The 144,179-nt window shown below is 42.2% G+C and overlaps 2 non-coding genes across 2 annotated transcripts; both read left to right on the top strand.

Moving 5' to 3' along the window:
* The first annotated feature begins 86,695 nt into the window (after nucleotides 1–86,695).
* Nucleotides 86,696–86,770, top strand: Trnai-uau (transfer RNA isoleucine (anticodon UAU)). Its single transcript has one exon. It is a non-coding gene; the product is annotated as a tRNA-Ile (tRNA).
* Nucleotides 86,771–87,140: 370 nt separating this feature from the next.
* Nucleotides 87,141–87,215, top strand: Trnat-ugu (transfer RNA threonine (anticodon UGU)). The gene has a single exon. It is a non-coding gene; the product is annotated as a tRNA-Thr (tRNA).
* Nucleotides 87,216–144,179: the final 56,964 nt, after the last annotated feature.

The following is a 144,179-nucleotide window of genomic DNA, read 5'->3' as shown; positions in this document are numbered from 1 at the left end:
GTTCCACATTCTCTCTATCCACCTCTTCCTCCCTCATCTCTCTGTGCCTATCTTCCTTCTTTTCTTCTGTTCCATTTCCCGCCTCTTTTTCTCTGTTTATCTCCTCCTCCCCCCTGCCCCTGACCTTATTTAGCGTTACTGCAAACGGAACCTTGATTGGGAATAAAAGTAAAAATGAGCAGGTAAATCTGTTACAGTCATTAGTACACGGCGTATGAGAGAGACTTTTCCAGATACTGGACTTGTCTGGATCGTGGCTTTAATGACAGTTTTTCGCGCAATTTTAATCTGCGAACAAGTAGGATTATTAAGTTAGCAACAAACATGAGGTTTTCTGTTAAAAATGTTGAGGCGTAGGACCGTATAACGATCCTGCCTTGGAGGCGGTTTAAGTGGGAGATGTGTCTCAGAGCTGGATAGTGACAGATGGTGGCGCGAGACTGGACGCGCACGTAGTTTATGTATCAGCCGATAGAGGACAGTATTGGATAGGGGGCTGATTTAGTTTCGGCTGTGCCCAACAGAGTGCACGAAATTAATAGAATTTTTTTCATAAACTGTTATAGTATTTGCATAAAGTGTTATTATGTCTTTTTGTGTAGGTAAAATGTTATAAATGTGTTTCAGCAGTATGAATGATGCGTGAGTGTGGCTTAAGGTTAATATGAAGATAATTGTTTAACGAGTTACATAGTGGGATTTAGTGGGGGGTACATTTCGAAGAAGTATAGATATGGATAAAGGAGATTTTTGTAGAATAGATTTGTAAAGTAAGTTTATTGTAAATGGAAAGTTAATTCAGGTATAAATAACAATAGTAAATAACTTTATGCATAAGCAAAACTTCGGCGTGTTAGATAATTAGGCCGGTGAAAAGTGCAGTCGTTAGGTTTACTATTTTGCGATTGGTTATTGATGAAAGGCGCGGATTGACGCGGGAGGATGTTGTTTTGCCATTGGCTGTTGACTAAACTGACCAATGGTAAAGCAATATTCTTCGCGCGCCTTTCTCTGCTGGTAGAGAAGACTTAGAGTATTCTAGAGAAGAGTCGGAGGTTAGCCATGAAACAGTTCGGACGAATGTAGTTGTAGTTCAGATAGAAATGAGAAGTTGGCGGATCCAGCAGTGTTTCGTACATCAAAAGTGTTGTAAAGTGACGGCATGATTATTCCGATGTGTGTGTAGAAATTTCGGAATTCTTAAGTGAATTTTGTGACGAGAAAAGACATATATTCCGCGTTGCGTATTGAGCAGGTCGGTTGCTAAAAGCTGTGACTGCATTTGGTACCGACAGACTTAATATTTGGCGAGCATTCTCAATGAAAAAAATCCGTATTTTTGTAGCTATTACGTTTTCTGGAAATGCAACACCATAAACTTGCTAACGTGAGTGAAAGGGATTGTGAGTGACTGTGTTAAGACTAGCAAGGGCTTGGCAGTGATACTTGTTCACCTAAGTTTCAGAATATATTAATTGAGCACAAAATTTCAAATCTTCCATTTCTTGTGAAAATTTTCTCCCGAAACGTAGATTAGTGACTTAAATTGCAGCCTGGTTCACTTCGAAGTACAGTAGGTTTCATTCGGCTTTCCTACTGATGATCTGCGGAGACAATGTTCACAGGTAGGTGCAGGTCCGTCGTAAAGGGACGGAAAGAAAAGCGCCCCCGAAATGTCTGCAAAGAGGAGAACAAAACCGCACATTTTCACAGCTCAGCATAGCATGTTCTTCCTCACGATCGTTTTAACAGGAAGTGTTTATTATATAACGTGTCTACATCTCCAGTGGATTAGCTTGTGCCCTGTAAGTCAGTGAGTCAGTTGGTAGAGAAGGGATGCATCCTCGAATCTTTCCTTGAATTTGTGTGAACTGAAGCAAAACATTTTCACTAACATCATGACTTTATTGAAATGAAATAAATCGGAATTTATTATTCTGGAGTCATAATGGATCGCGCCTGAGAAATTCTTAGCCGATTTGCCTCTAAACACTGTCTACACTCTACGTCAGTCTCATTGACTCGACGATGCATCCCTTCTCTACCAACTGACTCACAGCGCACAGCCTAATCCACTGGAGATGTAGACATGTTATACAATAAACACTTCCTGTTAAAACGATCGTGAGGAAGAACATGCTATGCTGAGCTGTGAAATTGTGCGGTTTTGTTCTCCTCTTTGCAGACATTGCGGCGGAGTATAACGCCCTATTAGCTTTAATAGATTAAAAACGGATCATGCCACAACAATGTTGTGACATAATATTGGGAGAAAACCTAAACCTTAACTGTTCATTCAAATTACTAAAATGTTTCAGTCTATTATAACACGGTCGACGGAATTTCACTTTAAAATTTCGCTGTTGTCAGTAGCGAGCCAGGGTGTGAATCGGACATTCAACAAAGCTACCGTCATGGACTGTGCGGCTGGTCCTGGCGGAGGTTCGAGTCCTCATTCGGGCACGGGTGTGTGTGTGTTTGTCCTTAGGATAATTTAGGTTAAGTAGTGTGTAAGCTTAGGGACTGATGACCTTAGCAGTTAAGTCCCATAAGATTTCACACACATTTGAAAATTTTGAACAAAGCTACCATCCCCTTGAAAATATCTTCCTCACATGGGAACGAAACGTCGGGTTTTAAAGTGAAAGCACTTAGAGCACAGCATAATAGACCGAAATATTTTATTAATTTTGACAATTCCATCGGTGAAAGTTTACATTTTACGATTAAGTTCATTCGTAGATACAATAAAAGTAGAAAGCAGTTAATCTGACGCCTGTGTCTACATAACCTGCCTTAATGTGCTTGTAGCTCTTGAGGACAAATTAATACGAAAAACTGTTCTTCAACCTCAACTTTTACCCTTCAGCACGGACTACTTATAATATTCAAATAGTGGTATGATCCCCTATTACAACATGATTTTTGAGCAGAGTTTAAAAACATTAGAATCTATAGGAGAATACTCGATATTTTTTTGTATTAGTCAACCACTTACCACAGTCTGAGAAAAGCAGCGAACGGCGGACGGGCTATGTTTTCTTTCTCTGAGGAAGTCAAAATTTTCAATTTTTGTTCCGTTTCTACGTTTATTACAGGAAATAATATGAATAAAAAATTGGAAAATGGTTATTTCACAAACCGGTAATTTCGAGCGGGTTTTAACAGTCTGATTAAACTAGCACAAAAAGAAAAAAAACGATGTAATCGAAAACCGGCTGTTTCAGCGATAACTGCCGTCTCTACCACGCGCATGTGACTCGGTAAGAGAGGTATATAAGCGGAGCTAAAGACGAATGGGGCGTCGTTATAACCATGATATGGGTTGCAAATGGAGAATCCGTCAACATACGTGCCTCTGACAGTGATCAGATTGTTACGGCCCGACCACCTGTGATCGAGGTCGCCTGTTCGCGAGCTACTTTCGTGAGCATCTGTGGAAAGTGGTTGAAAGAGGGTAAAACCACAAGTAGGAGACAAGGTCTCGTCACGGAACGTAGAATTCGGAGGCTTGTTCGCTCTGTGCAACAATATAGGCGGCGCTCTGTCGCACATCTGACGATGGAGTTTGAACATTTGTCGTAAGGTCTTGTGGGACCAAACTGCTGAGGTCATCGGTCCCTAAGGCTACACACTACTTAATCTAATTTAACCTAACTTACACTAAGGACAAGACACACACACATGCCCGAAGGAGGACTCGCACTTCCGACGGGGGGAGCCGTGCGGACCGTGACAAGGTGGCTCAGACCACGCGGCTGACGAAGGAATAAAATGCAGGTGCAGACACAAGTGTTTCTATGCACACCATTGAGCCCACATTTTTGAAAATGGGGCTCCGCTGGAGACGATCCCTACGGGTTCCCGTATTGCCACAACAATATCGTCGATTACGATTGCAGTGGACACGGGACCATCGATATTGGACTGTGGATTCTCCAATTATTGTTACACAAGGTGCTCGGAATATGCACAGCACCACGAACGTTTGCGCTGGGGGCAGTATCATGATCTGAGGCACATTCACCTAGACTTCCATGGGACGTGTGTTCGCAATCTAAGATACCATGACAGCTGTTTACTACGTGAACATTACTGCGGACCTCCTGCGTCCCTTCGAGCCTGCTGTCTTCTCCGAGGACGATGACATCTTCCAGAGAGTAACTCTCCATGTCACAAGACCAGAGTGGTGCTACAGTGATTTGAGGAGCATGATAGTGAACTAACGTTGATGACTTGGCCTGTAATCCGCACGATCTGATTGCTATTGAAAGCATATGTGATCCTGTAGGTCGGCAACCACACGCCCACAACCAGCCGGCCCGCAGTGTACAGGAATATGTGAGTTGTTCGTAATAGTCTGGTGCCACATAGCTGCAGAAAGCTGACAAAGGGTTGCTGAGTCCATGCCACGCAGAATAGCTACTGTACTGGTTTCTAAATGTAGACCAACAGCCGGCCGCTGTGGCCGAACGGTTCTAGGCGCTTCAGTCCGGAACCGCGCTGCTGCTACGGTCGCAGGCTCGAATCCTGCCTCGGGCATGGATGTGTGTGATGGCCTTAGGTTAGTTAGGTTTAAGTAGTTCTAAGTCTAGGGGACTGATGACCTCATATGTTACGTCCCATAGTGCTTAGAGCCATTTGAACCATTTCGTAGACCAACATGTTATAAGGGATTGCCACAATGTTTTCACTCATCACTGGAGGCTCTTCTACGATGCCGTTGGAGAAACATATTCAACGATTGGAATCAATGCGTAGCCTGGTTTAACCATTGCCACTAGTCAGAAAGCACTTATACAGTTTTACTATAGGCACAGCATAAGGGGCCTCGGTCATTTGTTGCAAGGCTTTGGTCAAACAGAACTCTAGCTTGCACCACAGCTATGCTGATATGACTGTGCCTGCAAGTTCCTGCCTGGTTTGTTTTGCAGTCTTTCTCTATATGAGGTAGTGCCTCGCTTCTATTTATTCATTTGGTTATCTAGGAGAGATACGGGCCTTTGGTCGCTTACGTAAAATTATAAGCCTGTTATTTTCCAAAAAAAGTATAGAAGTCTTTACGTAACAACTAATGGTAATCTGGTAATCTATGGAAAAACTTTTCAGATTTACCAGTGCCGCACCCTCCCCGCCCCCCCCCCCCCCCTCCACTCCGCCCTCAAACACCAAAAATGGAAAAAAGAACATTTTCGCCGCCTACGTTTCTGAGAAAATGTGTGGACTTAGATTCAATGGGAATAGGAATTTAACTAATAGGCCTTATGAAATGAAATATCCTAATAACTTCACTGTGAAACAAGAAACAAAATACCAACCAAGCACCAACTAAACACAGTCTGTTCGAAAGTGCTCATCTTTGGACATTTGTGAAATCAAAATATTTGGGTGGACAAAGCCAATGCTCTGTTGTCCCAAACCGCGCATTGCTTGCATACTCCCTGGAATGTTGCCCACAACGTGATCCAGCTTGTCCCACTCCAGATCAACCGGCGTATGAGTGGCGCCTGCGGTGCCGCACTGCAAATTTCAGCTGGTCCGATCATCACCAGTCGTGTCTTGGCGGAAAGTGTCAACGCCTTGGGTGCGATGTGCTCTTTCATTAACGTCCTGAAACACGCACCCATCTTCTAAATATTGACAATGGACCATATGGATGGTTCAGATGGCTCTGAGCACTATGGGACTTAACATCAGAGGTCATCAGTCCCCTAGAACTTAGATCTACTTAAATCTAACTAACCTAACGACATCACTCACATCCATGCCCGAGGCAGGATTCGAACCTGCGACCGCAGCAGTCGCGCGGTTCGAGACTGAAGTGCCTAGAACCGCTCGGCCACACCGGCCGGCGACCATAAGAAGGATATTGTCCGACACTGCGCAGCCCTCAGATTACCCTTTGTGGTGGTAGGGGGCACTCGACAGGCGTACATGAAATCGTCTCAAGACATGGCAGACCCGCCTCTTTGTTGACACCACAGGACCGTATAAATGTAACGTGAATTGGCACCGTGCCGCCACTACATATTTCTATGATGATCGTAAGGCGTCGTTCTAACCCTGAAGACGTCGGTAAACAGAACATCTATTCCACTAGTCCACATGCCATTCCACATCTTTCCTTTATCATCTTCTTCGCGTACTAAGATGACGGCGGACTTGTTCGTAATTGACACCTAGGGACAACCCTTATCATGCAGAGAAGCTTACTTGCTGTGTGACTCCACACTGTCCTCCTAGGTGTCTCCAAAACTGTACTTCACGGTTATATTCTGTTCTCCTAGGAATACCTGGGAACCATAATTTCTAGGTAGCGGTCAGCAGCTCGTTACTGGCCATGAATGGCATGTCTCCAGTCTGATAGATTCTACACGTCAATTCGAATAGTCTTTTGGTTGCCTCTCCCGAAATAATGTTATATCATTATGCGGTTTATTTAGTGACGATAAGGTTTTAGTCCTGTCACAACGGATCCAAATATAACATTTACTGCCCAACAGATAGTACGAGGTGCATTCAAGTTCTAAGGACTCCGATTTTTTTTCTCCGGACTGGAAAGAGATAGAAACATGCACATTGTTTTAAAATGAGGTCACGTTCATTGTCAATACGTCCCAGAGATGGCAGCACTGTACGGCAGATGGAATTTTACCGCCAGCGGCGAGGATGAGAACTGTTTTAAACACTTAAAATGGCGACGTTTTCCTTACTTGAACAGCGTGCAATCATTCGTTTTCTGAATTTGCGTGGTGTGAAACCAATTGAAATTCATCGACAGTTGAAGGAGACATGTGGTGATGGATTATGGATGTGTCGAAAGTGCGTTCGTGGGTGCGACAGTTTAATGAATGCAGAACATCGTGTGACAACAAACCGAAACAACATCGGGCTCACACAAGCTGGTCTGACGACATGATCGAGAAAGTGGAGAGAATTGTTTTGGGGGATCGCCGAATGACTGTTGAACATACCGCCTCCAGAGTTAGCATTTCTGTGGGTTCTGTGCACACAATCCTGCATGACGACCTGAAAATGTGAAAAGTGTCATCCAGGTGGGTGCCATGAATGCTGACGGACGACCACATGGCTGCCCGTGTGGCATGTTGCCAAGCAATGTTGACGTGCAACAACAGCATGAATGGGACATTCTTTTCATCGGTTGTGACAATGGATGAGACGTGGATGCCATTTTTCAATCCAGAAACAAAGTGCCAGTCAGCTCAATGGAAGCACACAGATTCACCGCCACCATAAAAATTTTGGGTAACCGCCAGTGCTGAAAAAATTATGGTGTCCATGTTCTGTGACAGCGAGGGCGTAATCCTTACCCATTGCGTTCCAAAGGGCACTACGGTAACAGGTGCATCCTACGAAAATGTTTTGAAGAACAAATTCCTTCCTGCACTCCAACAAAAACGTTCGGGAAGGGCTGTGCGTGTGCTGTTTCACCAAGACAACGCACCCGCACATCGAGCTAACATTACGCAACAGCTTCTTCGTGATAACAACTTTGAAGTGATTCCTCATGCTCCCTACTCACCTGACCTGGCTCCTAGTGACTTTTGGCTTTTTCCAACAATGAAAGACACTAATCATAGCGTGTAGGCTTTCACGGCCGGCGTCTTCAGTAATTAAAACTTCCGGGCTAAGAGGCTGTGGTCCAATAGTAGAAATACTTCTCCCTGACGTTTCGTTGCCAGCTGCGGGCAACATCATCTGAGGTGAGTCGTAGAAGTATTTCTACTATTGGACCACGGCCTCTTAGCCCGGAAGTTTTAATTACTGAATGAAAGACACTATCTGTGCCCGCACATTCACCAGCCGTGCTGCTGTTGCCTCAGCGATTTTCCAGTGGTCAAAACAGACACCTAAAGAAGCCTTCGCCGCTGCCATGGAATCATTGTGTCAGCGTTGTGAAAAATGTGTACGTCTGCAGGGCGATTACGTCGAGAAGTAACGCCAGTTTCATCGATTTCGGGTGAGTAGTTCATTAGAAAAAAAGTCGGAGGCCTTAGAATTTGAATGCACCTCGTACTATAGCGGGAAAAGCCAAATACAACACTATACTGCGCCGTTTGTTATACTGGCACAACGTGTATTACCAAATATGGTATTACGTTGCAGGAAATGTTAGCCTCTGGAAGGATTTAAGTAAATTGACCTCAACGGCAATTAATGTATTCATTATTCAAACAGGTTTATTCATTTTAAGCAACCCAAAATTGGGGACCCTTAAACTATCCAGTACCTCAGAGCAAACTATGACAATTTGTAAGATGCTAATTTTGGTATTATTCTTTCACTAATTTCACTCACTTTGCAAGACTTTTAAAACAGTTAATGCCAGTGATTTTTCATACAGGTTCTCAAGTATTACTTTAAATGCATTTTACTCTAACTTCAAAATAACGTACTTCCTTTTGTCAATAGCACAACCAATAATTTTCACTGACAGAATTAAATGCAGTTTATCTTTATAGCGCAAATACTTTGAATCAAAACAAATCAAACATTATGGAGGTTTACATAATTGCAATACTAACTACCTCCCTTGATTTCAATGAAACACAGTATTTCTATATATATTATTGCATTCAGAATTAAGCAACACCAACAATCACTTATTTTCAATCGTTTTTCACATGTAGGATACTCGGGTGTTAGTAATTATGTGGACTGGATCCTAAGAGGTATGATGAGAGGAACCAATTCAGGGGTCAGACACAAGGTTTAACATAATTTGCCTTATTATTGCAAATTAAACAACACTTAAATGTACTGGTTCATACTTTGACATAAATATGACCTCTTAGATTTTACTGGAGTGATGGCGCAATATTGGTGGCGAGTACCTGGTGGCTACCTGATCTTTCCTCTGGATGTAATTTGCTCTATTATCTTCTTCTTGGCGACGATACTTCCAACATTGGAGCCTTTTTCATTAATAGAGCAACATTTTATAGCCGTACACGCAACCGAGGTACTGGATGCCACCCTCGGCACTTGCGCTGTTCACTCATTTGGTGCTCAGACCAGACGTGTCCAGTAGCCAGCTGCCAACTGTCACACTTTGGCACGCGCCAACTCACTTCCATTACAAATGGGAAGTACTGTTGCTTTTCATTTTATACAGTGCAAGTCCCTAGGCATGAACCAGCTTGTACATAGTTGTAAACAAACATCTTTTAAAAAATCTTAATACTTAAATAAATTAACATGTCAACACAAAAACCACATCATTATATAACATTTTCATCCAATTAATACAAAGAATATAATAGTAAAGAGAAAATATTTTACACAAGTTTCCTTTTCATTACAGTAGGTCAAAGACATTACATAGTAAAATTACATACTTGACATTAAACAGAATTAATCATTACAAAATATTTACAGTATTAATTATGGTGTTACAACTCCTATTAATGCATATCAACTCTCATTTCTTCCATCAAGTCATCAGACAAGTCTCCCACTCGTGAAGGCCTTCGATGTACTCTTTCCACCTATCCGCTCTCTCCTCCACATTTAACAGTGGTATTCCCACTGCACGGTTAACGTTGACGTTCTTACATTTAATTTTACTGAAGGTTGCTTTGACTTTTCTATGTGCTGAATTAATCTTTCTTATGATCATTTCTCTTTCGATTTCGTTGCATTTATGCTCATCCTGTTCACCATGGCCTCCCTGTACTTGGCATCTACAAGGTCTTTTCGGAAAGTAAGTTCAGATCGGTCGCAAAATGGAAACCACTTTGAAAATCTGATGAAGCTATGCACAGATGTGTTGGGCAGTGTCTCTAGTACGCTGTCGATCGCGTCATGTCACTCTTCTCAGTTATGAGTGCATAGTGGGCACTTAAAGATGCCTAGGATATAGGTTCTCCTGCCAAGTCTGAGGTGAGAGATTTCGCCTGATGTCGTGCAGCCCACATAACACAACTGTCATGCGGTTCCGTCTTCATGACAATTTCGCGCCGCACTGTTCTAATGGATACGTTCATGATACGTCCCACATCGATTTCTGCGGTTATTTCACGCAGTTTTGCTTCTCTGCTTCCACTGACAACTGTACGCAAACGCCGCTGCTCTCAGTCGTTAGGTGAAGGCGGTCGGCCACTGCGTTGTCAGTGGTGAGAAGTAACACCTGAAATTCATATTCTCGGCACACTCTCGACACTATGGATCTCGGAAAAATTTGATTCCCTAACGATTTACGAAATAGGATACCTGGTGCGTCTAACTCCAACGACCACTCCGCTATCGAAGTCTGTTAATTCTCGCCTTGCGGCCACAATCACGTCGGAAGATTTTTCACATGAATCACCTGAGTAGAAATGACAGCTCCGGCAATGCACTGCTGTTTTACACCTTCTGTGCGCGATACTGCTGCCATCTGTATGTGTCCATATCGCTGTCCCAAGCGTTTTGTCACCTCAGCGTATTACGTCTCTATGTCACGTCTCTACAGTATAGCAGTATGCATAGCAGAATTTGTAGACGATTTGGGTGTATAATAGATATGAAGTTTAATACACAGAGCTGCCCCCTTAGCAAAAACTATGGCCTTAACATGGCTATGCTTCCAGCTTGGATGTCAGATATGGGTACATCATTCAATGTTGTTTCCGGCTTATGTCAAGTGTTAGTCAACTGCAGTGGCTGGTAAGCTAGTGAAACGGCAACTCATGACCAGATGTTTTCAGCGGATGAGTGATGTAGAGAAAGTGCTGGCCAGGACAACAACCAAAAACCCACTTTATCGAGGCAGGTAAAAAGGCGTGGACAACATGTAGGTTTGCATTATTTTGTTGAAAGTTAGTGGCACGGGGATCTTGATGATAGTGCACAACCAGCGGTCTTAATACGTCAGAAATGCAGTATTTCCGTACAGACTACCGGCTGTACAAACAAGAAGTGGTAGTGTTGTATACCCATCGGGACTCCATACCATCACATAAGGTGCTGGTCGCACATGACAATGAGGACTGCATTCTGGGAATTGTGCTCCTCCTTGGAGCCCCCAATACACTGATAAATTCAACGTGATGCAGAAGTGCAGAATCAGGACTCATCTGTAAAGACATGTGTTACCAATTTTGGGTCCTCTGCTGTTCCTTATTCATGTGAATGAATAAGCGGAACTAGTACTTTTTGCAGATGACACGAGTGTTATAATAAATCCCATTCCAGAAAAAGCAGCTGAAGATATTGTTACAGATGTCTTTCAAATAATTATTATGTGCTTCTCAGGAAATGGACTCTCCCTTAATGTTGAGAAAAAAAACCTCACTATATCCAGTTCTGCACACTGAATAGAGTCATACGGACAATTGATGTAGCATATGAACAGGACTCAGTTAACCAGGTAGATTTCTCCAAATTTTTGGGTGTTCCCATTGATAACAACTTGAACTGGAAGAAGCACATTAACGAGCTTCTCAGACAACTAAGTTCAGCTTCTTTCGCTCTTCGTATAATCGCTAGTCTTGGTAAGAAACAGATCAGCCTCCTAACGTACTTTGCATGTTTCCACTCAATAATGTCTTATGGAATAGTTTTCTGTGGTAACTCACCACTTAGACACAAAGTATTGATTGCACAAAAGAGAGCAGTGAGAATAATTAGTGGAGTTGACCCAAGGACATCATGTTGGCACCTTTCCAATGAGTTAGGTATTTTAACTGCACTATCAGAGTACATATATTCGCTAATGAAATTCGTTACAAATAATCCACCTCAATTCGCGAAGAACGGTGATGTTCATACGTGCAACACTACAGGGAAAAATGACTTTTCCTATCTGTTATTGCAGCTGTCAGTTGCTGAGAAAGGAGTACGTTATTCAGCAACAAAAATCTTTGATCATTTGCCCAACAACTTAAAGTGTCTGGCAGGTAGCAGATCAAGTTTAAATTTTGCGTAAAATAATTTCTTTTGGACAACTCCTTCTACTTCATGGACGAGTTTCTGTTTCAGAAATGGAAAAAAAATTGTACCTCTTAATGTAGTTGCATGTGTAGAACTAAAAATTTCAGTAATATTAATATTAGCACTATTCATGTGCGTGTATATGCATATCTAGTAATCTGACTTGTTCCACATCATATCAATAAAATAATCGGGAAAATGATCTACGGAACATCACATAACTGAAACTGAAACTCTTAACTTCACTGCCAGCGCACCTCTCTCTGCTATCGCGTCAAGAGAAGCCACGACAACGTGCTGATAATCCATATGCTCCAGACGTGGACGTCCTGTCCTGGCAGATACCGCTGGTGGACAAACCGACTGCTTTCAGCAACGCGTTGCCAGCCCTGTACAAGGCAGCAAACTGTTAAAACTTCAACTTCATAGAGCGAAGCCACCTCTCTTAATATTACGGCGGTGTCGACACGAGGCGGGCGTGAAGAATAACGTTTCACTACTGACAGCGGGTCAGACAGCGGAAATCAGTAGGTAGAGTAGCTAAACATCATCAGGTCACCTTCGTTATTGATGAAAGAAACGTGACTGCTAATGCAACTATGCGTGCCAAGAGCTTTTACGAACCAGTCCTATGCTAAAATAAACTCGTTAGGCAACAACGACACAATGAAAACCGTTGCCGAATTCGTAAGAGCGAGATCTATGCGATCATGACAGGTGACATAGGATAAACATTAGCCACTACTTCGCTCCATAAATACCATGGCATTGAAGCTCGTAAGATAGTCGGTCAGACTCCCCCTCCCTCTCTTGTGCTCCCCTTCAGTGTCTCTGCGCTTCCTCCTGCCTTGTCTTCCCTCTTTATCTCCTGCCCACCTGTCTCCTGCCTCTTGGTGCACCTACTGATGCCCCTACTCTTTCCATCCCGCCCCCTCCTCTGCTGCACCTTGCTCTCCCCTCCTTTTCCATCCTCTCTGGCCTCTCCCTCGGCAGGTCCCACCTGGCAGTTTTATTCTTCATCATGTGTGCTCCAAGTGGGTTTAAGTTGTCTTTGGTCTGGAGTGTTTTTAATACTGTGACCAACTTTTAACCTGTATGTGTGACATCAGTGTCTTTTTTGTGTTCTACGAATCGCCAACTTTGTTTTTTAACTGTATGTCGACTTTTTTAATTGTCCCCCGCCCCATGAACGTCTCAATGTCGGTGTATTTTTACCTCCATTACCTCCCATTACTTTGTTTTATGTCCCCCTTTTTTATCGCCTTATCCTGGGTGATCAAAAAGTCAGTATAAATTTGAAAACTGAATAAATCACGGAATAATGTAGATAGAGAGGTACAAATTGACACACATCCTTGGAATGACATGGGGTTTTATTAGAACCAAAAAAATACAAAAGTTCAAAAAATGTCCGACAAACAGCGCTTCATCTGATCAGAATAGCAATAATTAGCATAACAAAGTAAGACAAAGCAAAGATGATGTTCTTCACAGGAAATGCTCAATACGTCCACCATCATTACTCGACAAAGCTGTAGTCGAGGAATAATGTTGTGAACAGCACTGTCAAGCATGCCTTGAGTTATTTATGGTGAGGCATTGGTGTCGGATGTTGTCTTTCAGCATCCCTAGAGATGTCAATCGATCACAATACACTTGCGACTTCAGGTAACCCCAAAGCCAATAATCGCACGGACTGAGATCTGGGGACCTGGGAGGCAAAGTATGACGAAAGTGGCGGCTGAGCACACGATCATCACCAAACGACGCGCGCAAGAGATCTTTCACGCAGACATTTTGTGAACTTTTTTTTTCTGTTCTAATAAAATCCTATGTCATTCCAAGCATGTTGGCAGTTTTTACCTGTCTATCTACATTATTCAGTGGTCTATTAGGTTTTCAAATTTATACTGACTTTTTGATCACCCAGTATGTAAAATTTTATTCTTGTATTAGTTGTCATGTGACTCGGCTGAAGAGCGGCGGATTGTGCCACTGACAGCCCTCCCCTGCGCATATGGGGCAGGGGAATGAAATCGCAATAAAGAAAAAAAAATTAGTCAGACGGATCGATAGCGTACACAACGTTGGCACTCGATCCCCTGATTACAGTAAAGGGATGCCTGGCACAAGTCTGTTGTAGATTTCCCGCATGCTACTGAGCAACGACAGCCGCTTCTGAGAATGATAGCTACCTCACCTTAATCACCAGTCGCAGAGTTCAACACCTGCCGCCGTAATAGGTGGGTGGTCCTGGGCAGGGGGGGGGAGGGGGGTTCTCCCCCTGTCATGGCAGTTTAGGAAACGAGCGTTTCTGACACTTCGACAAACAGGCCAGGGCAATCCTGTACAACAGGCCAGGTTCGTCGTACTACACGGTTACACGATTACTGCTCGCTTTGGAGGAGATGAAGAAGACCGGCGGTGAGCTGGGGGGGACGGGGGGGGACAGAGCACGTCGCAAATCGGCGTGTGTTAAGTCCAACCCACGCGCCGCCTTCACTCACCGCCACGGCACCGTGCAACGGGCAACGCCGAAGCCACCGCGGGCGGCAACCACCGTAGGAGCAGCCGGTGAGGAGCCAGCATGCGGATACATGTCCGCGTGGAGGGGTTTGAAATACCGTGTGCTGTGCAAGCTGCAAATTAGAAATTCACCTACCTCAGGACGGCGTCTGCTCGATGCGCCTTCACTCGGCAACGTAGATACTTACACTACTGGCCATCAAAATTGCTACACCACGAAGATGACGTACTACAGACGCGAAATTTAACCGACAGGAAGAAGATGCTGTGTTCTGCAAATGATTAGCTTTTCAGAGCATTCACACAAGATTGGCGCCGGTGGCGACACCTACAACGTGCTGACAAGAGGAAAGTTTCCAACCGATTTCTCATACACAAACAGCAGTTGACCGGCGTTGCCTGGTGAAACGTTGTTGTGATGCCTCGTCTGAAGAGGAGAAATGCGTACGATCACGTTTCCGACTTTGATAAAGGTCGGATTGTAGCCTATTGCTGCTCGCGTTGGTCGAGACCCAATGATTGTTAACAGAATATGGGATCGGTGGGTTCAGGAGGGTAATACGGAACGCCGTGCTGGATCGCAACGGCCTCGTATAACTAACAATCGAGATAACAGGCATCTTATCCGCATGCCTGTAGCGGATCGTGCAGCCACCTCTCGAACCCTGAGTCAACAGATGCGGATGTTTGCAAGACAACAGTTATCTGCACGAACAGTTCGACGATGTTTGCAGCAGCATGGACCATCAGCTCGGAGACCATGGCTGCGGTTACCCTTGACGCTGCATCACAGATAGGAGCGCCTGCGATGGTGTACTCAACGACGAACCTGGGTGCACGAATGGCAAACCGTCATTTTTTCGGATGAATCCAGGTTATGTTTACAGCATCGTAATGGTCGCATCCGTGTTTGGCAGCATCGCCGTGAACGCACATTGGAAGCGTGTATTCGTCATCGCCATACTGGCGTATCAACCGGCGTGATGGTAAGGGGTGCCATTGGTTACACGTCTCGGTCACCTCTTGTTCGCATTGACGGCACTTTGAACAGTGGACGTTACAGTTCAGATGTTTTACGACCAGTGGCTCTACGCTTCATTCGATCCCTGCGAAACCCTATATTTGAGTAGGATAATGCCCGACCGCATGTTGCAGGTCTTTCTGGATACAGAAAATGTTCGACTGCTGCCCTGGCCAGCACATTCTACAGATCTCTCACCAACTGAAAACGTCTGGTCAATGGTAGCCGAGCCACTGGCTCTTAACAATACGCCAGTTGCTACTCTTGATGAACTGTGGTATCCTGTTGAAGCTGTACGGGCAGCTGTACATGTACACGCCATCCTAGTCTGTTTGACTCAATGCCCAGGCGTATCAAGGCCGTTATTACGGACAGAGGTGGTTGTTCTGGGTACTTATTTCTCAGGATCTATGCACCCAAATTGCGTGAAAATGTAATCACATGTCAGTTCTAGTATAATATATTTGTCGAATGAATACCCGTTTATCATCTGCATTTCTTCTTGGTGTAGCAATTTTAATGGTTAGTCGTTTACAAGATGATGTAAAAGCAGCGTTGATGAAAAACGCCATTTAATATCTAGAATTTCTGAGGCCGTGCAACTCTAGTAATGAAATAAATTTCTGTAGAAAAACCTTCAATAAAAAATTTATCCGGCGGTGAGATAATGGATTGGCTTCTAGAAAATAATGTCCGAAATGTCCACACAAAAATGTTTATTTGTTCTTATAATCAAGTAAACGGCACTATTCACACCACTTTTAAACTATTGGTTATTTTCATTAAGTTCACAATTCATACACTCATTTCGCGCGCACAGCAGCCAGAAATCTGTCCAAATCCGAGCCGAGTCTAACAGCGTTACCACAGTCATTAATTCCACCACTAACATGAGTTATTGCATTCGGCCCTTCTGGTGGATTTCAAAAAAGAAATTGCTCGCCAAAAATGCTCAGTTGTTGAATACTGAAACATGCCACGCAGTTACTACGAAGGCCAAATTTTCACACGCCAATATCATTCCAACAATACAGTTCTAAAACTTCAAAACTTCACAAAACTGTCCGTAACTACATCAGCGTTAGTCACGACACGTATCAAACGCGAGGAACTCAATATTCCTTCATTTTACACATTATTTTGACTGGCACTTGTAAGACGACCGTCCGCGTTCAAAGCTAGGGAGAGACTCCCTTCTTTCGGCCTCACTCCCAGTATAACTATCCGGTAACGAGCGGCAACCGTCTCTGTTCTGCCTGGATAACCATACTCGCTGCCAACCAGAATGCTCGCGCATGCTCATACTTGCGCCAAAACTCACCTGCACCAATCCTTACATAGAAACGCATCTACGTCATTTTGATATACAAATAGTAAAGTAATGTTTAATAAACGAAAACTAAAAGGCAATAAATCTGGAAATATCCTTTAGATACAGATAATACTCCAGCTGACTTTCTGGCTGCTCTGTTAAAAAATGGCTCAAAGAACTATTGGGCTTAACATCTGAGGTTATTAGTCCCCTAGACGTAGAACTACTTAAACCTAACTACCCTAAGGACAGAACACACATCTATGCCCGAGGCAGGATTCGAACCTGCGACCGTAGCAGCAGCGCGGTTCCGGACTGAAGCGCCTAGAACCGCTCGGCCACAGCGGCCGGCACTGCTCTGTTACAATAGCAATCACACCTAGACATACAGCAAAGTGGGTAAATTCCCCACGAACATTTTCCCACGACAGGCTTGCGTAACTCTTGCAGATTACTTAAGACAGTATATAATGCAACATTAAAATTTGACGAATGTCCCAAGTACACACTCTCATTCACTCACATATACTCCCACAGCAATCTTAGACACCAATAATAATTTTGTCTGCTTTTCATATTACGATAACGAAAAATAATGTTTTAATATGAAAATCTCAATTAATTAATTCTGCACCCACCGAGTTTTTTTTCTTTTCAGTAGATAATACCAAAAGATAAACTGTTATATTTCCTAACTAAATTTAGTTTCCTAAGTGTCGATTTTTTACTTTTTTAGCAGATTTTTCCTATCTCTGAAACTGTTATAGTTATAACACTAACATTTGGATACAATCTTCGCCTGAAGGTCAAAAGGTAGTGTACCGATTTTGAAAATGATTGAATAGTATTTAATATCATTTATTTAGGATCTTATAGGTGGTGAAAGTACGAACGCTAAGAAGTGACACAGGAACCGTTCTCACGCTGCGATAGTAGCAGGTGTACATGAATCATTGGCTACGACACAAGTGGCGATTTCTTTCACAGCCTCCGGCTCCAATACTGCGGGCTGCATAGCAACCAATGTTATCGCGCATTATCTCGCGACGTTGCAGACAACTACCTTGAACGGGCTGAAAGCCGCTTACGACGCGATTCTCCAACGGGCATCGGCAGCCGATGTCAACAACAAATCAGTACACTGCTTGTAGCTTATGGAAATAAATAAGTGATTCTGAATCTTCTTCCACTGCGCCTACTGCCGGCAACAGGTCATCATTATCCTTCCAGCGAAAATTGGCAAGGACCGAACTGAGAGAGTGCCTCCAGACAGGGAATCATCTCTACTGCAGCCCTCTCAACAGTCGTCTCTCGCGACTTGAATGAAACAACCGAATCAAATTAGTCTTTGTGCCCCTATCAGTTATACTCACGCTCTCCAGGATTGAGCCGTTTCACATAATGTGAGACGACAGACTGACACAAGTCTCTGACAATTACATCAGTTACATGAACTTTCTGCTCAGTCTCCGGGTTTCAGTCATTTGTTTTGTCTCCAATCCAGCACATAATTGACATCATCGGAAGACAACTCCGGTGTCATCCACAACCGTCCCTGTATTGAAGGACGAAGTGCAACAAGAATGAAACCCCGTACCAAATACTGACGTTCTTGAGTTGTACGACACAATGCATCCACGTTTTCATGTTTTCATTCAACGATGCACCGACATTTCACATTTGCAATGGCGTATTTTTCGATACATAAACATGTGATCTTCCAACGTAATCATCTATTACGTTACCTAGACGATTGTATTCCCGAAATTTAATTACTCTACATTAATTACTTTTTGACGTTGCAGTTTTTTCCCTCTAAGTGTATTTACTTGCTTACGAATTTTTTTCTTATTTGTGGCTTTCAATCTACAAGTTTGATTGGCATTAAAAGGTTTATAAGTGATGCTGCATTATAAATTAATGTTTGAAGAAACGAACAGTTACACTTTTACGATTCAAATTTATTGAAGCTCTGTCTCTATCATCCCGCTGGTTTGCGCCCATCACCAATAGTGGCTCAGTGACTGGCTAAGTTTCACGGAAGCCCGAAATTTGTGCGGACGTCAATAAGAGATGCTTTTAATAGGTTCCACTATGAAACATTGTCTCAAAATATGGTAGAAAACCCAAAGAGATTCTGGTCGTATGTAAAGTACACCAGTGGCAAAAAAAAGTCATTACCGCCACTGTGCGATAGCGATGGAAATGTTCCGGATGATGGTGTCACTAAAGCGGAGGTACTAAATAAATCTTTCCGTAATTCCTTCATGAAACAAGACGAAGTAAATATTCTAGAATTCGAAACCAGAACAGGTTTTAGCATGAGTGACATAAAAGTAGATATCTTAGGTCTTGCGAAACAACTCAAATCACTTGAGAATGACAAGTTTTCCGGTCCAGATGGTATAACAATCAGGTTCCTTTCACAGTATGCAGACGCAATAGCGCCTTTCTTAGCGATCATATACAACCTCTCACTTGACGAAAGGTTTGTTCCTACAGACTGGAAAGTAGCACAGGTAACACCAATATTCAAGAAAGGAAATAGGAGTGATCCATTGAATTACAGACGCATAGCACTAACTTCAATTTTCAGTAGGATTTTGGAGCATATACTGTACTCGAACATTTCGAATCACCTTGAAGAAAATGGCTTATTGATACAGAACCAACACGGATCCAGAAAATATCGTTCTTGTGCAACACGGCTAGCTCTTTATTCCCATGAAGTAATGAGTGCTGTAGACAAGGGGCCATAGATCGATTCCATATTTCTAGATCTCCAGAGGGCTTTTGATACTGTTCATCACAAGCGACTGTTAATCAAATTCCGTACATATAGAGTATCGTCTCAGTTGTGTGACTGGTTTCGTGATTTCCTCTCAGAGGAGTCACAGTTCGTAGTTATAGGCGGTAGTAAATCATCGAGTAGAACAGAAGTGATATCTGGCGTTCCGCAAGGTAGTGCCATAGGCCCGCTGCTGTTCCTGATTTACATAACTGATCTAGCTGATAATCAGAGCAGCCCCCTTAGATTGTTTGCAGATGACCCTGTAATTTACTCTCCAGTAAAATCATCAGATGATCAATTCCAATTACAAAATGATGTAGAGAGAATTTCTGTATGGTGCGAAAAGTGGCAATTGGCACAAAACAAAGAAAAGTGCGAGGTCATCCACATGCGACTAAAAGAAATCCGATGAATTTTGGGCATGCGATAAATCGCACAACTCTAAGGGCTGTCAATTCGACTACATACCTAGGAATTACAATTACGAGCAACTTAAATTGGAAAGACCACATAGATAATATTGTGGAAAGGCGAAACAAAGACTGCGCTTTGTTGGCAGAACACTTAGAAGATGCGACAAACCCATTAAAGCCTACAGTCCGTCCTGTGCTGGGATATTGCTGCGCGGGGTGGGATCCTTACCAAATAGGATTGACGGCTGACATCGAAAAAGTGCAAAGAAGGGCAGCTCGTTTCGTGTTATCGTGCAATAGGGGTGAGAGTGTCACTGATATGATACTCGTGTTGGGGTGGCATTCATTGGCACAAGGGCGGTTTTCTTTGCGGTGAGATCTATTTATGAAACTTCAATCACCAAATTTCTCTTCCGAATGGGAATATACTTAGTTGACACCCGCCTACGCAGGGAAAAATGATCGCTATAATAAAATAATAGAAATCAGAGCTCGAGCGAAAAGATTTAGGTGTTCTTTTTCCCACGCGCCATTAGAGAGTGGAATGGTAGAGAAGTAGTATGAAAATGGTTCGATGAACCCTCTGCCAGGCACTTAAGTGTGAATTGCAGAGTAACCATGTAGATGCAGATGTAGTTCTATTTCGGTAAACGCTGAGGAGACGTGAACGGCAAGCATATAAGACACATTTTTAAATTTGTTTGGTAGCTTCTTTTTTAGGCATGAACTGTTACTTATTGGAAGATTTTTGGAGAAATATTTGTCATCATCCGTTTGTATTCTTTGTGTTTCTTAAATTAACATAGTATCGTGATATGAATCATTCTTGCAGATACTGTACATGGCTCTGAACTTATCTCGAGGATAACTTTTTATCCATACTCTCGCCGCTGAGAGTTTCGGTTTTTTGATCCAGACAGAAAGTTTACTATTAAGAAAATGCCTATACATAAACATGGAGTGGTAACACAGTACAGTCAGCCCTAACGATTTAGCAGTGACAAAACCATGAAATAAAAAAATAACTCAATACGTAAAATTTCAACCGAATGATTCAATCTGTTTCCAACAATCGATTGTTTTCATTCGGTTGTCAACATAACCAGTGGATACCTGTCTTGCTCCAAACAAGTCATTTCCTGATTAAAGATATGTGACGTGGTTGTACGATACTCCACAGCGTAGTGAACATACGTCTTTGTGCTTTGGGGGTGGATTCGTGGGACCACTGAAATTCTGTATGGTGTTGACTATTGGTGTCTTGGGCCCATGGAGTCCATATTCTCGTGACAGTCACGGGATCCTGACAAATGTGAGCTGCAGTATCGCGGAATATGGAACTGTAGTTTATTGTAAAGGCCCGTCTTGGTCACATAAGTTGTAAAATTCACAATTGCCAGTTTCGGCTGTTGCCATCTTCAGATCTGTTACAGACAGAAAAACAGTGGTGCGTTAAACCAAATTTATTTAGCTGAACCTAATTCTACAACACGCCTAGGAAAGCATTAGAAATAAGAAATAAAATATAATCACATGACTAACAGCCATGCATACCATCCACACGTACCATAAAAACAACATAAGTATCAATGTCAATATATACACTACTAGGTATATAATAAGTGATGGTGGTGGCTTAGGCGCATGCTGTATTTATGCAAGTAATTGAGGCAGTAGAAGACATTAATGCTAGGGTACATGAGTAATAAGTACCGGAAATTCGATAATTAAAATGCAGTACGCATAGGCATAAATTGAAATTATTTCCTACGACAAAATGTGCGTCTAACAATAAACATAAACTAATATACAATAAATCTCCGTATGTCTATCTTATCAGAGATGGTTGCGACTGTTCAGTAGAGAATACCAAATCAAACACCTTTCAGGCCCTCTAAATTTCCAAACTGTTATTTTATGGGACTACCAGTTTCGGCGATATATTAAACCATCTTCAGGTCCACTGACTCAGTCGGCAGGTGATGTTTGAAGTAATCGCCGTCTCAAAAATCTACAGATGCCAGTATTTGAATGCTGGCTCCTATTTTCACTGGAGTCGAGGCTGGAATCTTCCTTCACGTCGGTCAGAAGACCTGAAGATGGTGTAATAATTCGCCGAGACCGCCAGCAGCATAAAATAATAATTTGGAAATATAGAAGGCTGGATGGTGTTTTATTTGACATTCTGTAACATACAATATGTGGAAACAAAATCCTTAGTTAAAATTCACGTAAAACGTGTGTAGGATAATAAAAAGGTACTAGCCTGGCAAAGTAAGTCAGAATAAGAAGTGTAAAAGTAACATCAAATTTACTAATCAAAACTTTCTAGGATGACGAGCAACCGTAAGTGGAAGAAATTTTACAGGACAATGACTTACTTAGAGTCTGGATAGTCGATGATACATTCAGAGTGGAATCTAACAAGGGAATTCTCCAGCCTGAGATGTGTTTTTGTGATATCTGCGTGTGTGTGTGTGTGTGTGTGTGTGTGTGTGTGAATGCGGAGGGGGGGGGGCCGAGAGATAGAGAGAGAGAGAGAGAGAGAAAATGTTTCTGCTTTAATATGGTTGCATGTACAGGTGGAATGATTTTTATCTTATCATTTTTTATTAAGTTCAGTAGAGAGTCTTTTTAGACGTGTGTCTGCTCGTTTATAAGACATGTGATAAACCAGCAAACGCACATCAATACAAACTCTCTGCTAAAGTTACTAAAAGAAATGATAATATAAAAATCATTCTACTTCTACATGCAGCCGTCTTAAATCAAATACATATTCTCTCCCCCTCCCCCACATTTCTCTCTCTCTCTCACTCTCTCTCTCTCTCTCTCTCTCTCTCTCTCTCACACACACACACACACACACTCACAAACAAACATGGATATAGAAACAGGTCTCAGATATCACAAAAACACATTCCATAACTGCCAATAGCATTCAACAGTTGGCAACAACAACGAAATCGAAACATTAAAACGATTTTTCAGTTCTTAGCGCTGTGAAACCACAAAAGAATTTCGAATGGCAGTTATGAGAAGAAGAATAGCGATAAATGCACAAAACGATTAAAATTTAAGCAGTGTGCAAAGCCGTCTTCATTTCGTAAAATCTGAACATGACGTGTGTAAATGGAAGATATATTTACACGAACTACGAAATATGTGGCAACATTAAAGTTCGAAAGGTGTGAAAGAAAAGTTATTCTAAAGAATTAAAACTTCTCTTGAGAGTCAATGCACTAATACCGTGGTAGATCTGCAAGAGTGGATCTTCTCAGTCACAAGTGAAATGAGCATTACCGATCTCCAGGTTTCATAAGCCTAGTTGCACAGTCAGGAAATACTATGGCAAAGTTAGTTTACTTTTAGTAAACGTATAAAGAAGATGTCATTAACAGATAATACTATAGAGAAAATCGTTGCTGACATGGAGCCGAAACTTCTTGTTATCGCCTAAAATCCTGTGCATAAGGCTAGTCAGGTTTCGAGCAAGAATTACGTGCAAAACGCACTTTATCATATCGACTGAAGAAAGACAGAGTCGTTTTGCGGTCGATGAATGCTACGGCACTTGTTACACGACAATGCCATTGATAAGTATCGGTGGGTTACTGTTTCTATAGTTTTGCATCTGTCGTCAGGGACTTCAAGGCAAATTGCTATCTAAAATTTAAAAAGCAACTCTTTAGTTGCAAAATTTCGTGTCTGACGAGGCAAAATCTGGAAAAATGGGAGAACCTAATTTTCGAGATTACATCTTAAACATTTACAGAAAATAATTCATTGCTTTTGTTGGACTTTACGCTTGGACGTAACAACACCTGTGTTTTACGAGGACGACGAAAAAATATTTCGGATTCCATCCGGAACCAGTAGTGCGATGTAGCCTTGCGATAAAAAAATTTTTCGTCACCGTAAAGCATTTTTCAATAAACCGTCAGAAAATAAAATTTCCGATAGCTCTTTTTCATTTCATCTATATCAGCGGAACAGTACTGTTAAACCGCAGCCATTTGCGCGTTGTCAGCATTGTCAGTTTTCATTACCATGTTTAATGAATTTGATCAAGTATGCCTGGTACGCAGCACAATACGCAGAACAATGGCCATCACCATTTCTTATTACATCGCAATTTGTCTAAATAAAACTGGTAATAATTGTGAAATGCTTGCATGCACTAATTTTTCTTTTATCAGGTGCGCCTGGTATAAGGAAAATGTTTATTTTCGTTATCCAAGCGGCACTTCACATTTTCGTGACAACTGCAGGGGATAAACAAGGAACTTTCATTGGCAGTAAAATATATATTATTGAAAAATTATCATAATAATTGTGTTTCAGGAATTATTTTGTATATTTTGTGTGAATAAATTAAAATCGGTACTGATGGAAGTACTCTGCAATGTTACATCTTACAGTGCCGTGATTTGCTGTCTTCTATTAGTCACTTATCCGCAGCTCGTGGTTTTGCGGTAGCGTTCTCGCTTCCCGCGCACGGGGTCTCGGGTTCGATTCCCGGCGGGGTCAGGGGTTTTTCCACCCTTCAGATGATTGTGTGTTGTTGTATTGTCTTCATCATCATCATTCATCCCCATTACGGTCGGAGGAAGGCAATGGCAAACCACCTCCACTAGGACCTTGCCTAGTACAGCGGTGCGGATTTCCCGCATCGTCCCCTACGCTCCTCGGAGTATGGGACCTCATCATCATCATTAGTCACTTGCGCGAGCAGCTACATCTGGAAAAAGTTTAACTGGCAATATGAACAGGAAGGTTTCCAAAAAAAAAAAATAATAATAATAATGATTTGAAGCATTTTTGGCACGGTTTAAGTGCTTAAGACTAGAGTGTGTGCACTATGCGTCGCTATGTTTTCTTGTCACGGCTGCGTGTGCTTACTCGGCGCGCTAGGCAGGAAAAGCTCTACAAACCGATGTCACAAGCGGCGGTCTGTGCAACAAAATTGAGTGAGTTTAACACTTTTTTAAGTACTTGCAGTGCGCCTTAGCAGCTTAATTTTCGACAGTGCATTTTTTTCGGTGTATTTCCCCTCTGTGAAAATTTCAGTATAGGTTTCGACATGTCGGACTGGACCATTCCCTTGCACGTGGCGTCGCCTTGTGGCCTCTCCGTAGAAAGCTTTTGTTTTTCAGTGGAGGAGCTTAAGAGGGAAGGCCCAGTCTACTCTCCACTGGTGTTCGGCGTACACGGTCGCCTCTAAGTTCTGCGGCGCGCGATACTGCTCAAATTTGTGGGTTTCCGAATACATCAAAATAAGCATCAAAACTAAACTCACTCTCTTCGTTCAGCAGTCACCCGGTTGCCGTTTTCTATGTGCGTTAAGTAAGTGTCCTTTTGGTGCCTTCTGCAACACTTAGATATCCTGTACAGAGAGGTGAAAAAAATCACGCTTTCATCTACATATACATGGTTACTCACACTTAAGTGCCTGGCAGAGGGTTCATCGAACCAATTTTATACTAGTTCTCCACCATTCCACTCTCGAATGGCGCGTGGGAAAAAGAAACACCTAAATCTTTCAGTTCGAGCTCTGAGTTCTCTTATTTTATTACGATGATCATTTCTTCCTACGTAGATTGGTGTCAACAGAACATTTTCGCATTCGGAAGAGAAAGTTGGTGGTTGAAATTTCGTAAACAGATCTCGCCGCTAAGAAAACCGCCATTGTTTCAGTGTCTGCCACCCCAACTCGCGTATCATATCAGTGACACTCTCACCCCTATTGCGCGATACCACGAAACGAGCTGCCCTTCTTTGCACTTTCTCGATGTCAGCAGTCAATCCTACCTCGCAAGGATCCCATACAGCGCAGCAATATTCCAGCAGAGGAGGACAAGTGTAATGTAGGCTGTCTCTTTAGTGGGGTTGTCGCATCTTCTAAGTGTTCTGCCAACAAAGCGCAGTCTTTGTTTCACCTTCCCCATAATGTTGTCTATGTGCTCTTTCCAATTTAAGTTGCTCGAAATTGTAATTCCTAGGCATTTAGTCGAATTGACAGCCCTTAGATTTGTACGATTTATCGTATACCCAAAATTTATCGGATTCCTTGTAGTACAAATGTGGATGATCTAGCACTTTCCTTTGTTTAGTGCCAATTGCCACTTTTCGCACCATACAGAAATTCTCTCTAGATCATTTTGTAATTGGAATTGATCGTCTAATGATTTTACTAGATGGTAAATTACAGCTTGATCTGCAAACAGTCGAAGGGAGCTGCCCAGATTATCACCTAGATCATTTATATAAATCAGGAACAGCAGAGGGCCTATGACACTACCTTGCGGAACGCCAGATCTCACTTCTGTTCTACTCGATGATTTACCGTCTACCACTACGAACTGTGACCCCTCTGAGAGGAAATCACGAATCCAGTCACACAACTGAGACGATACTCCATATGCACACAATATCATTAATAGTCGCTTGTGAGGAACGGTATCAAAAGCCTTCTGGAAATCTAGGAATATGGATTCGATCTGAGGTCCCCTGTTGGCAACTCTCATTACTTCATGGGAATAAAGAGCTAGCTGCGTTGCACAGGAACGATATTTTCTGAATCCGTGTTAGTTATGTATCAATAAGTCATTTTCTTGAAGGTGATTCGTTCTGTTCGAGTACAGTATATGCTCCAAATCCTACTGCAAATTGAACTCAGTGATACGGGTCTGTAATTCAATGGGTTACTCCTAATTCCTTTCTTGAATATTGGTGTGACGTGTGCTACTTCCCAGTCTTTAGGAACAAACCTTTCGTCAAGTGAGCGGTTGTATATGATTGCTAAGAAAGGCGCTGTTATGTCTGCATTTTCTTAGAGGAACCTTATTGGTATACCATCTGGACCGGAAGACATGCCTTTCTTAAGTGATGTGAGTATGTCACTCATGCTAACAGCTGCTCTGGTTTCAAATTCTGGAACATTTACTTCGTCTTCTTTCGTGAAGGAATCACGGAAAACTTTATTTAGTAACTCCGTTTTAGTGACACCGTCATCGGTAACATTTCCATCGATATCGCGCAGTGACGGCATTGACCGTTTTTTGCCACTGGTGTACTTTACATACGACCAGAACCTCTTTGGGTTTTATACCATATTTTGAGACAATGTTTTATTGTGGAAACTATTAAAAGCCTCTTGCATTGACGTCCGCACTAAATTTCGAGCTTACGTGAAAGTAAGCAAGTCTTGGGGATTTTGAGTTCTTCTGAATGTGGCATGCTATTTTCGTCGCTTCTGCAACAGTGTTCTGACGTGTTTTGTGTACCATGGTGGATCAATACCGTGTCTTATTAACTTATGCGGTATGAATCTATCTGTTATTGTCGATATTGTATCTTTAAATTTCAGCCATTCCTGGTCTACACTTACGCAATTATCTTGGAAGAATGGAGACTCTCTCTTAGGAAGGCATCAAGCGGATTATTATCTGCAGTTTTAAACAGATATATTTTGCGTTTATTTTTAGTGGTTTTGGTTGTTATGGTTTTAATCCTCGCTACAATGACCTTGTGTTCACTAATCCCTGTATCCGTCATGACACTCTCTATTAGATCAGGATTATTTGTGGCTAAGAGGTCAAGAGTGTTTTCGCAACCATTTACAATTCTTGTGGACTCATGAACTAATTGTTCAAAGTAATTCTCAGAGAAAGCATTTAGTTACCTCGCAACATCATGGTGGGCCTCCTTTTGCCCGGCGTATTGCAGCTGTTCAGTGTGGCGTGGACTCAACAGGTCTTTAGAGATCTCCTGCAGAAATATTGAGCCATACTGCCTCTATAGCCGTCCATAATTGAGAAATTGTTGCTGGTGCAGGATTTTGTGCACGAACTGACCTCTCGTTTACGTCGCACAAATGTTCCGTGGCATTCATGTTCACACTGTGGTTCTCGGAATACAGCATTCCGTACGATTTCCAGAATGGAATGTCCCATGCGTCTATCTCCAAAGAACAGTCCGCATTCAACGTCTGTTAATTCCGGTCGAGTGGCCATAATCAAGTAGGAAACCATTTTACTTGAATCACCTAAGTAGAAATGACAGTTCCACCAATTGCACTGCCATATTATAACCTCGTGTATGCGAGGCTACCGCCATTTTTATATGTACATATCTACATCTACATCTACGTGATTACTCTGCTATTCACAATAAAGTGCCTGGCAGAGGGTTGAATGAACCACCTTAATGCTGTCTCTCCACCGTTCCACCCTCGAATGGCACCCGGGAAAAACGAGAACTTAAATTTTTCTGTGCGAGCCCTGATTTCTCTTAGTTTATCGTGATGATAATTTCTCCCTAGGTAGGTAGGTGCCAACAGAATGTTTTCGCAATCGGAGGAGAAAACTGATGACTGAAATTTCATGAGAAGATCCCGTCGCAACGAGAAACGCCTATGTTTTAATGGTTGTCACTCCAATGCACGTATCATGTCTGTGACACTATCTCCCCTATTTCGCGATAATAAAAAACGAGCTGCCCTTCGTACTTTTTCGATGTCATCCGTCAGTCCTACCTCATGCGGATCCCACACCGCACAGCAGTACTCCAGAATAGGGTGGACAAGCGTAGTGTAAGCAGTCTCTTTAGTAGACCTGTTGCACCTTCTAAGTGTTCTACCAATGAATCGCAGTCTTTGGTTTGCTCTACCCACAATATTATCTATGTGATCGTTCCAATTTAGGTTATTTGTAATTGTAATCCCGAAGTATTTTGTTTAATTTACGGCCCTCAGATTTGTGTGACTTATCGTGTAATCGAAGTTTAGCTGATTTCTTTTAGTACTCATGTGAATAACTTCGCACTTTTCTTTATTCAGGGTCAATTGCCACTTTTCACACCATACAGATATATTATATAAATCATTTTGCAAGTCGTTTTGATCATCTGATGACTTTACAAGACGGTAAATGATATCATCATCTGCAAACAATCTAAGACGGCTACTCAGATTGTCTCCTATGTCGTTAATATAGATCAGGATCAATAGAGGGCCTATAACACTTTCTTGGGGAACGCCGGATATTACTTCTGTTTTACTTGATGACTTTCCTTTCTGACAGGAAGTCAAGAATCCAGTCGCACAACTGAGGCGATACTCCGCAGGCACGCAGTTTGGTTAGAAGACGCTTGTGAGGAACGGTGTCGAAAGCCTTATGGAAATCTAAAAATATGGAATCAATTTGACATCCCCTGTCGATAGCACTCATTACTTCATGAGTATAAAGAGCTAGATGTGTTTCACAAGAACGATATTTTCTGAATCTGTGCTGACTGTATCAATAAATCGTTTTCTTCGAGGTACTTCATAATATTCGAATACAGTATATGTTCTAAAACCCTACTGCAAATTCTGTAATTCTTCGAGGTACTTCATAATATTCGAATACAGTATATGTTCTAAAACCCTACTCAAATCCTGTAATTCAGCGTATTACTACTACTTCCCTTTTTGGGTATCTCTATCGCATGACGATTGTCGCCTCAGAGTGTAGGCCTTGCTATATGTTTCCTAGGTTCTAGACCACGACACAAATTTGCCAACAACGGCAACAAATATTAGGAATCCGGTGTCTACGAGAGTAACAGCCAAGTCTGAGAGAGTTTTATACTGGTCAGACGGGAAGGCATTCAAGACTTGTTTTAAGGGATGTAAATATACAGCCAACATAAGAGCGTATTGGGTGCACATTTAGATAACGGAAAACGTGTAGAAGGGAATATACAGGATATAGAAGGCCCAAGACCATCACCAGTAGTTGCTACAGAGATATTGACATTGATTCTTACATCAGAAAATTTTTATGGTATGTATGGCTGAATTGAATGACTGTTAGTCACATGATTATGTTTCATTTCTTATGTCTTATGCATTCCTGCGTCTTTTGTAGATTTTGCTTCGGTTCACAACACCGTTGCTTTCCTATTTATAACATTACTGCCGAAATCAGTAATTGTGAATTTTACAACTTACGCGACCAAGGTACATCTTTAAAAATAAAGTGCCCAGGCTGAATTGAATGACTGTTAGTCACGTGATTATGTTTCATTTCTTATGTCTTATGCATTCCTGCGTCTTTTGTAGATTTTGCTTCGGTTCACAACACCGTTGCTTTCCTATTTATAACATTACTGCCGAAATCAGTAATTGTGAATTTTAAAACTTACGCGACCAAGGTACATCTTTACAAATAAAGTGCCCAACATGACCACTGGTTCATTTACAGACTTTATGTGTTCAAGTGATACACCGTAGTCCCCGATATGCCACTATCCCGAAACCACTGATATTCAACACTATATGGGAGGCGTTTGTTCTTCTCAGCCACACATACAGCGATCTTCTCAGAAACAAACAACATTCACACGCGACTTTTGCACTATTCCTTATGTACACAATGTAGATAGCCTTACGACTACCTTTTGTGGTTTTGCTCGCTTACATAACCACGTGTGTAGTGCTTTACAATCCAATTTGACATTTGTGACACACCACTTTCACGGCGTTGGTGAGCAGGTGAGTACAATTAGGACAGGATTTTAATATTACGATCTTAACGTCTGGCGCAATATCGGGAGTATCTCCAAACCTGCCAGACCTGTGGATGATCCGCGAGCGCAGGCTAATAGCGAACTGAACGGCGTAATCGGCTTACTGCTGTAGGCTCTCTGTTAAATTGGTGGGCCCGTACCGCATTGAGGGAGTCCGCCTAATATCGACAATGGATCCTTTGAAATATACGTAACCATTCAAAACTGGAAACTGTTTTGTTCTCAAACCCCGATCGAGGCCAGGCATTAGCTCGCAGCTTCCATTACGCGAATGCCACACGTCCCGACGTCACGCTCGCCTACGCTTTCCCTTTCTGCGTCGAGTTCAACGAGTAATCGATTTCGTTTCGTCACAGATTGCTTTGAAATTGATTCATTGTCCGAGCCAACGAAAGCCACTATGCGTTCCAAGTACGCGTTCCTGTTCGTCAAACATTTTATAGCAAACGGCTTTGGTACTGTGATGCAGTGGGTTATTGGCGTCCGGTGCAACTTTTTTATTTTGTGTTTTGTTACATATGTTGTAGGGTGTGTCCAGGAAGTAGGGACGAATACTGAACTGCTACATACAAGGGTCAAAGAAATGCACACTATTTTATTTTAAATCCATCTTTTTTTCTACATGTTTGAAAGTTTTACAGTGTGTAGATACATCCTTTAGGAACAATATTTTCATTTCTCCACATAATTTCCATCCCTCTCAACTGCCTTACGCCATCTTGGAACCAGCGCCTGTATACCCGCACGGTAAAATTCTGGACCAACATGTTGGAGTCACTGTTTGGCAGCGTCCACAAGGTAGTCATCATCTTCAAACCTTGTTCCACGAAGAGAGTCTTTCAGTTTCCCAGAGAAATGGTAGTCACATGGAGCCAGGTCAGGACTGTAAGGCGGGTGTTTCAGTGTTGTCCATCAGAGTTTTGTGATCGCTTCCATGGTTTTTCCACTGACATGTGGCCGTGCATTGTCGTGCAACAGCAAAACATCCTGCTTTTGCCGATGTGGTCGAACACGACTCAATCGAGCTTGAAGTTTCTTCAGTGTCGTCACATATGCATCAGAATTTATGGTGGTTCCACTTGGCATGATGTCCACAAGAAAGAGTCCTTCGGAATCGAAAAACACCGTAGCCATAACTTTTCCAGCTGAAGGTGTGGTTTTGAATTTTTTTTCTTGGGTGAATCTGCATGATGCCACTCCATTGATTGCCTCTTCGTCTCTGGTTCAAAAATGATGGAGCCATGTTTCATCACCTGTCACAATTCTTCCAAGAAATTACTCTCCACCATTCTCGTACTGATCCAAAAGTTCGCTGCATACCGTTTTTCTTGTTTGTTTGTGAGCCACTGTCAACATCGTGGGAACCCACCTGGCACAAACCTTTTTAACGCCAACACTATTCTGCAATCACTTCCTTCCCCTATACCAAAGTAGCGTGACAATTCGTTCACTGTGATGCGTCTGTCAGCAGTCACCAATTCGTTAACTCTCTGCACAATTTCTGGAGTGTGTGCAGTACGAGACCAGCCGCTGCGAGGACAATCCTCAATATTGACGTGCCCGCTTTCATCACGTAACCTGCTTGCCCACCGACTAACTATACTGCGATCGACAGTAGCATCTCCATACACCTTTTTCAACCTCTTGTGGATGTTTCCCACTGTCTCGTTTTCACAGCATAGGAATTCTATGACAGCACGTTGCTTCTGACGAACGTCAAGTGTAGCAGCCATCTTGATGACATGCTGTGACGGCGCCACTCACGGGAACAGGTTGAACTAAGTTTGAAAACTAGCGGGAAGGATGTATCTACACACAGTAAAACTTTCACACATGCAGAATGAAAACTGCATTTTTACAAAAATAGTGTGCATTTCTTTTGGAGTGACCCTCGTAACATTCCTAATTTATTGAGAATGTAATTTTCTTTATAAGTACATTGAGTAACTTCTCCCACTTTTGTATGAAAAGTTACATACTCCATATGACCACTTAAGACCGCGCGGCAACGAGAAATGCGCCCATTGAAGTTCTCGATGACACGTTCACAAACATATTGTGGAATGCCATTAATAACCTTTCTAATTTCATCCTTCAGTTGGTGTATTGTTTTTTGTCTGTTCATATACACTTTTGAGTTCACAAATCCCCACAGAAAGACACAAGGCGTTAGATCGCATGATTTGGCAGGCCTTTCCTGGTTGCCACGCAAAGAGAGAATTTTTTTTCGGGAACTTTTCATTCAGCAGACCAATCGCTTCATGGCATGTGTGACATGTCACACCATCTTGCTGAAACCAAAATTCTTAATTTTCATCAGTAAGAGGGAAAAACCAATCAAAGAGAACGTTTCAGAAACGGTCCCCGCTCACAGTGACCGTAGCTGCCTCATCATTTTCAAAAAAGGGCGGGGCGATTACTCCTCCTGCCCAGAATCCACACCACACAGTCATCCACTGTGGATGCATCTCATCTTTCACAGTCACCCTCGGATTTTCGGTACCCCAAATTCTGCGGTTCTGCTTATTGACGTACCCACTGAGATGGAAGTGGGCCTCATCTGAGAAAATTATTATTTTTGTGAAGTTCTCGTTCTCCGTCTGTCAAGCCAAGACCCATTGAGGAAATCGATGTCTCTTTTCCGTGCTCTGCAGGCTTCAACTCTTGTGTAAAAAAAATGACTCTGAGCACTATGGGACGTAACATCTGAGGTCATCAGTCCCCCAGAACTTAGAACGACTTAAACCTAACTAACCTAAGAACATCACACACATCCATGCCCGAGGCAGGATTCGAACCTGCGACCGTAGCGGTCGCGCGGTTCCAGACTGAAGCGCCTTGAACCGTTCGGCCACCAACTCTTGTCTAAGTAGAATCTTGTACGCATGCATTTTCAGGTCGTTTGGAAGGAACTTGGCGATAAATTCAATTGTTGATGTCATCGGCGAACCGATTTTCTGGGGCTTCTGATCACATTCTCACGCACGATAGCAACGTTTTCTAGTGTTAGAACAGAACGCGATCGTTCTGTTTTCTTAACGTTTAGAACAGAACCCGTGGTCTCAAACTTCCTGATCAACTTCCGAACCGATGATTCGGTTGGAGCAGCATTACGTCTGAGTGTCACACGCAATTCACGAACAGTTGCCGTGGGACTTTCACTGTTTTTGTAATAACTTTTTATCACATGCATACGTTTCTCAGTTGTCATCTGCTCAATGGGGAAAATAAGCATCAGACAACAAAGCTCACCACTCACCGCACAAAAGCTATTAGGCTAGTAATGGGAAGGATCGCAGATAACAAACATGAAAAAATACGCCTGCCAAACGTCATATGACAAAATGGTGCAACTTTCAAATTCGTCTTTACTTCCCGGATACCAGTTACAAACGTAATTATATGGACAAGTATAGCACTGTCCTCCGGAATACGAATAAAATGAAGAAATATTACAGTTTAACTTCTCGTCGACTATGTGGTCATTATGAACGGGGCACAAGCACGAACTGAACAACGGCGAAGAAGGAATTCGGCCGAGCTTTTTTCCGGGGAACAATACCGCATGGAATACTTCACCATTAGCTCATAACCTGGCGATTTTCCATTTAGGATACTCTACCGTACATACAAGGTAACACAGATATCGCGCAAGGGTTGCAATATTTCATTTTTAATTTTTTTGTACTTTGCTAATTTACTTTTTTCGTTTACGGGACTGTGAAGTACATTTGGGAGGTACTTCACGGTGAGACTGAGCCCTAAATAGCGCACGAAACGCATAGAACTTTGCAAGATCGCATTACTGCCAATGATTATGAGATCATTTTTAGCTGATCAGGTCCATCCCATGGTACAATGTTCGTTCCCCGATGGTGACGTCAAATACCAATTTTCACAGATGTAGCTCTAAAAATGCTGTAGTAGTTCTTTAACAATTATTTATTCTAAAAAAATCTTTATATAACAACAAAAACCCCTCCTTAAAGTGTGCGTAGAGTATAAGATCAGCACCCAGCTTCCTGTTCTTATCCTTAGCGGTTTTGGCTGATTGGTGATGAGTCAGTCAGAATATTTCCTTTTATGTGTACTCGTTCGTAGACATGAGAGGGTGGAAGCGAGTTTAGGAGCAGATCTACCTTCCGTTTTAGATAGCGACTAGTGTAGTTCGGTTTTTAAATTTTTGGGCAGTGTCTTTTGCTGTTTGACACTTTCACCCATGCCAGCCACATACAAGAATTTGGCGTGGAATCTAGCTCTCATGTGCTCATAGAAGTCATTACAAATTGATTCAAATAGCTCTAAACACTATGGGACTTCACATCTGAGGTTATCAGTCCCCTAGAACTTAGAACTACTTAAACCTAACTAACCTAAGGACATCACACACATAGCAGCCGCGTGATTCCGGACTGAAGCGCCTAGAGCCGATCGGTCACCGCGGGCGGCGCTCTCGTTGTGATCAGAACTTAATGACTCCACGTTTGTGTGTGCAAACAATTCCTTGTTACTCAATCGCTCCAGCAAAGCATTGCAGTACCTCAGAGTGCAGTTACCGGAGTCAGACGACCATACGAGACCTTGTGAGGAATGCAGGTATGTCAATAGAGGCACAACGCACGGAAACTGTGGAATGTGCCCAGCAGTGCCATACATTCTTATACAGCAAAAATACCATAATTTCCATAACCGGTGACATCATATTTACAAACCCACGCTAAAAATTTGGTTTATGAGGAAAAAATACGCTGAACCGTTAAAGAAACTGGTATAGGTATGTGTATTCAAATGCAGAGATATATAAACAGGCAGAATAGGGCGCTGTGGTCGGCAACGCTTATATAAGACAACAAGTGTCTGAGATTGGTTACTGCTGCTACAATGGCAGGTTATCAATATTTAAGTAAGTTTGTATCTGGCGTTAAGGTCAGCCCACGAGCGATGGGACACAGCATCTCCGAGATAGCGATGAAATGAGGATTTTCCCGTACGACCATTTCACGACTGTACCGTGAATATCAGGAATCCGGTAAAACATCAAATTTCAGACATCGCTGCGGACACAAAGAGATCTTGCAAGAACGAGACCAACGACGATTGAAGAGAATCGTTAAATGTCACAGAAGGGCAACCCTTCCACAAATTGCTGCAGATTTCAATGCTGTACCGTCAACAAGTGTCAGCGTGCAAACCATTCAACGAAACATCATCGATAGGCGTTTTCGGAGCCGAAGGCCCACTCTTGTAGCTTTGCTGACACTACGACTTAAAGCTCTACGCCTCGCCTGAGCCCATCAACACCGACATTGGACTGTTGATGACTGGAAAGATGTAACCTTGTTGGATGAGTCTCGTTTCAAATGGGTGCGTGTACAGGTATGTAGACAACCTCATGAGTCCATGGACTCTGCATTTCAAGTGGGGTTTGTTCAAGGTGGTGTAGGCTCTGTAATGATGTGAGGGTGTGTGACTCTCATCACCTTCATGTCCATTGTGCATTCCTACGGACATGGGCAATTCCAGCAGGACAATACGACAACCCACACGTCCACAGTTCCTACAGAGTGGCTTCACGAACACTATTCTGAGGTGAAACACTTCCGCTGGCCACAAGCTCCCCAGACATGAACGTTATTGAGCATAACTGGGATGTTGTTGAGAAGAGATCTGCACCTCGTACTCTTACAGATTTGTGGACAGCCCTGCAGGATTCATGGTGTCAGTTCCCTCCAGCACCACTTCAGGCATTAGTCGAGTCGGCGCCACGTCCTGTTGCGGCACGTTTCATGCTCGCGGGGCCCTACTCGATATTAGGCAGGTGTACCAGTTTCTTTGGCTCTTCAGTGTACATATGAGCGTCTGTAAGCGTTTTCCTCACCGATGTAACCCCTACACATTTCACTGCTAGCAGCCTTGTAATGCTATAAAACTCTAAACAGAACGTTCCAAAACTTTGTGGTTGAGTTTATTTGGACTATGCAGGATCCTAGACTATAGAGGATCGTGAAATGGGTATTCTTTGGTAAGTGTTGGAAACAGATGCTTCAGCCAGAACAAGCTGAGCACTGTGTGTGTGTGTGCGTGTGTGTGTGTGTGTGTGTGTGTGTGTGTTTGTGTGTGTGTGGCCGGCCGGTGTGGCCGAGCGGCTCTAGGCGCTACAGTCTGGAACCGCGCGACCGCTACGGTCGCAAGTTCGAATGCTGCCTCGGGCATGGATGTGTGTGATGTCCTTAGGTTAGTTAGGTTTAAGTAGCTCTAAGTTCTAGGGGACTGATGACCTCCGATGGTGTTAAGTCCCATAGTGCTCAGAGCCATTTTGTGTGTGTGTGCGTCTGTGTGTGTGTGTGTGTGTGTGTGTGTGTGTGTGTGTGTGTGTGTGTGCGTGTGTGTGTTTCTAAATACTGAATTTTCTAACAAGAAATTTCTAGCCACAGAGGTGTTGGTGGCCCTACATTAATTTGCGGAAAAAAAAACCTGAAGAGGGATTTCACGCTAGTTTCTAAATAAGAGGGCTATCGACATTCAGGAACATAGTGATTATTGTCACCTTGTAACAATATGAGAGCACTTATATATAATTATGTATATATCCTGGAATAGGGTTAGAGCTCGTCCTGTCTATCTCTGCTGTAACAATCACACTTTTATTTTATATTTGTTTGGCAACAGAACACGGAAAGCGTCGGGACCGTTTGAGACATTTTTTTTTTTTACACTTCATATGTTACGCGCTTCCTCCGACACGCATCTCGTCTTCACCGTCACCGAAATGGAACTGGATGCTGTGCCGATACTGGGCTGATATGGCACTGCGGTTTCTGTCTCGAGTCGCGCTGTGGTCCTGGTTAGATACACATTCTGTAACGCAACATTCGCATTCGTATCTTCCACAACACTAGACGCTCTCGCTAGCATTGGTTCTACATCTACATCTACATGGATACTGTGCAAATCACATTCAAGTGCCTGGCAGAGGGTTCATCGAACCACCTTCACAATTATCTATTATTCCAATCTCGCATAGCGCGCGGAAAGAACGAACACCTCTATCTTTCCGTACGAGCTTTGATTTCCCTTATTTTATCGTGGTGATCGTTCCTCCCTATGTACGTCGGGGTGTCAACAAAATGTTTTCGCATTCGGAGGAGAAAGTTGGTGAATGGAATTTCGTGAGAAGATTCCGTCGCAACGAGAAACGCCATTGTTTTAATGATGTCCAGCAAAAATCCTGTATCAATTCGCTGACACTCTCTCCCATATTTCGGGATAATACAAGCCTTTCTTTGAACTTTTTCGATGTACTCCGTCAGTCCTACCTGGTAAGTATCCCACACCGCGCAGCAGTATTCTAAAAGAGGACGGACAAGCGTAGTGTAGGCAGTCTCCTTAGTAGGTCTGTTACATTTTCTAAGTGTCCTGCCAATAAAACGCAGTCTTTGGTTAGCCTTCCCCACAACATATTCTGTGTGTTCCTTCCGATTTAAATTGTCCGTAATTGTAATACCTAGGTATTTAGATGAATTTACGGACTCATTCACGCTTCCATGATGATGCTGCACAGGATGAGAGGGATTTTGTAATCGCCATATCCTGGCAAATTCGTCTTTTTCATGCCAGGAAGTGCTTTTAGGAATATTGACTATTATTTTCCACCATTCGTAGATTCTTAATGGTTTGTATAATGGGGGATTACTCCTTATTAGTTCCCTTATTCTTTTATAACGGTTTGCGTGGATCTTTAGTAGAGTGCTTACTTGCCACGTGAGAGACCTGGGTTCGACTTCCAGCCAATACAAATTTAGTCCGCCTCCGCTGTCAGCGTTGATGGCTGGCATGCGGAGGATTTCAGTTCGGTGTCCCGTACTACCAAGGATTTTTCCTTTGTGGAAGGACTGGTACGGCGTGCACTCAGCCTCGTGATTCTCTCTCCTGTTTAACCTGTACAGTTAAACTGGATATGCGGCGTGTACAATTAGTACCATGCCCTGATTGTGGTTTACACTGTCAAGGGCTAGCGTTGCGAATGTTTGGATGATTTGGTGGACACTTCTTCCCCTTTCATTCCTGTCTCAGTCGTTCTGCCATGTAGCGGCTTTCCAACTCAGGAGCTGGTCCTTAGTTGTTACCTTTAGACCTAAGATTTGTTTCAGTTTTATCAGATCCTCTTTGCGCAACCAGTAGAAGGCTGCACGACATTTTGCCGCATTGTCTACTGGCTATATTCGGGGGATCACCAGTAAAGCATCGGTTTATGTGGTGTCAAGGCCTCTGTGTGTCTGAGCAGCACATCCCTGGGTGCGTGTCACAGGATTTTCCTGTTCCATACGCACTGAAACGTCCGTGCGCCCTGACATTAGGTACTAAACCAATGATAGACGTGAAAATAACTTCGTGATAGGTCTCACCCACATGCAGTGGTAACTTCTAGTTACCTGTCGAAGCGTGGGCAGTTTGGTGCATAATGTTGCTTGCTTTGTGTGCGATTGTCTAAATGTGTTGTGTGAAGTTATGGTTTTCGTCCAGTTGGACTCCAAGTAGAATTGTAAAGCCACTGCAGACTACCGTAGATTACTGTAACTTTCTTAGTAGGATTAGTCAGTGAAGATCGTAACCGCATTACCTGTACTTGTGTTACATATATGTCGCGCGCTACATCATTTCGATCTGTTTGTTTGCGTATGCGATCAGTGTCTTACTAGATTCCTAGAGAAATAGGAAGCGGTAAACCGTCTAGAAACTGAGTGAGGACATATGAATGGACATATAATTTACGGAACATTTTTGTTCTACATAGTTATCACCTGTCTGTAACATAAAAATAGACAGTATTTATAGCAAACTTGAAACTGTCAATGTATAATTCATGTTTATTCGATAACTGTTGATTTCTAACGTGAGGGATGCCATTGTAAAAATAAAAACAATTCAGATTAATCATATAGCGCTAGAAAACGCAAATTAAAAATATACTAAACATCACTTCAGTACTTCATCGAGCTTAATAAAACATGTTTCTGTTATTCATAAACAACTTCACAATGTCGATAATAACAGGAAAGTGTTGCCTTTCATCTTGATGAAGAACGTTCTATTGAGTACAAAATAACAACAATAATTATATAGGTTTTTTCTGTTTGTGCGTGTAAACTATTCTGGCATCAAAAGTAAGTGCTTCGGTTGTATTAAAATGCAAAAGCTACAATATCAACTAATATTTACCACTTACAAAATGCAGTTTATATTTTGTAAGGATATACGCTGAAGAGCCAAAAAAACGGGTACACCTGCCTAATATCATGTAGGGCCCCCACTTAAAAGTGCCGCAACATGAAGTTGCACCGACTCGACTAATGTCTGAAGTAGTGCTGGAGGGAATTGACACCATGAATCCTGCTGAGCTGTCCATAAATCCGTAAGAGTACGAGGGGGTGGAGATCTCTTCTGAATAGCACGTTGCAAGGCATCTCAGAAATGCTCATATTTTTTGTGTCTGTGGGGTTTTGTGGCCAGAGGAAGTGTTTAAACTCAGAAGTGTGTTCCTGGAGACACTCTATACCGATTCTGGACGTGTGGGGTGGAGATTTCTTCTCAACGGCATCCCAGTTATGCTCATATTTTTCATGTCTGGGGAGTTTGTGGCTAGTGGAAGTGCTTAAACTCAGAACAGTGTTTCTGGAGCCACTCTGTAACAATTCTGGACGCGTGGGTTGTCGCATTATCCTGCTGGAATTGCCCAAGCCTGTCGGAATGCACAATGGACATGAATAGATGCAGGTGATCAGACCGGATGCTTACGTCAGTGTCACCTGTCAGACACGTGTCTAGACATATCATGGACCCCATATCACTCCAGCTGCACACACCTCACACTATTACAGAGCCTCAACTAGCTTGAACAGTCCCCTGCTGACATGCACGGTCCATGGATTCGTGATGTTGTCTCCATAGCCGTAGACGTCCATCCAGTCGATACAATTTGAAACGAGACTCGTCCGACAAGGCAACATGTTTCTAGCCATCAATGACGATGTTGATGGGCCCAGGCGAGGCGTAAAGCTTTGTGTCGTGTAGTTATCAAGGGTACACGAGCGATCCTTCGTTCGCACGCTGACACTTGTAGATGGTACAGCATTCAAATCTGCAGCAATTTGTGGAAGGGTTGCCCTTCTGTGACGCCGAACGATTCTCTTCAGTCGCCGTTGGTCCCGTTCTTGCATTATCGTTTTTCGTCCGCAGCGATTTCCGAGATTTGATGTTTTAACGGATTCCTAATATTCACGGTACACTCATGAATTGGTCGTACGGGAAAATCCCCACTTCATCGCTACCTCGGACATGCTGTGTCCCATCACTCGTGCCCCGACTAAACACCACGTTCAAACTCACTTAAATCTTGACAACTTGCAATTGTAACAGCAGTAACCGATCCAACAAGTGCGCCAGACACTTGTTGTCTTACAGAGGCGTTGCCGACCGCAGCGCCGTATTCTGCCTGTTTACATATCTCTGTATTTGAATACACATGCCTGTAACAATATCTTTGGCGCTGGTGTTTCAGATGTTTTCTACTTTGACTGTAGGATTTCTACGTAATGAAAGTTGACCTTTAAGGAGTATGTATGCGCCCTCCTGTGAAGATATAGTTGATATATTGTCTTTGCACCATCGCTGTATCCGAGTGAGTACCCCATGCGCCACTTCCTCCAGCTCAGTTAATTACTTGCCCGACACCACAGCCAAATAAAATAATGTAGAATATTATAAAGGATGCCGCCTATGCACAATTTTGCAGATATAGTCTCTAATCAGTACACTCCATACTGTGCAAAATGTTCCGAACTGTGTTAGGTTTCTAGAGCGTAACAAATTCCTTTTTACACATTTCTAGAATGTTCACAGTTAAGGCCGTGGACCAGGTGATAATTATGAATCTACGGCAATCCGAAAATCGTTTAACAAAAGCGCACAGCTTTAAAGCTGTGATGTCGGATTTCATTTCGTTGCGAGTTCCTCACGTCAAAGCCGTATGTTGGTAATGCGCTTACAGCGAAATACATTCGTCGACGCTGTTAGCTTTAATCTCCGCATAAAGCTCTGACGTCGCCAGTTAAAAGCATAGCCATCACATATGATTCGTTTATCAGCCGTCTCACTGACTGACACAGGTTTCATGTGTCAAACAGCGCCGATGATGTAAAACTTGACTTTAAAAATATACCGAGAGAAACATAAGAAAAGGAACCAACAAGGCAAAAAGATGGCACTGATATCAATGAATTATGGTTTTGTGAAGTTGGTACACATTGCATAATAATGTCAAATGGCAGCTAGAGTTTCAGAACAAATATTTGTATACGGCTTTTTAAAACAGTCGTGTTATGTGCGTTACATTCATATACTGGATTGACCTGTAGTCATTAAATTACTACTATTTTGTTATTTCATTTTTGGTGCCTTGTAGGTAACAAAAATTTCTGTAGAGTAGATGATTTGTAGAGCCTCTATTCCTTTATTTTCAAAAGTTTAGAAATGCACGGCTGAAATAACTAACGAAAGTATGGAGCTTTTAAAGTACTGGGAAATGAAGTGATATTTCTATAAATCTAAATACATTCTAAGATTTGCATAACTGTTTTGTGAGTGTTCCTGTATACCGGTATAAAGAGACAGAAATGCGTAACACTATTAAACATTCTTTTATTGTACTTTTCCAGATATGAGTCACAAATGCTTATTAATGAGAAATGTGTGCTCAGATAGCGCGTTAGTACACAAACTCTACAAATATCTTGCTGTTGTTGTAGTCTGTTAAAGTTACTATTTTCTTCGTACACTTTATAATGAGGTATTACTTACTTCCTTGTTTGCATAGCACACATTTACACTCTTCAACTGGCTTGTGGAATTCGTTCTTGATACATATTTTATGATGAAACTAGTGTCTTTTTTCGTGTCTCTGGTCCCCACATTCTCTGACCCAGCCACCATCCACCGTGGCTGGTGTGTTCTGGATCTATCTCCTATTTCTCCTAGTTCACGATGTTAATCTGTTCACGATATGGTACTATGGGAGGTAGCCAGTGTTGTAATCTGACGTTCTCTGCGAAAGAAGCTAGTCTCTTTCATGAGTTCGTCTGTAATTTAGCATGACACTGTTCCTCCCACCCCCAGAATCTAATTTACTGAACATCATCTTGGCTTCTTCTATGGTTTTAATATCGCTGATCTTAAAGTTTTTCCATACGACCTCCACCTCATACGTTACGACTGACGCCACTGCCGCTTTGACCAGCGTCATCGCTGTTCCTATCGATAGATTAGAAATATATGAAGATTTGGTGACTACTGCTGTCCTTTCCTGAATATTGTAACGTTCTAAACAATGTGCCCGCTGTACAAGATACTAAAAGAAAAAGACAAGTTAAGTTGAGCGTCCTGTAGCTGGCCAGTTTGCGAGAGATCAGGTAGATGAGTGAGCGCAGGGAAGTGCTCGTATTACGAAATTCACTGTTCAACAGAAGTTTGGAATGCTATCGTAAAATGTAGTCTATGATACTAGAGGTCTCACTGACCTAGAAGTCCGCAGCTCGTGGTCGTGCGGTAGCGTTCTCGCTTCCCGCGCCCGGGTTCCTGGGTTCGATTCCCGGCGAGGTCAGGGATTTTCTCTGCCTCGTGATGACTGGGTGTTGTGTGATGTCCTTAGGTTAGTTAGGTTTCAGTAGTTCTAAGTTCTAGGGGACTGATGACCATAGATGTTAAGTCCCATAGTGCTCGGAGCCATTTGAGCCATTTGAACCATTTGAACTGACCTAGACACTTAACGCATTATCCAGTTATAGCCCATATAGTGGACGGCGTTTCCAACTGGGATGCGTTGTGGCCGTTTCGTGGTCACGTATGAGGAGTGTGTCTGAACTGTCCACTACAATGATTAAATATTACACTGAGTATCGAAAACAATATAGCCAACTTAACGCTATTCATTGCATTGTGTAGGATTCTGCGATTCTCTATGGTAATAAATAAGCACTCAGATATCGATTGCAACAATCTGAGGGCGAAACTTGTGAGCGCGACTCTAAGAATTATTGTGAGACGAGGTCTGTCTGCGAGAGTAAAATTTCAGTAGCGTTGGTCGAGAGTTCGGAGACAGAAGACGTGTCACGCTGCCCTCACGTCGGTGATGGCAGATCTTACCACACCCAAGGCCCTGTTTTCATTTATATGACCAGTAGAAATTTAGATGGCTTAACTACGCTTGAAGATGGAATTCAAGATAAAATTCGCAAGCATAGCGTAAAGCGCAATTACAGGGTTAGGCTCGTGATTGTTAGTCCGAGTAGTTTGCTATAATCCCATGTTTTGCTTGTCAGTTAAAGAAACCTCCTTATCCTCCAAGCAATAACAATTATTCTCTGTATCTAATTCATAAATATGCTGTGGTTATTAAATATTAATGTAACTCCGAAACTGAAATAATTTGTTAATCTGGCACTCAGCCATTATTGATACTTATAAGGTCACTGCCAGGCATTTCGCCATTGTTAATTCTTGTCAAACTATTATTGGTCATGATGATTTCTCAAGTTTTTAAATAGACTTAATTTATGAAATCCCTTCTTACAAGTTATTTAGTAGTTTAACAGGACCCTAGCAAACTACTTTTTATTAAATTCATTCGTAGTAACAATAAGCTTTAGCAGCTGATGCTGCATGCTGCTGCGAATTGCTGTAAACCACATGGAAAAAGGCAGTCATCTAAAGAGGTCAGTGCAAAAACTTAGCGCCAAAACAGAGACACTGACGCACCACAACATGTCATGTACTCCAACCCAGTAAATTCCGTGGCACAAGCCAGATTATGTATGACTTGTAAATTCGTATTCAAATAAACAGTCAGATAGCTTAGGTATTGATTGTTACAGGTTCATTTGGATATGTTTTGTGTTTATTTTTGGCGGGCTTTGATGTTAAGATATTCATTCTCGCTACAACTACCTCGTGTTATCTAATGCCTGTATCCGTCATAATGTTCGGTATTTGCTCAGGATTATTTGTTACTAAGAGGTCGAGTATGTTTACGCAACCATTTACACTAGTATTGGGCTCCTAAAGAACTGTTGAAAATAATTTTCGGAGAAAGCATTTAGTACGGTTTCGGGCGATGTTTTGTGCCTACTTCCGACTTTTTGCGCCAACACATCGAGCGTACATTGAAGTCATCGCCAAGTTTAATTGTATGAGTGGGGTACCTATTTGAATGAAACTCTAGCGTTCTTTGAATTGTTCAACAACTGTATCGTCTGAGTCGGGATGTCGATAAAAGGAACCAGCTATCGACTTTTCTGGTTGTTAAGTATAACGTCTATCCACTCTCTTACTTACCTCAATTTCGCTACAAGGTAGATAATTAACAGCAACAAAGACACCCCCACCAACTGTATTTAGTCTATCCCTTTCGAACACCGTTATGTCCTTTATAAATACTTCGTTTGAACTTATTTCGACATTCTCTAGCTCGCTGTTGAACTCGATGATACTCATACGGTCAGCTGTATTTGAGGCAATTCTTCGGTTCATAATGAACCAGCTAAATCAAGAGGGCAAGGATACCGGAGAAGTAAGCGGCGCTCTGCTCCTGGTAAGGGCCTGAAGTAATTTAGTGAAAAATATGAAAATCTGTCGCAATCGCTGAAAGTAATAAGACACAAATAGGAAGCTTTTGCTAACATAATATTTTTCTTTCTGTAAGGAAAACGTGCTGTACAAACAGTCTTTGTTTACCGAACACCCATTTCATAACATAAATAGTACGATAAAGAATTCCACTGCTACAATTTCATACTTGCAAACTGTTCGATTCTAATTACTCGTAGTTTCGCTGGAGGAATAGATAATGACTGCTTATTTTTGTAGCACTCGCATTTTAGGCAGTGTGTTTTAAAAGTCTGATGAATGGACCTTACGTAAATGTGAAAATCTGATAGAATGATTAGTCTGCTGCGATCAGTCCTCTGTGGTGTGTGAGAAGACTTGTATTATAGATTAATGGAATAACGCGTAAACCTCAATATTCCTTAAGAATTTCGAACAAACCTCTATGGAGACGAAATCTGTGTTGTGAAGAACAGAAGAAATAAATTAAATTCACCGATGTGTAATAGAGTGAATGGGTATGAAATCAACGAAAAATAGTGACATGGAATGATGTGAGTGGTGTTCCCATTTAGCCGTTGTTTCAGAAGTACGTTTTTCTGCAATTGTCTATAAATATTTCTCAGAATACAACACAGCGTTCTTAACACAGTTTAGCGTCATAATGGCAGTTAACTCGCTTCCCGCCACCCCGCAGCCCCATCATGTAAAAAGTTTTATTGCTTTTCGATAAGAAATCTATTATTTTATTTCCAAGATGAGATTTATTATAATTTATGAAGAAGAATTTTGGTTTTCTGCAGGAAGATTTTTTATTTTTATTTCATGAAATTTTGCATTTTTTTTCCCTTTTCCAGCAAGACTATGTATTATTTTGTCAAGAACAACAGTTCATCGCCTCGATTTCCTGATGGTTTATGAGTTGGGTTCTTCAATTCCAGAAGCGCGAATTCGCCGAAATTCTTCGCACTGTCGTCAAGTTTGTGGCCAGAATTCTGCTAAGGTACCGCCGACGTGCGTGAGATCACGGAAAAGCCAAATCCGCCGCCGATCTGCAGATCTCTCGCACACAATGGCTTCCCAGCTGCCTGGATTACAGAAGCGCGCCACAACTCTCACCCTCCGCCGAGTCTTTGACCTAAACTTGAAGGCAGTGCAGAGAACTTCGGCGACTTTGTGCTTCCGGAACTATAGAAGCCATACTTACAAAAGAATATTTCCAAGAAGAATACAGATTTTTTCTGCTTCTGTTTATTCTTTTTTTGTTAATAAGAGGTCATTCAAGATGAGTTTTTATTGATTTTTGAAAAATATTTTCATTTACTGTTGCCAAGAAGAGGTTCATTGATTATTCAAGATGAGTTTTTCATTGATTTTCAAGAAATCATTCATTTATTTTAGTTTCCAAGAAGGGTTTATTTCAGTCATGGCCAGGAAGATTTTTTTTTCCATGGAGAGGCTTCAGTTTTCAGTAGACTTAAGCCTCAGGACAAGTTACGTGACAAAATTTTTGTACAAGTTAAACACTTATTCTGATTACAGTGTTGTTATTTTTATTTTATTTTACTTGTTTATTTACTTTTGTCATGGCGAGCATAAGGAGCGGCTAATATATCGGTAAAAACACACACACACACACACACACATTCCCATAAAAAAATATACTTAGTGTTATTGCTGCGAGAACCGTTAAGATGGACGTCCAAGATCAAGTCATCACAAATTGAAAACATCGCAGATAAAATAATTGTAAGGGTTTTCAACCAGTGCAACTCCATTTCTTTCATCCCTTTGACACCTTTCTTTCCACTTCAATGAGTTTAATTCTTCAATGAGTTTAATTCTCTTGTGACAGGGTAGGCCAAGGTCCGATGCAAAATCCGCTTACCCATCTGCATCCTCATGACTACTCTGCAATTCTCACTTAAGCGCGTGGCAGAGGGTTCATTGAACCACCTGCAGATTATTTCTGTACCGTGCCACTCTCGAAAAGCGCGTGAGAAAAGTGAACAGTTACATCTTTCCGTGCGAGCTATGGCTTGCCTTATTTTATTACGATGATAATATATATATATATATATATATATATATATATATATATATATATATGAAGATGGTATCTGTTCTTTCGGATATGTCCAAAGGAACAGATACAATATTCATATATATATAGTTAAGGCTCACCGGCCATTTGACCATCTTCTTCTGTGCGGATGCACAAACAATGCCCGAACTCTTATGGGAATCGGTAAAAAGCCGCGAGTAATGAGTATAATGGGCAGGGGCACTGTAAATATAGTGCGGGACCATATGTTGGGAATGTGGGTCTCACGGGAGGCGTGCCGGAGGTAAGTCCTTGCAGTCGCACTATCCTCTGTGTTCTTGGTGGCTCAGATGGATAGAGCGTCTGCCTTGTAAGCAGGAGATCCCGGGTCCGAGTCCCAGTCAGGGAAGACCTTTTCGAGTGTCCCCGTTGATGTATACCAACGCCTGTATGCAGCTAAGCGTAGTGATTTCATTGTAGTAATCATTTCTTCCTACGTAGGTTGGCGTCAATGAAATATTTCGTACTCAGAGGGGAAATTTGGAGTTTGTTTTAATATCCACCCCAACTCGCATATTAGATAAAAAAAAAAGTTGCCCTTCTTCGAACTTATCTGATGTGTTCCAATAATTCTTTATGATAAAACCCCACACCGTGCGGCAAAATTCTAGCAGACAACAGACAAGCGCAGCATAGGCAGTCTCTTTAGTACAGGGGCGGCAAAAATTTCGACTCGCTAGCCGTGGACCGACCCAAGAGCCAAAGCGCTCAATTTCGCCGCACATTTCTCCCACCGGCACGCCTCACTGTCTCAGCGCGAGGAGGGGCAAGTGGGGAAAACTGGGAACGCGTAGCATTTAAATGGCATTGCAGACGGTGCGTACGACTTGGTTTCATATTTCACATTTCTGACACCACAGTTCTGCCGGTCTGAAGAGAGTTCTGACGAGCCAAAATTGCCACACCGCAATAATGAATGAAATGTCGTGGTGTGCCGAGTTCTTCCAGGAAGCGAAGGCGGGGCAGATCGAGCCGTGGCCCTCACGCGGCCTGCACATCCTTCCCACGTAAAGTCTGGCAAGCCGTGGCCGGCCTTGCTTTAGTAGACATCATGCATCTTAGAAATGTTCTGCAAATAAAACACACACTCTGATTTGTCCTTTACACCACATTATTTACACTACTGGCCATTAAAATTGCTACACCAAGAAGAGATGCAGATGACAAACGGGTATTCATTGGTCAAATACAGGGTGTCCCAGCTATCTTGTCCACCCAAAATATCTCTGTAACAATAACAGCTATTGGAAAACGACTTTCACCGGTATCAATGTAGGGCTGGGGCCCATGAATGTACATATTTGGAAACATTCTAAAACGAAAACATATGTGTTTTTTAACACAAACTTACGTTTTTTTAAATGGACCTCCTATATTTTTTCTTCAGCAATCCATATCATGACAAAGCACATACACAATGGCGTTGATTGCATCGCAATATTCCCATTACATCCTGAGATATTAAGACGCGAAGTTGACGCTTGAAACACCCGACATGCGCTGCTAGCACACGTCCTGAGACTCAGGCGTGAACCCCATGCTGCCCGTAATCGCGATGTGATTGACATGCGTAATCACACTTCCATACTTATCAAGAGGTCCGAAACGAATAATACGGTCTACTGCCATCCTGCATTAACGTCGTACATTCCAGCAGGTATTTATCCCATAGGCTAGGGGTGATGCGGTTCTGTAACATATCTGTGTACCGCAACGTTAGTCACAAAGTTAACTTCGCTTATCGTTAATCCGTTACTAAAAAGGTAATGCCGTTCAACGTTAAAACTTTACTTTACTGTAGATCTAGCGCAAGTGACAGTTAATCATTCACTCGTAATAGTAAAATTCATGTTGATGGTTTTAGTGAAACGAGCTAGTGGACTAAAAGTTTTACCGTTGTTTAGGTAAAAATGGTTTGATTTGGGAAGTTCAGGTAGGACATAGAAGATGAATGTAAACATGCTTAGCCAGTTAGTTTTATTATCACATAATTATCAATGTTGTGTTTATCTAATGCGTTAAATGACAAATTGTTGCAAACAAATGTTTCTTAACATCACTGGGTAAAATGGCCCTTTGTAGAAACTTCCACTGTGATACCAGCACTACATACTAAACATAGCCTTCACATATCATGCTCAAAGTGATGCCCACTGGCTTGCATACATAGGGTCACTCTGCGGATGAAGGATGCCCTACTTCGTGCTACTGTTTCCTCTTCGATGGCTGTACAAGCATCAATAACGCGTTGCTTCATGTCCTCTGGTGTTGTTGGTTCATGTTGATAAACAGCATCCTTGACTGCTCCCCAAAGAAAATAATCCAGCGGTGTAAGGTCTGGAGATCGAGCAGGCCACCTAACTGGGCCACCTCGTCCAATCCACCTACCAGGGAACTTACAGTTCAGAAGTCGTCGTGCTCGTAAGGCGTTATGTGCAGGGCATCCGTCATGCTGATACCACATGACCATTCTCCGGTTCAGAGGTACGGTGTCCAAGAGAACAGGAAGATTGTGTCGTGTAAATCTGGATTATTGTCTGCCATTTTGGATGCCATTTATAAAGAAAGGTCCGATAATGGTATCTCCAATAATCCCACACCAAACATTAACTTTCCACGGACGTTGATGCTCTACCTGACGGAGCCATTTTGGATTGTCTGCGGACCAATAATGCGTATTCCTCATATTGACAATTCCTTTGTTGGAGAATGATGCCTCGTCGGAAAAGAGAACGTCTGCAAAATAATTTCGATTAGTCAGAAGTTTTTGCTGAGCCCACCGACAAAATGTTACCCTATTGCGGAAGTCATTTCCATGAAGATCCTGGTGTAAATGAACATGGTAAGGATGAAATTTATGACGTTTAAGAATACGCTGTGCACTTGATTTCGACACACCAACTTCACGTTCAATTTGACGTGTGCTTATTTGAGGATTCACAGCTATGGTAGCGAGCACAGCAACTTCAGCACGCTCATCTGTGCGTGTTCTAGGACGATGTCGAGGTCTTGGATTTAAGCTTCCCGTTTCACGTAGACGAGATGTGAGCCGACCAAACATCCGGCGCGAAGGCCATGGCTTGAAGGGAATCGTCTTCTGTACAGTCGTTCTGCATGAACAGCATTTCGTCCACCTACAACAGGGTACAGTACAGGTATGTAGAGTAGGGTAGAAAACAGACATATTAACTTAATAATCATAATGTTCGCTAACAGTACTATCAACAAACAAGCAATCTCACAACGTATTTCCCGTCAACGCACATTCTCCATAGATCAGCAGCATTTCTACCATATCTTCATGTGTGTACATTATACTGTACAGTATAAGTTCCACAACACAACGTTTATTCACAATGTGTACTACCTCCGTGCCGTCACTAGATTACTCTGATGCACGACTACACTGGCAAGCGGTGTACTGCACGCCAAAGCAACAACAAATGGGATGTGCGGAGGGTAACGGAGTACAGGAGTTTGCATGTGTCGCAAATCATAAAAAAGGCGAAGTGGTAACTGTGGCAGTAGTGGGAACTACGTTGGACACTTGACTAGGTAGAGCCAGGCCCCGCGGGACAGGCACAATGGGTCATATAACGCATTAGATAAACCTTATCTTGGGTGTGCAGGATAAATAAGACAACCTGACGGGTGTACACCGATCGGTACTGGTTCATATTGTGTACGTAGATACGTAAAACGTGCAAGAGGGAAACCAGTATGTGCTTATGAGAGTTGATGGCAGAAGACCGTATTATTCGTATCGGACCTCTTGATAAGTATGGAGGTGTGATTACACATGTCAATCACATCGCGATTACGGGCAGCATGCGGTTCACGCCTGAGCCTCAGGACGTGCGCTAGCAGCGCTTGTCGGGTGTTTCAAGCGTCAACTTCGCGTCTCAATATCTCGGGATGTAATGGGAATATTGCGATGCAATCAACGCCATCGTGTATGTGCTTTGTCATGCTATGGATTGCTGAAGAAAAAATATAGGAGGTCCATTTAAAAAAACATACGTTTGTGTTAAAAAACACATATACTTTCGTTTAGAATGTTTCCAAATATATACATTCATGGGTCCCAGCCCTACATTGATACCGGTGAAAGCCGTTTTCCAATATTTATTGTTCCAGAGATATTTTGGGTGGACAAGATAGCTGGGACGCCCTGTATATTATATTAGAACTGACTTGTGATTACACTTTCACGCAATTTGGGTGCATAGGTCCTGAGAAATCAGTACCAAGAACAACCGCCTCCGGCCTTAATAATGGCCTTGATACGCCTGGAAATTTTGTCAATAAGATACCACAATTCATCAAGAGTAGTGACTGGCGTATTGTGACGAGCCAGTTGCTCGGCCACCAATTACCAGACTTTTCAATTGGTGAGAGATCTGGAGAATGTGCCGGCCAGGGCAGCATTCGAACATTTTCTGTATCCAGAAAGGCCCGTCCAGGACCTGCAACATGCGGTCGTGCATTACCCTGCTGAAATGTACGGTTTCGCAGGAATCGAATGAAAGGTAGAGCCACGTGTCGTGACACATCTGAAATGTAACGTCCAGTGTTCAAAGTGCCATCAGTTCGAACAAGAGGTAACCGAGACGTGTAACCAATGGCACCCCATACCATCAAACCGGGTGATACGCCTGTATGGCGATGGCGAATACACGCTGCCAATGTGCGTTCACCGCGATGTCGCCAAACACGGATGCGATCATGATACTATAAACAGAAACTGGATTCATCCGAAAAAATGACGTTTTGCCATTCGTGCACCCAGGTTCGTCGTTGAGTACACCATCGCAGGCGCTTCTGTCTGTGATGCAGCGTCAAGGGTAACCGCAACCATGGTCTAGATGGATGTTGTCTTGCAAACGTCCCCATATGCTGACTCAGGGACCGAGACGTGGCTGCACGATCCGTTACAGCCATGCGGATAAGATGCCTGTCTTCTCGACTGCTAGTGATACGAGGCTGTTGGGAACCAGCACGGCGTTCCGTATTACCGTATTACTCTCCTGAACCCACCGATTCCATATTCTGTTAACAGTCATTGGATCTCGACCAACGCGAGCAGCAATGTCGCCATACGATAAGCCGCAATCGCGGTAGGCTACAATCCGACCTTTATCAAAGTCGGAAACGTGATGGTACGCATTTCTGCACCTTACACGATGCATCGCAAGAACGTTTCACCAGGCATCGCCGGTCAATTGCTGTTTGTGTATGAGAAATAGGTTGGAAACTTTCCTCATTTCAGTTCGTTGTAGGTGTCGCCACCGGCGCCAACCTTGTATGAATGCTCTGAAAAGCTAATCATTCGCATATCACAGCATCTTCTTCCTGTCGGTTAACTTTCGCGTCTGTAGCACGTCGTCTTCGTGGTGTAGCAATTTTAATGGCCAGAAGTGTCTAAGATCATTCCAATTTAAATAGTTCGTGATTGTATTTCATACATATTTAGTCGAATTGACAGCTTTTAGATTTGTGTCACTTATCGTGTAACAGAAATTTAATCAATTGCTTAAAATGTTCAAATGTATATGAATTCCTAAGGGACCAAACTGCTGAGGTCATCGGTCCTTAGTCATCGGTCCTTAGACCTACACACTACTTAAACTAATTTACACTAAGGACAACACACACACCCATGCCCGAGGGAGGACACGAACCTCCGGAGGGAGGGGCCACGCCGGTCGTGACATCGCGCCTCTAACCACGCAACCACTCCGCACGGCAATGAATTGCTTTTAGTTCTCATGCGCATCCCATAATTATTCTACCACGCAAACATAGGGGTTACACTCGTCTGGAGTGAAACTTTCCCGGATGGTCCACTGGTGGTAGAACCGCGCAATAACCCTGGGTTCGGTGTGGGGCGGCGGAGGGGTGAGTGGAATGCTGTAGCCTGTTGTGGGGTTGTGTGCCACTGAGGCTGCAGCGGGGACGAAGTCTCTCCGTCGTTTCTAGGTGCGCCGTTCAATACACAATACACATACTCATGTGGATGACCTCACACTTCTCCTTATTTAGAATCAATTCTCACTTTTCGCACCATACAGATATCATGTCTCAGTCATTCTGCAATTGCTTTTGATCTTCTAAAGAGTTTACTAGATGGTAAAACACAGCACCATCTGCAAAAAAAATCAAAGAGGGCTGCTCAGATTATCTCCTGACTCATTTATATAGATTAGGAACAGCATAGGGCTCATAACATTTGCTCGGGTAGTGGTCTAGATATCACTTCTGTAAATTCACATCCTTTACGACTACATCTCGCATATGGTGTATAGTAACTGTCCTATTACCCTCCTTGAGGCACCAACTGAGTTTCTTTTATATCTGAACAGTTTGCCCCGATATGAACAATGCGTTAAGCTCCATCGGCTAGGAAGTCCGGAATCGAGTCACAAATCTGGTCCAGTATTTGATTATCTTGTATTTTGTTCGCTGGGTCACAGTGTGGACTTACACTTAAATTTTTCAAGAAGACAAAGAGCGCGACATCAATCTGGAAACTGTTGCCTACTTCCCTCTGTATTGCACAAACGAAGAGAATATGACGATTTTCCCAACGACCTCTTAGCGCGGATGCAGCCTGACTCCTAATAGAGGAGATTTTCCTGTCTCTGAAAATATCGTAATACGCGAGCGTAAAATGTGTTCCCTAGTTTTGCGACAACCAGTCTCAGGACTGAAGACCACAACAGTTTTGCGACAGACTGTTGTCAGCGATATAGGTTCATAGCTATGTACAGCTGTAAGACTATCCTTTCCGAAAACATAATAGACCTTTTTCTAATCACTTGGAAATCTTTGCTGCTCCGGTGACCTATGACAACCTACTGGTAGAAGAGGACGCTCTTCCCAATTTCTCGTTGACGAGACTTTAAACCAGAGGCTTTCTTCTTTCTTTCTTTCTGTGAGAGAATCATAGAGAGCTATCACGGTTGCAATATACAGCTTTCTGCATTAGTTTTGAATTGATGCCCATCAAAGAGCGTGTTCATTGATTCAATAGTTAAGAAATTGTAATACCCGCCATCAGCTTAGAACAATATCTTATTACCAACTCAGATTATTTTACAAGAAAATAAAGATTTTTCTTATGTATTTTCGATTTTCTTTGTTTTAGCATGCTTGCTAGACAAAACTTGTGCGTTCATTCTTTGTGTAGATTGAGACTCAGTCCGTTAACGACGAAAGGTTTTTTCTCATAAACTTGTGGTGTCATTAATATGGTAAAAAAAGAATGCTGGCTGTTAAAAATTCTGGTCTTTAGACGCTCGTCAACAATCCGCCGTGGCGGTCTGATATCATTAATTACCTCTGGGGCTCACGGTTGGGCTTGGCGAGCCTTTGGACACAATGGCTGCGCAAACAATAGAGCATCTGATCCTCTGAGTGACGTCAGCGCCCTGTTTGAGTGGAGTGGGAACCTGCCCTCTGGCGGTCTTCTGGGGAAATTGTCCCCTGGCGGTTTTCTGCAGCCTTTCACTAAGGGAGCCACACCCGATACAGAGCTCGTAGAAGTTTGCTGTTTTGTGTACTGGACGAACTTCCCCGATACAGTCCTTACGTAGTCTGTTACAAGTTTGGCTTGTATTCTTACTCTATTGTGAGCCATACTGGGTATACTTATTTTTAAGTTATCAAGTTACCGTACAACCACGTTTTTCAGCCTTCTGGGAACTTTGCAGTTAACGTTGAACAGACGAAAATTTCTTTCAAATTTATGACAGCATTTTTGTTTATTGCTATTTGTGTACTCTGCAGATGTACCGCTTATTATAAATTTTCTTGAATTATGCTAATTTTTGCGTGGTATGCAATATAATACGGAATCATAAAGATTGTTACGAAAATATTTTCAGATTTGATTAATATTCTTTTATCTGTACGTTGCTTATTGCTGATGTTCCTAAGACAGAACATCAGAAGTTAATTTTGATCTTCATTATTATATCCTGTGTGAAATAACTATCATAAAATAAATTGTCACTACCAATTATTTCTATGTTAAGAGAAATGTAGGTAGACATCCCTATGAACCTTTCACTAAGAATAAAGAAAGAATAGTACTTTATTCCTCACCTACCGATCATATATTGTACTATTAGCTGAATGTTTCGTCGGTGCTTGGAGTAAATTATAATATTACATAGGAAATACCTCCTGATGTTCTGCAGAATAGTATTTATTTGGTAGCTAACCGGTTTTCGGCTTCTTAGGCTGTTTTCAGACGACAACTGAATGTCGCAAACACAAAAAGAATATCCGACTTAGAGAGATAATAGAAAACTTAATTAATCCAATTAAGATTTAGTTACGAATACTAGGTACAAATTGTAGCTTGAACTTTTTCTCACCTGATGTTAAATGTATCCCCACTTACTTTTTACTTCCCATTTTTAGTTAACTTAGTTATTTATGTGAGACAAGAAATGTAGTGTTTTCCCACATCAAAGTTTTAAGTAATTTTTTGTATCTTCTATACAAATAACGTCTGTGTAAGTCGCACATCATTTTATCTGTACTTGCGATATTAAATTGTCACCTGAAGATGGGCCAAGAAGTCGAAAGCTGGTTCATAACCAAGTAAATATAATTTTGCGGAATATTACGAAGCGTTCCGTATTTAATAATATTCTACTACGCCATTTCCGTAGTCACAAAATGTCACATATAGAGGACATCCTTACACTTAGATTTATCTTCAGTTAACTACGAGAATTCGGTGCCGTGGTTCAACAACCACTTGCTTTTGTGAATACGCTGTGCAGCTAAAGGCATTGGCCTTGCCGCAGTGGTAAAGCTGGTTCCCGCCAGAGCACCGAAATATGCACTGTCGGGCGTGGCTACTACTTGGATGGGTCACCGTCCGGTCTGCCGATGACTGTTGACAAACAGGGTGCACTCAGCCCTTGTGAGGCCTGATTGAGAAGTAGCGTCTCTGGTCACAATAGCTGACAAAGGCCGGGGCATCTCCAGATGTGCCTTAGTTGTTCATCGGGATCTGGAATATCACTGAATGGGGCAGAATTGTCTTCAGTGATAATCCCCACTTCGAACTGAGGCCCGATGACCAGTGAAGCTGTCTATGGAGACGCCCTGGATAGCAGTGGGGTACTCAGCCATTTTGGGGCCTGATTGAGAAGTAGCGTCTCCGGTCACAATAGCTGACAAAGGCCGGGGCATCTCCAGACGTGCCTTAGTTGTTCATCGGGATCTGGAATATCACTGAATGGGGCAGAATTGTCTTCAGTGATAAGCCCCACTTCGAACTGAGGCCCGATGACCAGCAAAGCTGTGTATGCAGACGCCCTGGACAGCAGTGGAATACCAGCCAGGCTCTCCCTCGCCGAACGTCCCAAGCAGGAGTGATGGTCTAGTGTGCCATTTCATTTCATAGCTGGACCCTTTTGGTTGTTATCTGCGGCACCATTACAGCTCAGCGGTACGTCGACGATATTCTACGTCACGTTTGTTGCCCTTCATGGCAAACCAACTGGGCTTTCATTTCAGCAACGTAGTTCTCTTCGTGCTATCCAAATCCTACCTCGGCCTGCAAGGTTGCCCCATCTCTCTGAGACCGTTTTAAGCATTATGAGCATCTCGGGAGTTTGAATACCTATGCATCAATTGGCCAGGAAGACGTCCAACGACTCCAAACCGAATAACTGATTGAACAAGAGCCAGAGGAGGACCAACGCGTTACTTGCTTACTCAGTTTTCGAAGCCTATTTCCCTTGAATAAATTATCCAATTTTTCTGAAATTGTAATCATTTGTTTGTCTGTACGTGTATGCTACATCTTCCGATTTCTCTCGCGTTCTGATAATTTCTTCGTGGTGCGTCGTTTTCTTTCTTTTCTTTTTCTTAGAGAGTATTTTCCTCGGGCACATGACGAGCGTATAAATCATTCCCTTTTTCCGGCTCGGGTAATTTGAGAGAATGTGCAGGTATCAGTCTGTGTGTATCGATTTTAGATATATTGTGTGGCCGACGTCCTCACCATTCCTCATAACCAGCACACCTATAAAGGGTAGCTGTTGTCTATTTCAACCTCCAGAGCAAATGTGATGTTCACTGTACAGCTTTTCCGCCAGTTATGGTGCTTGTAACAACTGGTTGAGAAATAAAGTTGCACATGTGGAGCTGAAGGCTCAAGAGGCTTTACTTCAAACATTTATCATGGCTGTGCACCCCATTGCTGCTAAAACTTTGTAGCGGGTTGAAAGGATAGATAATTACAGAGGTCTAGGTCTGTAGTGCGAAGGAGCGAATTATATCGTTGATTCATCTCTTCTGTAACGAGATTAATTAACTAAAACTGTGGGGCACAATTGATCGAAAATGTACTTGCAGCTCGGTTACTCCTTCTTGTGATCTTACACATAAATTAGGGCTTACCTAGGAAACTGTCTGCACCTTGACCGTCAGCATCGGACCTCCATAACTAAAACGGGTGTTTCAACTATTGCGTGGATTAAATTATTTAGGGACAGGGGGTAGGTCTGCAGCAGTAACTGATATGCTACAATTGAATTAAAATCTGTGCATTGCTCTTAAGAACAAGCGAAAAAGCGAGACAGTTTTCACAGTGTCGGAATAGACACGAGCCCACAATTCTGGAATAAAAGTGGCATAAACAGCCATCCACTGAAAGAGAATACATGAATTTCATAAGGAAATAATGTGAGAGTTTGTACACCCTGTTGGGGAAAATACTTGTGGTGTTAGAAAGAGCTAACCAAGGGAGGGTTGGGTTGTTTTGGGGGAAGAGACCAAACAGCGAGGTCATCGGTCTCATCGGGTTAGGGAAGGACGGGGAAGGAAGTCGGCCGTGCCCTTTCAAAGGAACCATCCCGGCATTTGCCTGGAGCGATTTAGGGAAATCACGGAAAACCTAAATCACGATGGCCGGACGCGGGGTTGAGCCGTCGTCCTCCCGAATGCGAGTCCAGTGTGCTAACCACTGCGCCACCTCGCTCGTTTAGCTAACCAAGGGAAACACACCCACAATTCATGAGCTATGATAGAGACTAAGGACAGAAAACAAGGGCGCGAGAGCGTCAGCGCGTTGCATATTACAAATGCATTTAAGGCCAACCGGTGCACTGCCTGCAGATCCGGAAGCGAGCATGTGTCGTCACTGCGATCATCTCCCTAACATACATCTTCTTAAATGCAAACGGACTCTTATAACATGTTTACTAATCACGTCTGGCTTCAAAGTAATGAAGTCCACAGCGTGCTACGACTAAGGCCGCAGATGACTTGCACGACAGTCTTCTGAAGTACTGCGTCCACAAGCTCCTTCATAGTGGGGCTCCGGATAGTTAGTCTCCACTAGCGTTGCTACTCCAGTAACAAGTATATGTGTACTCCCAATGTGACTACAGATGTAGTGCTGTCCCTCCTACAGCAGGTCAGGCAGAGAGGCGGGTATAATCCCTAAGTGGAACGTAACGGTCTTCTCAGCAGACCCGCCATCTTGGGGTATTTTACTAATTTGGCTTCTAGAACGTTGAAAATTTGGCGGACCTTCTCATTTGGTAAGCTGTCCTGGAAACACATTGACTATTGAGAATTGCCGGGAAAATTACTCTTAAGAGTAAAAATTACCTATCAAACTTATCAGCTCATTAACTGTGCATGCCATCCACCTGTTCTCACAGTCACTTAAGTCATCACATCTCTTACAATTCGGTTCTTACTCGTATTTTAATTTTTTTAAATATTTCATATTCCTTTCTTTGTAAAGCTGAACACGATGACCATCGGCACCTCTCAGCATGTTTGCATGTGGGTGCTGGAAAACACTTCCATTTAGTAATTTTTATTACAAGACACAAAGGAATTAAAGTTATTACTTGCCAGTGGGCATTGACTTATGTCAATGGAGCAAGTTCAAAAATTCGTGCCAGGACCAGATGGCTTGCTTATTAGGCAGATGTACTGACCATTATGCCATCCAGACACTGTGGTCACCACAGCCACATGGACTATTCTAGCATGCCTCTTGTCAGACACAAATTGTCAGCTGATACCACACACTATTGATGTATTGCCACTGCTTATTAGCCTTATTACTTGCGGCATCTGACGATTCCCGTAAGAGTTTGAGCTTGGTGTGCATCTGCACTGAAGGGATAAAGTCCAAAAAGGAATGCTTCATTTCCAGACTGGTCACTGACCATATCCAGCACACCTACAGCTAGTCTCATTTCCAGTGGAGCAATTTCGAATGTGGTGAACATAGATCCCCCAAAAACACTGTGCTGTACCCATGGGAAAGCATAACAGGAAACACAACAGAAACACTGCAACGCACACCCGTGGACTCATATAAATGGTGACAGCTAAATGGCTAACAGACGACGCCTGCCGGCCGGAGTGGCCGTGCGGTTCTAGGCGCTACAGTCTGGAGCCGAGCGACCGCTACGGTCGCAGGTTTGAATCCTGCCTCGGGCATGGATGTGTGTGATGTCCTTAGGTTAGTTAGGTTTAATTAGTTCTAAGTTCTAGGCGACTGATGACCTCAGAAGTTAAGTCGCATAGTGCTCAGAGCCGTTTGAACAGACGACGCCTCCAAGACAGAACATACTATCTCTAAACAAATGATAACTTGCAGGTATTGTAGCAGACGTCAAAAAGGCGACTATGCTAGTCCAGATGAGGACATCAGTACAATGACCTGCTGCAACACCGACCCAGCTGATACGACACGCGAGGAAGGGCATGTAGACAGCCAAATATAGGAACATTAAATATAGATGAAACCAGAGAGATATATGTTATCATATAATCGTTCAAGGAACCATGTTAAACATGTTACTAATATGATGTAGATTTTTAGCACATAGCGTAAGTTAGAATAAGAGTATACATACTGGGTGTTCAAAACAAAATGGTTCAAATGGCTCTGAGCACTATGGGACTCAACTGCTGCGGTCATAAGTCCCCTAGAACTTAGAACTACTTAAAGCTAACTAACCTAAGGACAACACACACATCCATGCCCGAGGCAGGATTCGAACCTGCGACCGTAGCGGTAGCGCGGTTCCAGACTGTAGCGCCAGAACCGCTCGGCCACCAGCGGCCGGCAGTGTTCAAAAAGTCAGTATACATTTGAAGACTTAATAAACCACGGAATAATGTAGATAGAGAAGTAAAAATTGACACACATGCTTGGAATGATATGGGGTTTTATTAGAACCCCCTCCCCCCCAAAAAAGTATTGCTAGAAGCGTGAAAGATCTCTTGCGCGCGTCGTTTGGTGATGATCGTGTGCTCAGCCGCCACTTTCGTCATGCTTGGCCTCCCAGGTCTCCAGACCTCAGCCCGTGCGATTATTGGCTTTGGGGTTACCTGAAGTCGCAAGTGTATCGTGATCGACCGACATCTCTAGGGATGCTGAAAGACAACATCCGACGCCAATGCCTCACCAGAACTCCGGACATGCTTTATAGTGCTGTTCACAACATTATTCCTCGACTACAGCTATTGTTGAGGAATGATAGTGGACATATTGAGCATTTCCATAAGAACATCATCTTTGCTTTGTCTTACTTTGTTATGCTAATTATTGCTATTATGATCAGATGAAGCGCCATCTGTTGGACATTTTTTGCAGGTTTGTATTTTTTTGTTCTAATAAAACCCTATGTCATTCCAAGCATGTGTGTCAATTTGTACCTCTCTATCTACATTATTCCGTGATTCATTCAGTTTTCAAATTTATACTGACTTTTTGATCATCCGGTATATCAAAACACACCAAGAGTCTCAGTACACAGGATACACAACACACATTAGTAGTAATCTTTTATCACGTAGTTTAGAAAGATCATGTAGACTATAGAATTAAGTAGACTAGCATACTACCATACTTTAATGGGTAGCCTTGGAAAACACTGCACAGAGATGTCGGGCTCATGGTGACATTCCGTGACCTCCTTCTTGGACTGTCCAGGAGAAAGGACACATAGTACTTAACCTATCCTATCTACTTTTGTCATTCTTAAATCATTTTTTTTCTTTCATAATTTCGTATTTCCAGTTTCACGTATAATAGTTTTATAGGTATAGTACAACCGTCAGATACCCAAAGAAAGAGGACAAAAGATCTCCACGGAGCCAAGAGTCCGTGTTTTGCTGTACAGGGAACGGAGCCTTCTGCTTCAGCTGCAAAGCATTAGGGCTGCGTGGTGGGAATCGTTGGTTCCCGGTAAAAAGGATGTCACATGGCAATCGGATCTGTGAAATTTTGTACATTTATTGTACGTGAAGTTCAGAACTGAAATATCAGTTTTTCGATACAACTCTCAAAATTTCTCTAGTAATTGACTTTGAAGTTTTCCGCGCGCCTGTAGTACTCTAACGTAAGGCTGGTATTTCAACAGGCAACGTGTCTCTATGATACAGTGCTCCTCTACTATGTGGGGAGGGTTGTTCGGTTCCCTGCTGATACAAAGTTTCAATTACAGGTCCTTGTTCAATGAGGATTTCAGCAAAGCATAAAATACCCAAAGACGAAAGAAAACGATAGTGCTCGAGACTGACATTCGGTGGTTGGCTGGTGCGAGTCTTGTTTCTGTTATTATATTTTACATTCTTTTCCTCTCAGTCAGTTAGACATAATAATGGTCAAAATATGCTAATTAACCGCACATATAGCTTTTAAATTTATGAAAAATGCATGTGAAAGAAACTAACAGCTTCGATTGCGGTAATGAAACCAACCTTTACCCATGTTTCAGCCCAAATAATTGAGCCTTCTTCAGAAGATATACCTGAATCTATAATTTGTCTAAGAGTGCATGGTCTAGAAATAAAACTAAAACAGACTAAATGTGCGTAGTCACATTTTACAAATTAGTTACATAAGTGCCCGCATCTCGTGGTCGTGCGGTAGCGTTCTCGCTTCCCACGCCCGGGTTCCCGGGTTCGATTCCCGGCGGGGTCAGGGATTTTCTCTGCCTCGTGATGGCTGGGTGTTGTGTGATGTCCTTAGGTTAGTTAGGTTTAAGTAGTTCTAAGTTCTAGGGGACTGATGACCTAAGATGTTAAGTCCCATAGTGCTCAGAGCCATTAGTTACATAAGTACTAAGTCAACGCCAAGACTTGACTTAAGCTCTGGCTTGCGCCTCGTCTCCATGGACGCCGTGCGGTGGGCCTCGGGAGGACTAGATAACGCGCTGCAAATCAACATGGCAGGGAACACTGAGCATGTCTAACTGAGACCATCACTGTCAAAGATAAAAGACCAACGCAGTTATATCTTAAAACAAATAACTTATAGAAAGGTTTAAAATCTTAAACATAAAGTCTCTGCACCAGGTTATGAGTAAAAAGTAACAAACTATGCATGGATTTATTTAAGTTCGAACACACTACCCCGACTTACACTATTAGAATATATCGGCCCTCTCACAAAGAATGCTGCATAACGCACCCATCGTTATTAATGGAAGATGACATAGGACATAAGTCCTCGTTCAAGTTTAATCACGTATTCTTCCCACTATGCAGCAGATGCACAAAAAGTAAAATATCGTAATTTTCTTAATGACGTTGCAGTTTTAGTATCTAACAGAGTAATTTAGCATCGTGAACGTTACCTTGATACACATCTGTTATCAGTGAAATAGGTAACTCGAAAATGGGAAGAGTTTCACGCTGCTAGCCAGCATGAAGATCCTGGCTCGATCATATCTAACAAGGGAACCTCCCCATCGCACCCCCCTCAGATTTAGTTATAAGTTGGCACAGTGGTTAGGCCTTGAAAAACTGAACACAGATCATTCGAGAAAACAAGAAGAAGTTGTGTGAAACTATGAAAAAAATAAGCAAAATATACAAACTGAGTAGTCCATGCGGAAGATAGGCAACATCAAGGTTGATGCCAGCTCAGGGGTGCCGTGGTCTCGTGGCTAGCGTGAGCAACTGCCGAACGAGAGGTGCTTCGTTTAAGTCTTCCCTCGAGTGAAATGTTTAATTTTTTATTTTCAGACAATTATTTTGCGAAGCTGCACAGGTACACAGAGCAGTATTGTTTACGTGATCAGATGTCATTTATCAAAGTTCAGGCACTCACACATAATCAACTTCGCTCTCCAAAATTCCAGGACATGTTCAGATTTGCTTGGACATATACAGGATTTGACGGTCTACACATGGAAAAATTTGAAAATGTTAAAAACATATGTTTTGACAGAGCACAGGGAAAACTGCGCGACTGTGAAACTGTTGCATTTATTTGTTGCAGTTTGTATGACAAACTCTTACGTTTTCATCACTTTTTAGGGAGTGATTATCACATCCACAAGAAAATCTAAATCGGGCAAGGTAGAAGAATCTTTTTACCCAATCGTCAAGTGTACAAGTTAGGTGGGTCGACAACATATTTCTGTCATGTGACGCATATGCCGTCACCTGTGTCGTATAGAATATATCAGACGTGTTTTCCTGTCTAGGAATCGCACGTTTTTGCGGTGCGGTCGCAAAACACAGACACTAATCTTATTACAGTGAACAGAGACGTCAATGAACGAACGGACAGGTCATAACTTTGCGAAAATAAAGAAAGTAAACTTTTCACTCGAGGGAAGACTTGAACCAAGGACCCCTCGTTCCACAGGGGCTCACGCTAACCACGGGACCACGGCGCTCCTGTCCTCACACTGTCCTTGATGTTGCCTATCCTGCGCATGGACTACTCAGTTTGTATATTTTGCTTATTTTTTCATAGTTCCACACAACTTCTTCCTGTTTTCTCAGTTGATCTGTGTTCAGTTTTTCAAGGCCTATCCACTGTGGCAACTTATAACTAAATCTGAGGGGGATGCGATGGGGAGGTTCCCTTGTAAGTGGCGACTGACTCACTTGGTGCACTAAAAAAAAAAAAAAAAATCTGCATTGTGACTTCATATAAGTTTGTATCTCCTTATATAGTCTCAGGAGACCCGTTCCTCATCATTCGTTGGGCAAAACTTCAAGTTCACTGCATTGTGTAATGGTCAATGACTGAGAGGCTTCAATAACACTTTCTACATAAAAATGACTCACTGTTATTAGTACTTATAAATAAAGTTATAACTGTTTGGGGCCCATTCCCCGGTCATTCTCAGTCTATCTTCTTGCGTGCGATATATCTTCTCACATACGAGCCGCTCCTCATATCACCCACCCGCTAGACGCACCATACGGCGCGGCATTCACGTTACTCGATCTCTTTTCAGCCATGTGAACAGCCTCGCTCTACAGTTGTCAGCTCTACACGCCACTGCTCGACACAATATTGGAATTCTGAATCTTATTAATTCTTACAAAAGCTAACTAAACAAAATACATAAATGGCATGGCGATGACAATTTATCCCTAAACCCTTCTATGAATTTCGCAATTAATGGTGAGCTCAGCTTATGTTAGTTTCTTTAAAATTTGTGTTTGCATTCCTTCATTTTGGCTATGTATGCACTACGCAGTCACTCTGATCATTTTTAAGTTCTTGTGTAGTGTGACTTTAGATTTCTCCAGACTTCGCAATTAAACGATGAAGCGAGTATAGGACACTTTCCCTGGCATCCCTAACTGTATCTCTGAAGAACTCCCGCACCACAGCGTATGCCTTATTTTCTTAACCATCTAAGAGCACTTACGTCACCATATGTGGGCGAGTGTTAAATACAGCTTCGTGTTGCATGTATAATGTTAACAGCTAATTTTTTCCTTCACCTATTTAACTTTTGAGATGAAACACTCAGCGTAACTGAAAACGTATTATATTGTGTACTGTAAAAGTCTACAAAATTAATTTTCTTCTATATGTCTTTTAGAATGAATCTGAGATCAATTTTTAAAAATCAAACTTTTTTTAAATTATATTTTTAATTAACTTAGTCTATCACATCTACTGCCTCGAAATACTCCCGTCCATTATCCTCATACTTGTGGCAATGAAACAAGAGAAACAGCGAATAACGTCTGTTATTTGCACGGTATCCCTAAATTAACAGATCATCACGAAACAGAAAAAAACCTCATTCCATGTAAAGCAAGAAAGTTTGAATTCCTTCTCTGTATGGCTATATGGTGCAACTATCCTCATAATAAATGCAGGTTCCCCAAAACAAGATACTGCGAATGATATCAAGCACTCAGTAACTCGTAATGACCTAAAATATTTTTCTTTTAATTTCCAGAAGAGTCTCGTTCCACATCTGCTAGCTTTGACAGCAAACGAACCTACCTGATCAACATAGAAATTTATCTACAGTCGTCACAGGACATCCGTGTCTCACATAAGCAAAAAGTCCAAATTTGTTACTTTCACCACATCGGTGACATAAAAAAGTGACATTGAAGAACAGTACTATAAGTTTCTTTAACCGTTTATTTACCAAGTCCTGTACAGGCGTAAATAAAACAATTTTTCGTAATAATGTAGGATGATGTACAATAAAGTGAGTCGTACTCCTCGTAAAATTGTGATAGTTTAAAAAAAATAGCAACTGATGAAAATGTAACCTAATAATGGACCCTTTGTGATTTTTGTGGTGTCCTGTTATCTACATGGTAAGTGCTGGTCCTCATATTTATTTTAAATTTGTCACAGGAAATGTTTCAAGTAGTTTTTGTACCTGCTTAAGAGCCAGAGCCCTAAAAAAGGAAATAAATGAAACAATGAATCAGAAATATAGCACTAATATTGGATGATTATCACAATTTTGCAGGCCATAAATAAAGCAACGGTTGAAGCAGAAAATACATTTTTTTATTATCTAGTGAACTACAGCCTTCGAAAAACAGTGAGTGATGTTCGAAGTATTTCATATTGCAGTCTTACATTTGGGGAGTAGTGTGTAAATACGAAATCCTTCATACCGAAGAGACGGGATTTCCTGTGCAGGAAAATAAGACAATTAGCCGTGCAGAACGTAACCGCCACGACTTACAGCCGCTCTGACTATAATTACTTGGTCCCCAGGCTGAGTTCCGTCGTGCGCCGCACGCTTCATTTCACGCTTTTGAGTGCGGGAGGTTATGTGGCGGGTAAACTGCTGTGAGGCTCTGCAAATACAGTCTCTTGTCACGAGAGGCGAACTGTGTGCAGTCTGTTGTAAAGGACCATTTCTAACGCTGTGTCCACGAATGACAAACGTACTTCTTATTACGGTAATCAAATTGTACCATCCGTTCTGCAAGGTGTACTCAAATGAAAGTGGTTCGCGTGTAATAAACAAACGGAAAATGGAGACAGCGGACTGGAAATTGGGAAGCACGTAGTAAAAAATGCTCTATTTGTCCCCTAGGTGGCAGCATTGTGCAGATTTACTAATGCTGCTACACTAACAGTGTTATGGCAAGCCCCTCCATCAACTTGCATCGTGAGCTAACAGCAATCTGGTGTGCGGTTTCTCAGTAGTGAATGTGTAAAACCTAGTGATACGTATCGCAGAATGATGGTCCAGTACGATGGTGTACGTTTTTCACGGTAGCAAGTCAGAGAATAAAGAGTAAAATCCATAAATATTGCGACGTTTTTGGTCGAACCTTATTATCTCTGGTCAGAAATGCGACATTGTGGTTTAAAGAAACACTGCAGCTATTGAAGTCATGATGGTAGAAAACTACCAGGTCACAAGGGATGATATTGTAAGAAATGTTATCAAAAGTCATGGTTCTTATCTACGGTTTGCCCATCAATTGAAACAGCGGCACAGTGATTCATTTCCCCAACTTATGTAGCACACTGAACAAAAAAGTGAAAGATCTTGGTTGTATGTACCATTGTAGTTTAAAAAAAAACAGCAAGCAGTCAGAACATAGTATGTCAAAGACAGTTTTACTTGCACAGTATTATTTATTAAAATTAATATTTCTTGAGAACCAGAAGACTGAAAACATTAGCAAGCGATATCCTGGGTGTGATAAGATGCTAGGCCACCAAAAACGTGTTACATCATCCAGAAATAATGAATTGTTTTTTTTGACAAGTGTGCAAACTTTTATCATGTCGTTTTTAACACATGAAATTTGATAAACTCAGATGTAAACAATTATTTATAACATTCCAAGAAAATCGGTAATAAACATTTAGTATCTCAAATTTGATCAATATTATTCCTAATTTGAGATTTATTATCTTTACAGCAAGAAGTTGCCTGTATCTTTACCGCACTCAGGTAGGGCTACATCAAAGTAAATTCAATAAAGCACTGTATGAATAGGGAACTACTAGAGCAGGCAGTAGAATTGAATATACATCAATCCTGAGTACAATATAAGATACGCGCAACCAGTACATACAAGTCATAAATTACCAATACAAACCCGATAGACAGCAACTAGACAACCCGCTCTAAATATCTGTAGCATAAACAATTTTAACAGTGTAAGTTAGCCAAGTTGCAACTTCTTAAGTGGTAGTTAACTCAAACCTAAAAAACACATAATTTCAAGACTTACAGCACGGCAAACAGATCTGAATAACTGTTCGTACAGTCGACACATTAATTTTCTCAATCAATAATGCGGTAGATCTTTGGTTTAAACATTATCCCCATGTTCATTAACTGACGACTAGTTGTTGTCGACGAAACAGGGGATAGTGTCGACTAAGGTCACCGGTTATTCAATACTGCTCCTATTACGACTGCACACAAGTTTGAATTCCTCCCAGTTTACGTTAGTCTAGTAGCCTGAAGATGATTTAATGGAATACAGAAACTGGTTGCGTAAATAAATTAAATGCAAAAGTGACGGCCGCAAGTTTCAATTTTCATTGAACAGCCGAAGTCCTTGTAACCATTTATTACAAGGATGGACATATAAAGATCCAGATAAACACAAACTAGCGTGAGACTTGTCCCAAATAACAAGTATGCATATAAAATGACGGAACTGGAAAGAGTTAAAATATGTACACTTCGCCGAACGCTAGTTAACCGATATTCCAGTAGTTACATTCCTGCGGTGTTTGACAGTTCGAGCGGCGCGGTCTATTGCCCGACGAATTTGTAGCAGTTCTGAAGCGAAAGCCGTGAAGCGTTTCCTTCAGTTTAGAAATCGAGTTGAATATACGAGGGCCGGCAGGAGTGGCCGGGGGGTTCTAGGCGCTACAGTCTGGAACCGCTCGACCGCTACGGTCGCAGGTTCGAATCCTGCCGCGGGCATGGATGTGTGTGATGTCTTAGGTTAGTTAGGTTTAAGTAGTTTTAAGTTCTAGGCGACTGATGACCTCAGAAGTTAACTCCCATAGTACTCAGAGCCATTTGAACCATTTTTTGAACTTACGAGGGCTGAAGTCAGGGGAATGCAGTAGGTGGTATAGCATTTAGCAGCCCCATCATTCAAACAAATCAGTAACAACTTCCACTGTACGTGCTTCAGGATTGTCCTGCAAAATGATGGTCAGGTCCTGCAGAAAGTATAATCACTTCTGTCTCTATGCTGTTTATTTTTGGAACACAACTTACGACCAGCTTAGAGACAGAAGTGATGATACTTACTGCAAGACCTGACCGTCAGGACAATGCTCAAGCACGTATAGTGCTAGCTGTTACTGATTTGTTTGACTGATGGGACTACTAACTGCTATACCACATACTGTACTCCCCTGACTTAAGCCATCGTGAGTTCAACTCGATTTCTAAACTGAAGGAAACACTTCACGGCATTCGTTTCGGAACTGCTGCAAATTCGTCGGGCAATAGACCGCGCTGCTCGAACTGTCAACACAACTGGCACTGCTAAGAGTATCCTACGACTTCCACATCGCTGACAACGGGTTAGACACAATGCTGGTGACTACTTTGAAGGTCAGTAAAACTTCGAAACACGTATCTATTTTGTACGAGCTGTAAATAAATAGTTCCAACTATTAAAGTTCAAATCCTCGTATAAATGTGAAGGCGGCGAAAGCAACCAAGAAAGATAAAAGTGACAGTATATGAAGAGGTTACTAAGTAAAGTCGTTTAGCATGAATGGCTGTTCGAGCTACATAATTGGAAAGGTTTTTCCTATCCTTTACGTCCGCAGGCACCTTTCCCTCACGAAGTATGAGAGCTGTGTGAATAAAAGTATCTGTTAAGAGTAAGTGATTGTGATATGTGAATCTGTAGTGTAGTGTTTGTGTCGGAGATGATGAGAGAGGGGAGAGAGTGAAACCCGGTGCCACTACATACCCCACTCTTCTCGAAGAGATGCAAGGGGGACGCCGAACTTAACGTCACCATCCAACGGACGGTTCGCCATTAACAGTGTTGCTTGTCATCACTTTATGCGACACTGCGGATAGGTCTGAAACTGAACCTAGGACATCGGTGCCAAGACTGTCAATCAGGGACTTGATGCCAACACCCCTCGTGTCCTCCCTGCCGTATAGGCAAAGGGAAAATTGTCAATAGCATGCAACGTACCCGGCCTGTCACCTATCTGAGTGGGTCTATTGAGATGTGAATGTGGATGGAAGGCCTGAAACGGGCAGATTCAATAAGAAGAGAGGATGTGCTACAAAGGGTGAATGAGGAAAGACAAATACTGGAAACATTTCAGAGGAGCAAAAGAAATTGACTAGGACACTGAATAAGAAGGGACTGCATGTTAAAGGATGCTCTAGAATGGTGAGTAGGAAAAGGAGCAGAGAATATATCAGTTAATTGAGGACATCGAGATAAATGCATCATATACAACTATAAAAACCGAGGGGACTGTGGAATTTTGAACTCGTAGTGATGGACGTGCTTAATGGACAGACATAACTCATAATTGGCCAAAACTGTGGTTTATACCAGACGAAGTATTCAATGCTATGACAGCCCCTCTCACGATCTATATGCTGTTTGGATTACATTGCCATGAAATGCTGAAAACACTTTTGCGAGGCAGTTTTGATGTTGCCACTCTGTGTCACATAGATTCTCCGATGCTGATGCCTTCGCACTCGAGTCTGGAAGTATCTTCTGCGGAATAAACTCGCTCGTACTTCATCGCGCGTTTTTACGCCGTCGTACTTGACAACAATGCGCCGTATAGGCCATTTCAGACTCAATAAGGTGAGACGCGGGTTAAGTCTTTATTTTGCAGCGGCGCGACGGGTTCGCGTTCGATCTGGAGATGCGATACGCCGTTTACGAGGTGCTAAACCTCCCGGAGAAAGCGTTCCGGCAATATATCAGCCGCTGGAGAGGGCGGCGGGCGGAGTTCACGACCGTGGCAGGTGGGACACGTGCGGGAAGCTTTCTGTAGTAAGGCGCGTAACAGCCTCACTCCGCTTTTATAATGAACTAAAAAGGACACTCGCTCCGCCAACGTTCTACAGAAATCTTCACTCTTTTGCTATTATCTTCTAAAATAGGCAATTGGTGTTATGTCCAACCGTGTGAGTACCGTCCAGGAGACAATTCTGCGATAAAGTAGTAAGAATAACGGATGAAAAACTGTGTTCCTTCCGCTATTGTGAAATAATGTCACAGCGTGTCATTGTTCGCTCTCTTCTTACAGAAATTGTTTCGAGGTGAAATGGATTCTTATCGGGGAAACTGAAACATGTACGAAGTCACATTCTCCTCCGGAACTAATATTACATACATACATACATTAATCCTTGTTCCATAGATCATGAATACGACATTTCGTAATGATGTGGAACGTGTCACTTTAGCTTAAGTTTTCTTTACACAAAATAATCAATTAAGCATTTACTTTTTTTACAGTTACTACTTCATATCTAAGAATTCATCTACTGAGCAGAAGGAGTTGTCATTCAGAAATTCTTTTAGTTTGCTTTTAAATGTTGGTTGGCTATCTGTCAGACTTTAAATACTATTTTGCAAATGACCAAAGATTTTTGTGGCAGCATAATTCACCCCTTTCTGTGCCAAAGTGAGATTTAATCCAGAATAGTGAATATCATCTTTTTTTCTAGTGTTGTAGCCATCCAATTCGCTGTTATTTTTGAATTGGTATGGGTTATTAATGACAAATTTCGTAAGTGAATATATGTATTGCGAAGGTGTTGTGAATATCCCGAGTTCCTTAAATAAATGTCTGCAAGGTGATCTTGGGTGGGCTCCAGCTGTTATTCTGATTACACGCTTTTGTGCAATGAATACTTTCTCTCTTAATGACGATTTGCCCCAAAATATGATGCCATATGAAAGCAGTGAATGAAAATAGTGATAGTAGGCTAATTTACTGATATGTTTATCACCATAATTTGCAATAACCCTAATATCATAAGTAGCTGAACCTAACCGTTTCTGGAGATCATCGATGTGTTTCTTCCAATTCAATTTCTCATCAATACACACACCCAGAAATTTTGAGTATTCTACCTTAACAACAGATTTCCGTTCATAGTCTATATTTATCAATGTTGTCATGCCATTTACTATACAGAATTGTATAAAGTGTGTTTTCTCAAAATTTAGTGACAGTCCATTTGCAGAGAACCACTTAATAATTTTCTGAAAGACATTATTTGCAGTTTCCTCAGCTGATTCTTGCTTCTGGGTGTGATTATTATACTTGTGTCATCAGCAAAAAGAACTAACTTTGCATCTTCATGAATATAGAGTGGCAAGTCGTTAGTATATATTCAGAACAATAAGGACCCAAGGGATTAAATGTAAACTATCCGATCAAAAGTATCCGGACAGCTATTAGTGGATATTAACGTGAGGTGTGTCCACCCTTCACATTTATGACGGCTTGAGCACTGATGGGAATACTTTCAGTGAGGTGTCTGAATGTTTGTGGACTTTGCGGTCATAAAGAAGTGACGTTTTAGATCAGAACGTAGTGGCGTTCTGTCTCACCAGAAGGTATTTAAACCGAGTTCAGATCGGGACTCAGGGCAGTCAATCCATTTCAGAAATATTATTGTCCACAAGACTACGACCTTGTCGCAATGGTAACACCGGTTCCCGTCAGATCGCGAAGTGAAGCGCTGTTGGGCTTAGCTAGAGCTTGGATGGGTGACTGACCGGTTCTGCCGGGTGCTGTTGGCGAGTGGGGTGCCCTCGGCCCTTGCGAGGCCACCTGAAGAGACGCTTGACTGATAATTAGCGGTTCCGGTCACGAAAACTGTCAACTGCTGGGAAATAAATGTGCTGACCACATGTCCCCCTCCATATCCACATCGAAGGACGCCTATGGCCCGAGGATGTCGGTACCACTGAGTCTTCAAGGCCTGTTTGGACGGAGTTATGTTTATCTAGATGTACATCTACTTGATTACTCTGCTATTCACAATAAAGTGCCTGGCAGATGGTTCAATGAACCACCTTCAAGCTGTCTCTCTACCATTCCACTCACGAACGGCACGCGGGAAAAATGAGCACTTACATTTTTCTGTGCGAGCCCTGATTTCCCTTATTTTATCGTGATGATCACTTCTCCCTATGCAGGTGGGTGCCAACAGATATTTCCGCAATCAGAGGAGAAAACTGATGATTGAAATTTCATGAGAAGATCCCGTCGCAACGAAAAATGTCTTTGTTTTAATGATTGCCACTCCAATTCGCGTATCGTGTTTGTGACATTATCTCCCCTATTTCGCGATAATACAAAACTAGCTGCCCTTCTTTGTACTTTTTTGATGTCATCCGGCAGTTCCACCTGATGCGGATCCCACACCGCACAGCAATACTCCAGAATAGGGCGGACAAGCGAGGTGTAAGGAATCTCTTTAGTAGAACTGGTGCACCTTCTAAGTGTTCTGCCAATGAATCACAGTCCTTGGTTTGCTCTATCCACAATATTACCTCTGGGATCGTCCCAATTTAGGTTATTTGTAATTCTAATCACTAAGTATCTAGTTGAGCTTACAGCCTTCAGATTTGTGTGACTTACCGCGTAATCGAAATTTAGCTGATTTATTTTAGTACTCATCTGAATAACTTCACGCTTTTCTTTATTCAGGGTCAATTGCCACTTTTCGCACAACACAGATATCTTATCTAAATCATTTTGCAAGTCGTGTTGATCATCTGATGGCTTTACAGGACGGTAAATGGCAGCAGCATTGCAAACAATCTAAGACAGCTACTCAGATTGTCTCCTATGTCGTTAATATAGATCAGGAACAATAGAGGGCCTATAACACTTCGTTGGGGAACGCCGGATATTGCTTCTGTTTTACTCGATGACTTTCCGTCTATAACTACGAGCTGTGACCTTTCTGACAGGAAATCACGAATCCAGTCGCACAATTGAGGCGATATTCCGTAGGCACGCAGTTTGGTTAGAAGACGTTTGTGAGGAACGGTGTCTAAAGCCTTCTGGAAATCTAAAAATATTGAATCGATCTGACATACCCTGTCGATAGCACTCATTACTTCGTGAGTATAAAGAGCTAGATGTGTTTCACAAGAACGATATTTTCTGAAACCGTCCTGACTGTGTCAATAAACCGTTTTCTTCGAGGTACCTCATAATGTTCGAATACATTATATGTTCCAAAACCCTACTGCAAATCGACGTTAGTGATGTAGGCCTGCAATTCAACGGATTACTCCTACTTCCCTTTTTGGGTATTGGTGTGACTCGAGCAATTTTCCAGTCTTTAGGTAATGATCTTTCTGTGAGCGAGTGGTTGTAGACCTATACAATTGCTAAACATGGAACTATTTTATCAGCATACTCTGAGAGGAACTTGACTGGTATACAATCTGGACCGGCGGCCTTGCCTTTATTAAGTGATTTAAGCTGCTTCGTTACTCCGAGGATATCTACTTCTATGTTTCTCATCTTATTGTCCATAGACTATCGCCTCACAGATTTACCATAGTGAGCACTGTCACGCTGGCACAATCATCGACTCTGAACTATTCGTCTAGTGTTCTCAGTGCACAGTGCCGTAAAATGAGTTAATATCCAAAACTTTCTGGTGTGCCGGACCGAGACTCGAACTCGGGACCTTTGCCTTTCGCGGGAAAGTGCTCTATCAACTTTTTCTTCTTTTTTTTTAAAAAAAAAATCTCATTTTGTTCGTTTTCGTTCGTTGTATCTGCTCGGGGCGGACGTCGCAAGACACCCGTTTGCCGGCCGGTGTGGCCGTGCGGTTAAAGGCGCTTCAGTCTGGAACCGCGTGACCGCTACGGTCGCAGGTTCGAATCCTGCCTCGGGCATGGATGTGTGTGATGTCTTTAGGTTAGTTAGGTTTAATTAGTTCTAAGTTCTAGGCGACTGATGACCTCAGAAGTTAAGTCGCATAGTGCTCAGAGCCATTTTTGACACCCGTTTCAGTTGGGCGTTGACCAGTTAACTCAGTTTTTTTTTTATTACAGAGGGCAGCTATAATAAAAAAACTGAGTTAATGGGTCAATGACGAACTGAAACGGATGTCTTGCGATGTCCGCCCCGAGCAGATACAACGAACGAAAACGAACAAAATGAGATTAAAGAAAAAAAAAATAAAGTTGGTAGAGCAGTTGCCCGCGAAAGGCAAAGGTCCCGAGTTCGAGTCTCGGTCTGGTACACAGTTTTAATCTGCCAGGAAGTTTAATATTAGAGCACACTCCGCTGCAGAGTGAAAATCTCATTCTGGAGTTCATATCCATCTGCAGTAAGTGTTTTCTTAAAGACAATAACGATATCACATCCTAACAACGAAAACACCGCCGTATATTAAGATCACCTCCTCTGTACTTCACCGTTAGCACTAAAGAAGATGACAGGTAACGTTCTTCAGGCATTCGTCAAACCCAAAGCCTTTCAGTGGACTGTCACAGGGCATAGCGTGATTCATCATTCCAACTCATTTGCAGTCATCCACTGCCCAGCGGGCTTGCCCTGTGCACCATCTCATGGGTCGCTTATCGATGACTACAAGAATGTGTGGCTGCTCGACCATCTTCAACTCCCTACGAATAATTATGGTCCTAGATGGACTGCTGGCAGCACTTTTGAACTCAGAAGTGATTTCTTCCACTGATTTCATGCGATTTCGTGCAACCACATATGATTACATATGTTATATTTTCGTCAGTACATGAGGTCTGCCTGATTTTCAATTACCTGTTGTTGTTCCTTAGCGTTTCCACTTCACACTCACATCAGTAACAGTCGATTTAGGCAGCTTTAGAACGCTTGAAATATGCTTGATGGGTTTGTTACTCTGTTGACATCCAGCTGGATGCCGGTTACCTCTCCTGACCGACTCACTCTGCAGTTACTCTGATCACTATGGGACTTAATATTTGAGGTCATCAGTCCCCTAGACTTAGAACTACTTAAACGTAACCAACCTAAGGACATCACACACATCCATGACAGAGGCAGGATTCGAACTTGCGACTGTACCGGTCGCGTGGTTCCAGACTGAAGCGTCTAGAACCGCTCGGCCACAGGGCCGGCTTTGCAGTTACGGCTTCTGTACTGACAACACTTTACTGGCTGCCCCCTTTTATACTGGTGGGACCACCTCACGTCTTATCTAGTGGGTAGTTCCACATTGCAGGGGGCGTCCACATATTTTTATCAGATAATGTACTTACACACACGCCTGCTACTGTCGCTATTGTGCCATTGTAAAGTGACAGCTGACTGTGAAGTGCTACAATCCATATCGTGCCTTTCAGGATGACACTGTCCCCACGCCAACAATGGTTATACATTCCGTGTATATAATAACGCAAGAGTCTTCGTCATTTACGTAAAATTTCGCAGTACTTCGTGTAACAGCACAACAGCCGAAGTTGCGATCGGTAAAAAATATATTTAATACTAGTCCAGGTGGAAAATCTTGTCATTTCGAAAATATCTGTGGAAGCAAGCAAGCAGAACGTAATGAGGCGCAAACCGGTTTGTCCGGAATGATGAAAATATTTGCCCCAAAGGGCCTCGAACTCGAACTGGAACCTTAACAGTTTTCTCTGTAATTTGTTATGAAAAACATTACGAGAATCTCTTCTTTCATATGCCGGCCGCGGTGACCGTGCGGTTCTAGGCGCTCCAGTCCGGAGTCGCGCTGTTGCTACGGTCGCAGGTTCGAATCCTGCCTCGGGCATGGGTGTATGTGATGTCCTTAGGTTAGTTAGGTTCCAGTAGTTCTAAGTTCTAGGGGACTGGTGACCACAGCAGTTGAGACCCATAGTGCTCAGAGCCATTTGAACCATTTGAATCTTCTTTCATAAAATCTTTTCGTGGAATTCAACTACAATATCAAGGTATGTGAGAAATATTAATCACCTGCTTAAATTACACTGCACAACATAACTAAACTTAACCTTGTTTTCTGACTTACAGAGGTTTGTCATGGGGGAAGCCCCGTCAGAGAGGTCTACCGCATGAGCGTCTGGGGAAGTGATTCCAGTGATGGTTTCCAGTTGCCTAACACTGATGATGTTGTTTTTGTGGTCGTCAGTCCTGAGACTGGTTTGATGCAGCTCTCCATGCTACTATATACTGTGCAACCCTCTTCACCTCCCAGTACCCACTGCAAATTACATCCTTCTGAATCTGCTTAGTGTATTCATCTCCTGGTCTCCCTCTACGATTTTTACTCTCCATACTGCCCTCCAGTACTAAATTGGTGATCCCTTGATGCCTCAGAACATGTCCTACCAACCGATCCCTTCTTCTAGTTAAGTTGTGCCACAAAATCCTCTTCTCCCCAATACTATTCAATAGCTCCTCATTAGTTATGTTATCTACCCATCTAATCTTCAGCATTCTTCTGTAGCATCACATTTCGAAAGCTTCTATTCTCTTCTTGTCCAAACTATTTATCGACCATGTTTCACTTCCATACATGGCTACACTCCATACAAATATTTCCAGAAACGATTTCCTGACCCTTAAATCTATACTCGAGGTTAACAAATTTCTCTTTTTCACAAACTCTTCCCTTGCCGTTGCCAGTCTACATTTTATATCCTCTCTACTTCGACCATCATCAGTTATTTTGCTCCCCAAATAGCAAAACTTCTTTAGTACTTTAAGTGTCTCATTTCCTATTCTAATTCCCTCAGCATCACCCGACTTAATTTGATTAAATTCCATTATCCTCGTTTTGCTTTTGTTGATGTTAATCTTATATCCTGCCCGTTCCCGGTAGCTGAGTGGTCAGCGCGACAGACTGTCTATCCTAAGGGCCCGGAGTCGATTCCCGGCTGGGTCGGAGATTTTCTCTGCTCAGGGACTGGGTGTTGTGTTGTCCTAATCATCATCATTTCATCCCAATCGACGCGCAAGTCGTCGAAGTGGTGTCAAATCGAAAGACTTGCACCAGGCGAACGGTCTACCCAACGGGAGGCCCTCGTTACACGACATTTCATTTCATTATCTTATATCCTCCTTTCAAGACACTGTCCATTCCGTTCAACTGGTCTTCCAAGTCCTTTGCTGTCTCTGATAGAATTACAATGTCATCGGCAAACCTCAAAGTTTTTATTTCTTCTCCGTGGATTTTAATACCTACTCCGAATTTTTCTTTTGTTTCCTTCACTGCTTGCTCAATATACAGATTGAATAACATTGGGGAGAGGCTACAACCCTGTCTCACTCCCTTCCCAACCACTGCTTCCCTTTCATGCCCCTCGATAACTGCCATCTGGTTTCTGTACAAATTGTAAATAGCCTTTCTCTCCTTGTATTTTACCCCTGCCACCTTCAGAATTTGAAAGAGAGTATTCCAGTCAACATTGCCAAATGCTTTCTCTAAGTCTACATATGCTAGAAACGTAGGTTTGCCTTTCCTTAATCTTTCTTCTAAGATAAGTCGTAGGGTCAGTATTGCCTCACGTATTCCAACATTTCTACGGAATCCAAACCGATCTTCCCCGAGGTCGGCTTCTACCAGTTTTTACATTCGTCTGTAAAGAATTCGCGTTAGTATTTTGCAGCTGTGACTTAGTAAACTGGTAGTTCGGTAATTTTCACATCTGTCAACACCTGCTTTCTTTGGGATTGGAATTATTATATTCTTCTTGAAGTCTGAGGGTATTTCGCCTGTCTCATATATCTTGGTCACCAGACGGTAGAGTTTTGTCAGGACTGGCTCTCCCAAGGCTGTCAGTAGCTCTAATGGAATGTTGTCTCCTCCCAGGGCATTGTTTTGGCTCAAGTCTTTCAGTGCTCTGTCGAGCTCTTCACGCAGTATCATATCTCCCATATCATCTTCAGCTACATCCTCTTCCATTTTCATAATATTGTCCTCAAGTACATCGCCATTGTATAGGCAATCTATATACTCCTTCCACCTTTCCGCTTTCCCTTCTTTGCTTAGAACTGGGTTTCAATCTGAGCTCTTGATATTTATGCAAGTGGTTCTCTTCTCTCCGAAGGTCTCTTTAATTTTCCTGTGGCAGTACTGATGATGATGAAATGATAATGAGGACAACACAGCACCCAGTCCCTGAGCGGAGAAAATATCCCACCCAACCGGGAATCGAACCCGGGCCCCTTGGCGAGACAGACCGCCGCGCTGACCACTCAGCTATCGGGGCGGACAACACAATGAAAGGGAACCCTTTCTTTTTTACCCACTAATTGTGTCCCACTGCGACGCAGAAACCTGAAGTTTTGCTCAAAGATGCCTAAAACCTTCCTCTGTGTTGGTGTGAAGGCGTGGCGTCGTGTGACGTCACACTCGATCTCGGCGATGCTTCGAACAGTAAGGTGTCGACACAGGCGAAAAGAAGGCCAGAGCTCAGAAATTCGTATGAGGCGCAAGCTGGGTTAATGAAGCCACATTGGTACCAAATTTCATCACAGTCCTGTCCAACGCCACAGTCGATGAGTCACATGAGGAGGTGGTCGTTACATCCCCTTCTCTGAGCCACATTTTCCCGCCTTTTTGACGCCTAGCCGATGTAAGTCACAATCGCGGCGCGCAGTGTTAAAATGAAGTGGTTGTCTTACACACACCGTCGCTCACAAAAAACCTCTTGAGTGCGCAGTCACAAATTCAGTCTTTAGAAAGGCTCATACGAAAGTGTTGTGTTAACAATGAGGACACCAAAAAGGTTAGCTGATAATGACTCACCATGTGCATCAGTAAGGTGACAGAAAATGAATGTCCGGGTGCAGAGAATAATCTTCTATGTGATGTACGTGTATTATTCTTTCTATATTTGGAGCTTGGTTTCTATTTTATTTATATCTATTTAATTGACATCCTTGGCATCATTTTGCCAATACACATCTTTCAGAAGGTCCTTATTAGAACAAGTTGTTCATAATGAAATTGTCTAACCTTGGGCTGCTGATGGAAACCTGCTTTTCTGCTTAGGGCTCTGCAGAGTGTCGTAATTTCCTCCTAGTGTTCCTATTTATCATTGTCGTTTTACAGTGTGTGGATTGCGTGCCTCAGGAAAAAGCATGAATTGTTGTCTGGTTTCCCGAGTTTATTTCTATCGTGAGAGCTTAAGTGGTTGCCCTGTTTCCTGGATTCATTTCGATCGTGTAGGTGGCAACAGAATTTTAATGAGAGAATGCAATGGCGGCGCAAAGTGGATGTAAAACAAGTAAAGGGCATGAAATTTCCGACCGCGGCAGATTCCTGAATAGAAAACACTGGAGGCAGGAAACGGCTCTCCCGCGAGCGGGAGGGAAACATCGGACTGGTATTAACCAGGAGTCCAGCGAATTTCACTTGCTTGGTTTTCCTGGAACTGAGAATGCCACGAACTTCCATTACGCGGGGTGAATGCTTTTGTGCCTGCACGGACAAGGCACACGTTAGGTAGAAGTACAAAACTTGCCACTGCCTTCTGGTTGCAGCTCTAAACTGCTCGGTACGAAAATTTTCTGAAGCACATTTCATTTCTATACCTGTTCAAATTCCGCCTCACCAGTGGGCAGACAGGCCCCGTTTTCAGCACCACTGAGAGTAATATCTATATCACGAATTTTGGTGTGGGTGTCTTTAACTGGGACAATACTCTGAAAATTTCTTTTGGAAACAAATATGCGAAAATCAAGTACAGGATTTCTACATTTGCTTTGCTAGTATCAGTTTCAGTGCCTCTGTCGTCCATGAGTCTGAGGGCACTGTCTTTGGTGCCACTGATAGCCTTTCCTTCTTTTTGTGTCATCAGTCTTTTGATTGGTTTAATGTTAACCGCCCTGAATTCCTCTTTTGCGCCAATCTTTCCGTATCAGAGTAGCACTTGCTAGAACAGGCTGTTCGAAATTACACTTTCTGATTCTTCACGATAAATGATGACAGCCAAAACAGTTGCAGGATAAAGATTTATTAAAATTCTTGACCTAAGTTTCGGTATATATAAATATACCTTCATCAGAAGTAAAATATCCTGAACAAGAAGCCACTTTCATTAGCAAAAACTTAGCATCGGAAACGAGAATTTTTTTTTTTTTTTTTTTTTTTTGTGGTGCTGAAGTCTGATCAACTTCGTTGATTTTTACTTCTGTAGGGAATGGAAGGGGTAAAAATTTTCTCTTTATTTATTTATTCTTCTTTCAGCTTTAGTTTGGGCACACAGAAGGGTCCTTTAACTCGCTGCTTTTGGTGTGTGTTTGAAAACATGTGTGTAGAAGTGCTAAAGGACGATATGTCCTTAAATTATGGAGAATTACGTAGGGATATCATTTACGGAGGCTCAAATACTATCGCCTTCGGTACTTTATATTTGTGGTTGCGTAAGGGTTCTACCGCCCCTACTGTGGTGAGTTGTGGTGTACTGTCACGTATCATGTCCAACTTCCGAAATAAGGTTCGTGCCTTCTCCTTGACCTTGTCTGAGAGGTAAGATTCGCTTAAGGCTCGATGAATGTCTTGATTTCGGATCCACCATTGGGCTCCTGTGATCCATCGCAGGCATCTGCTTTGTACAACCTGTAACTGCTTGTAGTTCGTGGCACACGTAGTACCCCAAGAGGTCGATCCATACAAAATGGATGGTTCGACTGTGGCATGGTACAACTGGAGTTTCGTGCGTTGGCTGAGGTATGAGCTCTTCAGAAAGGGGAGGAGAGCTCCCAGCATTTTGAGGCCAGACGTCTTCTTCTCCATAATGTGATGACTATACAACAGTTTGGCGTCTAGATGCACTCCCAGGTATTTTACAGTTGTTGCCCAGGGGAGTGGCTGGTCTGATATCCGCAGGCGGTCATTGACGATGGGTCTCCGACGTGTGAAGACAATAACTTTGGTTTTTTCCGCATTGACCGTTATTTTGTTCATGTGGGTCCAGTGGTCCACTAAATCTAGTTGGCGCTGCATCCGTGTGACGAGGTGGTCCATTCTGGTGCCTGCAGTCAGGAGCGCTGTGTCGTCGGCATAGAAACTGGCAGTAACATGTGGCACCGTCGGGAGGTCGTTAATATATAAATTAAACAGCAGTGGAGAGATGACCGATCCTTGTGGAAGTCCTTCAAGGACAGGCCGTGTTGTTGAATTCTTGTCATCAATGCGAACATATAGTCTGCGATCCTGAAGAAAATTGTCGAGAAGTTTTAAATAGCAGTCTGGTAGGGGAGTGGTACGTCGGAGCTTGACGATCAAGTTGCGTTGCCATACTTTATCGTAAGCCTTCTCTATATCGAGAAAGACTCCAATAGTATGTCGTTTCTTGTTGAAATTGTCCTGGATAGATTCCGTGATGCGCAGTAGTTGTAACTCAGCCGATAGCTTCGCCTGGAAGCCAAACTGCTCCGGTCGGATGATGTTGTGTGCCACAAGGATGTCCAGCAGGCGTTTCAGTAGGACACGTTCCAGTACCTTTCCCAGCGTCGACAGTAAACTTATGGGTCTGTAGCTGCCAGGGTGTGAGAGATCCTTGCTCGGTTTTGGTATTGGCACTATTCTGGCAATCTTCCATGCCTCTGGGAAGTATCCAATCCTGAGGCAGCTGTTCACTATCCGGGTGAGAAGCACAACAGGCTTTCTCGGGAGGTGTTTCAATTCCGTATTGCTGATTCTATCTGCTCCAGGTGAGGTGTGTTTGCTATACTTGATAATCCTCCGAATTTCCTCCGGCGTTGTCAGCCGGGGCATAGTGTTAGTCGGGGCGTCCCGAATAGCTTCCCATTCCGCCGCTGTGGCCTCCTCTGCACGGTGGAGTGCATCATCTCCATCCTCCGTGGGGGGCGTAGTCATCTGTTGTTGGTATGTATCCGCATACAGCTCCGCCTGCGCCAGTGAGTCGTACAAGAGGCCATGGGGTCCTCGAATTGCCCTTTTGGGGGGCTGTTGCTGTCTGAGACTTTTAACTATTCGCCATTCATCTTTGGTGCGTAATAGAAAGTTGTCCATTTTGAGTTCCCATGTGTGTTGCTTCCAGTCCTGAACCTTCCGCCGGAGTTCTCGGGTTAGTCTGTGAGTTTCCCGTCTATCGTCCGGATGGCGGTAACGGACCCATCGTTTCCGACAGCGATTGCGCCTTGTCTTAAGCTCCTGCAGTGGTGGTGGAAACTCGTCATAATTGACTTCCGGTTGCAGGTGCTCCGTGAGTGCTCGTTGTTTCGCACTCGTAATCTTCTTCGTGAGTACTGCGACTGCCACATCAATCGCTTCTCTTGTAGTAACAACCTGGGTTGGTCGCACATTGTTGTTGAGGTACGCTTGGAACTGCTGCCAGTCGTAAGTTCTTGTCGTCGGCAGTGGGAGTTGCAAAGTAGCCCTCTCTATGAGTCCTAACACCGGTCTGTGGTCCGACGAAAGATCATCCAGCGTCCGCAGATGGAGATTCGGATTGATGTTCTTGATTATGGCGATGTCTAGAACATCAGCGTCTTGTGTCTGGACGTAAGGTATCCTCGTCGGTTCCCGTGGTCCATGGACGGAAACATGTAAATTCTCAGCCAGTGCAAACAACATATGTCCTTTTGGGTTAGTCTTACGGGAATTCCAGGCAACATGTTTACTATTAAGATCCCCTCCAAGGAGGATCTTGTCGTAACCCTCTGTAACGGAGTAAAGATCTTCTGGGTGGAGAGGCTTCTTTGGGCTAAGGTAAGCCGCAATACAGGTAATGTTTCCGAGCGTTGTGTGGATTGTTACTGCCGTGGCCTCTAAAGTCTGGAGTTGAGGTAAACGTTCTTGGTGGTGACGAATACATTTTTTGATCAGAACTGCGGTCCCTCCACCCCGTTGGTCCCGTCTGTCCGTCCGGTAGATGTGCATGTTCCTCAAGCGCAGGTCGGTTGACTCGCGAAGATGTGTTTCGGAGACAAATGCTACGTCTATCTTGTGGCGATGTAAGAAGTGCGTGAATTCTATTTTCTTCGGTTTCAGGCCGTTGGCATTCCAAATGCAGAAGTTAAGATTCCTCGCGTGATGCCGTCTATCCATTTAGGGTGTTTGAAAAGCTGTCAGTACGCTTTCTACAAGCGAGAGGATAGACGTCAGCTTCTGCTGGAGGGCGGTGAGTAGTTGAAGAATATCTGTTAACGCTGGTGTAAAGGTGGTCGACCAGGCAGATGACGTCTCCGCTGGTGTTGGAGTCGGCGGATGGGCATGTAGTGCTTCGGAGTACGTGCGCTGTTGTCTTGTCTGCCGTAGAGTCACTCTGGGTGCCGGTTGTGGTCGAGAGGCGATTGTTTCCACAGGGAGAGGTGCCGCTTGTTGTTGGGTGGCCGGAATCGCAGCCATGGCCGAGTTCTTAAAAATTATAGGCCGTTGTGGGGTCGACTTCTTTGGTGTCCTTCTAGTATATTTCCGTAGGAGGTCTTGAAATTTGGGGCAGCCACGGAAGGTCGCTGGATGTTCTTGTTCACAATTGGCGCACTTTGGGGGCGCCGTCCTAGGATGGGTACAATTCGATGATTTATGGGATCCACCGCAGCGGACGCAGCGTGCTGGCATGCTGCAGTAGTTCGCTGTATGCTCGAAACGTTGGCAATGTCGGCACTGGACTGGTCCTTCTTTACTACTATAGGTTTCTATTATCACTCGTGTGTAGAGCAGGTATTCGACATCATAGATCTTGTCACTGTCTTTTCCGGATGGGAGGGTGACTCGGTACACAGGTTGCGGTATCAATTGTTTCGTCTTCTCGTCGCGTTCCTTAAATTGGTAGACTTGTAGCACTTTGAAGCCTTTTTCCTTGAGGGCATAGTAAAGTTGTTCTTCGGTAACTTCCGCCGGAAGGCGTTTGACAACTACTTTCAGTTCCCTGTCTTCTGGTGCTTGATGTGTAAAATAGGAGAAGTTGTGGTTCGTGAAGAATTTTATTGCACGCCTTTGGTCTTCGAAGGACTCAAAGTGGTATTTGATGCGGTCCTTTTGGTATATAGCTTTAAGGTTGCCCTCTAGAAGTCCGTTGAGCGTTTCATTGAGGTGAACGTAATCCTTTGTGTAATAAATTGTGACTGGGGGCACTTTGCGAAGCACATTCTTGTCTCTGTCCACGGCTTCTGCGGCATTAGAAGTTTGTCCCTGCGGCTTGTTGGTGGTTGATGGAGGCGCAGCTTGAGGTGTCAGTGGGGCGAATCGGTTCGTTGTGGGGATGGTCTCCGTTCGTCTCTTAGCCGGGTTGGCTAAGTCCTTGGCTAATGCGTTGCTTCTGCGTCGTTTGTTGTGTACGAGCGTAAAGTCCCCCTCTGCGTGTAGGGAGTCGTTGTCGTTGTCTGCTGGAAAGGCCGCTGCCATCTCCGCGTCGTCGACCGTTTGGTGGGAGTGCTGTGATTCGACATCTGAGTCCACAGATGGAGATGCCAGACAGGTGTCGTTCTCCTGCTCTTGCGTTTCCCGTGAATAGCGGATAAGGCGTTGCATGTCCTTCAGCGTTTCTTTGTCCTCCTCCCGACATATATCGAGCCTTCTGGCGTAGTCCTGGCGGTCGTCTTCATTGCTGCGTCCGTCGTGATGTGATGTATGGCCGACGTCCGAATATGGTTTCGTCGTGTGGTGTGTAGTTTTCTGCGGTCGAATAGCGCCTGTCGATCGTCGTTCTATCCTGTCATGAACCGGTGCCGTAGCCTGGGTCGTCAACCTGGGATCCGTCCTGTGTGGAGCGGCCGCTGGAGCGTCCGGCGGGCCAGGCCCAACCGACCGACCAGCGGCCGACTCCAGCGCGTCCGAGGCGGCTGCCCCGGCCGCGCGCGCATCGTCCTCGCTCGTCGGCATCGCGAACCGTCGTCCGGAAACGAGAAAGAAAGACACTATAGCTTAAGTAACCGTAAAATTACCAGAGTATTACAGGCACAAAAACTTTTAGTCACTTACTAAAATTACATCGTGCAATGGAGTTTAATAAAACAATTGTGCCAAAGGCGTCGTCAGTGGTTGACATCTCCATTTATACAACATGATTGTGGACACAGGGTCGATGCGAACACAGTTTATCATCAGCGCTTCGCCTATGAACTATCGTGACAAGAGTGTGAAAGCCCTAGGGCAGATAGTTTCGCCGAGAGAGGGCACTTGTGGTATGTGCCAGACACTCACGCACATTAAAATCCATGGATAAATACACATGCGCAACAAAATTATTAAAAGTTGTGCTAATTCAAACCTTCTGTCATTAAAAATAAAACATATCAAAACCATATTAAAAACATCTATGTAAAATGGAAAATATGCCACAAATTTGCCTGTGTCGTAGTGTTAAGTAGATGAAGCTTGCGCTATGGAACACATCTGACAAGAGAGGGCACTAGTGTTATACGTGAGAAACTCGCGTAACGTAAACGGTAAAATACAGACTAGTGAAAACAGCCAAAATGTTAAAATAAAACGAAACCATCTGTCGTTGTGAATAAAAACATAACAGTCAATTACCCACACATACACATCGAAAATCACAAACAGCAAACATCAAAAATACGTAAAATCCCAACAAGACAGGAAAAGCGCGTTTCACCGGCAGCAACAGGCAAGAAGGCTAACTTCTAGTCAGCCAGACTATATTACATTAAAGCAAGGAGGGGTTTGAAACTGTCTAAAAAGTTTTTGTTTCTAAGCTGCACCTGTTCATTAAGAACAAAACCATTTTTTTGAGACAGACGCTCGAAAATCTCTAATTCTTCGAGCAGGTCCAGTTTGTAACCGTTACTCGCTTCATGAAGCAATTTTACGTCATCCAGTTTACGTGGCGTATGCTGTAAGAGCCATAGATGTTAGGCAAACGTGGAATTATGTACGTTTCCCCATTTTTACCTAGCATGTGTTCTTTATACCTTACTTTAATGGGTCTACCTGTCTGTCCAATGTAATAGTTAGGGCAGTCGTTACAAGTAATTTTGTAAACTCCGGATTTAGTGCCAAGTTCTTCCCGTGCTCCAATAGTATGAATCACTTTTTATTTCAGGCTATTATTAACAGAAAAGGCAACAGAAAAGGCAACTCTGTAACCGTATTGTTTGTGTAGAAGTCTTCTTATCTTATATGATACGTTCCCCAAAAATGGAATAGAAATAAGGTTATTACCCTGTGCCCGCGATGGCTCAGATGGATAGAGCGTCTGCCATATAAGCAGGAGATCCCGGGTTCGAGTCCCGGTCGGGGCACACATTTTCAACATGTCCCCAATGAAATGTATCAACGCCTGCTTGCAGCTAGAGTGTCTATTTAATTATCATTTCATTTCTAGCAAAGTTGCATGGTCATCCACGGTAACTGTTCTGTCGGGAACAGATACTACCGTCAAATATGTAGTTAAAAAAATATGGGTTCCCGGCCTTCGACCTTCTTGTGCGAACGCACATGCTATGCCCGAACTCGTACGGGACTGGGTAGATTAATCTGCCACGAGTAATGAGTATGATGGGCAAACATCTATTAGGCGCACTACGAATGTAATGTTGTGGACATGTTGGGAATGTGGATCTCACGGGGAGCGTGCAAGGGATAAGTCCCTGCAGACGCACTATCCTCTGTGCCCGCGGTGGCTCAGATGGATAGAGCGTCTGACATGTAATCAGGAGATCCCGGGTTCGAGTCCCGGTCGGGGCACACATTTTCAACATGTCCCCAACGAAATGTATCAACCCCTGCTTGCAGCTAGGGTGTCTATTTAATTATCATTTCGTTATTACCCTCATTATTTTTCGCCCAGTTTTATCCTAAGTTTGAACATTTAAATGTTGAGACTGTCTGATTCGGCTCTTGTTTGTTGAATGTATTCCAATCTTTGTCTTCTCCTACAGCTTTTAGCCTCTACAGCGCCCTTTAAGACTGTGGAAGCTGTTCCATGATTCCTTAACACATGCCATATCATGCTGCCCCTTATTTCCGTCAGTGTTTTACACATATTCATTTGTTCAGCTATTCTACGGAGAACCACTTCATTCCTTATCGTAACAGCTTACTAAATTATGAACACCCCTCTGTATCGCCTCATCGCAGATACTTCCATCCTCTTCTTTTACGGCTTTCTCGCAGTCAGTGACTCACTTCCACACAGTGCTATGCCCTAAACGCACATTATCACACATAACTTCCTCAAAAATGTTCAAATCTGTGTGAAATCTTATGGGACATAACTGCGAAGGTCATCAGTCCCTAAGCTTACACACTACTTAACCTAAATTATCCTAAGGACACACACACACACCCATGCCCGAGGGAGGACTCGAACCTCCGCCGGGACCAGCCGCATAGTAACTTCCTCAAAGTAAGGGCTTGTTTGATACTTCTTCTGGCAGGAAACTCCCCCCCCCCCCCTCCCCATCTGTGTTAATTTGCTTTTTATTTCTTTCTTTCTGTGCCTGTCATGCGTTATTTTGCTTCAAAGATCACAGAATTCCTTAACTTTGATTAAGTCGCAGTCATCAGTTTTCATGTTAAGTTCATCGCTACTCTCATTTCTGCTATTTATCGTTATTTTCGTCTTTGTTCGGTCACCCCAAAACCATATTCTATATTCATTAGACTGTTCATTCTATTAACACTTGTGTATCTGAGGATAGCAATGCCATGAGCAAATCATATCATTGATATCCTTTCACCCAGAATTTTAATCACTCTCTTGAACCTTTCTTTTATATCCATCATTCATTCTTCGATGAGTCAACAGTAGCAAAAAATGTGTGTGAAATCTTATGGGACTTAACTGCTAAGGTCATCAGTCCCTAAGCTTACACACTACTTAACCTGAATTATCCTAAGGACAAACACACACACCCATGCCCGAGGGAGGATTCGTACCTCCGCCGGGACCAGCCGCACAGCCATAGTGATGGTGCCTTAGACCGCTCGGCTAATCCCGCGCGGCAGTCAACAGTAGCCTATTTAATCCGGGCACCTAGTAGTTTGTTCCCCATTCTTGTGGAAGATCAAGAACGAGGTGCTCGATTTTTCTCAGTTTCGAACATCTTGCTTCATTTGACATTTTCCACAAATCCTACGAAAGTGGCTTGATTTTTCCTAGAATAGCTTCCACTATCGAACACAAGAAATCTCTCTTTGATGTCTTTATACTTCTGAAAGCCAAAGTGATCGCCCTAATAGATTCTCAGTATTTCTCTATTCTTCTCTACATTGTCAGAATCTTATATGCATAATCTAGGGCCGATTGTGCAATAGTTCTAGTACTTAACTGCCCTTGCTGTCTTCGGGGTTGTGTGGATGATACTTTCACCGAAGTCCGATGGCTTGTCTCTAGTCTCATAAATTTTACACTTCAACATCAGTAGTTATTTTGTGGTCACGTGGCGCAATCCGTTTAGAAATTCCTAAGTAATATTACCGATCCAACAGTTTTAGAAATTACAGAGTAATGTTATCTATCTCTTCTGTCATATTTTATCAAACGTTTTCCAAAGCTCTGTTAAACTCTTACTAATACTGGGTACCCCATGTCTTCCATATCACCTCTCGTTCGTTCTGTCATATCATCAAACAGTTCCTTCATTTCGTAGAGGCCTTTAAATGTACTGTTTCCACCTATCGGTTCGCTTCCTGCTCTGCGCTAAATTCCCATTGCTTCCTTAACGTTAACACCCTTTCTTTTAATCTCTGGTTGTTTTGACGTATTTGCATGCTGAACCAGTCTTTCCGACGATCATTTATTTTTCGACTTTTTCACTTTTATAACTGCAGCCATTTCGCCTTGGCCTCCCTGTACCTCCTAATTATTTCACTTCTAAATGAATTACATTGCTGTATTTATTCGAACAATTTTTACTTCCTTCTTTCTTCGGTCAGTGGAAACTTTCTTTTGTTAGCCAAATTTTCTTCTCAGTTACGTGCTCTGTACACATGTTTGTCTGTGGAATTTTTGTGAGTGCCCTATTTAGAGACGTCCATTACTCTTCACTTGAACTGCCATTTGTGATATTCGTTAATGCCGTATCTACAGCAGTGTTGAAATTCAAACGCATCCAATCATTCCTCTGTACTTCAGTATGCAACTTCTTTCCACTTTCATCTTTCGGACGATTCCGCTAATCTTCTTCTGTCATCTGTTCATCGTTGTGTATTGTGTATTGAACCGAGGACCTCGAAGCGACGGTGAAGCATCGTCCCCGCCATAGCCCTGAGCGGTTCATTCACAACCCCACAACAGGCTACAGCAGTCCACTCACCCCACCGCCGCCCCACACCGAACCCTGGGTTATTGTGCGGTTCGGCCCCCAGTGGAACCCTCCCCCCTGAACATCTCGCACCAGAGGAGTGTAACCCTAAATGTTTGCGTGGTAAATTAATTATGGTGTACGTGTACATGGAGACAGTGTTTGTGCAACAGTCGCCTACATAACGTAACTGAGGCGGAATAAGGGGAACCAGCCCGCATTCGCCGAGGCAGATGGAAAACCACCTTGAAAACCATGCACAGGCTGGCCGGCACGCCGGACCTCCACACCAATCCACCGGGCGGGTTCGTGCCGGGGACCGTTAAGCGTCCCCGCTGGGGAAGCAGCGCGTTAGACAGCGCGGCTAGCCGGGCGGGCTGTTTATTCTTACTGAATAGTGATCCGAATGTATATCTGCTCCTGGATACCCCTTACAGTCCAATACTTAATTTCAGGCTCTCCGCCTGATCATGATATAATCCAGCTAGAATCTTCCTGTGCCCGCGGACGTTTTCCAACTATAGCGTATTCTCTTTTCATTTTTGAACAATGTATTTGCTATTAATTGCTGAAGTTTCTAGTAGAACTCAATCAGTCTTTCTCCTCTACCGTTCTTATTACAAAGAACATATTCTCCTGTTACCCGATCGGCATCCTCATATACCTTCTCATTCATCTTCTGCTTGTGGCGTCGACATGTATACTTGAACTATTGTTGCTGCCGTTGGTTTGTCCCATCCCGCTAAGTATAATCTTATCACTTAGCCATTTGCAGTAACTCAGTCTCTGCCCTGCCTTCCAATTTCTGATGACAACTACTCTCTTTACGTCATTTGCAGCAGCTGTTGATTTCATTCTGCATTTGTCTGACCAGAAACCTTATCTCTTCCTATTTCACTTCACTGACCCTCATTACGTTTAAAGACAGTCATTGCATTTTCCTTTTCAGATTTTCTAGATTACCTTACGTTAATTATTCAGTCTTCTTCTCATGGTCACATCCCCCTTGGTAGCCCCCTACCGAAGATCCGAGTGGGTTGACTAATCCCGAATCTCTTACCAATAGAGAGATCATTACGACACTTTTTCATTTACGGGTTTATATTCTGTGAATAAACATAGCGTGTTTTTAATGAAGTGGTTCCAATTGCCTTCTGCATCCTCGTGCCGCTGATCAATGCTGATACTTCCACCTGTTCCAGTGACCAGTGGTGGCAATGAATTTCTGTCCACTCCTCCCCTCTCTCCGAGGAGGCAGTCGGCTGAAAGAGCGTGACTGCTTGTATCGGAAGTCTTCGGCTATCATTGCTAATAATAGTTAGTCAAATGTTTGAACGGAAAGAAAGTAAGACTAAACTACGGGTGAGAAATGGACAAACGGGGCCTTAAATTGACCAGTATACTGTCCAGTTTTGCAAAAAAGTACTTAATTCCATGAAAGTAATCAGGATAATTAAGAAAACATAGTTCATGATTTGAGGGAAAACTGAAATGTTGAACTGGTAGTTACATCAAGATCCTACACTGTAGACAGGCGTTGGTATACATCAATGGGGACAGTTGAAAATGTGTGCCCCGACCAGGACTCGAGCCCGGGATCTCCTGCTTACATACATTTGAACAGGAGAGCATCTATTTGAATTGGGATGGGTTATTAATGACAAATTTCATAAGTGAATATATCTATTGCGAAGGTACTGTGAATACTGTGAGTTCCTTAAATAAATGCCTGCAAGGTGATCTCCAGCTATTATTCTGATTACATGCTTTTGTGCAATGAATACTTTCTCTCTTAATGACGAATTGCCCCAAAATATGATGCCATACGAAAACAGTGAATAAAAATAGGCGTAGTAGGCTATTTTACTGATATGTTTATCACCAAAATTTGCAATAACCCTAATAACATAAGTAGCTGAACCTAACCGTTTCAGGAGATCATCAATATGTTTCTTCCAGTTCAATTTTTCATCAATGCACACATCCAGAAATTCTGAATATTCTACCTTAGCAACAGAATTCGGTTCATAGTCGTGTTATGCCATTCACTGTACAGAATTGAATAAACTGTGTTTTCTCAAAATTTTGTGAGTGTCCATTTGCAGAGAACCACTTAATAATTTTCTGGAAGACATTACTAGCGATTTCCTCGGCTGATTCTTGCTTCTTGGGTGTGGTTACTATACTTGTATCACAGCAAAAAGAACTAACTTTGCATCTTCATGAAGATAGAGTGGCAGGTCGTTAATATATATTAAGAACAGTAAGGGACCCAAGACTGAACCCTGTGGGAGACCATTCTTGATAACTCCACAGTTAGAGGACTCTGCTTGTTTCTGTAGACTATCTGTACTGTCAGTTTCAACCTTCTACATAGTTCCAGTTAAGTATGAATTAAACCATTTGTGCACTGTCCCACCCATGCTACAACACTTAAGCTTATCTAGAAGAAGTTCATGATTCACACAATCAAAAGCCTTTGAGAGATAACAAAATATCACACATTGTTGATGTTCGGTTATTCATTGCATTTAATATTTGATCAGTGAAAGCATATACAGCATTTTCTGTTTGAAAGCCTCCCTGAAAACCAAATTGACACTTTGTTAGTACTTCATTTTTACAAATATGTGTTGCTACTGTTGAATACATAACTTTTTCAAGAATTTTGGATAAAGCTGACAGAAGTGAGTTTGGGCGGTAGTTATTAGCGTCAGATCTATCCCCTTTTTTATGCAATGGTTTAACAATAGCATATTTCAGTCTGTCTGGAAAAATTCCCTTTTTCAGTGAGCTAATACATATGTGGCTGAGAATCCTACATCTTTGTTGGGAACAAGCTTTTAGTACTCTGTTGGAAACACCATCAATTCCACATGAGCTTTTACTTTTGAGTGAATTTATTGTTTTCCTAATATCAGTAGGAGAGGTGGGTTGAATTTCAGTTTTGTCCAATTTCGTAGGTACTGCCTCTTCCATATACTGCCTTGCATTTTCTAATGAATAGCTGGAATCTATTTTCTCTACAACACTTAAAAAATGATTATTAAAAATGTTTTCTACTTCTGACTTCTTGTTAACAAACTTTTCATTGTGTTTGATAGAAATACAGTCTTCCTGTACTCTCAGTTGCCCTGTTTCCATTTTCAAAATATTCCGAATAGTTTTAATTTTATTATCAGATGCACTAAGCTCAGACATAATGCACATACTTCAGGACTTTTTAATAACTTTTCTTAATACAGTGCAGTAGTTTTTATAATGTTTCATTGTTTTGATCTCATAACTCCTCCTAGCTATAAGATACATTTCCGTTTTTCTGATTACAAGATGTTTTTATCCCCTTAGTAAGCCATGGCTTTTTGCATGGTTTCTTACAATTGCATTTCACTGTTTTCTTAGGGAACACGTTTTCAAATATACTCACAAAAGTATCATGAAATAGGTTAAATTTTAAATTAACGTCATGTTCCCTGTACACCTCATCCCAGTCTAACTGTTGTATGCTTTCCCTAAAATTTTGAAGTGTTAAATCGTTAATTGAACAGACTATTTTGGAGGACTGTTTTGCATTACTGTATGGAGGTATATCATATACTGTAACTAGCTGTGCATTGTGATCAGGCAGACCAATCTTAACAGGACAAGTTTTTATTTGATTAAATTTATCTTCGTCTATGAAAACGTTATCAATAACTGACATCCAATTGAAAGAACCAAGTAATACTGCAAGGTCAAGCTTTCTATCTGACTCTTTCAGAAAATCTGCGTTTAAATCCCTACAAACAATAATTTGCTTTCCTCTGTCTGACAGGTAGCACAACAAAGAATCCACGTTTTTCAAAAATAGTTGAAAATTTCCCAATGGAGACCTATACACGGGTACAATTATAAAAGTGCCTTTATTTAGTTTAAGCTCACATGCACATGCTTCTATGTGTTGCTATACGCATTTTTTTTTTTTTTTGTTTTCCAAAATTTTTCACACTGTGACTGAGTTTATCATATATGGCAACTCCTCCTCTCTCCTCTACTTACATGTGCTGAAAGATTATGTCCACCTACATTTACCATTTCCATACCTGTGACATATGACTATATGACAGGCATAGTACATCTATTCTACCCTCAGTTTCTAAATCTTCTATACAAACAAGAAGCTCATCTACTTTGTTTTTTAAACCCCTGATATTCTGATGCAATATATTAACATTAATTTATGCTGTGCTTTTATGTGAATCTTGTGACATACTAATATTATTTTCCACTGTACTGTTATGAGACTCTTGTGATATTTTCACATCTCTAGTACCTGCCTATTTGAACTTTTATTTAAGCTTGATTTCAATCAATGTAGGATGATTGCATACTAATCTTAGCCTAAAAAAGTACTCCCATGAGTTTCAGTGCCCCCTTAAAGGTTTTCCTATCATCCCAGCCAGTTTACACTTCCCTTTCCTATTGAGATGCAGGCCATGTCTTGTGAAGTCCCACCTACCAATACCATCAACAGGAACCAAACCTTTACCTGACAAAGTAGCCAACCGAAGCAGCTAATCTAGCTCCATATTGACCCTCCGACAGAGCTGTTCAATTGTGGCCGGTCATAACGCATAAAAGCAGGAACCAAGCCAAGATTTGTATGGTTCGTTGCAGATGCTACTTTTACCAGGCCACACTCAATATTGTAGCCCTGATCCCTATCAATACTGTTTCACGCTCCACCCACTACCACAACATTATCCTGTTTTGTAAAACCTTTGCACAATGATCCTACATCCTCTATCACTTGGCTAAGACGTGCACAGGCCTTGAAAATAGTTGTGACCCAGTACCTGTCGCCTAGGTTTTTCCGAAAGATCTGGCCCACACCTCTTCGATGGCTACTACCTAACAACAGAACTTTCCTCGTACTTTCTACTTTTTCTTGCAACAGTTGGTTTGCTAGTGAAAGTCTGTTAAATGCTGACTACACTTACATCTACTTGAGCCTCTTCCTTAGCTAACTGAGGTAGCAAGACAAATCTATTGCTTGTGCCATTGATGAAACTGTCTGATACTGTTCTCTTTCTGTGGCCCCTGTTCCTTGCTACCACTTCCAACCTGTCTTCACCCTCCTCCCCTCTTAACCTCATCAGTTCCTCCCTAGCACTATCCAGTTCAGAGTGAAGGGCTCTAATCTTCCCTTCCTGTTCCGCTATTTTCCTATCCCTTGGACATAATCTGTAATACCACGGAAGAGACCCATTTACTTCCCCGATTCCGATGCCACTACATTCACCCCATGTAACCATCTGCCACAACAGCTGCACAGAACCCCAGAACTGACTTTCCTACGGCAGCTCAAACACTTCTCGCTCATGGTTGTTTACAATATTTTTAAAAAAATTTATCTAGGCAATAACAATAATATTCTATTAACTACAGATCACAAAAGCCACTAAAGTTTTGTGGGACACTAATATACTTTTATACTATTAATATAGTAACGTAATGCAGTTAAACTAACGTTAAAAATCAAAACTTGTATATCCGAAAAATTAGGCCTAAGATCGTGTACGCGCGATACGTACTTTACGCGTTTTGAAAGAAAATAAAAGATAGAACTTAAAACCTTTAATTCCCCGAGCAGATGCGGTACTACTAAATATATGTGTAGTGAAAACAACCTAAATTCTTCACTTAATACTTAAAGAAATGTCTTAAATTTGTATGCAACTTAAATTGGCGTGCTACTTATTTATTGAAGTAGCGCTGTTACCGGTTTTTTCAGACGGCTAGTTCACGTTATGATACATTTTACATTGGCTTTCGCTTTTTGTTTTCCCAAAGGATGATATCTCCTTGGGGTAGTGGTATCGTAAAGTGAACTAGTCGTCTGAAGTTGAACGTTTCGGTTCGGAATCGGCAACAGCGCTATTTAAATAAATAAAGAGCACTGTGAAAAGTGCCTGGTTCCTGTTGTCTTCTCTGTAAGAGTCAACCTGTTTTTTTTTTTTATAATTTCAGAAGAAGTCTGCAACACACGTAAACTGAATATGATGAGAAAGAATGTAAAACTTCTATTTCGGGGCCAAAGTGTGAAAAATGTTCCAATGTAGAATACAATCCCCTGCAGGGTAGCCAGATTAAAACTAGCCCAGAATATACAGAATAGTTGTAATTAAACTTCCGCTACTTGAGCTACTGTAGATGGAAAACTATTTGCCGTATGGGTTCCTAACTTTATAGGATTGATGTTCACACTGTGCAGGATTTGCATAATTTGTAAAGCTGGTCATGACTTGTCGAAGGCGCCGATACTGGTACGGCAACGTAGGGTTCAAACACAACCATCAGTGTGCATTACTGTGGCAGTTAGTCAACATGCGTATGGACAAAGTGGACTGGGCTCTACTCATAAATGTGTTTTCTCAAAACAACAGCAATAGTGCTGCAGCTCTTCGCGATTATGGTCGCGTTAAAGGAATACGGAGAGGTCCTCTTTCCGTATCAGGGTTGAAGAACATGATTCAGAAGTTCGAATAAACTGGCGATTTGGGAATTGCTCCTGGGAGCGGCCGACGGCCAAATATGCCACAAATTTTTGAAGAAGTCAGTCCTGGCCGAGAATACTGGACGCAACGTGCGATCTTCAAGCAGTGCCCAAACTGTCGATGACTGCTGAACATTCCATGATCCAATGTTCGAAAAGAGCTGCGAACTATTGTGAAATGTAGAACTTTGTGAGCTGTGCGTGGCTCCTGTTCGTGCTATCTCTTATTTGTGTAAGTAGGCTGTTTCGGTTTTCTTATTGGTAACGCCACATAGTGCTCTGTATGAAAAACACTGGCTGTTCTGTGTGCAGTCTGTGGCTAGTTTGCATTGTTGTCCGCCATTGTAGTGTTGGGCTGTTGGCTGTTAACAGCGCGTAGTGTTGCGCAGTTGGAGGTGAGCCGCCAGCAGTGGTGGATGTGGGGAGAGAGATGGCGGAATTTTGAAAGCGGACGATCTGGACGTGTGTCCATCAGAAATAGTACATTTATATTAATTGGATTCATGGACTGATATATATATATATTATGACTTTTGAACACTATTAAGGTAAATACATTGTTTGTTCTCTATCAAAATCTTTCATTTGCTAACTATGCCTATCAGTAGTTAGTGCCTTCAGTAGTTTGAATCTTTTACTTAGCTGGCAGTAGTGGCGCTTGCTGTATTCCAGTAGTTCGGGTAATGAAGATTTTTGTGAGGTAAGTGATTTGTGAAATGTATAGGTTAATGTTAGTCAGGACCATTCTTTTGTAGGGATTTTTGAAAGTCAGATTGTGTTGCGCCGAAAATATTGTGTGTCAGTTTAAGCACAGTCATTTATAATTTTTCTAAGGGGACCTTTCATATGGCGACCCTGCCAGGATCCAAACCTGGAATCTTCTGAATTTTTCTTGTAGTTTGTGTAATTAGTGTAGCTTTTGTTTATTGCTAGCGCATAATTGTAGAGAGAATCTCCTTTGTAGTTGCAGTCTTTCATTGTTGTACAGTAAAACAGTTGTGGCATGCTGGTAGATTTGCACCGTTTCCCAGCTGTACTAGCAATTAACGAGATATTATTTTCAATGCAATGTTAATGTGTTTTCTTATTTTGCTCTTCAAATTGTGCTTTTCTGTGTTGTTGTGTGAAATATTGTGACAATAATGGCATGTGAAAAACGTAATACTGGGCTCCAAAGTAAAATGAGAACGACAGTGAAGACAAAAGCAGTGTGTTAGCGCCACCGAGTAATGAATTAACTAATGTTCAAAGTAGTAATTTGGTAACTGTGCATAGGGAAATGGAGCAGGCTGCAAATAATGGTGTAGGCAGTGAAACAATTAGTGAACATGGAAGCATTATCGATCGATCGGTCGGCAACAGCTCGCCTCAGGAATCCAAAATGACAGAACACAATCTTGCAAATACTGTAGATTCAGGTTGTGGGTCCTCACTGTTTTCTTAAATAAGTCAAGACACATTTTCTGCTTGTCAAAATGTGAATGTTGCCAGTGCAACTTCACTGCCAAAAGGCACTGAGGAACATGTTTCAGACACCAGTGCATTGTTATTACAGTTAATGCAACAAATAGGACAAAGGCTACAAAAGTTAGACACAATGGAACAAAATCTTCAAAAGTTAGACACAATGGAACAACACCAGAGACAAACACAGCAACAGTTAGACGTAATGGAACAAAAACTTCAAAAGTTAGACTCAGTGCAACATACGCTTGAACAAACACGTGAAGATTTAACTACTGAATTACATAAAATCGAATCTAAATGTCAAAAAGTCTGTAATGACGTAAAAACACAAATTTGTGAGCATTTCCAACCTAGTTTTTCGCTGCATGAAAATAAATTACAGAATCACAAAGCAGCCATAAAAGAACTGCAAACTATTGTTCATGAATATCATGAGACCTTGCAAGCTAAAATTGACTCAGGTGCATCTACCGATTCGGTTACGCAACTTGCAAAAACTCATGAAAACGTAAAGGACACAGTAGATACGATTTCAACACAAATGGACACTCTGAAACTTGGTTCAGAAAAACACACTGAGGAAATACGTACACTATCGGAGTAAGTAGCCGAACTTTCGGATCAGTTCACTAACTTATCTGCAAAGGTAGATGATGATCTGAATGGCACGAGACCTGTAGCCATCACTGACACAGAAGGGTATGAACAAATTAAGAAATTCAAACAAAATCATAATCAAATTAATACGCAACACAAAAGAGAAATCCGGGAAGTACAGGATCAGTTGGCACAAGTAATACAAAAATAATAACACAGGGCATTTCGGAAATTATGAAAGAAATTGAAAAGGTGCACCGAATTTTGAGATGGAACCGCCGACACGACGTAACAATGACCGATATGCTACTCGCCGACACGATGATATTGACTATAAGCTGTTCATTACTACACGTAAATTCAAAACAATTACGAATTCTGGCAACGACATTCATCCATAAGCGTGGCTCCATCAATTCTCTTATTGTTTTCCTCCGAACTGGTCATCAGAGCACAGATTAGAATTTATGTGTGGCTACTTAGAGAATGAACCAGCTGAAAGAATGCGATCGGTCATTCACGATTGTCACAGTGAAGGAGAATTTTATCATGCCTTCCTCTCAGCATATTGGTCTCAAGCTACACAAGACCGAGTAAAACATAGCATCATAATGATGAAACTTTTCGAACAATCTGAATTTTCCAGTCTTGTGAAACATTTTGAGGACATGGTGCACAAGAATCAGTGCCTGTCAAACTCATACAGCCCCTCAGGACTCATCCACATTTGCTTAATCAAATTACCTGAACATTTACGACATATGATTTTGGCAGGACGTTACAAAGACGACATTGAAGCTTTTCAGGGACTCTTAAAGAATTAGAAATTGACACTGACAATCGCGGAACGCGAAAACAGGAACACAACAATTACAGGTCACATCCGTCGCAATTCGCTATGAAAGAAATAATAACTGGACACGACAAGGCTATTCTCACAACACAAATCGTGACCAAAACAGACACCACCCGTATGACAACCGTTGGCAGAGTAGTAATAATTACAGGGAAAGATCACCTCTCCGCGGTAGTGACCATCACAGAGACAATCAGAGAAACAGACAATATGGGAACCAAAATAATTATTATGAAGGGAGACAGAATAGATGCAACGGTCCAGCGCGCAGTTACGATTCAGGGAGAAATTCTCCACCACGTGACCGACAAGAAAGAAACTATGGAATCTACCGACATGACGACAGACGATATTATCGTAACGACAGACCTGAATTGCATCAGAACTGGCGGGATTCAAACGGGGCAGGGCCCTCTCGACAAGGTGAATTTGTAGAAGTTAGGTCTCCAAATCCCAATAACGACGCGCACCATCAAAGAGACAATAGGCAATGACTCATACCGCTGGCAGCCACAAAACATACTTACGAAACTGACGACACAGCTGCCGTAGCTAGTAATTACGTAAAAATGGAAGACATTAGGGACATCTTACTCCAGGAACACGACGTAAAACATAACAACATTGCATATCCTGTGATTCACATTACAGTAAATGACGTAAAATTTACGGCAGTACTTGATTCTGGCAGTCCCATTTCAGTAATTAGTGAAACAGCCTTTACCAAATGCAACAAATCGAACGATTGCCCCACACTTCCGTTACGTAAGATTAAATTACAAGGTGCAATCGTTGGAAAAAGTGTAGATGTACGCCAAGAAACCAACTTAGAATTCTTTTTGTCAAAGCCACAGCTTCTCTATGAACTTTCTTATTGTTCCATTATTGTCGACGGAAATTATATTGGGAGTAGACTTTTTGAATGAATACAAAGCAATCTTAAACTTTCACGATGCTGAAATAAGTTTAGAGAAAGAAGGTAAGTCAATAGCTTTGAAATTTGAAGATTGGCTCTCAAACCATGATGAAGAAATTAATCGGCTTTACCTTCTGTTAGACAACAGTTCGGAGTTTTCGACAGAACTAGACACTAACGATCACTCTGCAAGTACTGACAGGGATGATATCGACGGCATACTTGATACTAATGAGTTAATTCAGAATAAAATTCAAACAATTGAGAATTGTAATGACACTGATAGGTAGGACCTTTTTGAGATTTTACAAGCATATTCCACAGCTTTTACTCACAAAATAGGAACAATCAAGAGATTTCAATACCAATTTCGTGTTCGTGAGCATACTAAATTTTGTTAGACCATACGTAATTCCGGCACATTATAGGGACCGTGTTAGAACAGAAATACAATCTATGCTTGACGAGGGCATTATTGAGCCTGCAGTAAGCTCATACAACAATCCATTACATGTTGTTGAGAAGAAACATGGATCGATCAGGCTTGTCTTAGATTCGAGGCAAATCAATACTATCATCATTCCTGAAACAGACAGGCCGCAAACGTTGGAAGAACTTCTTCGAAATTTTAATTGTGTAAAAGTGTTGTCTTCTATTGATCTCAGATCCAGCTTTTATCAGATCAAACTTCATGCAGAATGTAGAAAATACACAGCTTTTCTTTGTTTCGGCGTTTGTTATCACTTTCGGGAACTTCCTTATGGTTTGAACATTTTTTCGGCAGCATTCATTCGCGGGCTAAATTCCATATGACCTGATTTCTTAAAACGTCACATCACCTTATATGTGAATGATATTCTAATAGCAGAAGCCTCATGGGAACAACATAATCGTATCCTCAACAGTTTGTTACGTATCTTTGCAGAATCTGGAATTACAGTTAACTTGGAAAAGTCTGAATTCGGTAGGTCAAAGGTGAGATTTTTGGGACATATTATTTCTTCTGAAAGCATTCAGCCGGATCCTGAAAAGTTAGAAGCAATCAGAGCCATTCCAGTTCCATCCACAAAAAGAAAATATGTCCGCAGTTTTCTAGGTCTCGTAAATTTTTACTGTCGTTTTCTGAATATGCAAATTCTAGTTACACCAAAACTTTGTTCTCTCACTGGAAAAAATACTATTTGGAACTGGGACGAACAAGTACAGTTGGAATTTAGTTGTTTGAAAGAACCGTTACTTAACGCGCCAATGCTAGCTCATCCAGATCTGTCACAAGATTTCTGCCTTAGCACGGATTCTTCTAAAGTCGGTCTTGGTGCCCATTTATTTCAAGAAGCCATAGAAAATGACACTACTGTTCACAAAACCATTGCTTTTGATAGCCGAGTGCTAACAAAATAGGAAAAAAATTATTCCGTTACTGAATTAGAAGCTTTAGCTATCGTTTGGGCATTTAACAAATTCCGTTTCTTTCTTTCTGGTAAGCACGTAAAAGTATACAGTGATCATCGTGCATTACAATTTCTTATGTCTTCAAAATTAAATCATGACAGGTTAAAACGTTGGGCATTGTTTCTACAAGAATTCCACTTCACAATAGTCTACATTCCCGGCAAAGAGAACATTGTTGCGGACGCACTGTCACGCGCACCGGCTGGGCTTGAGAAAAGTAACACAGAAGACAACCTCGAGAAAAATTTCAGCATTCTTTACATTCAGAAAGTCGCCTTTGAAAACTTCATCACCACATCTTTAAACGACATTGCTCATGAACAAAATAAAGATCCGATTTGATATCAAAAGTAAATGGCATGAAAAGACACACACACAGAGTCGGCATTATTATCTGGTTAGAAGCAACATACTGTTCAAACGCTGCACTGTTGATGACAAGCTATGGGTACTTTGCATTCCTGACGATTTTGTTAATAAGCTCATTTGGTACATTCATTTCAGCTATGCACATTTTGGTCCACGAATATGTTATCATATTCTTCGGACGACTTGTTATTTTAACAATATGGAAAAGAGAATTCGAAGAGTATTGTCTATTTGTAAACTTTGTCAAAAGGCGAAACCATCCACTATCTCACATCGTGCTCCGTTGTTTCCTATCATTTCTTCTAAATTAAAAGAATTTGCTGCTGTTGATCTCTTGGGACCCCTTGTCAGAACATCTAATGGATTTTCGTACGTTCTAGTCGCTGTTGAACTTACTTCAAAATTTGTTTCTTTCACTCCGTTACGTAAAGCCACTGGACGGTCTGTATCCAACGCCTTTGTTAAAAATTTCTTACGTGAAGTTGGACACGTTAGCAAAGTCATTTCAGATAACGGACCGCAATTCAGATCTGCTGTTTGGTCACGCATCATTCGGAACCATAAAATCAAACCTGTTTTTGTTTCATTGTACTCACCACATTGTAACCCGTCTGAACGGATTATGAAAGAAATCAATAAGTTTTGCAGACTTTATTGCCACAGAAAGCATCAACATTGGGACAGATATTTACACTTATTTCAAAACGTGCTGAATGAAATGCCTCATGACTCCACTGCTTTACCACCTATTCTTGCACTGAAGAATGAAGAACCACCGAACAGAATCAGAGAGCCTGTACCTTTCCCGAATACACGTAAACTTCGACACAAAGACATTATTGATTTGGCTATTAAAAATATAAAATCTGCAGCAGACAAAAGGAGAAAACTACACGGCAAAGCATATGCAAAGAAATTATATATTGGTCAGAAACTTCTCATTAAATCTCATTCATTGTCACATGAGAAGAAACACTTGAGTCACAAATTCTTTCTAGTTTACAATGGACCTTACAGAATCCGACGTATACCACATAATAATTGCGTTGAAGTTGAAACTCTGCGCACTAGGAAGAGTAAAGGTTTACACCACATATCACATGTAAAACCGTTTATTGAAAGATAATCTGTTTTTTAACTTAGTCTTTGCCATAAAACTTTTCACTTCACGCTACTAGTACAATTTGTTGTACTGTGAAACTGTTAACATGCAACAATGTTTTGGAGTTAACTATCCAGTCTAGAACCTAGGAAACATTTTTAAACAGAAATTACGAATGTCTTGTTATAGTGAACAGACGACACAGTGTTGTTATTTGTACATTCTTGCTTGTTAGTTGCACGATTAGGTAACGACTATCAGGCTTGCATACTTAGAACATATACTGCTACTGCTAATGAGATTTTAATGCAGCATTTTGGTTTACTTGAAAATACATTCTGGATTTAAAGTACTTTCTGTGACATACCAGATGACACAGTGGTTAGTTTATGTGACAGCTACACGATTTTATCACGACGCTACTAATGAGTGACAATTTACAATGTTGCTTTTGCGGTGTTTGTGTTTTATATCTGCACAGTTTTTCTGGATTCTTCTGGAAGGGAAAACATGTTTTAGTAGTAACTTTTGTGGAATAGCTACAATGAGACAGCCTTTTCAGTAGCACAACAATACGTTACAGCACAGTACTTTCTCCATCACGGCAATAAGTGTAATAAGTAAGATATCTATACGCAAAGCATTTCACTTTTTTTTATCATGAGGTAAGTACATTGACTTCTGCAGAACTTAGTTTTCGGAGGACGATAACTACGACACTTCCACAGAGATTATGTTACAACAAAACGCACAGTTTAGCGTTACATTACACATATTTGAGTGATTAATTTTGTACTTAAAACATTTTTTTAAAGATTTTTGAATTACAATGATACAAAGGTTTTCTGTGATACATTTCATTCCATTGCTGTAATCTGTAACACCTGAGGGTATAATTACATGAATCCTCAGGGAGGTACACGCCTACTTTTTGTACCACGTGTTTGGCAAGCTCAAGGAGCCCTAACTAATGGTAACGCCACGTAGTGCTCTGTATGAAAATCACTGGCTTTGCTGTGTGCAGTCTGTGGCTAGTTTTCATTGTTGTCTGCCATTGTAGTGTTGGGCTGTTGGCTGTTAACAGCGCATAACGTTGCGCAGTTGGAGGTGAGCCGCCAGCAGTGGTGGATGTGGGGAGAGAGATGGCGGAATTTTGAAAGCGGACGATCTGGACGTGTGTCCATCAGAAAGAGTAAATTTATGTTAATTGGATTCATGGACTGATATATATATTATGACTTTTGAACACTATTAAGGTAAATATATTGTTTGTTCTCTATCAAAATCGTTCATTTGCTAACTACGCCTATCAGTAGTTAGTGCCTTCAGTGGATTGAATCTATTATTTAGCTGGCAGCAGTGGCGCTCGCTGTATTGCAGTAGTTCGAGTAATGAAGATTTTTGTGAGGTAAGTGATTTGTGAAACGTATAGGTTAATGTTAGTCAGGTCCATTCTTTTGTAGGGATTTTTGAAAGTCAGATTGCGTTGCGCTAAAAATACTGTGTGTCAGTTTAAGCACAGTCATTTTTAATTTTTCTAAGGGGACGTTTCATTTAACATCCTGTTGTTGCCGTACGGCCACCCCGTTATGTTAGTTTCAATTACTTGCGTCACTGAGTTGCTGCTTTGCCTACCCGTGAGTGGCAGCAGCAGCGCTTATCGATATAATCCCTGCCTTATTATCTTTGCTGGACTGCTATTACTTCCCGGTCGTCGTGTGTCGATCAGTCAGTTGGAACGTGCCAGCAGTTAGTTGGGACCTGGCAGTGTTTGTTCAAATGGATCAAATGGCTCTGAGCACTATGGGACTTAACATCTGAGGTCATCAGTCCCCCAGAACTTAGAACTGCTTAAGCCTAACTAACCTAAGGACATCACACACATCCATGCCCGAGGCAGGATTCGCGCGGTTCCAGAGTGAAGCGCCTAGAACCGCTCGACCACGCAGTGTTTGTACTTCTATAGATTTGGTGTCTGTTCTTTGGGACATGTCCGACAGAACAGATGACCTTCAGTCGTCTACAGCGAAATTAGAGTTATATTAATACCTCCAGCTGCTGACTGGCGTTGATATATATCAATGGGAACAGGTGAAAACGTATGCCCCGACCGGGACTCGAACCCATGAAGGTATTAATGTAACTCTAATTTGTCGACCTGGAAAAAGCGTTCGACAATATAAAATGGTGCAAGCTGTTCGAGATTCTGAAAAAAGTAGGGGTAAGCTATAGGGAGAGACGGGTCATATACAATATGTACAACAACCAAGAAGGAATAATAAGAGTGGACGATCAAGAACGAAGTGCTCGTATTAAGAAGGGTGTAAGACAAGGCTGTAGCCTTTCGCCCCTACTCTTCAATCTGTACATCGAGGAAGCAATTATGGAAATAAGAGAAAGGTTCAGGAGTGGAATTAAAATACAAGGTGAAAGGATATCAATGATACGATTCGCTGATGACATTGCTATCCTGAGTGAAAGTGAAGATGAGTTAAATGATCTGCTGAACGGAATGAACAGTCTAATGAGTACACAGAATGGTTTGAGAGTAAATCGGAGAAAGACGAAGGTAATGAGAAGTAGTAGAAATGAGAACAGCGAGAAACTTAACATCAGGATTGATGTTCACGAAGTCAATGAAGTTAAGGAATTCTGCTACCTAGGCAGTAAAATAACCAATGACGGACGGAGCAAGGAGGACATCAAAAGCAGACTCGCTATGCCAAAAAAGGCATATCAAATGCCGGCCTTAATTTGAGGAAGAAATTTCTGAGGACGTACGTCTGGAGTACAGCATTGTATGGTAGTGAAACATGGACTGTGGGAAAACCGGAACAGAAGAGAATCGAAGCATTTGAGATGTGGTGCTATAGACGAATGTTGGAAATTAGGTGGACTGATAAGGTAAGGAATGAGGAGGTTCTACGCAGAATCGGAGAGGAAAGGAATATGTGGGAAACACTGATAAGGAGAAGGGACAGGATGATAGGACATCTGCTAAGACATGAGGGAATGACTTCCATGGGACTAGAGGGAGCTGTAGAGGGCGATAACTGTAGAGGAAGACAGGGATTGGAATACGTCAAGCAAATAATTGAGGACGTAGGTTGCAAGTGCTACTCTGAGATGAAGAGGTTAGCACGGGAAAGGAATTCGTGGCGGGCTTCATCAAACCAGTCAGTAGATTGATGAAAAAAAAAATTTCGTTCTAGACGGCTGCAGGTCATCAACTCTGTGTGTTCTTTCGGACGTGTCCGAAAGAACAGACACCATATGCATATACTTATATAGTTCTGGCAGTACCGGCCATGACCTTCTTCTGCACGGATGTACACATTTTCCCTGAACTCTTAAGGGACTTGGTAAGAATGTCTTCCACGAGTAATGAGTGTGTTGGGGTGGGACACTACGTATGTAGTGTGTGGACATACAAGGTGAGAATGTGAGTCTCGCGGGAGGCATGCGCGAGATAGTCCCTGCAGTCGCACTATCCTCTGTGCCCTCGGTGGCTCAGATGGATAGAGCGTTGCCATGTAAGTGGGAGATCCCGGGTTCGAGTCCCGGTCGGGACACACACTTTTACCTGTCCCCCATGATATATATCAACGCCCGTCAGCAGCTGAAGGTATTAATATAACTCTAATTTCGTGGCAGTGTTTGAGTTGGCACGCGGCGTAAGCTCAGTCGCGGTACGGCAGCAGTGAGGTCTGGACCGCCGGCCGCGGTGGTCTAGCGGTTCTAGTCGCGCAGTCCGAAACCGCGCGACTGCTACGGTCGCAGGTTCGAATCCTGTCTCGGGCATGGATGTGTGTGATGTCCTTAGGTTAGTTAGGTTTAAGTAGTTCTAAGTTCTAGGGGACTGATGACCACAGTAGTTAAGTCCCATAGTGCTCAGAGCCATTTGAACCACCAGTTTTAGGTCTGGACCGCCATGGCTTGCCCGACGGTTGCCGGCACACGTGATTGGAGTGGGAACGACTTCGGTTGGTCGTTGGTCGGTCGTCTTTTCGGACGACGTATATTTGGCCAGCGATCGCTTATGTGTTGGCTGTGTGTGCCGACTCCTGATTCGTCCCTGTTATTGTACAGTCACTGCAGTTAGCATTGTCTAGTTCTTAGTGCAAATGTTCGTGAAACTGTGTGTAGTTTGTGTGATCTTGACTGACAGGTTATTTTAAATGTCGGCGACCAGGATCTGAGCAGTCGGTCGGTTGGTGTGGATCAGCCAGGAAATCTCGGCGCAGCGCAGTGGGCGGGGCCCACTGCCGGTCTCTAGGCAGTGTCGAAGTGTGTGGGAGCTGTTCCGATTGATGCGAGGTTCGTGGCTGACCGACCCAGGATATCAAGGTTGAGTGGTGATTTAATTACCGAAGCCAGTCTGTTCACATTGTGCCGTTGGTTTTCATGGTTGGTTGTTAGGGCGTGTTCCCGTGAGCAACGAGTGCTCGAGTTTGGCGAAAGTCTGGCCACTATCTGGTGGAGTTTAACTTTATTTTGGTTATTTGAAGTCCAGGTGCACCAGCGAATTTTCTGCTTCTTTTCCGTTAGCATTCCGTTTACCTGCCCTGGCCGCTGACGTAAAATTCTGGCAGTGTCCTTTCCTCACCGTGTTGTCGCTGTCCAACACGTGTGTGCAGTTTTGACAGCTTATGCGTACTTGGTTGTGGGCGGCTACACCTTTTACGTTTTGGCTTTGGAGTTCCTTGTGTACGGGTAGGTGGAAAGCAAGTCGTCTTGTCAGTGGGTCAGTTGACTGTCTATTGGTTGAGTTGCCGGCGGATCGGATGTAGTTCGGCCGACTACCTGTCTCCCATAAGCGAACGTTTATATTTCAAATGCAGACCGACCCCAGAAAACTTCTGAGCGCCGCTGGCTGTACTGTCTTTTCTTATTGGTGTTCGATTGTGTATTTTAATGGCTCATAGCCTATGGTTTGAATTTGTATGCTTTTAGTTGGGTTTTAAATAATGGGCCTTCAGCCGTTTTAAAATTGAAACTTCCTTACTTGTCAAGTCGTGCATTGTTCGGGCCTTCAATCTTATTTAAAATATTCTTTTGGATAAAGCTTTGGGCCGTCTGGCTTTTGAAAATCTATTGTAGTTGTGTTTTTCAATCATGGGCCTTCAGCTGTCTTAAAATTAAAGTTCCTTACTTGCTAAGTCTTAGATTGTTTGGGCCTTCAGCCTCATTTTTAAAAAAAATATTTAAGGATAAAGCCTTGGGCTTTCTGCCTTGTAAAAATTTATTGTAGTTGTGTTTTGAATCAGGAGCCTACAGCAGTTTTAAAAGTAAAATTCCTTATTGTCAAGTCATAGATTGTTTAGGCCCCCAGCCTCTTTTTATTAAAAATTATTTAAGTATGAAGCTTTGGACTTCGTCCTTTGAAAATTTATTGTAGCTGTGATTCTCAATCATGGGGCTTCAGCCGTTTTAAAAGTTAAAGAGGTTGTGCCCTTAAGCCATAAGATTGTGTGACGTATTCAGTCGATAGTTAAGTTCGGAAATTTGCGCGATAATGTTTGGGCAACTAATTAAAGTTATATGTGTTCGAGTGTAACTGACAGCCGCTCATTTTTGGCCGCTTAACATTAACCTTGCCAAATCTGTCTCTAAGCATGCCGGCCCTGCGCAACCGCGGGATAAAGGCATAAGCAATAGATAGACTCGTCCGCAGCTCGTGGTCGTGCGGTAGCGTTCTCGCTTCCCACGCCCGGGTTCCCGGGCTCGGTTCCCGGCGGGGGCAGGGATTTTCTCTGCCTCGTGATGACTGGGTGTTGTGTGATGTCCTTAGGTTAGTTAGGTTCAAGTAGTTCTAAGTTCTAGGGGACTGATGACCATAGATGTTAAGTCCCATAGTGATCAGAGCCATTTTTTGAATAGATAGACTCGTTCTTGAAACTTTTTAATTTGGCTTTCGTGCTATAACTGGCGACTATCTTCAAGAGTCTACCCAAAAAGGTGTGACGCGGCAAAACTAGCAAGAGAACTTGTGAGGTAAAAACTTTTCTAAGTTATAACAGCCGGTGTTACCTAGTTATGCGGAAGTGTCGCCATCCGCCAGCTAGGAAGCGTAAGCATTTCAACTCCGTTACTAGGTCTGACAAAATAACCATCACACCGCTCTTAATAGAGACTGCGAGCAGCTCAGCAGAAAATAGTTATAAAAGTGCAGACCGAGCTGCCTTCGTTACTCCTGTAACATTACACAACAGACACTAGGTAGGACACAACAATAGGACACAACAACGACTACCGAGAGGTTGGCTAAGCAGGCTCTGTAACAAATTCGTTAATGAAATGTAGCGGAACTGAAGACCGCTGATGACACGGGCAGAGCATAAACAATTCGTTCATTACTAATAACGCCATAGAGCAGAACCTTTCCTCGAAGAAAGAAACTCACCGCCACTAGCTTTTGGCACTCGATCAGAAGGATGGTGCGCTCACATCATTCGCACTCGGTTGGTAACATCTTGCGTATGATATTGTTCCGGTACTGATCTTGCACTTGCTGCCCTGTTTAGTCTCCCAGCCTCTTTTTCTTAAAAATTATTTAAGTATGAAGCTTTGGGCCTTCGTCCTTTGAAAATTTATTGTAGTTGTAATTTTCAATCATGGGCCTTCAGCCGTTTTAACAATTAAAGAGGTTGTGCCCTTAAGCCATAAGATTGTGTGACATATTCAGTCGATAGTTAAGCTCGGAAATTTGCGCTGTAATGTTTGGGCAACTAAATAAAGCTATATGTGTTCGAGTGTAACTGACAGCCGCTCATTTTTGGACCCTTTCCACAATTCCAACTACCTGTTCTGTACTGCGGATTTAACCAGGCGTTTCACTTTGTAATGTGGTCAGTCACTGCGAAATGAACCGCAAGGCAACTGTAATTGGTGATTTCTTTATCACAACCGATTTCGCTGCATTAAAGCAGCATCCTCGGGTGAAAACAGTGTCATATTAGCTCACCAAGACGCCTCCAGAGTTCGTAGTCAAAAATCAAACCCCTGAAGACGAGAAGTCGTCAAGATAAATAAAACAGGACATCGGGGTGATTGGTGCGGTGGTGCACCTGTGGCGAGTGCATGATACAGCACGGAAGGTCAGTGCCATATTCGCCCCGATGTCCTGGTGTGTAGTAGTATACACCTGTGCTGTATCCTTGTGACCACCAAAGGTGCACCACTGCTCTATTTAAACCGATGTCCTGCTTTGTTTATTTCGACGACTTCACTTCTTGAGGAGTTTGAGTTTTTACTACAAACGTTACGGGCGTTTGGTGTGCTAATGTGCCACTGTTTCATCCTGAAGATGCTGTTTTAATGCAACAAAACCGGGTGTGACAACGAATAAATCTGAGAGTTACAGCTGTCTTGCGGTTCATTTTACTTCCAATCATTACGAATTGTGAAATGGTACCTCTATTGCGGTTACAGGCTCAAAAATGGTTCTGAGCACTGTGGGACTTAACATGTATGGTCATCAGTCCCCTAGAACTTGGAACTACTTAAACCTAACTAACCTAAGGACATCACACAACACCCAGTCATCACGAGGCAGAGAAAATCCCTGACCCCGCCGGGAATCGAACCCGGGAACCCGGGCACGGGAAGCGAGAACGCTACCGCACGACCACGAGACAGGCTCTCGGAGATCGAAAAGGTCATCACAATGAATAACGGTTGTACAGTGAAAGGTAAACATGGTACACAATTAGCAAATGCTACCCTCTCATGTGGAAAATAAAATTTGTTTATTTCGGTGGTTTAGTTGTTATTTCTCTTCAGCATGTCTTTAGAAATATGTCTACAATTTTTAATTGTCCTAAGATGACTCGTTTTTCATGCGGGCAGTCTATAGTAGCAAAAGTTTAATTATATCAACCTCTAGTTTTAAGGTATACTGCGCGGAATTGACCGTCGTTAATGAAAAGGAGAGCTGTACACTACAGAAAATGGTGGAAAACGTGATTTCAGTGGACCAGTCAGTTTCTGTCACATTTCTGCGCAAGCTCTGTCCTGACTGCTTCCCTGGAGTCACTACGTTTGAGGGAGAGAGAGGAGCAGACTGTTTGATGACCTGTTGAATGCAACACAAAATGGTGCTTACGATAAAACAGAACGTATTCATTGTTGAATGTTTATGCAAAGCACAATGTGGAGCTGTTTGTGCAAGTTTAAGACTGGAAATGTTTTTACGAAACCTCCAGAAAATACTACAATGCAAAATATAATGGCAAACTGCTCTGTAGATGCAAACGAAAATGACAACCGTAGTTCTAACACTAGAAAACAATGCTCCTTCGAAATCTAAAGATTGTTTATCTGCATAGGCGGCAAAACATTGTCAAAGAAGGTCTGCATCCGTATCCTTACAAATTTACTGTTGTACTTGAGTTAAAGCATCCAGACGAAGTTCACGTGTTGAGGTCTGCTGGTGGTTTGTGAGGGAAGTGTAGTCACCGTTTTTGGTGCTTCAGTTTTTCATTTCTTCAGATGTGGCGTGGTTCGCCCATTAGAGTGTGCGAACTGACAGAATATGCGCCATTATGCAACACAAAATCCATATTAGTTCTCTGAAGAGCCGTTTTATAACCTCGAGATTGGTGTCTAGTGCACATCATCTGGTGTCCGCATAGTAACAAGATTCTTTCACCAAAGTGTTCATGTTAACCCGTATGTACAGAAATTTCAACCCGTATTGCGATCAGGTCACTGGAGATGAACGACTGCATGGATATTTTCAGCAAAACCCCCCGTTGCATTGACAACCTTGTCATGAGTGTATGAGGTGTTTGGCGCGAACAGAATACTCGACATACGCACTGTAATCCCCTGACCATTTGTATCACTTGATCGCTTTCTCTGTGGGGTAGATTGAAGTGCCACATGTACTCAAATAATCCACACACACTAGAAGAGCTGCAGCAGAAGAATGAGTTTGCTGTTACAGCTGCTCCTCAGGCAGAGCTTCTAGGTAAGTCTTATAGTTCGATAAATCAAGCATAGTGCTGTATCGAAGGCAACAGCGACAGTTTCTAGCATATTCTGTGATGTGCGAAACTCAATTTGCCCTTTTCTCTCGTGATATACTACCCACTATGAATAAAAGGCAACAGACAGAATCCATATTTCCTGGTTTCCGGAAGCATTTACCACAGTGCTCCCCTGAAGACTGTTGAAGACGGTAGGAGCATATAGAGCAGGTTCCCAGATATGTGAGTAGCTTGAAACCAGTACGTTGACCTCCGCGGCGAGTGTTCATCAAGAGTACCCAAGGAAAGTGTGGCAGGACCGCTTTTATTTTCTATTTTCTGTACAGATAAATGATCTGGTCGACGGGGTGGGCAGCAATCGGCTTCTCATTGCTGATGATGACATGGTGTGCGGGAAGGCATCGAAGTTGAATGACTGTAGGAGGACACAAGATGACTTAGACAAACTATCTACACTAGAGGCCGTTAAAATTGCTACACCAATAAGAAATGCAAATGATAAACGGGTATTCATTGGATAAATGTATTATACTAGAACTGGCATATCATTACATTTTCACGCAATTTGGGTGCATAGATCCTGAGGATTCAATACCCAGAACAACCACCTCTGGCCGTAATAACGGCCTTGATACGCCTGGGCATTGACTCAAATAGAGTTTAGATGGAGTGTACAGGTTCAGCTTCAACACGATACCGCAGTTCATCAAGAGCAGCGACTGGCGTATTGCAACGAGCCAGTTGCTCGACCACCATTGACCAGACGTTTTCAATTGGTGAGAGATCTGGAGAATGTACTGGCCAGGGCAGCTGCCGAAAATTTTCTGTATCCAGAAAGGCCCGTACAGAAACTGCAACATGCAGTCGTGCATTATCCTGCTGAAATGTAGGGTTTCGCAGGGATCGAATGAAGGGTAGAGCCACGGGTAGTAACACATCTGAAATGTAACGCCTACTATTCAAAGTACCGTCAATGCGAACAAGAGGCGACCGACACGTGTAACCAATGGCACCCCATACCATCACGCCGGGTGATACGCCAGTATGGCGATGACGAATACACGCTTCCAATGTGCGTTCACCGCGATGTTGACTAACACGGATGCGACCATCATGATGCTGTAAACAGAACCTGGATTCATCCGAAATAATGACCTTTTGCCATTCGTGCACCCAGGTTCGTCGCTGAGTACACCATCGCAGGCGCTCCTTTCTGTGATGCAGCATCAAGGGTATCCGCATCCATGCTCTCCTAGTTGATAGTCCATGCTGCTGCAAACGTAGTGGAACTGTGGAACTGTTCGTGCAGATGGTTGTTGTCTTGCAAACGTCCACGTCTGTTGACTCAGGGATGAAGACGTGGCTGCACGATCCGTTACAGCCATGCGGTTAAGATGCCTGTCATCTCGACTACTAGTGATACGAGGCCATTGGGATCCAGCACGGTGTTCCGTATTACCCTACTGAACCCACCGATTCCATATTCTGCTAACAGTCATTGGATCTCGACCAACACGAGCAGCAGTGTCGCGATACGATAACCAGTAATCGCGATAGGCTACAATCTGACCTTTATCAAAGTCGGAAACGTAATGGTGCGCATTTCTCCTTCTTACACGAGGCATCACAACAACGTTTCACCAGGCAACTCTTGTCAACTGCTGTTTGTATATGAGAAATCGGTTGGAATCTTTCCTCATGTCAGCACGTTGTAGGTGTCGCCACCGGCGCGAACCTTGTGTGAATGCTATGAAAAGCTAATCATTTGCATATCACAGCATCTTCTTCCTGTCGGTTAAATTTCGCATCTGTAGCACGTCATCTTCGTGGTGTAGCAATTTTAATGGCCAGCAGTGTATAAGGGCAAAATGCTTTGTAGACGCAAACGAAAATGACAACCGTAGCTATCCCAAAGGAGTTCTAAGGCCAGAAAACATTGCTCCGATGGAGCCCAAAGATCGTCTTTCTGCATAGGTGGCAGTTAAGAGGTAATATTGTCAAAAATTGTCAAAGAAGGTCTGCATCCGTTGCATGGGGGCTTAATTAATTACAATGCAAATATTTTTTAATTTTTAGTGGGTGTCTGTCCGATTACGCAGTCTCGTAACCGGTTGGCCCTGACTTGTATTACTCCGCAATCTGACTGCATAGAATAACAACAAAGAATGAAAGAAAACTTCCGTTAACACATTAATTAAGTCCCCAGCAACTATAAAACCTACGAAACAACAAAACACAAGTGTAATTGTTCTGTGTGTGGAAGTGTAATTCAACGTACACATCTGGCACGGTTCTTCCTCAATAAAACAAGGTAATTTAAGCACCATTTACACTGAAGTAATTAAAAAAAACAAAAATACTATAATTGCACATAGAAACCAGAATTACACTCTAATACATGAACACAAGCCAGATGGTTTGCTGACTGAACCTGTGACCAAGAGGCATCGTTATTTAGCACATTTTAAATAAAAAATAAAAGATTTTCTTTACCTTCATATATATTGAAGAAAAATACACTCTGATCGTTACAACATCCGCAAACGAACAGCATCGCTGTCTAGACCATAAGAACAACTGCATACAACATGCTCAAAACTAGTCACGGGTACATCAGAACTCCTACTGCCCATTTCTCAATAAGCACTCTCCACGACGACTTCACGACAAGCACTGCCAGTGGAGGCGGCTGAATAATACTCTTTGGCGCACTCTCTGGCGCTGTGACTCAGTGTAGCCACCTTTCATATGCCCCTCCTCCCCGGGCTAGAATTTGATGGTATTTTTGCCAGCATTGGTGGTGAAAATACCACCAAATTCGTCCAAAAGATACAGACAAAAATTAAAAAGTAATATTAATAAGTAAATATCACATAACTAAATAAATTTTGGCTTTGCACTGACCCTTCAATAACCTAATATATTAAATACAGTAAGGAATACAAATGCTTGCATACATATTATTTTACATAATAGTTTACACAAGTATCATGTGGTTAAACAATTCAATCAATAGCGTCAGCAATGACGAATAGGTGCAGCTAAGAGTCTCATAACATCTCATAAACAGTAAACACTCAAAAAATCAGTTTATACAAATATTCACATAAAATCCTTTCAATAGTTCAATAAACAAGTAGAACTCCTCAGAGTAGTTGACAGTTCCAACAGTAGAACCCAGCAATGATAAACAGGTGCAAATAGCAGTCTCATAACATTTCATCAGCAGTATTTAAACAGCTTCAACAGTGGCACCCAAAAATGGCGAGCAGGCACAGACACCAACAAGTGACATTATTTCAGTATAAGCAGTTCCATCAGTGGCACCCAGCAATGTTGAACAGGTGCAGACACCAACAAGTGCCATTATTTCAGTAGAAGCAGTTCCATCAGTGGCACCCAGCAATGTTGAGCAGGTGCAGACACCAACACGTGACATCATTTCAGTAGAAGCAGTCCATCAGTGGCACCCAGAAATGTTGAACAGGTGCAGACACCAACAAGTGACATCATTTCAGTAGAAGCAGTTCCATCAGTGGCACCCAGCAATGTTGAGCAGGTGCAGACAACAACAAGTGACATTATTTCAGTAGAAGCAATTCCATCAGTGGCACCCAGCAATGTTAAACAGGTGCAGACAGCAACAAGTCACACAAGCTCTAACAGCCTTTAGTTTGAATAACTGTCAGTAAGTAAGTACGAGTACGGAGCGTGAATGATAGTAATAATTCACAGTGTGTACACCACTTTAAGAATCATGGCAAAACAGAAGCAAACATGTGGAGTATTTCTTGTGTCAAGTGTCACTTGCTATTTCAATTGCTCACGAAGAATGCAGTGTAATAACTGTCAATGGTCTAAACCTAGTGTTGGTATGTCATGTCGTTAGCTTCCTTCCTATTAGCATAAATTTATACAGCTTCCATAAAACCTCCAGCTCATGTAACTTCTATGAAGTTTCTTGTACTAATGTCGTTCGTCGAATTATAGCAGTTCATTTTCTTATCTTAAAAATATAAGGCACTGAGCGTAAGCAAAACATGCAACAGCGAGTAAATATACCAGTGGAGAACAGAATGTTAACAAGTGGATGCAGCACAATTCCTACAACGAGGCTCTGCCAAGCGAACAATCTATAATTAATACCATAGTGTGACCTAAACTCCATGTTCGTACACCGCATATCAACATTTCTATATACCAAATTAAAGAGTAGTTATGACAACAAAACATAAATGTGTAATTATGCAATCCATATGCAAAGCAGCAATTATGTATCTTACATAGTAAACAGGTCATTAGCGTCATATCAGCATAAGCAAATAAATGTTCATATGTCATCTTAATAAGTAAACATGAAGGCGCAAGCAGATAAATCACATAGTATAACCTACACATAACCATATCAGCACAATTAATCAGGTGTCAATTATAATTTAAATAAATAAGCACAGCAGACACATAATAAAAAAAAGTGACATCAGTGAAAAAGAAGTGCAGCCAAGCGATGCGTAATATACACAAGTAACAACCCTGTTCATTAATCAATCATTGTCAAAATCAGTTAATGTACGCAAGCACATCGCTTCACAAGTAAATTCATAGAACATGAAATTTAGCACAAAGTATGAATCACGTAATCGCGAGCAGCAAATTACGTCTAAAGTACGTACCTAAGTGGAAATATGTTACCTGAAAAATAAACTCAATTAATAGTTACCTTTTTAGTTTATTATTTTCTTCTTCGAAATTACATTCTTCCTGAAAATTTCTCGATAGCAAGTCCTCTTAACGTCGGACAAACAGAATTTACCTGAAGTTCTTAAATATTTTATACAACCGTATCCTGAAAAATACTGAATGTTAGGAACATAACTTATCAAGTCACTATAGCTTTATACTGAATTTATTCGGAGAAATTACACTGTGTATTTATTTACGGCTGTCAGTGCATTCGCACTGAGCGCTCGATCAGCTGTAGGTACGCGCGACGTAGGAAGTAATTGTTTGCGGTCAACGACTGCCTTGTGCGCCGCGCAGACTTGACTGTTGCTTTGAGTAAGTGCCGCCGCCGGAACACGGCGCGGTATCGTTGTATTCTCTGCGTGTTTACATGTAACTGTTAGTCTCTCAAAAGTATGTCATTCCACAAAAATTTTAACGTTAGATATATATGTATTCCCTTAGAGCGCTGAGATTTAAGAGTTTCTACTTCGACAGTGTTATCATGAATAATTTTGCGAATCCTATATGGACCGTTATAAAGCAGAAAAAATTTGCAACACAAGCCTTTTTCTTTGTGAGACAAACGATGAGACTTAATTAACACCTTTTGACCAACTGACAAGATTTTTAAACGACCAGGATGTTTAGCTGATCTCTCTCTTCTAGCATCCACAGATGCAATATTTTGTAGAGCCAGATTCACACCTTCAGAATGCCGCAGTTTCCGTGTAGGCGCAAAAGGAACGATTTCAGAAATGCGATTTGTCGGTGCTTTATTTTTTAATATCAATATAGGCGGTAAAGAAGTTGAATCATTAGGGAGTTCAGTCAGAATGTTTTGAAAAATATTAAGATACTGATCCCATGTTCTGTGATTCTGACGACAATAAAGTCGACACAATTTATTGATTTCCTTCATCCATCTCTCTGAAGCGTTAGATTGAGGGTGAAAAAGTGAAATGAAAATTGGTTTATCTTACGACCCCGTAGAGTACGAAGCCAAATTTTAGAGCGAAACTGTGATCCATTATCTGATATAAACTTATCAATATTACCCACTTCTTTAAGAAAATGTATGATGAAAGCGTTAGGTACTGTACGAGCTGTTGCTTTGCGTAAAGGTGTAAAACACACATATTTTGATGTCAATTCCACTGCTACCAAATTGTACGCAAAACCATTAGTAGAACGAACCACTGGACTGAACAAATCGACTGCAGCCATATCCTTTAATTTCGCTGGAATGATAGGAAACAACGGTGCTGTGTGAGAAATAGTTGGCAGCTTAGCCTTTTGACATAATTTGCATTCGGCAAGAACAGATCGAATACGTTTTTCCATATTACTGAAGTATCAATTTTCTCGTAATTTATGAAAGCATTTTCTGGGACCAAAGTGTGCATAACTGAAATGTGTGTACCAAATCAATTTATTGACCCACTCATCAGGAATGCAAACTAACCAAAAGAGTTGTCAACCGATTTTCGTTTAAAAAGAACTTTCCAGATAGTTCGCAAAAACGAGGTGTGGCCAAATCGTCCAATTTAACGGAGCGTCTAAGAAAATTACAGACACCAAGGAAACTACGAACATCACGTTTTGTGGTAGGAACAGCATAATTACGAATAGCGTCTAGTTTCTTTGGATCAGGAAGAATACCTTCTGTAGAAATAATATGACCAAGAAATTTCGCCTGAGAACGACCAAATTCAGATTTTTTCAAGTTCACTGTAATGCCAACTCTTGCAAAAATACGTAATAATGAATCCAAAATTTTGTTATGCCCACTCCAAGAACGTTTAGCAATAAGAATATCGTCAACATATGAAGTAATATTGTCACGAAGATAAACAGGTAAAATTTCGTTTAAACTACGAATGAATGCTGCTGAAGGTACAGTAAGTCCAAACGGTAATTTCCGAAATCACTTTTGGGTAAAATAGTCATATCCGGTTATTCTTTATCGACTCTGTAGATAGATTGATAGTCGAAGAGTTGTTTTGATAGATACAAAGAATAGTAAAAGAGTAGGCAGCAGTGCAGAAAACTAAAAGGGAAATAGCACCACTACAGCTCAGGGCCCTGTGCACGCTACGGCACATATTCACTTAGTGTAGTGAATCCCCTGAGGACCTTAATAGCTGCACATAAATTCCAGTTTGTGACTTATTGGCCAATTTGGTGGAAGTGTGTACATAAATTGATCTAACCATGAACATGGATGTATGTCGTTCTTAGAATTGCGAAAGATCTTAAATTTCCGAACAGTTAAGAAGTGTTTAGAGTCAAAGTTTGCTCCTCGTGGCGACAAAGACCTACCGCGTCTGTCCCAGTCCGAATGTCGATTATTGTCAAGTTCGCGCGCCTGGCGCTCTCTTGTTGCATCTCGTAAATGAAACAAATTATTTTCTTCAAACCCCTCTGCTATCTGTGATTCTAAATTTCTTCTGCTGTCTTTTCCTACGATTTCGCCTTCAATTTGTTTGACTTGCTTTCGTAATGCCTAAAATTCCCTTTTAATGCATTCATTAAATTTTCCCTGATTTTCAACATGCTTATTTATGTTCTGGTACTCTTCCGTTTCTGCAAATGGCAATGGAGCTGTATCATCTGAATCTCTGTCCCATTTAAATTAAGACTTGTCAATTTATCTGAAATCTCCTCAACTCTTTCCGGTAAGTCACCTATTTGTTCTTTCTGTTTATTTACGTCTTCCGTAAGTGTCGCGATTCGGGTTTCAGTATTAACACATTTAGTAGTTAACTGTTCATACTGTTGCGTTAGGTTATTTATTCTGTCATTTGGTATGGATTCCTCGATTCTTTCAAGTATTTCTTCCTTATCGTGTGCACGTTGTAAATTTAACTCTGAAAATTTTTGTACTATCACGCGATCTCTTTCTTCCTGTTCTCTATCCTGTTCCTTTTGTCTGATTTCTATTGAAATTAGTCTATTATTGTGAGCATTCAAAATCGGTTGTACTTCTTCTCTAATTTCTTTCTTTAATTCATCTTTCATGTTTTTGAAACATGTCCCTATTCGTGAGTCTAACCGTGTTTCCATTGTTCCCATATCAGTTTCTAACCGTGTTGCCAAAGTTCCCATCGCTGTTTTTAATTCAGATCCTAACTGTGAACCCAGTGAGTCTAACTGTGTTTCCATTGTTCCCATGTCAGTTTCTAACCGTGTTGCCAAAGTTCCCATCTGTGATCCCAGTGAGTCTAACCGTGTTTCCATTGTTCCCATATCTGTTTTTAATTCAGATCGTAACTGTGATCCCACTGTTTTTAATTCAGATCCCAAATTACATATTGCACTCATCAACTGCTCCATATTAACTGGTTCGAAATTCTTTTCACCCCTGACATTTCCCGCAAAACTAACTTCCTTCGACATAGCCGTAAAGCTATCTGTGTTCGACACTATTCCAGAATATTCTGTCGTTAATCTCGTATTCTGAAAATTCTTTAATTGTGAAAAGTTTTTGAACTGGTTCTGGACTATTTTCCCTGCTTATTAAATTGTTTTCTACTTCATTATTTGTCATACCGTTCTCATGTGTTGGCGAGTTCGACACGTTAACAATTTCGTCATTCTCACTATCCATCATTTTTGCCTTTTTCATCGATCGCGTAATCATTTACAAAACATACAAAACTCGTCACTATACGAAATTACACACAATATAACACTTTATCACCAACAATACTATTCACACGAAATGCATCCCGACAACACGCCTAACGAACAATTAAAACCTTCACAATTGCACAAATAGTCAAACCCGTATACGACTCATCACAAATTAAATTCCACAAAAATACCGTCAGAAGAATGACAAGACAACTGCAAATGTTCAATTATAAAATCTATACATGCAATATAGACTACAATTACTAAACTACAACTTACTACAACAATACTACTGTCTGCTATTTTTACAATCAAAAGAATTCCAAGGGACGATCCGAAGCAGCGGTCGCCACGTGCATGGGGGCTTAATTAAATTTTATTATGCAAATAACTTTAATTTTAGTGGGTGTCTGTCCGATTACGCAGTCTCGTAACCGGTTGGTCCTGACTTGTATTACTCCGCAAACTGACTGCATAGAATAACAACAAAGAATGAAAGAAAACTTCCGTTAACACATTAATTAAGTCCCCAGCAACTATAAAATCTACGAAACAACAAAACACAAGTGTAATTGTTCTGTGTGTGGAAGTGTGATTCAACGTACACATCTGGCACGGTTCTTCCTCAATAAAACAAGGTAATTTAAGCAACATTTACACTGAAGTAATTAAAAAAACAGAAATACTATAATTGCACATAGAAACGAGAATTACACTCTAATACATGAACACAAGCCAGATGCTTTGTTGACTGAACCTGTGACCAAGAGGCATTGTTATTTAGCACATTTGAAATAAAAATTAAAAGATTTTCTTTACCTTCATATATATTGACGAAAAATACACTCTGATCGTTACAACATCCGCAATCGAACAGCATCGGCTGTCTAGCCCATCAGAACAACTGCATACAACATGCTCACAACTAGTCACGGCTACATCAGAACTCCTACTGCCCACTTCTCAATAAGCACTCTCCACGACGACTTCACGACAAGCACTGCCAGTGGAGGCGGCTGAGTAATACTCTTTGGCGCACTCTCTGGCGCTGTGACTCAGTGTAGCCACCTTTCACCGTATCTTTACAAATTTACTGTTGTGTATGTGCCGCTCGGGATTACCCGAGCGGTCTTGGGAGCTACAGTGATGGACTGTGAGGCTGGTCCCGGCAGAGGTTCGAGTCCTCCCTCGGGCATGGGTGTGTGTGTTTGTCCTTAGGATAATTTAGGTTATGTAGTGTGTAAGCTTAGGGACTGATGACCTTAGCAGTTAAGTCCCATAAGATTTCACACACATTTGAACTTTTTTTTTTTTTTGTTACATGCGTTAAAATATCAAGACGAAATTTTACGTGTCGAGATCTGCTGGTGGTTTGTGAGTGAAGTGTAGTCACTGTTTCTGGTTGAAATGGTTCAAATGGCTCTGTGCACTATGGGACTTAACGTCTGAGTTCATCAGTCGCCTAGACCTTCGAACTACTGAAACTTAAGTAACCTAAGGACATCACACACATCCATGCCCGAGGCAGGATTCGAACTTGCGACCGCAGCAGCAGCGCGGTTCCGGACTGAAGCGCCTAGAACCGTTCGGCCACAGCGGCCGGCCTGTTTTTTGTGCTTCAGATTTTCATTTCTTCAGATGTGGCCTGGTTGACCCATTACGGTATGCGAACTTACAGAGTACGCGCAACAGAAAATCCGTATTAGTTCTCTGAAGAGCCGTTTAATAACCTCAAGATTGGTGTCTAGTGCACAGCATCTCTTGTCCGCATCGTAACAAGATTATTTCACCAATCCGTTCATGTTAGTCTATATGTACAGAAACTTTAATCCATCTCACTGAAGATAAACAACTGCATGGATATTTTCAGCAACAGCACCCATTGCCTTGACAACCTTGTCATGAGTGTATGAGGTGTTCGGCGCGGACAGAATACTCGACATACGCACTGTAATCTCCTGGCCATTTCAGCCTCCTGATCGCTTTCTCTGTGGGGCATACTGAAGTGCAACATGTACTCAAATAATCCACACACACTAGAAGAACTGAAGCAGAAGAATGAGTTTGCTGGTACTGCTGCTCCTCAAGCAGAGCTTCTAGGCATGTCTTAGAGTTCGATAAATCAAACATAGTGCTGCATCGAAGGCAACAGCGACATTTTCCTGCATATTCTGTGATGTGCGAAACTCAATTTGCTCTTTTCTCTCGTGATATACTACGAAGTATGATACAAAGGCAACAGGTAGAATCCATATTTCCTGGTTTCCGGAAGCATTTGCGACAGTGCTCCACTGAAGACTGTTAAACACGGTAGGAGCATATAGAGTAGGTTTCCAGATATGTGAGTAGCTTGAAGACTTCTTAAGTAATATAAACCAGTACGTTGACTTCCACGGCGAGTGTTCCTCAAGAGTGCCCAAGGAAAGTGTGACAGGACCGCTTTTATTTGCTATTTTTTGTACAGATAAATGATCTGGTCGACAGGGTGGCAGCAATCGGCTTCTCATAGCTGATGACGATGTGGTGTGCTGGAAGGCATCGAAATTAAATGACTTTAGGAGGACACAAGTTGACTTATACAAACTATGTAGTTGGTGTGATGAATGACAGTTAGTTAGAAATTTAGCAAAATGTAAGTTAATACGGATGATTAGGAAAAACAAACGGGTAATATTCGTATACAGCATGAGTAGTGTCCTGCATGACACAGCATGTCGTTTAAATATCTGGGCGTAACATTGCAAAGCGGTACGGAATGCAAAGAGCAAGTGAAGATTGCGATAGAAAAGGCGAATAGTCGGCTTCGATTTATTGGGAGTATTTTGGGAAAGCTTGTAAGGAGACTGCATACAGGACAGTAGTGCGACCTATTCCTGAATACTACTTGTGTGTTTGGTATCCGTAACAGGTCGGATTGAAGGAAGACAATGATGCAGTTCAGAGGCGGGCTACTAGATTTGTTACCGGGTTCGAACAACACGCAAGTGTTACAGAGACACTTTGGGGATTAAAATGGGAGTCCCTGGAGCGAAGGAGACGTTCTTTGTGAGGAACGCTATTGAGAAAATTTAGAGAAGCAGCATTTGAAGCTGACTGCAGAACGATTCTACTGCCGCCAACATACATTGTGCGTAAGCACCTCGAAGATAAGATACGCAGAATTGCGGCTCATACGGGGATATATAGTCGTAGACAGTCGTTTTTCCCTCGGTCTATTTGCGTGTGGAACAGGAAAGAAAATAACAAGTAGCTGTACAAGGTATCCCCCGCGAAGTACCGTACGGTGGCTTTCGGGGTATGTACAGAAGAATTAGATGTGGAGTTCCATTAATAAAGGTGACTCCCGCGTCAGTCTTGTAAATATTTTCCGGGCCAGTTTTTTTTCACCCACTTCTACAGTAATCCTCCCTTCGTTGTGCTGTCTCCCTTGGCTTAAATTAATTGATATGAACGCCGTTAGATCAAGCGTCGGTCCAGATGTGTAACCCGAGAGCAGTGTCGACGTGCAACAGGGTTAACACTGCATTGCTTCCAGCTATTGACCGACACAATACCGGACTTAACAGGTACCGAGGACTGAGCAGCGAGCCGTAAGCGGTCCAATACGCCGCAATTAGCTTGTCGAACGTCAACACAAAGTGGAATAGCAGCAAGACGGTTTAGCAGCGGGACTCAGTTCTTGCTTGCTTGCTGGAACCCTCTGAAATGTCAGACTGGCATATGGCAGCAGGACTGCCGTGAACATCGATCTGGTCTCGTCCCTTTACCGAGTCCGTGCAGCTCCGACTGTTCGCGTTGCTCCCTTTTGACTGTTTGTGCCACTGCCACACATACTGCTTCATTCGCCGTTAACTCTTATTAGCTGCAGCGCGTCAAAGTGATTCCATGTCAGGTCCTCATCGCCAGTGGCTATTTGAATCGTGTTCGTAGAGATACCTCTGTTCCGTTTGCAAAGCACTCGCCCATGTACTGATATCTAATGGAAGCGCACTTAATCGCTAAGCGCGCGGTCTTAGCAGTTTCCTATCTTTGCTGGCACGGTAGAAAACCGTTCTTTGGCAGATAAACTTGCGCGTAAACTTCGGACGTGATGCATTGCGAATAAAGTTCGTTGGCGCGTAAAATTTAGAGAGGGTAAAGAAATGAACACATTTCATCACGGTATATTGATAATTTTTACTTCTGGACCGTCTGACAGCAACTGAATAAAACACAATTTTAGTGCCATATGCGTTTCGCCTTTATTTTCTGCAAGGCATCATCAGTGGCCTGGAAGATGTACATATGTTTGCTATTTAATTTACATTTTCGTCACTGTACCTATAGGTTATAAACAGTTCTGGTGGTTGGTATTTCCTATTAAGTAATAATGTTTTGAACTGCACTTACAGGTTGCGTGGACAGTTTCTTACATATTACGCTCCTGTTGCATTTTTGGTGTTGATCTTCTTCTTATGAATGCCAATTTGCGGTTTTTACCCACATTCCACAGCACTATGAACTGAACGCTTGTTTCAATGCTATGTTTTGGTTTCTGTTGCCGACTGTCAATTATTTTTGCCAAAGATCGAATGTTATTGCCAAATTTTCGAGTGTAATTATTGAAGTATCTGTGATCTGTTCGTGTATGCATTTGTGTGTGCGTTAGTGTGTGTGTGTGTGTGTGTGTGTGTGTGTGTGTGTGTGTGTGTGTGTGTTTAGGTGTGATATAATTTTTTTGTGTTGTGTGTGTGTGTTTTGGGCTGTGTGTGTGTGTTTTGCTGTGATACAATTTATTTGTGGTGTGTGTGTGTGTGTGTGTGTGTGTGTGTGTGTGTGTGTGTGTGTGTGTGTGTGTATGTATGTCCAGAAGGTGAAGGGGGGGAGAGTTTCGTTTTATCTTATCATTTCCTTTATTATGTGTAGTAGGGAGCCTGTGCTGATGTGTGCTTGTTCATTTATCACATGTTTGTTTTCTGCTATGGCTTTCGGGATGTGGAAGTTTTCTTGTGTTTGTGTAAGATGTTTGTCATGGTTGCTTATTCTCATTATTTTCATTTCTTGTTCCATGTTTCTAGGATGATGGTTATGGTGTTTTAAATGTTCTGCAAATGTGGAATGGTTTGTTTCATACTTCCAACATCTGATATGTTCTTTGTATCGTGTTTCAAAATTCCTGCATGTCATGCCTATGTATACTGCATCACAACTTTGACATTCAAGTTTATATATTCTTGACTGCTGGAATTTGCCCCTCTTGGTAGCAGGCTGGCTTAGGTGTGATTGGAGGGTTTGCCCAGGCTTATATGCTATTCTGAAGCCCTGTCTCTTTAGGATGTTTACAACTCTGTGTGTTAGTTTATGAGTGTAGGTCATGGTGTACCATCTGGTTCTTTTCTGTGTGGTGTTGTCATTGCGTTTGTTGAGTGTGTCTGTAAGTTTTCAGCTTGTGAGTTCCCTTGTATTCTGGAAATGTTGTCTTTGTTTTGTATTTGTGTTTTCATTTTTTGATTGAGCCTGTGTACCACATGTGTGTCATACCCATTGTTCCTAGCTATTTGTATGATTTTACTCATTTCTTGTTCATAGTTTCTCTTGTTGAGTGGAATTCTGTTTAGTCTATGTAACATGTGTCTTAGTGCTGCAAGTTTCTGGCTGTAGGGGTCGTTGGATGTGGAATGTATTATTGTGTCTGTGGCTGTTTGTTTTCTAAAGATGTTAAATGTATGTTTGCCATTTTCTTTTTTTATTGTAATGTCAAGAAAATTTATTTGATTTTCTTTTTCAAGTGTGGATTTTATGTTCTGATGAGCTTTGTTTATTTCCGAATGGAGTTCATCTATTTTTTCACTTGGCTCATCTGCCAGACAAATAATGTCATCCACGTATCTGTACCAATATATGATTTTGAAACTTTCATTAGTGGTTATCTTTTCAAATATCTGATTTTATAGATGACTGATGAAAATGTTTGCTAGTGTTCCTGATATTGGACATCTCATGGGCAGTCCGTAACTTTGTAGATAATGTTCTTTCTCAAACTGAAAGTAGTCCATAAGTAAAAATTATCAATATACCGTAATGTTACACGCAACTGAGGAAGACAGGACTACAAAAATTGAACATTTCATCACATTCACATACCTTTGCATTTCTTCACAGTTATTTCACACGCTAAGCCATTTATATTTCTACTTCTCCGCAAATTCTGTGAAGTGCATGGCAGAGGGTATTTATCACTGTACTACACACAGGGGTTTCTTAAGTTTCAATCGTATATGTAGCGCGGAAAAAATGATCTTTTAAATGCTTCTGCGCATGATATAATTAGTTTACTGTTGTTCTCACGGGTGCTGTGAGGGATACGTAGAGGCTAAAGAAATGTATCAATATTCTTCACTTAATACTCGGTCTTGAAAGTGCTAATGCGCTCCTTCGTGCCTGCCAGCCTGGATGTGATTTTTAGGCGGGTTTTTACATCGCCCTAGGTGAATACCGGGCTGGTACCCACGTCCCGCCTCAGTTACACGACTGGCAGACATTTTAAAACGTTCGCACTATTCCATGGATAACACTAGACGCAGACAGGAAGGGTGCACTTATTCCGTCCCGGTGGGGGGAGGGGGGAGGGGGGAAGGGGTGGCGGCAGGACGGGCATCCGGCCACCCCTTAACGTTAACCTTGCCAAATCCGTCTCTAAACATGCCGACCCTGCGCAACCGCGGGATAAAGGCATAAGCAATAGATAGACTTGTTCTTGAGACTTTTTAATTTAGCTTTCGTGGTATAACTGGCGACTATTTTCAAGAGTCTACCCAAACAGGTGTAACGCGGCAAAACTAGCAATAGAATTGTGAGGAAAAAACTTTTCTAAGTTATAACAGCCGGCGTTACCGAGTTATGCGGAAGTGTCGCCATCCGCCAGCCAGGAAGCGTAAGCATTTCAACTCCGTTACTAGGTCGGACAAAATAACCATCTCACGGCTCTTAATAGAGACTGCGAGCAGCTCAGCAGAAAATGGTTATAAAAGTGCAGACCGAGCTGTCTTCGTTACTCCTGTAACATTACACAACAGACACTAGGTAGGACACAACGACTACCGAGAGTTTGGCTAGGCAGTAAAGAGCCTGTAACAAATTTGTTAATCAAATGTAACGGAACTGAGGGCCGCTTAAGGCTCGGACAGAGCAGAAACATTTCGGTCATTACGAATAACGCCATAGAGCAGAACCTGTCCTCCGAGATAGAAATTCACCGCCACTAGCTTTTGGCACTTGATCAGAAGGATGTTGCGCTCACGTCATTCGCACTCGGTTGGTAACATCTTGCGTGTGATATTTTTCCGGTACTGGTCTCGCAATTGCTGACCTATGAGACGATCAGTGATCCGAAGTCACGGCTCATGGAGTCCAGCATCCAGTACTGACGTCAGCACAGCATCCAGTGCTGATGGGTAGGTCGGGAGTTTACCTACACGACTCCACTGCAGACCGGAAGCTGCCCTAAACTCCAGCTACGCACCGATCTGGTGTTCTACCGTACCGGCGGGCTAGGTTCAGTTTCCAGCACGATATCACGGCGTTGCGTTCCTCCTGACAGGTTAATGCGGGCAGTGATCTGGTAGGAAATGAGTACTCCCAAAAAGGGCGTGTGGGTCAAAATACACACCTCGTGGTCACCGCCATCTGCAAAAACAGAGCCACCGATGGGACCTGCCTACCGCGCCAGCGGGAGGCAAAATTGCCGCTTCAGGCAGTCATCGACTTCCACTCGAAGCTGATGCAGCGTCCTAAGTAGCCGCAAGTCCGCAATTGGACGGCGTAATCTGCTCCGGATTAAGTAGTCGCCAGTCGGTGCAGAAGAACCAGCAACGACTTTTATTTTCAGGAATGAATGACGTAATTTTTCATATTGTTTTAATGCGTCTAACGACGCCGCACAGGTCCTCGGTCTACATCCTGACGAAATAGTAGGGCTTTCCAACCCGGTAGAGGATGGCCCCTACTCAGGTTTTTCAACATTTTTGTTTACCAGTCTTCTCGCCCTTCTCTGTATACATTCAGCATCCCAGGATAGTCCTATTTTGTACGGGGCCCACACACTTTACCAGTTTTCTGTAACTTAGACTTAATAGACTAAACCCATTTTAAACCCAAAGTTGCCATCGTCCTCGTCTACGAGAAAGCCTATGTGATCGTTCATTTCGTATCCCTAGATATTGTTACACCCTGATATTTGTATGAGTTGACTGATTCTATTTGGGCTCTATACATTTTATTCATATGATACTAAATTTTTGTTTGCAGTGAAGTGGACTGTCTTATTTTTCTGAACATTTAAAACCAGTCGCCAATCTCTCTGTCTCTTTGAAATATTGATAATATCTGACTGTACATTTGCCCAATCTTTTTTTTCTTCATATAATACTTCATTAAAGATAATTACTTTATGTACAAGAAGTCCGAAGTCCCTACAGTACCCGCAGTTTCATTACACTGCACACATGGAAGGCGTGCTGAACAACATTCCACAGGCTACGAACACACTTACGTACATTCTGAAAGTGCTTCATCCGAATTTCATAGTTACATTTTACACAGTTTGTAAAGTATCATTCCTGGCCATACTAAGATGCTCATTTGTGCAATATTGTGGGTAATTTGTGAACAGTTATCAGCGTGCAAGTTGTAGATAATAGACTTTCCCAGAGCGATTCACATTCCCGTTACCGTTACATCCAGCCCGTACAAAGGATGAGCGTTGGATTTGAAGTCCGCTTATTATGCAAACAGCGGTTTTCATTAAATGACTCAGCGTGTATCACAAACTTTGTGTCATCATTAGCGGTTAGTTTTGATCAGTTCTGTAAAATGTTAACATGTATTAAGTAATAACTGACATAACAAAATTAAGCTAAAAATAGTCTTTTTCTGTTGCTGTTATTACAGAAGTTTTTACTACATTGTTGGGTTCCGTAACCTGTTTTACACTACTGTACATTGGTAGCATGTCATCTGCAATTAATCTGTGTCCTCATCTGTTTTGAAAATAACCACACGAACATGTTTTTTGCGGAACTACACCTTTTTACCTCACGAAACAGTGGCTGTGTTGCGGCTGTTTGTCCAGTCCATGTTGATGTTTACTTGTTTTCATGTCATTTTGTCACCAAATTTGAGCTTCGTTTACTTTCTCTCTTCCTCTGCAGTTTGTGTGTGTGTGCGCGCGCGTGCGTGCGTTGTAAAATATACACCTCTCCCTGTCACAGCGAGTGCTGTAAAGCTCCTCCTAGTTCGCTATCTATTAATTTTGCGGCAACTGGACTCAAGTATTGGAGTTTCACAGAGAGAACATGCTTCGTTCCAAAATAAAATTGATGATGTTCCTAACATGAACACGTGTCTCTTATACTTTTTCAGCTGTTAAAGTCTCTCAATTAGAAGAAGGAAAATGTCACTTTGGAATAATAACTCTACAAATGAATATTATCTCGATATAGTTTCCTTTTTGCAAGTAACGTACTCACTAACTATACCTACATACATCCACTCCTGTATTAACAGTTATGCTCATTTCACTTTCATGCTGAAGTGAGCATTGCTGTACTTCATTTCCACATTAATTTAACGGGTAATCACTGATGATGAAAGCCTTTTCCAATTAAAAGCTAATAGAAATATGTTCCGCTACGAAGTTACTGATTAACGAGCATGATGCCGTTTCGTCCACAAATTTCATAAATAACCACACGTGCCTTTTGCGAATAAACAAAATCATAAATTAGTTTTACTGTGCGATGCGAAGTGCTACCTTCAGCTTTTAATCACTGTTTCTAACAAATTCTTCCGACTACAAGCGATTGCTACGAAAGTAACCCTAATAATGACTATCTGAACATTGGCTCCGCCCGTGCCCGGTAGCACTTTGGTATTGTTGACGGTTGACGTTCGAAGCAAGACAATGCCACCGCCAGAGAAAAAGCGCTGTTAGCTCCGAAAATTCCAGAAGCCAAACGATGTGTAAGGAGTCCAATATTAACGCGTCATAACACCAAAGGAATGACAAGATTCGCTTCAAGTTTTCTGAGGATATAGATACTGCGATATTGGATAACTCAGTAGGCAGTTCAGCTGAAGAGGAAATGCCATCTCTAAAAAGAGCAGTCACGTAAATTGAAAAAAAAACCATAGGTATAAGGAAGGTTACCGCGAAAAATCCGTGGGTAACAGAAGAAACAGTTCAGTTGGTCGACAAAAGAAGGAAGCACAAAAATTTTTAGGGAAATTCAGGAATACACAAAAGCCACGTGGCAATCAAATAAGTACCAAGTTAAGGGAGCTAACACGAAATAGGGCGTACAAAGTGTGAAGAAATAGAAAAAGAAATTATTGTCGGGAGGATTGAGTCAGCATCTAGAAAAGTCAAAATAACCTTCAATGAAATTAAAATCAAGGGCGGTAACATTAAGAGTGCAACAGGAATTCCACTGTTAAATGGAGAGAAGAGGGCGGATGGGTGGAAAGAATACATTGAAGGTCTCTATGAGAGAGAGGATTCGTCTGATGTGGTAGAAGAAGAAACAGGAGTCGATTTAGAGATGACAGGAGATCCAGTATTAGAATAAAATTTAAAAGAGCTTTGGAAGACTAGATCAAATAAGGGAGTAAGGATAGATCACAATCCATGATATCGGAACAAACATTGGTAGCAGTTACTTCTGTAAAATATCTGGGAGTATGCGTATGGAACGGTTTGAAGTGGAATGATCATATAAAATTAATTGTTGGTAAGGCGGGTGCCAGGTTGAGATTCATTGGGAGAGTCCTTAGAAAATGTAGTTCATCAGCAAAGGAGGTGGCTTACAAAACACTCGTTCGGCCTATACTTGAGTATTGCTAATCAGTGCGGGATCCGTACCAAGTCAGGTTGACAGAGGAGATGGAGAAGATCCAAAGAAGAGCGGCGCGTTTCGTCACAGGGTTATTTGGTAAGCGTGATAGCGTTACGGAGATGTTTAGCGAACTCAAGTGGCAGACTCTGCAAGAGAGGCGCTGTGCATCGCGGTGTAGCTTGCTGTCCAGGTTTCGAGAGGGTGCGTTTCTGGATGAGGTATCTAATATATTGCTTCCCCCTACTTATACCTCCCGAGGAGATCACGAATGTAAAATTAGAGAGATTCGAGCGCGCACGGAGGCTTTCCGACAGTCGTTCTTCCTGCGAACCATACGCGACTGGAACAGGAAAGGCAGGTAATGACGGTGGCACGTAAAGTGCCCTCGGCCACACACCGTTGGGTGGCTTGCGGAGTATAAATGTAGATGTAGATGTCCATGAGAATTCCTAAAATCATTGTGGAAACTGGCAGCAAAACGATTATTAACTTCGGCGTGCAGAATGTATGAGTCTGGTGACATACCATTTGACGGAAAAATGTCATGCACACCATTCTGAAACTGCAAGAGGGGACTAGTGCGAGAATGCCGCACAATCAGCTGAATAGCTCATGAGTCCAAGTTTCTGACAAGAACAACATATAGAAGAATGGAAAAGAAAACTGAGAATCAGTTAATGACGATCAGTCTGACTATAGGAGAGGTAAAGGCACCACGTAGGCAATTCTGACGTTGAGGTTTATGATAGAAACAAAACTGAAGAAAAGTCAAGACATGTTCACTGTATTTGTCGTCGTAGGGAAAGTGTTCGCCAATGTAAAATGGTACAAGATAGCAAGATGTTCGAAATTCTGAAAAATTAGGAGTAAAACCCTAGGGATAGAGTGGAAATATGCATAATGTACAAGAACAAAGAACGAACAATAAAACGAGAAGGCCATGACCAAAGAGCTCCGATTAAATATGGCATAATACAGAGACATAGTCTTTCGCCCCTAGTGTTCAATCTACTTGTATAGATCAAAGAAGCAATGACAGAAATAAAAGAAAGGTTCAAAAGTGGAATTAAAATTCAAGGTGATTGGATATCCACAATACGTTTTTCTGATGATATTGCTATCCTGAGTGAAATTCAAGAAGGATTACAGGGTGAGTTGAATGGAACGAAAAATGTAATGAATACAGAATGTAGATTGAGAGTAAATAGAAGAAAGATGAAAGTAATGACAAGTGTCAGAAATGAGAACAGTGACAGAGTTAACATTATAATTGGCGATCACGAAGCGGATAAATTACGGTATTTTGCTACCCAGGCAGCAAAGAAACCAATGAGCAACGGAGAAAGGAGGACATAAAAAGCTGACTAGCATTTGCAAAAAAGGGCATTCCTGGACAAAAGAAGTTTACTAGTATCAAACATTGGCCTTAATTTGAGGAAGAGCCAGCATTGCATAGTATTGAGACGTGGGCTATGGGAAAACCGGAAGATAAGGGAATGGAATCATCTGAGATATAGTGGTACAGAAGAATATTGATAATCAGATGAACTGATAAGGTAAGGAATGAGCAGGTTATCAGCAGAATCAGCGGCGAAGGGATATGTGGAAACACAAGAAGGGACAGGATGATAGAACTTCTGTCAATACATCAGAGAATAACGTCTATGGCACTATAGGGAGCTGTAGAGTGTGAAAATGTTCAAATGTGTGTGAAGTCTTATGGGACTTAAGTGCTAAGGTCACCAGTCCCTAAGCGTACACACTACTTAACCTAAATTATCCTAAGGACAAACACACACACCCACGCCCGAGGGAGGATTCGAACCTCCGCCGGGACAAGCCGCACAGTCCATGACTGCAGCGCCTTAGACCGCTCGGCTAATGTAGAGTGTGAAAACGGTAGGGGAAGATAGATATTGGAATCCATCCAACAAATAATTGAGTACGTCGCTTGCAAGTACTACTGTGAGATGTAAACAGGAGAGGTTGGTTCAAATGGCTCTGAGCACTATGGGACTTAACATCTGAGGTCATCAGTCCCCTAGAACTTAGAACTACTTAAACCTAACTAACCTAAGGACATCACACGCATCCATGCCCGAGGCAGGATTCGAACCTGCGACTGTAGCAGTAGCGCGGTTCCAGACTGAAGCGTCTAGAACCGCTCGGCCACACCGGCCGGCGAACAGGAGAGGAATTCGTGGCGGGCTACACCAGTGTAGTCAGAAGCAAGCTGTAAAAAATTGGATAATCTGGTAATGGAGCACTCTGAGGACATCGTTCTGGACACAGGTGGTTGCTGTCGTTGTTATGTCGACCATACGTTCGCTTCAGGCCTCAAGGACGCGAAAATCTGGGATAGTTCTTAGACGACATCAACATCCATGATTTCACCCCTCTATTGAACTGAAACAGAAGAATATTTTGCGATGTCTCGAGTTGGCTTTCCATTTTCTAATGTCTACAGTTCCACTCACAATCTCCAAATGGCAATGTGGAAACTCAGTTAGCAACAGTGAACCACAAATAAAAATATCAGTCGATAAATAAACTCATAGCAACCGGAATAGCAACATGCCAAGCAAAAACCCTTCGAATTTATGCACAACCTAATAGTAACCTAATCAAATCTGCGCGCCTGCGGTACGCGCTGCGAGCTCCCTGCCTTGCTGTCGCTAACAATGGGACCGTACGAACTTATCCTCACTCATCTGATTCATACGCGTGCAGGTCACGACTGTAACTGCAACAAACTTAAATGGCAAGACACAGTTCTCAACCCTTTTCGAGAAAACCAAGTTTGAATCCTAGCGACCATACAACGCCTATATTTCTCAATGTGACGGCAGGCGAGCGAGCAAACGCTTAGTTTCATAAGCGCGGTGTTGTTGAGTCGAACCTCACTGCTGGTACTACTTTTCGTTTTAGAAAGATAGCTTCTAGAAACGTTTGCATGAAAATTCCATCAATCGTACACCATCAATTACCTCCACCAACATTCGGTGATATGCTTCGACGTGCGTGGTACTCCACGAAATTCTGTGATGGCTGGGAATATAAGACAAGTTTGTTTTGCAATAGACACACTGAAAAATCTATGCACATTCAAACATTAGACGTTCATTGCATGTGCTATATGTAGAAATAATCACGGTGTCATCTTGATTCCTGCAGTGCTACATAAATTACACATTATACTCGTCATAAATGCAACTACAGTAATACAAATGACTGTATACATTTGACTGAAATTTCTCGTCTGTTCTTTCTTAGATTTCCAGTCTCCTTACGAAAATTTTCTTCTCCAATTTTTTAGGATAAGTATTATGAAAACAAAAATAACCATTAAATATTGGTAACTTTCACAGTTATAATAAATCTGTTATTAGAATTATGGGGGAACTAAAAAAAGTTTCAGCAGCAGGATTTGAGTCAGAGATATTGCGCTTATGAAACTATGTGCATACTCGCTTGATTGCGGACTTTTTTAATATTAGTAACCATTCTAAGTACATTAGAACGCCTAAAATTTTCAAACTCGTTTTCCTCGAAAACGGGTAACAGTTGCCCCTTGCTGTTTACGTATGTTGTAATACAAATCGTGCTCTACGCACGCTATCACTCTGAATAAAATCAGTGAGGGGAAGTTCATAGGTTCCCTTGTGAGGTGATAAGCGCTGCTGCCTAAGCTGCCCCTTGCAAAGAAACCCTATAGAACTCTCATGCCTAGTTAACAACTCCTATTCACTCCCTGCTTAGCTTTCCGCCAGAGTGCATTTGAAATTCAAATTTTCTTTGTGTTCTACGCAAGCAGTGCAGCCACCTTGTCGCTCCTTTTTAACATGGTACAGACTCGAGTAAACGAAGTTGATTATCGTTTCAGTACTTTTTTAGCTAAATCCTTCCCTGTGAGTAGTAGATGTATTTCTATGGACAGTACGACGTTGTGGTTTAGGAGGTCCCGTAGTGGAAAGGCTTCCCCGAATTACATTTATGTTCTGTACAATGTTACACAGTTATAAGGTGACAATTATTGAACTACATGAAATGGAATCGGCATAATGTCTAAACTGTTTGCGTTAGGACGTTGAAACTGCACAGTTGGCTGCAGGGCATGATGGGGTTTAGCACGCGTTGTGCGGTTTGGTTTAGCGACGAAGGACTTCGATAAGCAAAATTGGCGCGTTTGGGGGACTGAGAATCCACATTTCGCGATCTAGGAGTCTCTTCACCCTCAATGGGTGACTGTGTAGTGTGCATTGTCCAGTCATGGAATAATGGGAGCGGTATTCCTTGATGGCACGGTGACTACCGAACGGTACGTGAAGGTTTTGGGAGATGACTTCATCCCCTTTATCCAAAGTGACCCTGATTTGGAAAAGATGTGGTTCATGCAAGACGGACCTCGACCCCTTCTAAGCAGGAGAGTGTTTGATGGGCTGGAGGAGCACTTTGGGACCGCATTCTGGCTCTCGGCTACCGAGAGGCCACTGGCATGGGCCTCGATTGGCCGCGATATTTTCCGGATCTGAACACATGCAACTCCTTTTTGTGAGGGTGTATTAAAGATAAGGTGTACAGCAATAACTCTAAAACCATTGCTGAGCTGAAAACAGCCATTCAGGACGTCATCGACAGCATCGATGCTCCGACACTTCAGCGGGTCTCACAGAATTTCGCTATTCGCCCGCTCCACATCATCGTCAGTGATGGCAGCCATATCGTTCAAGTCGTGACCTGAATCGGATTATCTGTAGTGGCGTTTTCATGTTGAATAAAGTGTGTGCACGCCGTAGTTTGTAACTAACTTACCTTTTCTTCACATAGTTCAATAAGTGTCACCCTGCATGTCAAAACTTACTCCAACTGTTTCTTGTCTGTAACCACATCACCCGTCCGAATTAAATTCACAAAGCAAGTTCTGGTAGAACGAGAAGTCCAACACGGCCAAGGGCATGATGACAGGTAAACTTGAGGTAAGGGGTTGCTTGTCTGAGAGTAGGCGGGTAAGCGACAGGGAGTCTTACAGTGTCATATTTGTAACGCCGTCGCCAAGGTAGCCCCTGCCGGCCGGCAACACATCTAACTCGACATAGGACCGAGGTTGCCTATAGCCAAAGGCGTAAGCAACGGTAAACATCGGATGTTTTGGGAACAGACATTCCGCGTACTACTTCCTGCAGAGGGAGTTCGAGGTGACCTGCAGGAAGTATTACTACACCAACATCCGATTGGCTGACCAATACTGTTTAAAGGCTAGAACCAGCACAGGACTTCAGTTCGCGCCAAATACCGACCTCAAGGACGTCTCCACGGTAGACTACGTCTTCGCCATCGGAATAGGACTCGGAATTAAGTGTGTGTGTGTTACAACGCACTCTTGTGGGAAACTTAAAAGTTATCTTTTGTTGCCTCTAGTAGGAAATTCTTACTGGCTTTGTGATTGTGACTTTTCGTTGTTATTCAGTCATTTCCATGTTGTTGTTGTTGTTGTTGTTGTCTTCAGTCCTGAGACTGGTTTGATGCAGCTCTCCATGCTACTCTATCCTGTGCAAGCTTCTTCATCTCCCAGTACTTACTGCAACCTACATCGTTCTGAATCTGCTTAGTGTATTCATCTCTTGGTCTCCCTCCACGCTGCCTTCCAATGCTAAATTTGTGATCCCTTGATGCCTCAGAACATGTCCTACCAACCGGTCCCTTCTTGTCAAGTTGTGCCACAAACTCCTCTTCACCCCAATTCTGTTCAGTACCTCCTCATCAGTTATGTGATCTAGCCATCTAATCTTCAGCATTCTTCTGTAGCACTCCATTTCGAAAGCTTCTATTCTCTTCTTGGTTCAAATGGTCCAAATGGCTCTGAGCACTATGGGACTTAACATCTATGGTCATCAGTCCCCTAGAACTTAGAACTAATTAAACCTAACTAACCTAAGGACATCACACACATCCATGCCCGAGGCAGGATTCGAACCTGCGACCGCAGCAGTCGGGCGGCTCCGGACTGATATTCTCTTCTTGTCCAAACTATTTATCGTCCATGTTTCACTTCCATACACGGCTACACTCCATACAAATACTTTCAGAAACGACTTCCTGACACTTAAATCTATACTCGATGTTAACAAATTTCTCTTCTTCAGAAACGCTTTCCTTGCCATTACCAGTTTACATTTTATATCCTCTCTACTTTGACCATCATCAGTTCTTTTGCTCCCCAAATAGCAAAACTCCTTTACTACTTTAAGTGTCTCATTTCCTAATCTAATTCCCTCAGCATCACCCGACTTAATTCGACTGTATTCCATTATCCTCGTTTTGTTTTTGTTGATGTTCATCTTATATCCTCCTTTCAAGATACTGTCCATTCCGTTCAACTGCTCTTCCAAGTCCTTTGCTGTCTCTGATAGAATTAAGATGTCATCGGCGAAGCTCAAAGTTTTTATTTCTTCTCCATGGATTTTAATACCTACTCCGAATTTTTCTTTTGTTTCCTTCACTGCTTGCTCAATATACAGATTAAATAACAACGGGGAGAGGCTACAACCCTGTCTCACTCCCTTCCCAACCACTGCTTCCCTTTCATGTCCATCGACTCTTATAACTGCAATCTGGTTTCCGTACAAATTGTAAATAGCCTTTCGCTCCCTGTATTTTACCCGTACCATCTTTAGAACTAGAAAGAGAATATTCCAGTCAACATTGTCGAAAGCTTTCTCTAAGTCTACAAATGCTAGAAACGTAGGTTTGCCTTTCCTTAATCTATTTTCTAAGGTAAGTCGTAGGGTCAGTATAGCCTCACGTGTTGCAACATTTCTGCGGAATCCAAACTGATCTTCCCCGAGGTCGGCATCTACCAGTTTTTCCACTCGTCTATAAAGAATTCGCGTTGGTATTTTGCAGCTGTGACTTATTAAACTGATAGTTCGGTAATTTTAACATCTGTCAACACTTTCTTTCAAAAAAATGCTTCAAATGGCTCTGAGCACTATGGGACTTAACATCTATGGTCATCAGTCCCCTAGAACTTAGAACTACTTAAACCTAACTAACCTAAGGACAGCACACAACACCCAGCCATCACGAGGCAGAGAAAATCCCTGACCCCGCCAGGAATCGAACCCGGGAACCCGGGCGTGGGAAGCAAGAACGCTACCGCACGACCACGAGATGCGGGCAACACTTTCTTTTTTTGGGATTGGAATTATTATATTCTTCTTGCACACCAGATGGTAGTGTTTTGTCAGGACTGGCTCTCCCAAGGCCGTCAGTAGTTCTAATGAGATGTTGTCTACTCCCGGGGCCTTGTTTCGACTCAAGTCTTTCAGTGCTCTTTCAAACTCTTCACGCAGTATCCTATCTCCCATTTCATCTTCATCTACATCCTCTTCCACTTCCATAATATTGTGCTCAAGTACATCACCCTTGTATAGACCCTCTGTATACTCCTTCCATCTTTCTGCTTTCCCTTCTTTGCTTAGAACTGGGTTTCCATCTGAGCTCTTAGTATTCATACAAGTGGCTCTCTTTTCTCCAAAGGTCTCTTTAATTTTCCTGTAGGCAATATCTACCTTACCCCTAGTTAGATAAGCCTCTACATTCTTACATTTGTCCTCTAGCCATCCCTGTTTAGCAATTTTGCACTTCCTATCGATCTCATTTTTGAGACGCTTGTATTCCCTTTTGCCTGCTTCATTTACTGCGTTTTTATATTTTCTCCTTTCATCAATTAAATTCAATAGTTCTTCTGTTACCCAAGGATTTCTACTAGCCCTCGTCTTTTTGCCTACTTGATCCTCTGCTGCCTTTACTACTTCAACCCTCGAGAGCTACCCATTCTTCTTCCACTGTATTTCTTTCCCCCATATCTGTCAATTGTTCCCTTATGCTCTCCCTGAAACTCTGTATAACCTCTGGTTTAGTCAGTTTATCCAGGTCCAATCTCCTTAAATTCCCACCTTCTTCCAGTTCCTTCGGTTTTAACCTACAGTTCATAAGCAATAAATTGTGGTCAGTCCACATCTGCCCCTGGAAATGTCTTACAATTTAAAACCTGGTTCCTAAATCTCTGTCTCACCATTATATAATCTATCTGATACCTTCTAGTATCTCCAGGATTCTTCCATGTATACAACCTTCTTTTATGATTCTTGAACCAAGTGTTAGCTATGATTAAGTTTTGCTCTGTGCAAAAATCTACCAGACGGTTTCCTCTTTCATTTCTCTCTCCCAATTCATATTCACCTACTGTTTCCTTCTCTCCCTTTTCCTACTCTCGAATTCCAGTCACCCATGACTATTAAATTTTCGTCTCCCTTCACTACCTGAATAATTTCTTTTATCTCATCATACATTTTTTCAATTTCTTCATCATCTGCAGAGCCAGTTGGCGTATAAACTTGAACTACTGTAGTAGGCATGGGCTTCGTGTCTATCTTGGCCACTATGCTGTTTGTAGTAGCTTACCCGCAATGTTATTTTTTTATTAATTATTAAACCTACTCCTGCATTACCCCTATTTGACTTTGTATTTATAACCCTGTATTCACCCGACCAAAAGTCTTGTTCCTCCTGCTACCGAACTTCACTAATTCCCACTATATCTAACTTTAACCTATCCATTTCCTTTTTTAAATTTTCTAACCTACCTGCCCTATTAAGGGATCTGACATCCCACGCTCAGCTCCGTAGAACGCCAGTTTTCTTTCTCCTGATAATGACGTCCTTTTGAGTAGTCCCCGCCCGGAGATCCGAATGGAATATTTTACCCAAGAGGACGTCATCATAATTTAACCATACAGTAAAGCTGCATGCCCTCGGGAAAAATTACGGCTGTAGTTTCCCCTTGCTTTCAGCATTTCCATGTAGACTCATGTAAATAAACGTTGTGTTGTACAAGCTTTCGAATTGTCATTTACAACAATAGTAATACAATATTTAATATTTTACCAGTATTACTACACCAATTCCTTCAGCAGACTGAATACCGAGCAATAAAATTCACATTTCTGATACTAACTTTTCAATCCAGTGTTCGCACCTACGACACATTCTGAAACTAATTACAGGGTTTGGACAAAAATGTGGAAAAATTGTTAGAAATGCATTCTTGAACATAGATGCTAATGTTAACCGTGCCTACAGGTTGCGATGTAATACTGACCACGAACGGCGTCTGTGCAATGTCCACAACACGCTGCATTTGTCAGTCGTGCTGCATTACGTCGGCGCCAAATGTTGGTGTTTGTATGATGGGTGTTTCCGTAACCAAGGTAGCCAAGGCGTTTAGTGTTCCAAGAGGTACCGTATCCAAGACATACCGCACACAGGGAAAGCGGAAAAACCTCATCTGCTACCTCACAACGCGGACGCAGGTGTGTTGATTAAACGTGACAGACGGTCATTGAAGAAGATTGTTATGAAAACTGCAGAACTGAACGTCGCACTCGTAAACCCTGTTGAAAAATGGATCAAATGGTTCTAAGCACTATGGGACTTTACTTCTGATGTCATCAGTCCCCTAGAACTTTGAACTACTTAAACCTAACTAACCTAAGGACATCACACACATCCATACCCCAGGCAGGATTCGAACCTCCGACCGTAGCAGTCTCGCGGTTCCAGACTGTAGCGCCTAGAACCGCTCGACCACTTCGGCCGGCGCAAACCCTGTCAGCAACAAAACAACACGAAACCTGGAAATGGCAGAGAGAGCTGGAATTTCAAAACCGTACGCAACTGATGTAAATGCCTGTAACAGGAAAGCGTGGTGCCGAAGCTATAAAACCCAGACTAGCGAACAGTGGAAGAATGTCTTTTGGTCTGCTGAGTCTTGGTTCACACTGTTTCCAACTTTCTGCGGACTTTCTGTCCCAAGAATAAAACAAATCGGGGGTTCGGCGACGATTTAGGCAGACATATCATATCGTCGCAGGTTCGCCATACTGCCAAAGATCATGCGACCATTCTGACAGATCAGGTCCATCCCAAGGTAGAAAGTTTGTTCCAGATTGATGACGCTGTGGTCCATGACGACAGGGCGCCTGCTGAAACATCTGACATCATCCAGGAATGGTTTTGTGAGCACGAGGGTGAATTGTCGCACATTCCCTGGCCACCAGTCACCGGATCCCAACATTAGTGAGCGTTTTTAGTTTACTTTGGAAAGAGGAGTGCGTGATCGCAGTAAATCTCCATCATCGATGTTGTTGTTGTTGTGGTCTTCAGTCCAAAGACCGGTTTGATGCAGCTCTCCATGCTACTCTCTCCTGTGCAAGCTTCTTCATCTCCCAGTACCTACTGCAACCTACATCCTTCTGAATCTGTTTAGTGTATTCATCACTTGGTCTCCCTCTATGATTTTTTTAACCTCCACGCTAAACCTCCAATACTAAGTTGGTGATCCTTTGATGTCTCAGAATATGCCCTACCAACTGATCCCTTCTTCTTGTCAAGTTGTTCCACAAACGCCTCATCTCCACAATTCTATTTAATACCTCCTCATTAATTATGTGATCTACCCATCTAATTTTCAGCATTCTTCTGTAACACCACATTTCCAAAGTTTTTATTCTGTTCTTGTACAAACTATTTATCGTCCATGTTTCACTTCCATATATGGCTACACTCCATACAAAAACTTTCAGAAACGACTTCCTGACACATCTGTATTCGATGGTAACAAATTTCTCTTCTTCAGTAACGCTTTCCTTGCCATTGCCAGTCAACATTTTATATCCTCTCTACTTCGACCATCATCAGTTATTTTGCTCCCCAAATAACAAAACTCATTTACTACTTTAAGCGTCTAATTTCCTAATCTAATTCCTTCATCATCACCCAATTTAATTCGACTACATTCCATATCCTCGTTTTTCTTTTGTTGATGTTCAGCTTATAACCTCCTTTCAAGACATTGTCCATTGCGTTCAGCTGCTCTTCCGGGTCCTTTGCTGTCCCTGACAGAATTACAATGTTATCGGCAAACCTCAAAGTTTTTATTTCTTCTCGATAGATTTTAATTCCTACTCCGAATTTTTCGTTTGTTTCCTTTACTGCTTGCTCAATATACAGATTGAATAACATCGGGGATAGGCTACAACCCTGTCTCACTCCCTTCCCAACCACTGCTTCCCTTTCATGCCCCTCGACTCTCATCGATGATTGAACTTATTACTATTTTGCAGAAAGAATGGTGTAAGAGTTCTTTAAGTACCTTACAGAACTTGCATTTATCTATCCCGAGACGAAAGGAAGCTGTTTTGAATGCCAACCGTTTTCCTAAACCGTACTGAGCATGGAAATGTGTTGTGTCTATAGTGCTTCTAAATTTTTGTCAACCCCCTGTGCATTGCTACGGGGTTTTAGCTGTTGATTTTGGAACAATGGGAATTTTAACCCTGTCTCATTCGAGGCTGGCGACCCTTGTACCGGCTGCTCTAATAACTAAGGTTCCCATGATATTAACCCGGGTTCGCCGATAAACGTTCCTGAGTAAATCTATGGAGGATTACGTTTCGCAGTGTGTCTCGCACGCCTAAAGTTGCTAAAAGTGCACTGAGTCTGGTTGCGACCGCTGGATGGAATTCACGCGACGCCACAAGAACTCCAGAGGACGCACGAAAGAACGCTTCAGGTCTTATATGCACTGATTTGAGAGTAGCAGGAGTAGGGAAGGGGGAGGTTAGCAGCTTCCCTCTTCCCCCAGAAATAAATATCACAACGCTAACAAGAATTCTGCACCGCCACGAGAAAGACGTTTCCTATCAGTGAATTTCTACCCCTGAGTCAAAGAATCGATCTCTCAGACATAAAAAGAACTTTGTCCCGAACTATGTGTCATACAACGATATAAATTTGCAGGTTCTTCCATTGGTATGTGTGGATATTGTCTGCAGAATGCGTTGTGCGTGGAGTTAGTAGCAAAGAGGTAATAAATTAAAACGTCATGGCTGATCCTTCAGGATTACTGCATGAGCAGCGAAAATGTAGTAAACAAAAAAACTTTTTTTCTCTCATCACTTCGTGGCTGAAGTCAGCGAGAAAAATTTCTGTAAGGTTTGAAATAGTTTGTTGGAAGTAGCTAAGAGCTCTCATTCACAAATAGTGGATGAACGTAACGTGAGTATTATGGGGAGCGTGAGCTAAGCTGTTTCAATACATATACACAGTGTCCAGTTGTAGTACTTATTGTGTTAAACCTGTAATATTGGTATATACCTACTATCGAGTAGATCATATAGGTATTTTCAAATTTTAAATTCGGTCAGTATCTGTATGAAATATTGAAATTTCTATGCCCCTGGGAGCTGTTAGATAGGCAACCTGCGAGTACAGTTGTGCTCCGGGTTAGTCATTGAGTAATAGTTTATACTGTGTGTCCCTTTCGAATTTCCCATATTTGAAAGGCCCAGGAAAAATAAAACTACAGTAAATATGATAATGAAATTGCACCGTACTCGAGAACACCTCTTAAAATTTATATTCGCTCGTCAGACGTGCCAAATACTGTCGCCAGAGTGCAGCGTGGTCGCATGAAGTGAAAATGGCGACGCGACAGCAGTAAGCGCAAGCAGTAGAGTAGTTTGCAGAAACAAAGTCGTCGATTACTGCGCAAAGAAATAATCATGTGTTGTGTGAATGTGACTCATCTGATGTGAAAACAATTAAGGAATGGTGTAATTCTGGAAAGCGGAAGTGATCTGAAATATCCTGGAAGTTCCCATCAAAGCGTTTCGGAAGAGACACTGGAGAGTTAGTCCACCAGCGTCTTCATTTTTATGCTTACAAATTGAAAATTTTGCAACATCTGATGCCCAACGTCAAACCTCGCCAACAATCATTTGCTACATGTATACTGCAGCGTATTAAATAAATGCCAGGTTCTCCGA

Source organism: Schistocerca serialis, chromosome 1 (genome assembly GCF_023864345.2).
Source record: "Schistocerca serialis cubense isolate TAMUIC-IGC-003099 chromosome 1, iqSchSeri2.2, whole genome shotgun sequence".
Taxonomy (NCBI): domain Eukaryota; kingdom Metazoa; phylum Arthropoda; class Insecta; order Orthoptera; family Acrididae; genus Schistocerca; species Schistocerca serialis.
The sequence above is the reverse complement of the archived record's forward strand: the minus strand, read 5'-3'. Positions and strand labels throughout refer to the sequence as shown.